At 47.8% G+C, this 136,371-nt stretch overlaps 10 protein-coding genes, 2 long non-coding RNA genes and 1 pseudogene across 23 annotated transcripts in view; 8 read left to right on the top strand and 5 right to left on the bottom strand.

Moving 5' to 3' along the window:
- The window catches only part of Ssu72 (SSU72 homolog, RNA polymerase II CTD phosphatase), a 33,434-nt gene extending 7,787 nt beyond the window's left edge, over positions 1-25,647 (top strand). Inside the window, exons 2-5 of the mRNA XM_021655753.2 lie at positions 7,001-7,144; positions 23,284-23,423; positions 23,943-24,061; positions 25,349-25,647. Of these exons, the coding sequence (XP_021511428.1) occupies positions 7,001-7,144; positions 23,284-23,423; positions 23,943-24,061; positions 25,349-25,450 (505 nt within the window). The 3' untranslated portion in view covers positions 25,451-25,647. The remainder of the gene's footprint in view (positions 1-7,000; positions 7,145-23,283; positions 23,424-23,942; positions 24,062-25,348) is intronic.
- Positions 25,648-26,540: 893 nt separating this feature from the next.
- Positions 26,541-32,217, top strand: Tmem240 (transmembrane protein 240). The gene is made up of 4 exons (XM_021656386.2): positions 26,541-26,938; positions 27,219-27,325; positions 31,232-31,440; positions 31,514-32,217. The coding sequence occupies exons 1-4, from the start codon at positions 26,882-26,884 to the stop codon at positions 31,660-31,662; spliced, it is 522 nt and encodes a 173-aa protein (XP_021512061.1). The 5' UTR covers positions 26,541-26,881; the 3' UTR covers positions 31,663-32,217.
- Positions 32,218-32,305: 88 nt separating this feature from the next.
- Positions 32,306-48,777, bottom strand: LOC110560050 (ATPase family AAA domain containing 3A). 3 transcript variants are annotated; one of them, XM_021655765.2, is made up of 16 exons: positions 48,476-48,777; positions 45,136-45,212; positions 44,063-44,164; positions 43,455-43,514; positions 42,584-42,653; positions 41,598-41,763; positions 41,256-41,325; positions 39,831-39,986; positions 39,268-39,324; positions 38,890-39,015; positions 38,662-38,786; positions 37,984-38,035; positions 37,518-37,588; positions 36,360-36,527; positions 35,169-35,277; positions 32,306-32,960 (listed from the first exon to the last, which is right to left on the bottom strand). In XM_021655765.2, exons 1-16 carry the CDS (start codon positions 48,675-48,677, stop codon positions 32,808-32,810), a joined length of 1,764 nt encoding a protein of 587 aa, XP_021511440.1. In that variant the 5' UTR covers positions 48,678-48,777; the 3' UTR covers positions 32,306-32,807. The 3 variants fall into 3 exon arrangements, 2 of the variants coding, with proteins under 2 accessions (XP_021511440.1, XP_060234886.1); XM_060378903.1 differs by lacking the exon at positions 48,476-48,777 and adding an exon at positions 47,508-47,526; XR_009590400.1 differs by having other exon boundaries at positions 32,824-32,960; positions 36,413-36,527.
- Positions 48,778-48,848: 71 nt separating this feature from the next.
- On the top strand, positions 48,849-50,438 carry LOC132652922 (uncharacterized). Its single transcript, XR_009590399.1, has 2 exons — positions 48,849-49,468; positions 49,932-50,438. It is a non-coding gene; the product is annotated as an uncharacterized LOC132652922 (long non-coding RNA).
- Positions 50,439-54,989: 4,551 nt separating this feature from the next.
- Vwa1 (von Willebrand factor A domain containing 1) lies at positions 54,990-70,170 on the bottom strand. Of its 2 annotated transcripts, none has more exons than XM_060378900.1 (4): positions 70,041-70,170; positions 58,304-58,861; positions 56,456-56,734; positions 54,990-56,367 (listed from the first exon to the last, which is right to left on the bottom strand). In XM_060378900.1, exons 2-4 carry the CDS (start codon positions 58,743-58,745, stop codon positions 56,057-56,059), a joined length of 1,032 nt encoding a protein of 343 aa, XP_060234883.1. In that variant the 5' UTR covers positions 58,746-58,861; positions 70,041-70,170; the 3' UTR covers positions 54,990-56,056. The 2 variants fall into 2 exon arrangements, with proteins under 2 accessions (XP_060234883.1, XP_021512109.1); XM_021656434.2 differs by lacking the exon at positions 70,041-70,170 and adding an exon at positions 59,869-60,826.
- On the bottom strand, positions 66,614-70,630 carry Tmem88b (transmembrane protein 88B). Of its 2 annotated transcripts, XM_060378901.1 has the most exons (3): positions 70,530-70,621; positions 70,058-70,368; positions 66,614-69,209 (listed from the first exon to the last, which is right to left on the bottom strand). In XM_060378901.1, the coding sequence occupies exons 2-3, from the start codon at positions 70,334-70,336 to the stop codon at positions 68,868-68,870; spliced, it is 621 nt and encodes a 206-aa protein (XP_060234884.1). In that variant the 5' UTR covers positions 70,337-70,368; positions 70,530-70,621; the 3' UTR covers positions 66,614-68,867. The 2 variants fall into 2 exon arrangements, with proteins under 2 accessions (XP_060234884.1, XP_060234885.1); XM_060378902.1 differs by having other exon boundaries at positions 66,614-69,119; positions 70,058-70,630.
- A 4,136-nt stretch (positions 70,631-74,766) lies between these two features.
- Ankrd65 (ankyrin repeat domain 65) lies at positions 74,767-82,558 on the top strand. The gene is made up of 3 exons (XM_021656422.2): positions 74,767-75,309; positions 75,394-75,928; positions 76,627-82,558. Exons 1-3 carry the CDS (start codon positions 75,125-75,127, stop codon positions 77,050-77,052), a joined length of 1,146 nt encoding a protein of 381 aa, XP_021512097.1. The 5' UTR covers positions 74,767-75,124; the 3' UTR covers positions 77,053-82,558.
- LOC132653238 (peptidyl-prolyl cis-trans isomerase A-like) lies at positions 80,585-81,073 on the bottom strand (annotated as a pseudogene).
- A 1,459-nt stretch (positions 82,559-84,017) lies between the features above and the next one.
- Positions 84,018-89,473, top strand: Mrpl20 (mitochondrial ribosomal protein L20). The gene is made up of 4 exons (XM_021656414.2): positions 84,018-84,263; positions 84,351-84,461; positions 87,474-87,551; positions 89,121-89,473. The coding sequence occupies exons 1-4, from the start codon at positions 84,177-84,179 to the stop codon at positions 89,292-89,294; spliced, it is 450 nt and encodes a 149-aa protein (XP_021512089.1). The 5' UTR covers positions 84,018-84,176; the 3' UTR covers positions 89,295-89,473.
- Positions 85,243-93,635, bottom strand: LOC132652921 (uncharacterized). 3 transcript variants are annotated; one of them, XR_009590396.1, is made up of 5 exons: positions 93,498-93,635; positions 93,151-93,221; positions 90,280-90,514; positions 87,708-87,784; positions 85,243-87,420 (listed from the first exon to the last, which is right to left on the bottom strand). It is a non-coding gene; the product is annotated as an uncharacterized LOC132652921 (long non-coding RNA). The 3 variants fall into 3 exon arrangements; XR_009590397.1 differs by having other exon boundaries at positions 93,183-93,221; XR_009590398.1 differs by lacking the exons at positions 85,243-87,420; positions 87,708-87,784 and having other exon boundaries at positions 89,880-90,514.
- Positions 93,636-93,792: 157 nt separating this feature from the next.
- Positions 93,793-105,950, top strand: Ccnl2 (cyclin L2). 4 transcript variants are annotated; one of them, XM_021655788.2, is made up of 11 exons: positions 93,793-94,212; positions 94,618-94,692; positions 94,899-95,008; positions 97,376-97,496; positions 99,971-100,035; positions 102,317-102,416; positions 102,924-103,028; positions 103,114-103,255; positions 103,761-103,869; positions 103,955-104,047; positions 104,948-105,950. In XM_021655788.2, exons 1-11 carry the CDS (start codon positions 93,931-93,933, stop codon positions 105,300-105,302), a joined length of 1,557 nt encoding a protein of 518 aa, XP_021511463.1. In that variant the 5' UTR covers positions 93,793-93,930; the 3' UTR covers positions 105,303-105,950. The 4 variants fall into 4 exon arrangements, 3 of the variants coding, with proteins under 3 accessions (XP_021511463.1, XP_021511455.1, XP_021511470.1); XM_021655780.2 differs by having other exon boundaries at positions 103,758-103,869; XR_009590395.1 differs by lacking the exons at positions 102,924-103,028; positions 103,114-103,255; positions 103,761-103,869; positions 103,955-104,047; positions 104,948-105,950 and adding an exon at positions 100,603-100,724.
- A 5,710-nt stretch (positions 105,951-111,660) lies between these two features.
- On the top strand, positions 111,661-113,317 carry Aurkaip1 (aurora kinase A interacting protein 1). 2 transcript variants are annotated; one of them, XM_021656452.2, is made up of 4 exons: positions 111,661-111,899; positions 112,348-112,432; positions 112,593-113,041; positions 113,146-113,317. In XM_021656452.2, exons 2-4 carry the CDS (start codon positions 112,381-112,383, stop codon positions 113,245-113,247), a joined length of 603 nt encoding a protein of 200 aa, XP_021512127.2. In that variant the 5' UTR covers positions 111,661-111,899; positions 112,348-112,380; the 3' UTR covers positions 113,248-113,317. The 2 variants fall into 2 exon arrangements, with proteins under 2 accessions (XP_021512127.2, XP_021512119.2); XM_021656444.2 differs by lacking the exon at positions 111,661-111,899 and adding an exon at positions 111,921-112,083.
- A 15,806-nt stretch (positions 113,318-129,123) lies between these two features.
- On the top strand, positions 129,124-133,392 carry Mxra8 (matrix remodeling associated 8). Of its 2 annotated transcripts, none has more exons than XM_060378898.1 (10): positions 129,124-129,292; positions 130,200-130,220; positions 130,367-130,669; positions 130,886-130,987; positions 131,088-131,558; positions 131,869-132,027; positions 132,107-132,146; positions 132,218-132,294; positions 132,370-132,450; positions 132,637-133,392. In XM_060378898.1, exons 1-10 carry the CDS (start codon positions 129,238-129,240, stop codon positions 132,660-132,662), a joined length of 1,335 nt encoding a protein of 444 aa, XP_060234881.1. In that variant the 5' UTR covers positions 129,124-129,237; the 3' UTR covers positions 132,663-133,392. The 2 variants fall into 2 exon arrangements, with proteins under 2 accessions (XP_060234881.1, XP_021511483.1); XM_021655808.2 differs by having other exon boundaries at positions 129,127-129,286.
- The last annotated feature ends 2,979 nt before the right edge of the window (positions 133,393-136,371 follow it).

Here is a 136,371-nt window from a genome sequence, read left to right as displayed (position 1 = left end):
AAATGGAGAGTATTCCCTGTGAAAAACCCTGCATCAGCCTTACAACCCTCTGTGGAGTTGTGGCCATGTCTATCATGCCTTCTAAAATGCCCTTGGGAACTTGGTTGGTCCATAAATGAGTGTGTTGTGTGTATTTCAAGTGCCTCTGTCTCCTGCCCCACCTTGTTTTGTTGGGTTTCCTAGGCTGGTTTCAAAATCCTTAGCTCAAGTCTCTCAGCCTTCTGAGTAGCTGAGACTTGTGCCAGAGAGCCTAGCTCTGTACCGCACTTAAGGTACTTCAAGGGAGTGGCCAAAAAAGAAATTAGATCTCTGTACTCGGCTTTTTGTTTTTCCCATTGCTAAAATGATTTTTTCTATCAGTTAGAGTGGGTCTTAGGCAACAGGGACCTTTTGGAAAAAGTGCTTCAGCCCTTTTTTACTATGACTCAATTAATACAACGTTAGCTGTGTGTGGTGACGCACGCCTATAGTCTGAGCGCACTTGGGAGGCAGAGGCAGACCATTCTCTGAGTTCAAGGCCAGCCTGGTCTACAAAATGAGTCCCGGGCAGCCGAGGCTACACATACAGGCTCTGTCTTGGGGAAGAAAAAAAAAAAAAAAAAAAGACTTATAGAATACTCCATTAGTTCGTACTTGGTCACAAGTGGCTGTGGTTGTGAGACTTGGTATCTTTTACCTCATTCATGCATGAGGCAAATGTGCCAGGATTTGGAGCAGAACAGTCCCTGTTCATATTAAGAGCTGTATTCAGCTAATGACATAATAATTTCTGGTCACATTAGACACAGGACTCATTGTAGATATTATTTTCAAGTCTGTAATTCTCAGTTCCTGCCACAGTGCTTGCGCTCACCCTTTCCAGAGGTGATCTTCCCTTCTGTTGGGCATTGTCACCAGTCATTTTTGTAGTGTGATCTTCCTTTTACAAGTTTGTATATTTTGTATATATGCATTTTGTTTGTGTGTTTGTTTCTGTTTTTGAGACTGGGTTTCTCTATGTAGTCCTGGCTGTCCTGGAATTTGCTATGTAGTTCAGGCTGACTTCAAACTCACAGATCTGCCTGCCTCTGCCTCTGCCTCTGCTTCTGCCTTGCTAGAATCAGAGATATATACCACCATGCCTGTTTGAGTTTGTGTTGTTTGGTTTTTTTGTGGTGTAGATCTTATTTGTCATTCATTACATGTTCTAGTTTAAAATTTTTAGATTTATCAAGCACAGTGGCGCACGCCTTTAATTCCTTTAAGCCCAAGCAGAAGCAGGAGAATTTTTGTGAGTTCAAGGCCAGCCTGGTCTACAAAGTGAGTCCAGGACAGCCACGGCTACACAGAGAAACCCTGTCTCAAAACAACAAAACAAACAATTTAGATTTGTATTTGTGTGTGTGTTTTGTTTTCCTTTGATGTATATATGTGTACCACATGTGTACTTGGTGTTCATGGAGGTCACGAGGGCACAGTGGTGCTGGAGGGATGGCTCAGTTCCTGAGGGCACTTACTGCAGAAGACTAGGGTTCCATTCCCAGTGTCTCCATGGTTCTTCACAGCTGTTCATAATTCCAGTGCTAGAATGCATATGATACATACATACATGGAGACATATATATCTGTACACATACATAGGAACATAAGCAAAACTCATGTACATAGAATAAATCTACAGTTTTTTGTTTTTAAAGCAGAGGAGAAGGCAGGCATCAGATTGCCTGAAACTGGACTCATCAGTGGTTTTGAACCATCGTATTGTCACTAGGAATTTTACCTGAGTCCTCTGCAAGAACAAATGTTCTAACTGCCAAGCCATCTCTTCAGTCCCTATTCTTGCTCTGTATTCAAAACTCTTATTGGCTGCTGGGCACGGTGGTGCATGCTTGTAACCCTCGCACTTGGAGAGGCAGGCAGATCTCTGTGAGTTTGAGGCCAGCCTGGTCATAAAGCAAGTTCAGGACAGCCAAAGGCTACAGAGAAACCCTGTCTCAAAATCAAGAAGCATAAACAACCAAATCCCACCTGTCATTGAAAAGGCAAGTCTTTGTCTTGTGGGCCTTAATCCCAACACCCATGGAGGGCATGCCCATAGCAAGAACCATATGTAAAGCAGAGGGTACAACATCAAAGGATCTGAGAGGAAAAGACTCTAACTCCATGGTGCTTCTTGGCCCTGGGCACCTTTAAGGTGAGTGCCACCACACCTCATTCTTGCTTATGTTCTTCTAAAAATATTTCTCTTATTGCACACTGTCCAAGTGGTGAGGAAATTGTTTCATATTTATTAAGGGAACCCTCTTCTTTGACCCCATCAGGAAGGCATTGTGTCTAGGCCCTTTCCTGCCCCATGTCTGCCTGGGTAGCCTTCCTAGTTCTAAAAGCACTGGGCTCTGTTGCATTCTTCCTCACTTTTGGTTAGAACATTATAAATTTTGTTTCGCATTTATTTTAGTAGCTCAAGTATATGTGAACCTCCAGTTTAATAATGATTCTATGTTTTAGGTTGTGCTTCTTATGTGTACTATTCTGGGGACCTGGTTGTATAGCTTGGATATTCAGAAAGCACAGGAATTGACTCAGCTTTTTAGCAACCTCATTGACCTTAGCTGAGGTGTCTCAACTTAAATGTGAACTACTTTTTTCGGGATTAAAAAAAAATAATAATAATTAATTAATTTAGTTAGTTAGTTGGGTGTTTTTTTTGTTTGTTTGTTTTTTGGGTTTTTTTGTTGTTGTTGTTGTTGTTTTTGTTTTTTTGAGACAAGGTTTCTCTGTATAGCGAGGGATGTCATGGAACTAATTCTGTTGACCAGGCTGGTTTCAAACTCGGGGATCCATCTGCCTGTCTCTCATCTGCCTGTCTGCCTTCCGAGGGCTGGGATTAAAGGTGTACACCGCAATGCCCAGCTAGAATTACTTTTTATAGCTCTGCTTTTGTAACCTCTTTGTAAGTGACACGTGTAGTGATATAAGACTATGTTGCCTGGCAACAGCTTTTCACACAGTTCTTGGAGATGATGACAGACCTTCAAAGGACTCTGTGTAGATTTACAACCAAGTGATTTGTTTGCTCTTGTGGTCATAGGCAACACTATGAATGTGTTTTGTTTTGTTTTTTACTAATTTTTTTAAAAAGATTTATTTATCATTTATAGTGTTCTGCCTGCATGTGTTCCTGCAGGCCAGAAGAGGGCACCAGATCTCGTTATAGATGGTTATGAGCCGCCATGTGGTTGCTGGGAATTGAACTCGGGACCTTTGGAAGAACAAACAGCAGTGCTCTTAACTGCTGAGCCATCTCTCCAGCACTCTGAATGTCTTTTCTGTGGCTGTGTGTGTGTGTGTGTGTGTGTGTGTGAGTTTCTGGAAGTGACGTTCTGGGTTGCTGTATGGGTATGGGCTCATTACCCACTGCAGGTGTTGGCTCGGCAGCCTTGTGTCTAGCTGCGGTGAGAAACCTGTCTTTCCTAATTCATGTCACGGTGTTGCTGTTTGTGTACAGTCCACCAGTTATTTATATTTGTTTACTTTATACCTGCAGGCTGCTACCACATGATAGTCTCAGAAGAGAGCAGTGAATATAGCCCTTCCCTTTCTGTTCCCTACTCTCTGAAAACAGACCTGAGCTCTCCGTGTTCTTCCTTTTCACCCCTCCACCCATATATCATCATCATTATCATCATCGCTACTTTTTAGGGTCTCCATGTATACTCCAGTCTAGTACATCCTCAAATTTGTGATCCCCTGCCTTAATGTGTAACAGGTTTTCATCGCTACTTTTTTCACCTTGAGTTCTCGTAAGTGGAATAGTTGAAAAGTTGTAGTACTTTTTTATAAATTCTCCTTTACTTGGGGTGTTTAGGCCTCTACCTCCCTTCTGCCAACCCCCCAACCTTAAGTAGGAGAGAGAAAAGGTTAGTGGGGAGAGGGGCCCCAGACCCCTTTAATTCTAGCTATTTAGGGTCACGGTGTTCTTTTAGGGCTCTATTCCAATTTCTGTCAATAGCAGACACAGCTAGCAGGCTCCTCCACAACGCTGCGCCCTGAAGCATTTCTCTCCATCTGTCTGCTCCAAACCACCACACCATCTCTGGTCTCTTCAAACTGCTTCCTGCCACACGCCAACAACCAAGCGCCACACCTTCTCTTTCTTGCCTCTCAAATTTATATTCTCCTAGTCCTGGACCATGCCCTTCTCCATGCATGTGGAAGGCCTTTACCAGCTGGCAAAGATCATACCCCACACATGACAATTAATAGGTGTGACAAACTATAGCCCAACTAAAATCCCACACTTGAGATTAAAACAAAAGCATATTTACATAGCACACAAAGAAACCAAAACTTCCATTTCAAAAAGTAGTACCTGCACATTTTGTGTTTCTCTTACACAATGAAATAGAATATTGTTTTATGCAACAGTGACTTATTTTCTTGATGTCCTGTTTGTGTTACTGTCCCTTCTGTGGGTCAGTTGTTCAGTAGTCTCATTACTTTTGTGGTAGCTTTTTTAGCAAGTGGGGCTGGGTGGCTCTGTGGTAGGCAGTTGTTCTGTGCATATCATGATGCTGAGCAGCATTCTTAGCCAGTTGTGATAGTCAAAGATGTTGTAGGTAATTCCGAATGAACAGTTAAACAGATGAACGACAGTGAAAACAGAATTGTGTGTGGTAGCATGACTTCAAGGCTAGCCAGATGTACTTAGTGAATTCCAACTCAGCTTGGGCTGTATAAGGAAACCTGTCTCAAAACAACAGCGAAAATACAGAAAAGTTTGACCACAATTAGGCTTTTTAAAAATTTTAATTGTTGAGCTAACAAATGGTGATACAAGCCTTTAAACTCAACACTGAGGAATCAGAGGTATTTGGATTTCTGTGAGTTCAAGGCCAGCCTGGTCTACATAATGACTTTGAAGGCTTATAGAGTGAGATCTTGTCTTGGGCAGGGGGAGGGAAGGACTAGGAGTTGCATTTTTCAAGCTGTAGAGATGCCTGGTGGTTAGGAACATTTGTTGATTTTGCAGAGGACCTGGGTTTAGTTTCCAGCATGCCCATGGAGTTGTACTGCAGCAGCTCCAGTTCCGGGGGACCCAGTGCTCTCTTCTGAGCTCTGACATCACCTGGCACATGGGTGGTACATAGACAGGTGATATACCCATACACAGAAACAAAATACACTTTTGTTAAGTTTAAAAAGAACCCAAGGCTTTGTAGCGCATGCCTTTAATCCCAATACTTGGGAGGCAGAGGTAGGTGAATCTCTTGGAGTTAGAGGCTAACCTGGTCTACATAATGTGTTCCAGTACAGCCAGAGCTACACGGTGAGACACTGTCTCAAAAAAAACAGAAAAGGGCTGGAGAGATGGCTCAGAGGTTAAGAGCACTGGCTGTTCTTCCAAAAGTCCCGAGTTCAATTCCCAGCAACCACATGATAGCTCATAGCCATCTATGATGAGATCTGGTGCCCTCTTCTGGTGTGTAGGCGCACACACACAGACAGAATACTGTATAAGTAATAAACAAATCTTTAAAACAACAACAAACCAACTAAGTTTTATTCCAAATTAACTTCTTGTGCATGGACCTGTTGTGACAGACTTAAAGTTGTGCTTGTCAGTGATGACGGCAAGTCCTCTGGTTACACACAAGTGTCTGTATTCTGTGGTGCTTTTTTCCTCTTGGTACAGATGCAGCGTGAGAGCCTGCTCAGGTCACATGGGTCTGGTTGGTTGGCCTGTAGCTCTTTTGCATTTCCTCTGATTTATCAAAATCTGCAACCTGCTGGGGTTCGTGAAAGTCATTACAGCTATTGTGGCTGTTCACCCTGGCAGGACTCCTGTCTACCTGAGTCTGGATTGCTACGAAGTTGGTCGGTGACTGCAGGGTTCTAGACTTCACTCAGTCAGCATTTTGAGTTTTAGAGTAACAGCTGTAATTTTCCACATTTAGCTCTGTAATACTAATTCTCTTCTGATTGAATTAATGTAACTTGTTATAGAATTTTTTAAAAAATGGTTTTAGCACTTGGATAAAAATTTTAAATGTAGGTTAGGTGTAGTGGCATAGGACTAATCTCACCACTCTGGAGGCAGAAGCAGGCAGATCTCTTGAGTTCAAGGGCAGCCTGATTTTGTGGAAAGACCAAGTCTCAAAAATAATGGTAAATAAGTAAAAGCAGCTGGGGAGATGTATCATTTTTTAAGTGCCTACTCTGCAAACATGAGGACCTGAGTTCAGATTTCCAGCATCCACATAAAAATCGTGTGTGTGTGTGTGTGTGTGTGTGTGTGTGTGTGTGTGTGTGTAAAACCCTAGCACTAGGGCAGGAGTGTTAGTTAAGAGGACACGTGGATCCCTAAAGTTCTCTGGCCAGCCAGTCCAGAGAAATCGAACTTGAGATTCAGTGAGAGCCCCTCTTCCCCTCTGAGAAAAGGGGGAGAGGACCTGAGGAGGAGGAGGCTTTCATGTGCATAAGCACGCGCATGCTGTGGAAGCCTCCGTACCCGCGCACTAGAGAGCAGAGACCTGAGGGCGTGTTCTTAGAAACTCTGCATTCTCTTCCTGCTCTCTTTAAATCTTATTTTGTGTGTATGCTGTCTATGGGAGCACGAAAAGTGAGCTGATGGGGACGGGCACAGTGTACATGTTGAGGCCATAGAACAACTGACAAGAGCCGATTCTCTGCTTTCATCATTCCAGGGATTGGATTTCAGCCATTGCCTTACACAGCACATGAATTTACCCACTGAGTCATCTTGCCCACCTAAAATGGGGTTGTTGAGATGGTTCTGCAAGTAAAGGCACTTGCTGCCAAGTCTGATCACCTGAGACCACATGATTGAAGCAGAGACATACAGGAAAGAAAGAAAGAGAGAGAGAGAGAGAGAGAGAGAGAGAGAGAAAGAAAGAAAGAAAAAATTTTAAAAGAAAAATAGGCTATTCATTTCTGTTTGTATAAAAACTTTGTTTTAATCTTTGATTTTTGTTTTGTTTTGTTTTTTTGTGTCTTTCAGCAAACGGGGTTTCAGTGTCCGCTCCTTTGGAACAGGAACTCATGTGAAGCTCCCAGGACCAGCACCTGACAAGCCCAATGTTTACGACTTCAAAACCACATATGACCAGATGTACAATGATCTCCTCAGGAAAGACAAAGAACTGTATCCCATGGCTGACCCTTAAAGAGCCAGGGTGGTCATTTGGTGGGTGTGATTTGTGACTGGTGGTCACTCTGATCCCCCACCTTGTAGGGTGTGTTTTAGGTGAAACAGGGCCAGCACATGTGTTCCGGCATACACACCTGTGGTGCCTACATCAGTCCTTTCTTCTTTATAAGAAGTCAGTTTACTTTTTTTCTTTTTCCTTTTTTTTTTTTTGTTTTGTTTTGTTTTGTTTTGTTAAATTTGAGACCGGGTTTCACTATATAGCCCTGGCTAGCCTGGAATTCACTAAGTAGATAAGGCTAACCTTGAACTCACAGAGATGTGCCTTCCTCTGTCTCCTGAGTGCTGGGATTAAAGACATGGGACATCAGCTCAGTGGAGACCTCAGTTCCATTTCTTCTTCCCACTTGAGAGTCTAGAGCAGTGGTTCTCAACCTATAGTTTGTGACCCCTTTGGGGGGGTCAACCAGTCCTTTCACAGGGTTGCCTAAGACCATTGGAAAACATAGATGTTTACATTATAATTCATAACAAAATGAGTTATGAAGTAGCAAGGAGATAATTCTTGGTTGGAAGTCCACATCTTGAAGCACATCGTGAGGAGCTGTATTAAAGGGTGGCAGTGTTAGGAAGACGGAGAACCACTGGTCTAGAGACAGACACAAACTTAAAACCTAACTTGATGTGATTAAGCAGAAGGCCCTGATTGTTATTAAACAGTGGAGCGTAGAGACGACATGGAAATTAGAGGGTGCTGATGCTCGACTGTAGGCTGCCCAGCCACTTCCTCACAGCGCTGTGTGCACACTGACACATTGAGGCTCTTTGATGTTTCTGTGGCTCTTAGAGATATATTACCTGGCTTAGTGGCTCATGCCTGTAATCTTAGCCTTTGGGTCCTGAGGCAGGGAGATTGCTGCAAGTTTGAGAACAGCGTGGGCTACGTAGTTTGAGGCTAGGTTGGGCTATAGAACAAGATCCTATCTCAGAATAAAAAGTTGCTGTTTTTACCAAACAAAGCATGAAAAAATATAATATTCTGAGAGAACTTTACTTCAGAAAGAGGCAAAACAGTCTGAATCTTGTACTGTAGACTTTGTGGGAAAAGAAAAGGGCATGTTAAAATTAAAATACGCTTCCCATATGACGTATAATGGTTAACTTAATCAAGGTTCCAGGTTTTTGAGCAAGACGTTTTCTGATATTCCCCTGTACTAACTTGAGATTTCTCATGTTCATATGCTGAGCATGTGCATGAGGCATGAGCATAACGCTGAGCACCTGGAAAAGTAATTCTGGATATTCTTTAGTTACAGTAGTGCTTGGGCCCAAATGTGTGCATGAAACAACTTCTTTTTTTCCCTTTGTGGTTTTGTACATACTAGCCTAGCCTTCCACTGAGTTATCCCTAGGTCCAAAACTTGTTTTAAGGACATGTTCCCAGTATGTATCCCTGTCTGGCTTGTAACAGTCTGTATGGTCCAGGCTGGCCTTGAACCTAGAGATCTGCCTGTCTCTGCCTCCATCTCCTGGGTGGTGCTGGGGTTAAAGGTGTGGGCCACCACATCCTGGCTTTTTTTTTTTCTCTCTCTCATCTATCTTTTCACTTTTTAAAATTTCAGGCAGGGGTTCACTAAGTTGACAAGCTGTCCTTGAACAAACTCTAGCCCAGGTAGGCAAGAAATATGTTGATCTTCCTGCTACAACTTTTCAAGAATCTAAATTATAGACTTCTGTCTCCATATTGGCATTTTGTCTCCATATTGGCACTCTTGCAATTTTTTTTCTTAAATAAATATATATATTTATATGTTCTTGCAACTTCTTATGTAAACTAAGCTTTAAGCTACTGTGGAGTCCTAGCTTCTCTAGAAGCTGAAGCAAAAGGATCACTTGATCCCAGAGTTCATGGCCAACCTAGGTAACTGGGAGACTTAGCCTCAAATGAAAGAGAAACAGCTCTGGGTGTTATGATACAGGTCTCACTCAAAAAGCTGAGATGGGATGATCTTGAGACTTTTTCAAAAAGAAAGAAAAATATAATAAACTAAAAATATTTTTATAGGTTTAAAGATGAATTTATGTAGCTTTAAGGGTCCCAAATGCCTTCCAACGAAATAGATACTGTGGTCACAACATCTTTGCCACCCCAACCCTGTTTCAAAGTCCTCCGACAGCTGCAGGCTACAGTTGAAAGGTAGTCAATGGGGACATTGAGTCAGAAACAGGTATTTCCTGTTGGTTGCACACTTACTTTGTGGGTATAGATTGGGTGTGTTTGAGTCTGTGGCATGCTTAGGGCCTATGCCTCAGTGATCTTGGGAGCCCACCCTGGAATCTGAGCACTTCACCCTACTCAGAAGTCCAGGAACTAAATGTGGAGGTTCAGTGTTCTTCTGTGTTGGTTGTTATGCTCACGTCCTTGTCCAACGAACTCTTAAGTTGGGGGGAGGGTCTCTAAAACAGCTTCCTCCTGAAGCCCCTCTAGAGAGCATGGTGTGCTCCTTTCTCTTAGAGTCTCAGGGAAGTATTACCAGAAAATATCAGAGACTTTGATTTGGAGGCTTGGTGTTTTCCTTGGCCCTAGGAAAAAATTGATGTGTTCTTCTTTCTATCTTTCTTTTTTGTTTTTTTGGCTTGGGGTGGCGGGGGATTTTGAGACAGGGTTTCTCTATGAAGCATTGCTGTCCTAGAACACGCTCTGTAGACCTGACTGGCCTGGAACTCACAGAGATCTGCCAGCCTCTACCTTTGAGTGCTGGGATTAAAGGTTCGCACCACTACCACCTGGCTGAGGAGTTATTTCTAGCTGAAATTCCGGTGTAGCAGGAAGCCTACTCTAAAACCATGGCTGCTTTTGAACTCTTGTTTTGAAATAGGCTCTTTAGTGTAGCTCAGGTCTGCCTGTCCTGGAAACTGCTCTGCAGAATGGGCCGGCCACTGTTGAGGTTAAAGGCAGGCGCTACCGTGCCTGGCTCCTACCAGCTCTGCAGAATGGGCCGGCCACTGTTGAGGTTAAAGGCAGGCGCTACCGTGCCTGGCTCCTACCAGCTCTGCAGAATGGGCCGGCCACTGTTGAGGTTAAAGGCAGGCGCTACCGTGCCTGGCTCCTACCAGCTCTGCAGAATGGGCCGGCCACTGTTGAGGTTAAAGGCAGGCGCTACCGTGCCTGGCTCCTACCAGCTCTGCAGAATGGGCCGGCCACTGTTGAGGTTAAAGGCAGGCGCTGCCGTGCCTGGCTCCTACCAGCTTCTGAAATTTCTTCAGTTAGTACTATTCATTTTTTATATTCTTATATTTTTTGACAGAAAGAAACTCGCAGTAATACGCATGTTCATAGTCCCTTTAAATACATTGAATGTTAACATTGAAGCCAACTGACTTCCCTGTTTCCGGACGGGGTAGCTCTTAACATGTTTTGCAAAATTATATTTAGGCTTCAGCTAGTTAGGTAGCTCTAGAAGTGAGGGATCTTCTTTATAGGGTGGCTTCCTCCTAAGATGTAGAGATATACAGAAAGGGTCTGCTTGTGGGCTCTCAATGTGTTGGGGACAGAGCTGGCAGGTAGGGAGCTTGTGGCCACCTCAGTAGCTTGGTGATAAGTCGTCAGTATTTGCCTCTTGACTTACCTTTTTTTTTTTTTTTTAAGACTTATTTATTATGTATACACTGTTCTTCTACCTGCACTCCAGAAGAAAGCACCAGATATCATTATTGATGGTTGTGAGCCACCATATGGTTGCTGGGAATTGAACTCAGGACCTTAACCTTTGAGCCACTTCTTCAACCTTTGAGTTACCTCTTGGTCAGCCTCAGGAAGCTTATTATTTTCTTGGTATGGGCAGTGTGTTGGTCTAGGTGGGGCCAGAAGGAGGCATGACAATATAGCTAGTGCTTTGCTATGGTATTCTCAGTACTGTCCTTGGCCCAGAAAAATGTCTCTTCCAGGGAATTTACTGGACATTGGTACCAAGCCAGGTCAGATAAGGGCAGGTTGAGGTAGGTATGTGGAGAGGAGGACAGAATTAAGAAGGGTGGGGATACCCTTTTATTCCAGGGCAACCACTGCAAAAGGAAATTGCAAAAGGAGTAGTCTGTGCTTTGAAAAATAACTATGATAGCCTTCCTTAGTAGGAAGTGTCCCTGCATGATTTTGCATAAAAGCCATAATTTTATAGTAGATAGATGAGTATTTTAAGATGTAACCCAAAGACAAAACCACTCTGCTTATATTGTCAAGGGGGAAAGAATTTTGAGTTGGTAGGAAAAAGATACTTAATTAGAACTGGGGCCTAGTGGGCCTAGACCACCTCTGCCATATTCTACTGTCTGCAGCTAAGAGCCTCAGTTTACTCATATGTGCCACTTCATGGAACTCCATTAATTAAGTGAATTAAAGCACACACGCTAAGTTTAGTAGCAGCCACCTGAGATCCTAGCACTTGGATGTAGACATAGGAGTTGAGGTCATACTCAGCTGCACAGTGACTTCAAGATTGATGGGTTATATGAAACCTCTTATCAAAACAAATGAAACAGCATGCATAGCACAGGCCTTCTATTTTGTAAGTCTTTGACAGATTTTGGGCAGTATTCTTAGTATTAAAGTACTGTGTGTGTGTGTGTGTGTGTGTGTGTGTGTGTAAGGGGTTTGGCATGTATCCTTAGATAGATACCCTTTTTTGTTTTGTTTTCTGTTTTTCAAGACAAGGTTTGTCTGTGTAGCATTGGCTGTCCTCGAACTCACTCTGTAGGCCAAGCTGGCCTCCAACTCAAATACCCACCTGCCTCTGCTTCCCGAGTGCTGGGATTAAAGGCGTGTGCCACCACACTCAGCGTAGATGTACTTCTTGACTTTGGTTGGGTTTATAGCTGATGAGAGACCATTGAAGAATAAAATGTGTAAGTCAAAAGTGCCTAACTGCAACAGTGTCCAACAGTTATTCCCACTGTGACTCTGGAGCTGACCAGAGTGGAGTCCCAACTGACACTGCCCCTGGTGTCCAGTGTCATAGTCTCCCCAGCCTAGGAGTGGACCCAAACTCAAAGTACAGTTTTACTAAATATGTATCATTCTCATGCCATTGAAAACTCACTTATCAGCCAGGTATGGTGGTCCACATCTTTAATCCCAGCACTTTGAAGGCAGAAACAGGCAGATTGCTGAGTTCAAGGCCAGCCTGGTTTACAGAATGAGTGAGTTCCTGGATAACCAGGGCCATAGAGTGAAACCCTGCCTTGAAAAACTAAAAAAAGAAGAAAAAGAAAACAAAACTGACTTGTCCTAAGTCAGGGATTATTTTGGTTTTTCTATTTTAGTTTTTCAAGACAGCGTTTCTCTGTGTAGCCATGGCTGTCCTGGAACTCACTCTGTAGACCAGGCTGGCCTTGAACTCACAGGGATCGGTTTGCCTCTGGAATGCTGTTATTAAAGGCATGTGCCATCACCGCCTGGCCTAAATCGGGGATTGTGTATTTAGTTTCTTGGCTATAAATAGTTGGATTTTGTTTTCCACAAGCAGAAGACAGCCTGAATGATTGAAATTTGCTTTGTACTTCCCATAAGAAGCCCACCTATGGGGAATTGTTGAGGCTGTGGGCTGAATGGAGACTAAACCATTGCCCCTCACATCCCGATAAACTGGTAGAGGTTGCCTCTTGATTTCACCATTTCCCTTTTTTTGGGAATTACCTATACTTAAGAAACACACATGTGCTGGGCGGTGGTGGCACAGGCCTTTAATCCCAGCACTCATGAAGCAGGCAAATCTCTGGGTTCAGAGGCCAGCCTGGTCTACAGAGTTAGTTCCAGGACAGCCAGGACTACACAGAGAACCTTTTGTCAAAGATAAAGGGGGGGGGCATATACACACCTAGATCAGTGACAGGAATTCTAGGTTCACCTGATCTCTAGAGACAAAGAGAAAAACAAAGTCTGAAGCCAGATATAATGTGGCTGTTATGTACTCTTACCTAAGTCTGTGCGCTGAGGCAGGAGGGTCACCAGGGTAAACCTGCCAGCGCAGGGCCTCGCTTGGGTAATGGACTATTCCCGATCTCAAAATGAAAAAAAATGTTAGATGTAGTATCACAGGCCTGTTTTCCCAGTACTTGGGAGGTTGCAGTGTAAGGTCACCCTATATTAAACAAGCAAGACCCTGTCTTAAATCTTTATTTAGTATTATTTTTAAATTTAATGAAGAGGAGCACATTAGTTCTGTTCATTAGTGTCAGGCATACCTGGAACAACTTCGGTGATGTGAGTTGATTTTACTTTTGAGGGATGGTCAGTCTTATTAATGAACTACCAGTAGATTGAGGGAGCGGGTCAGAGCAAAAGATCAGCAGGGAACTCCCTGCCCCTGTCACCCAGCTCTAGTGCTGAGGCCATGAACTGTGTTGAGACATTGTAGAAGGGTAGATTTTAACTTTTCCTGAATCTTGCATATATATGTTGGTGTAGAGTGGCTGTCTTCAGCATGTTTCTTGGGTTTATATTTGGGGTCTTATAATCAGTTTTTGAGTTTAGATCATATTTTAACTATCCACTTATTTAGTGTTCATCCTTGGTCTTTTATTACTGTACATTTTTCTTTTCTTGAAAAATGGTTTCTGAAATAGAAGATTACTCGACCTGGCCTGACGGTTAATCTTGTCAGACTGGTTGGATGAGACACTTCTAGGAGATTAGTATTCAGCTCTGGGTATGTCCGTGAGAGTCTCTTTTCTCATTTAAAAGTTTGCTGTGTTTGGTGTGTAAACAAGGGTGCGGGTGTGTTACGGCATGCAGAGGGAGGAGGGCAACTCGGTGGGAACAGCGCTTTCTGTGTGGGCTCCAGGGCTCAGGTTATTAATGTATAGCAGGTGTGTTACCCATGGCGACCGCCACGGGCCTTAAAACAGATGTTGAGGGCCATGATGTAATCAATGAATTGCTTCTTTGATGGATTTATAACATGCTGGCAAAATTGGGAGGTGGTTGGGCCATCAGAGGCAGTAGGTCATGGGTAGCATATCCTGGGTTTACACCTTTTTTTATTCCTATGAAGTTAATACTTTTTATAGTATGTGTATGAATGTTGTGCTGGAATGTATGTCTGCACCACATGTGTACCTGGTGCCTGAGGAGGTTAGGAGAGAGCATCAAGTCCTGGAACTGGAGTTAGTGGAGTACTGCAAGCCACCATGTGGGTGCTGATAGTCAAGTCCAGATCCTGTACAAGCACAAGTTCTCTTAACTGCTGAGCCCTCTCTTCAGCTTGTGGCATTAGATTTTATGCTAATCGCTTCCTGTATTCCTTTCTCTCTGCCTCACAATGGAAACCACACTATTCTGTCACACCTTCCTCCCCGGAACTGAATGACATGTCAAACTGTGAGCCAAGTTGCTTTGCCAAATTGTTTTTTCAGGTACTTGATCATGACGCAAAAGTGACTCTTAATACAATCCCCATGCTGAAGACTATTGAGAAACACAGCAGCTGTGAGGCTCTCCTCCTGTCTATACGCTTGGTTTGCCAGCTTAAACCAGTGAGGGTTTTCCGGAGACTTGTTCCTTTTTTTTTTTTTTTTTTTTTTTTTCTTTTTTTAGATCTATTTATTATATATACAGTGTTCTGTCTGCATGTATACCTGCACATCAGAAGAGGGCATCAGATCTCATTATAGATGGTTGTGAGCCACCATGTGGTTGCTGGGAATTGAACTCAGGATCTTTGGAAGAGCCATCTCTCCAGTCCCGGAAACTTGTTTCTTGATTAGGTTGTACTAATCTGTAGTTTCAGGTGAAGCTTGTGTGTCTTTTGTTTTTCTTGAGTGTGGGATGGGAATCACACGCAGTCTCCGTATTTCTTTATCCTGGGAGTGCACCCTGCCAGGCAAACACAGTGGTTCTGGTTTCCCTTTAACCATGCTCTGTCATCACGTGGCATGACCATGTTCCTGTCTGTGGCCTGTGGTGCCAGCATAGCAGGCTAAGCCCAAAAATGATTTTTACTTGTTTCTCTTCGTTGTCATCTGGTTGGTAGCTCTGTGTGTGTGTGTGTTTTGGGGACAGGGTTTCTGTGTGTACCTTCAGATGTCCTGAAATTCATTTTGTGGACCAGACTTGGGGCTCGAGCTCATAGAGATCTGCCTGCTTCTGCCTCCCAGGTGCTAGGATTAAAGATGTGTGCCACCACCACCCTTCCCAAGATTTATTTATTTATATGAATGTTCTGTCTGCATGTATAGCTGAACAAATCAGATGGTTGCTGGAAATTGAACTCAGGGCCTATGGAAGAGCAGCCAGTGCTCTTAACTACTGAGTCATCTCTCCAGTTCCCGCTAACTACACTTTTTAAGGAGGTTTCAAAAATTGTGTGTGTTGTTTCAAATGTGTTCCTAAGCTAGGCACAAGTTTCCAAAGAAATAGCTCATCCAGTTTTGCTAAAATGTTAATTACATCTCATATCTAGATCTGACATGTAGCTGGCATGCCTGAGGGCTGTTTGCCTGCTTTTTACTAATGGGGTTTATTGAAGCTGGTTGGCCAAGGTAGTTGCTGTGACCATTTAAATGTCTGGATGTAAAAGTGCCTGGGTTTTCTTCTTTGGACACCCTCTTGCCTGTGCCAGCAGTGAGAAGCTCCTGCTAGCAAGTGAGCTCAACTACATGAGGTCATCCTTTGAAATAAGAACCTTCCCTGGGTTTCCTGGGCATATCCTGAGCCCAGAGAAGCCCTATCCTCAGCGCCTTCTTCAGGAAGGGCCCAATTGTGGACCGAGCAGCCAGTATCCTATCCTGGGAATGCATAGTCTCTCCTGGTGCAATACTGAGGAAAGGACAGGTAATGAGAATTGCAGAGACTCAGCATCTATGTGGTGGAGTAGGTACGTCGAGCCATACCCTGTCCTGACCTTTTCTTATACTCTAGGCTGATCATTACCCTAAAGAAATAAAAATGTTAAGTCATTGGCAAAACACCAAACACAACAACAACGAAAGCCAAGCTGGGCCTTGATTGGTTCTTGTATGGGCAAGTGTGAAAAGCAGGCTTGCTGGAGATTCAGCTGTCCCCACATTTTTTGTCCCTTGATGTACCTGAATTTAGCCTTGTCCACCGAGTAAACCTCAGTCTAACAAGGACCTTAGTGTCAGCTCTGCCAAGCATCTGACCATCTCAGGCCTGTAGTCTTGGTGCCCCCTTACCATTTGAGGGCCCAGTTGTGCATTGGAGACTTGGTAGTACACAGTCATCTGGCATTAGTTATCTTAGGGGTTCAATTCAGGAGGTATATTTTGGAAGAGTGAGTGTATGGCAAGGGTTTTGATGCAGAGTGTACAGAATGTGTTCAAGCAAATGTACTTTCCACTTCATCTAGTGGTTTTAACCTAATAGCAATTTTGCCATCACTTGAAATTTTGTGATAAGTTGTTAATAGCATCTCTGATTTGGCCTGTGTTCTGCCATCTTTGGTACTGTGGGACCTTCAACCCCCAGGCCATGTGACAGCTTCTAAGACTGAGGCCACATGCTTGGGATGAACATCCTTCCTAAAGGTTGTATTTATCTAAGTTTTTTGTTTTGTTTTTTCTTTTCCACCTAAGTAACCCTTTTGTCTGCACTGGCAATGTTCATATTTCCTGCAGCCTCCCTTCAGGTAGTAGTCACTGTGCCCAATATTCTCCAGGAGGCATTGTTTATGGGATGGTATGTGTAGGACACCAAACCTGCAGTAAGCACGTGTGAATCTGGGCTCTAGTGGATGCTTTAGACATTGTTGGGGATCTGGGCACTTAACTAGCCTGAAATTGCCAAAGTCCCCATTAAATGACCTGATCAATTCACCTTACGTCAGGGCAATAGTGAGCCCTGTCTTGTGGCAGCAAGTTCTTCCTGTTTTTACTGTTGTTTGTGGTTCAGGACATTTAGGTTCAATGAGGCCAAGTAAGTCTGATGCCATAGAACAGTGGTTCTCAACCTGTGGGTTGTGGCACCTTTAGGGGTCACATATCAGATATCCTGCATATCAGATATTTATAATTCATAACCGTAACAAAATCACAGTTATGAAGAAGCAGTGAAATAATTTTATGGTTGGGGTCACCACCATGAGGAACTGTATTAAAGGGTTGCAGCATTAGGATGGTTGGAAACCACTGCCTTAGAAGGTTTGTTAAAATGTAGTCACAGGCCAGGCAGTGATAGCACACAGCTTTAATCCTAGCCCTCAGTGGGAAAATGCTGGTGGATCTCGGTGAGTTTGAGGCCAGGCTGGTCTACAGAGCTAGTTTCAGGATAGCCAAGGCTACACAAAGAAACCCTGTCTTGAAAACAAAACAAAAAATGTAGTCACAGGGGCCAGCCAGATAGTTTAAGAGGAAAAGACAGCTGCCAAGCCTGTCAGCTATGTGCAATGCCCCTAATCTGTATCCCGGAGGAAAGAACTGACTCATACAAGATGTTCTCTAACTTCATATATACACCCATGGTGCATACACAAAAATGTTTTAGCGTGGTTGCTGTTTCTGAGTTAGGCCTTTGGGAATTTCTCCCAGTTGAGACTTGAGTTTGCTCATAAGAATTATGCATTAGCAGGGCAGCAGCCGTGGTGGTGATGGTGGTGGTGGCGGCTCACACCTTTAGTCCTAGCACTTGTTAGGCAGAGGCATGTGGATCTCTGAGTTTGAGGCCAGCCTGACAAGACATACAGAGCAAGTTCCAGGACAGCCAGGGCTACACAGAGAACCCTGTCTCCAGAAATATAAATCAAACAATCGATCGTTCTAAGAGATGGAAAGGTTCCCTGGCCCAGCCTGGGAAGGCAGGTACTTGCCACGGACTAGAAAGCTATGTTTGTAGCTGAGTATGATGGTGCACATGTGTAACTTAATTACTTGGGAAGCTGAGGCAAGAAGATGTGACATTGGAGGTCATTGTGGGCTACACAGCAAGATACTGTCTCAGGAGATGGTGAGCTAGGATGATGGCCATCAGTAAAATGTTTGAGGACCTGGGTTCAGTCCCTACGACCCATGTAGTAAAAGCTGAGCAGGATGTGCTTGCCATACCTGTGCTGGGGCCGGGTGTGGTGGTGCACACCTGTAACCTCAGCATTCAGGCAGAGGCAGGCGGATCTCTGAGTTCAAGTCCAACCTGGTCTACAAAGGGAGTCCAGGCCAGCCAAGGCTACACAAAACAAACAAACAAGCAAATAAATGAACCTCTGCTGGGGAGGAATTGACGGGTGAATCCTTTAGGCCTCTCTGGCCAGCTAGCCAACCCTACCGGTGAGTTTCTGGTCATTGATGAGGTCCTGTCAGAGCAGAACAGGTGACAGCATTGAGGCTGTGCTCTCCCTGCATGTGCATATACAGACACAAAGAATTTGTAAGCAAGCCAAAAAAACCCTTGAGCTTAAAGGATGGTGGCTGGTAAACAGTCCACTGGCCAACTAAAGTCATCGTTTCTTAATGGCGTTGCCACTCAACCTAAAGAATTTGTTAATGTTCAGTAAACACTCTTGAGATGAGGCTGGATCTGTTCAAGCTTGTATGGCTGTTAATCAAACCATGATTTCATTAGTTCATTTGAGATTTATTCAGTCTTTCTGTTTGTTTTTTCGAGACAGGGTTTCTTTGTGTAGGTCTGGCTGTCCTGGAACTCTCTGTAGACCAGGCTGACCTCTAACTCACAGAGATCTGCCTGCCTCTGCCTCCACCTCCCAAGTGCTAAGTTTATTTTATTTTTTGTTTATTTTATTTATTTTCTGAGACAGTTTCTCAGTGTAGCCCTGGCTGTTCTGGATTCGCTTTGTAGACCAGGTTGGCCCCAAACTCACGGAGATCCACCTGCCTCTGCCTCTCAAGTGCTGGGATTACAGGCATGTGCCACCATGCACAGCTAATAAGTTTATTATTCTTGATGGCAGCTGTTTTGTAGACCTGGCTAGCCTGGAATTCACTGAGCAAACTAAGCTGGCTTTGAACTCAGAGATCTGCCTGCCTCTGCCTTCTGAGTGCTGGGATTAAAGGAGTGTGCCACCATGCCAGATTTGTGGTGACTTGGAAAGGAACTTGGTGCCCCCTTCAAGCCTGCTTTCGGCCTCTCTGAGGGGCTGAGAGTCCTGCAGCCGTCCCTCTGCCCAGCAGCATTTTCCAACTGCATCTGACTGAGAGGAGGCTCTAACCTGGGAGTGTCAGGATAGTGTCAAAGACAAAGCTGAGAACCAGTCTGGATTCTGTTTCCACCCAGGTCCTATCTCAGAACATTTCCATGTGTTTTCTGTCAATCATGTCTTAAATGTGGTTGGTTGGGTTTCTGAGAAAATGAAAGCTAACTTGTGCTGGTCCCTTGGCTAGCTTCTGAACAGCAGGATGGGTGAAACCTGTGCTTGAAGGATCTATGTGACGATTTATCGATAGTAGGGGCCAGGGCCTAACTCAACCCAGGAAGTTCGGCCTGAAGTTAGCTTCATGAGAGGCAGTTGAGAGACCCTGTGGTTATGAGGTACTGCAGATCTGTGGACCCCTAACAACAGGTGCTGGTATTTTGTGATATTAGCCAAAAAGACTGTGAGCACTGGTGAGCCAAAAGATCAGTAGGTGCCTGGCTGTTAGCAGTTCCTGCCCTATGCAGTTTCCCTTTCTCCAGAGAGTGCTTACCTTGCCCTAGGTGGCCAACCTTTCTGGAACCATTTCTCCTGCTGAGGCTCCAGCTGGTGGCTGGGCACAGATAAGAACTGAAGCTTCATCTTCTGTCGACCTTGATGCTGAGAGCCTGTCTGTGGGTCTCACTAGTCTGGCCCTGCTTCATAGGGTGTTCTTTCTAAAGCCGTGTGCTCTAGAGAAGACAGACTTTTGTTGTTGTGGGTACCTGAGGATGCCTGGCTCTGTTCCCACCAGCTGCTACTGCTATATGAAGAGCCCATACTTGGTGTCCGTGAAGTCAGCTGTGGAAATAGCTTAACTAGGAAAAATGGGATCAGGACTACACCTGTCCCATCCTCTAAATTATTATTGGATGAATGGGTATCTACTCCCAAGAGTAGGTGCTGTATGATCCTAGACAGGCCAGTAAGGAACTAGGCCTCTTCAGTTTCATGGCCGTACATGTAGCCGAGGAGATGACAGTATGTCGACAAGTTCTGTGTGTGTGGAGACCAAAGAAAGTTGTGACTACCCCATTTCTCATTTTTGTTTTCTGAGGCTGGGTCTCTCTCTAAACTTAGACTGTGGGTAGCCCAGGCTGGCTTAGGACTATGCAGTCCTCAGCTTTGTAAGTCCTAGATTAACAAACATAATCTACCATGCCTAGCTTGTAGTTTTTATTTTTTATAAATATGGATGCCTGAAAAGAATGAAAAAAGGGCATGAGCCCCTGAAGCTGATGCTAAAGGCTTTCCACCGTCTGGGTGAGCGCTGGGAATGGAACTGGACTGGAATGGTAAGCACACAACTGCTAAGCCATCTCTACAGCCTCTTTCTCTACTCTGAAGCAGGGTCTCATGTAGCCCACGCTTCCCTCAGACTTGTGTAGCTGAAATTGACCTCCCCCCTTTACCTCTGACTGCTAGGATTACAGGAGTCCACCAGGAACCCCAGATCCAGAGTTCCCTGTTCCTCTCTATCCATCCTATCCTATCACTTCGTATTAAGAAATTGTGTGTTCCACAAGGAAAGCAACTTGAAGTGTTTGTGTGATGGTGAATCCAGACGTTTTAAAATGATCCTGAAATGTGCTTTTGTTGTGAGACGACATTTCAAGTGTTTTGGGGCCCTCGGTGTGAACCCTGTATGAACCTTGTTTCCCACCCTCACTCAGTCTCCAGGGGAGGCTCCTCAGAAGGCCAACAGGGTCAAGTATGGGGTTCCAGGGTCTGGTGGGAGTGGCTCTTTATTCAGGAGAAAGCAGCCATTAGTTCATTGCATATAGGTGTCTGTCCAGCCTTGGTCATAGCCCACCCCACAGCTTTTAGGAATCTCACTCCAGGGACTGGCTAATTAGACCCCGAAGGCATTACCAACTCGACACCAACTTCCATGGCTCCTAGAAAGCTTTGCTGCAAATCCCAGGGCTTGGCCAAGTGAGCATCAGCCCAAGCCCTGCTTAAGTCAGATCTCATGAAGTTGTCCAGGTAACTGGCTGCGCAACAAGGCTGTCAAAAAGCAACAAGGACAGGGAATCTTGGGAAAACGGTTGTCTACTGTGTCTACCACATACATCCTAGCCTAGCCTCCAACCTAGATTTTGGCTGGTAATTGGAGTTTTTCAGAAGTCGGAAGTTCAGCAGGTCATGGTGCCATGTGCTTTTAATCTCACCACTTGGGAGGCAGATGCAGGTGGATTTCTTGAGTTTGAGGCCAGCCTGATCTACAGAGCTAGTTCCAGGACAGCCAGAGCTAAGCACCAAGAAACTCTGTCTCTAACCACACCACCACAACCACCAAAACAAACAAACAAAAAAAAGGTTCAGGTTAGGTGCTGGCAGGATTCTCAGCCTTCAAAAAGCAGCTGGTTCTTCATTGAGTGTAGTTCCTTAAAAGCAGTCTGTTCAGGCAGTATATGTCTGTGTGGTGGAGACAGTGACAGGGCCTTCCCAGGCAGGGCCCTCCTATGTGGACCTGACTCTGGGGAGTGGTGAATGCAAAGTGGTTTTCCCTACTACCCCAGATCTAGCCGTGTGACTTTCTCACTCTCTCCAGCTTTTCCTTGGGGTCAGCCTGGACCTGAGTGCCTGGATCTTGATTGGATCCCCGCCCCCCAAGAATGTCCACCACTCCTTTCCTCTTTCCCAGAAGTTGTGCCCGTCACAGGGTTTGGTCTGACACTTACCCTCTCCTCCAGTACCTTTGAAGGACTCCATAAGCCTGGATGCAGCTTTTTTGGTAGGCAGCAGAAGACAGGAACGTTTCCATGCTCCAGGGTCTGTCCCCAGGAGCAGCCGATGATGCAGGAAATGGAACTGCCCAGTAGCTCTTGTTCAGGTTATCTTCAAGTTAAACTGTTTAGACCAACCACCTAAGGGTGTACTAAAAGCTATGTAGGAGCAATTTTTAAAGCGCTGTGGACTTGAATAAGGTGGCATGCTGATGAGATGCTCAGTGGGAAAGGGCACCGTGTGCTGAAGATTGTTAGCCCGAGCTTGGTCCTTGACCACATACGACAGGACAGACTGAATAGCCTTTCTGTTGCTCTAAAACAGATGCTTGTTTCTAAGTGTCCAGAGAAGCACAGTGGAGACTTTACACTATGGTGCTCCAGGGACTATCTAAGGATAGGCACCCAGTGGGGATAGTGTGGCCCAAACTTGAAGACCCCAGAGATAGTGCCTCTCCTGGCTTTTGCCAGGGCTGATGGGCCAGAGCCTGGAAGTACCATCTGGGATATTCCCTTGGGCTTAGCAAGCAGGTGCTGCTTTCAGCTGAACCCAGAACTTGGCCATTTTGGACCATCCTTTAGGATTCTCCAAACTTTTTTGTTGCTGAAGTTTAAGAAATTTAGTGGAAGCCTAATGGCCCACACCTTTAATCCCAGCATTCAGAGGCAGAGGCAGGCAGATCTCTTGAGATTGATACCAGCCTGGTCTACAAAGGGAGTCCAGGAGAGCCAGGACTACACAGAGAAACCCTGTCTTGAAAAAAGAAAAATACCAATGGATTTTTCCAGATTTTCTTCCTGCTAAAGCTTAGCTGGCTTTATTTTTGCAGTAGGGCTCCAGTTTGAGAGGAAACAAATGCTTTGCCCTGTAATTGGATGAGAGAATAAAACAAAAAAGGCACAGGTGAGAGATACTTAATTAGAGCTAAGAGCTGGTGATTAGAGCTGTGGTTAATACGATAGAGGTAAAGGCCTCTGTCCTGAGAGGAGGCGGACATCGCCATGCCTCTGTCTGTTTATTCAGGATGGCCAAGGCTGTCTGGAGCCGCTCTGTGGGTTTGAGAACCCCAGTACTCATGCTATCTTCCAAGCAGTCAGGACCTTTCCTGTGCTTCCTGTTGTCTGGCAGTGCTCACCCCGCCTGTACTAAGGCCTAGAGCTGTGATGCTTCTGTTGACAAGGGCCAGCTTGGAGCCCTGAGAGGCAGGAGATGATTTACAGACAGGTCTAGGTGAGTGACCTATCATGCCCAAAGCTCCTTGACTGTGGTGTGCAGCTATACACAAAATGGAATTTTACATATGTTGGACAGAAATAAAAGGATCAAACCCCGGCCAGAAAGGTTCCAGAACTGCAAGGACCTGTTTGACCTGATCCTCACTTGTGAAGAGAGAGTCTATGACCAAGTTGTAGAAGGTGAGTGCACAGAGCCTCATTTGCCATTCGGACTGGGCCATCAACGCTAGGCTGGAAGATGGATGGCCTCCTGTGTGTAAGGGAAAACAGGCTTACACCTCAGGCCCTGGGCAACAGTTGGTAGAGACAGAGGGCTCCCCTCTCATCCTCTGACCTGCATGGACCTCTGCAGGGAAGCCTGTGAGGAGTAAGCAGGAGGACCTGTGAAACTTTCTGTCTCTCAGCCTCAGTGGCCTCGGTGTTTGCTTTTCATATTTGTTAGGCCTGGCATTTTAGAATGTGATGTTGATGCCAGTACTGGCTGCCATAGTACGGCCTGAGTTGAGGGCACTGTTTACCTAGGTTTCTTCACTTTGCCTATGTTGTGTGGCTGTTCCTCATGTTAATTCCCTGTGGGTGTGGGTGTTCAAGCCTCAACTTATACTCTCCAGAGATCAGGGGCAGGTATGGTGGGAACTGGGCTTGGAAACATCTGCCACCTGGTATCTGGTAATATCCATATCTCTTGTTTCCAATCAGATCTGAACTCCAGAGAACAGGAGACCTGCCAGCCAGTGCATGTGGTCAATGTGGACATCCAGGACAACCACGAAGAGGCCACCCTGGGGGCCTTCCTCATCTGCGAGCTCTGCCAGTGTGTGAGTCTAGCACCTGGGTCTGGGCTGTCCCTGCCCTTGTTGCTGCAGCCACTCCTGGTGCAGCTCTCTCATCACCAGCAACTTATTTCCACAACCTGGTCAAATACTGAATTTCAAATAAAGACCAAGAGATGCACTCTCTAGGAAGTTGACCAAATGCCTTTGGCTTGAGAACCTACCCCAGTGTTTCTGTTAATGGTGGAAGGGATGAATGACATCTCCTAGGTCACACGCCCCTCTCCTAGAAGAATGGGCAGTGTCAAAGCTGGGCCTGGGGACTCCCAGAGTAGTACCCACAGGGTAGGGGTCTGTGTCCATTCTCCCGGTATTTACCCTCTGTTTTTACCTTTTGTTTTGTTTTGTTTTGTTTTGTTTTTCCAGACAGGGCTTCTCCATGTTACCTTGGCAGTCCAGGCTGGCCCCAAACTCACACAGAGATCCACCCGCCTCTCCCTCTGCACATGCGGGGATCACAGGCGTGTGCCCCCGCACGTGCCCGCGTATTCGCCCATCTTTGAAGGCAGTCTTGCAGCCCCTTCCTAAAGGCTTGTGTGCTGCTGTGTGGGGGTGCCACACTGTTCAGATGCTATGGGGGACTCTGTGGGAACAGCCATGTGCCTCGTCCTGCCTTTTGCCCTTGAGAAGTGTGCTTAGGTTAGCTGACTGGGACAGAATTGATGTCCTCTTGGCTCACCAAGGGAAGGCCAGTGCCTTGGTGTGGAGGAGCCACACTCCTGAACTCGCACAGCTTCCACTTGCACTGTCACTGCTGGAGTTCCCGCAGTTGAACTTGTGGTTTGGCTGATGATGTGGGGAAAGGGCTGAGACAGAGGAGACTGTAGCCAGGGCAGTGTGGTCAGCAGCCAGCATGCTCCACCGGAAGTGTTCAGGGAACTGCTGGAGAAGCCATTGGGTCCGGGGGTGGAGGCCAGGTGTGCTGTTAACACGCTGCAGCATGCGGACTGCCCCACCACAAAGCGGTCCCCTCTGCACTGGACAGTTGTAGGAAAACGCCCATAGCTCTGTGCACCTCGCTGCGTTCAGCACAAGGCTGGGACAGCACTGGCTGGTGAGACTTCCCTGGACCTGTGGTACCTGAACGCAGAGTATGGGTTCCAGCCCTGGGGTCCTCCCTTTGAACCTAGCTCCACCACTTCCCAATATGGGGTGCTGCTGTGGTCATTGTGTTGGCCTGGTCCCCTGCAGGCGAGCAGATGCGGTGTGGGGCAGGGCTGGGGAAGGCATGTCCCAGTGCCTGGGCATCACTCAAAGGTTTGCTTTTCCCAGATCCAGCACACTGAGGACATGGAGAATGAGATCGACGAGCTGCTGCAGGAGTTCGAGGAGAAGAGCGGCCGGGCCTTCCTGCACACTGTCTGCTTCTACTGAGCCCCGAGGGGCGGGGCCTGCCCTGCACTGCCACCCTTGGAGCCATTTCCAGTGTGTTTTCCCTTCTGAAGTTTGCCTGTGCTGCGGGGTGGGCATAGTCAATGTACTGTGCATACAGAAGGAAAGTGCTCAGGCCCGCCAGAGCCAGGCCCGTTGTTTTTAACCACAGGAATAAAAGATGGCCTACTGCACAGCTACAGCAGGTGTCTGTTGTTGGCCCGCCTGTCTTTCCGCTGCTGGATGGTACAGGAACCCAAATAAAGCGACAGGCTGGCTTACTGGAGGGAAAAACTTGGAATCGCCACAAAATAGGTGCTGCTGGAAGTCTCTGATTTGTCCTGAATTCCTGGCCCGACTCCCTGCAGAGGAAAAGGCTGATGAGGGCCCTTGAGTCCAGCCCTGTGACACCTTCCTGAGAGCTACAGCTGACTCTCCAGTCGGAACCTCTTCAAGCAGTGGTCTCTGCTTGGGGCTGGGGGGCAGCTGTCCCAATACTGTCTTGGTCACACAAGGCAGGGTTGGTTCTTAGGTTGTCAGCTCTGTGGATGGGACAAGGGCTTGGGTCTCAGTTTGGTTCCCAGTATCACAGGCAGCCACAGCAGGACCACAGACACTGAGCTACCCGCTTCAGGCTACTTTCCCAGCACCCCTTTCTTCCCAGAAGCCTGTTAGTCTTCCCCACTATTGCCACAATCTTTACGGCATCCTTGGTTGGCCCATTCTTGCCCTCCTACCTCTGCTCATGTAGTCAGAGCCCCTGGCTCCTCTGACTTTGCCGGCCCCTCCTGAGGGCATTTTCTTGCTGTAAACTGGGTGCTGACCTTCCTGTCCCTATTTGGAAACAGGACCCATAAGGGGGGAGGGGAGGCTTTCTTGGAGAAGTGGGGCAGAAAAGACCACCCTGTCCAGGTCAAGGCCGAGACCAGAGCGGCACAGGGCAAGGCGACCCAGAGCCAAGACTGACGAGCTAGGACCCAATGTGGAGCTGAGGCGGGAGGGGAGGGGTCTCGTCCTGCGTCACTGGGATAGGAGTGGAGAACCTAGACCCTGGATGCCGGCGCGGGGCAGCGAAGTCCCTCCCCGGAGGCGGAGGCAGAAGGAGGAGGGAGGAGATAGAGGGGAAGACAAGGAGGGAGGGAGAAGCCCGGAGGAGGGTAGAGGGAGGGGGCCGCCGCGCCGACCGCAGGGAGCCGGGCGCAGGGAGCACCGGAGGGCGGAGCGGAGTGCGGCCGGCAACGGGCAGCGGGCGAGCGACCCCACAGCGGCCCCCACGTCTCTGCTGCCTGCGCCCGCGCTTGCCCCCGGGGCCCGCGGCGGCCTGTCGCGCGAGCGCTGACCTCTGCGGAGGCGGCGCGGGCTCAGCATCGGGCCGGGGCCGGGAGGGGCACCGGGGCCGGGGGGCGGCGCTCCGGCCCGGCCCGGCCCCGCCCGATGTCCATGAGTGCGAACACCATGATCTTCATGATTCTGGGGGCGTCGATCGTGATGGTGAGCGGAGGGGCTTCCCGCGCGCGCCCCCTGCTTCTGCCGCCCGCGCGCGCGCCTACCCCACCTCGCTTCCTTGTTTACCGGCCCGCGCGGCCTGCGCCGCCCTCCGCGGCTTGCCCTGCGCTACCCTCGCTGCTGCCTCTCGCGGCCCTCGCCCCGGCCGCCCTGCGTTTCCCCACCCATCCACCCCACCACCCACCCCAGGAGCCCAACGCTCCCCCTCGGCACCCCCTTCCGTCCGGCCCACTCCTTTGCCCTGACTGGTCATGGGCTCTTCCAGGCCATCGCGTGCTTGATGGACATGAACGCGCTGCTGGACCGATTCCATAACTACATCCTCCCGCACCTGCGGGGCGAGGACCGCGTCTGCCACTGCAACTGTGGCCGGTGAGTGCGCCCCAGCTCTAGGCACGACACGCGTGATCACACTTGTGCAGCGGGCCCCACTTGGCCGGCGAGCCCGGAGCAGGCTGGGCCGCAGAGCCTGGCTGAGTGGTGGGGGCCCGCTTCTGCACGCCAGGTGCTGGGGGAGGGGTGCCAACGGGAACCCCAGGTCAGCCGGCTGTCTCCCTGGGAAAGGTAGCATGACTGAGTCTGTTAGGTCCTCTAGAGAAAGGGCTGCCTGGCAGTGGCTTTGTGGGCCAGGGAGCCTCCTGGTCCCAGGGCCGGGAGGCCTAAGAGCAGCGTTCCCGAGTAGTTCCCACAGTAGAAGCCAGGAAGCTGGTTAAGCCTGGGACAGTAGTCTTGCCTATGAGCCAGGTCTTCCTCCCGGGCCTACTGTGTCCATGGCAGACGGGTGCAGGAGGTCACGATAGAAAGGGCCCACCTTGAGGGACACCTGCCACAGATGATCACTGTGCAGAGGAGGAGCTGAAGTAGGCTGAGGTTTGCTCAAGGTCACAGTGAGACCCACCACACCCTCCAGGGACCTCCCTACTGTGCATGTGTAGTGACGAAGTCTTCTGGCCTTGCATGTTTGTATGTCCATGTATGAAATAAACATCTTCTCATGAGCCGCGCATGTGTGTACCGTCTGTGCATATACATGTGCGTACACAGCGCACTCGAACATCGCATGCGCTCATTTCAGAGATGCCCTCATGCGATGACCGTCGTCCCTACTGGGCAGGTTAGGAGGACGTGGATGGAGGCTTAGACGGGAGACTTGCCCAGGGTTACACACTAGGAAGGAACGGGGCTGGAGTCCCAGAACCTCGGGTCCCACCCCACCCTATGGTCCTGCTCCAGAGGTCTTCCCACACAACGGGGTGTGGGCACGTCAGGACAGTTGCGTGCCTCCTAAGGGCATATATATGGCTGAGGGTGCAGGCAGGCGTGTTGCACATCACAGGCATCACAGCAGGTGGGAGGGGATGTACATGACCCTCCTATGCACCGGCATGGTAGGGAACGTTGCCATGTGGTCACTCTTCCCCGGGAGCCCTGTGCTCCAGCTTGGTGCATATCACCTGCCTCTGTACATCAGAGGGCTCAGAAGAGACATGAGGTTAGCTCTGCTGTTCCCGGGCCATGTCTGTAGGTGAGTTCCACACACTGGGCCCAGCACTGGGCCATGCACACTGGGAATGGACACTACATACAGGGGCTTTTATGACGTGGTTGGTGTCGCACTCTCCACGACAGCACACTGAATATTCACCTGAGCACAGTGTGTGTTCTTAGAGTATGTTTACACAGTTTACATGTGTGCATCTCATGTAGCATCCAGAGTACTTGTGGACCATGTAAACAGACACCTGTGGAGTGGAACCTGGAGCAAGGCCTGTGTGTGCAGAAATGTGGAGAACCACATCCTGCTGTGGACAGTGTTTCTGCGTGTGTCTCTCTACATGTATGTGCTTTGTACGCAACTCTACATACAGGATATGTAATTCGTTGTACAAAGCACTTTTGTATATTGATTACATATATGTGTATGCAAAGTACATGTATATAAAACAATATACAGTTCAGTGTGCTCAGGAAAAGTGTCAGCACATCTCAGTGTGGGTGCAGTGACTGCAGGGTAGTTCGCAAATGGGGTATCTGTGCACATACCATGTACACATGTGGTGTCCACAGTTTCCCTGCGTGTCCACACTTTGTAGAAGAGCTGTACACATGTGTCTGCCTCGTACATGGATTTACAGACTTTTACACAGAAGACATGTATGTAAACTACTGTTCTGAACAAAGTACGGCAGCAGGCAGCACGTGTGTGCACACAGATCCGTGCACATGCCGGCATCCCACGGGAAGGGCAGCTGGTGCAAAGCTGAGTGAATGTGCATCTATGTGTGGCGCACCGTGCTCGTACCCAAAGTGTGCACACTGCATGGGTGTGGGGCTTGTGGGACCCATGTCCACAGTATACATGCTGTGTCCTGTGCATGCGGACAGCGTGTATACGCGACACACACTGGACCTCACGTGGACACATGGCAGCATGTGTCATGAAGACAGGACACATCAAAGACATTCGTTTTGTACACAGTACATCCTGCTTTCATTCAGACCTGAGGCCCTCCCATCAGGAGCGTGGTATGGAGTTAGGAGGAGCCAGGCCAGGGGAGGAAGAATTGTAGGTACCCAGGTTAACCATAAGGGCACAGGTCATAACCTGTCACTCCTGGTTCCTGAGGCCCCAGGGTGGCTGGGGATCACAGTGCCCTACTTGTAGGCTACCTAGGATCCTTCTGGCTTCCTTGGTAGCTTCTTTATGTTTCCTTTCCTGGAGCAGCTATATGTTGGGGACAGTCCAGAGGAAGGAGCTGGGCCCAGGGTGACCCAGTCCCACCAGAGCCTGCAGCAATCCCTGCTAGCTCCTCCAGGGCCTGACCAGCAATGCTTTCTACCAGGATCAGTAGCATCCATCCCTCATGACAGTGGCTGCTCATGAGCAGAAGAGTGGTGGCTGCTGGGTGTCAGTCATGGAAGCTCCAGCCGACTGAAGGCTGGCAGCCTAAGCTTCACCCACTGGGGCTGGCTAAACTATAGACCAGAGTCAGACCCCAAGTGGTCCCAAGATCAGAAGCGCTTTGCCCCTCCCTCTCCGTGCTTACCTGGCTCCAGGTTTAAGAATACCAACCCTGCTGTGAGGAAGCATCCATGTGCCCTTTATTGGGCGCAGGGACATCAGCAAATGGGCACAAGGGAGGACATTTTTAACTGGGGACTAGCTGAGGGTCTGTAGACAGGCACAGGGCCCAGCCTCTCACTGAGAGGAGGAAGAGGTGTGGGTTTAGGAAGCAAGAAGCTATTTTCAGCTTGCATTTGGGGTGTCTGTGGATCCCACGTCCTCACAGGCAGCTGGGGCTCCTAGCAGACACGGTGGGCAGTGGAAAGAAGGCCCTCCCACAAGTGGCTCTGGAAGTGGGTGGGCCAGGAAAGGCAGTCTCAGCAGAAGCCGTCAGGTGGCCCTCGGCCCCCTTGGTACCCAAACCAGTGGATTCAGACCTCCAGTCTGCCGGCTCTGTGGAGCTGGACCACCAGCTAGCCTACCCCACCTGAACAACAGGATAGGACTGCCTGGAAGTGGAACTCACAGGGCTCTGAAAGGGGGATGAGCAGCCAGCAGGAACCTTGGGAGATGATCTAGGGTATGAGGGCAGCGGACAGTTCCCCAAAGCCTAGCTAGAACAGGGGCAAAGAGGCACAGTGTGGCTGAGGCACAAATAGACCAGGGCCCTAAGACCTGTCCTGCTTGAATACCTGCAGACATACAGCGTTGACGACAGAGTATGACCTGTGGTGGGCATGAATGAGGGGGAAAGACAAAGCCTCCAGCAGGAGGGGCAGGAGGTAGCTACTGAAAGCCAGGGGCCCAAGGCAGGGACTGTGAGGGTCAACAAGAACCAGTGCTGCTCTTGTTGGCGGCTTCCTGAGAGCAGTATGTGGAGGCCAAGGAGCACTTGTGGTGGGCTTTGGTCATTTGGCTGTGCGAGGACCTCGGGAGCCCCTCAGGACCAGTGGGTAAACGTGAACCCTGCTACAGGGACCTTTGGAAGGGTTGGGTAGACATTTCATCCCAACCATTCCTACCCTCCTCGAACCTGATCTCCAGGGCTACTGTCTCCACCTGTCCCAGCAGTTCTGCCATGTGACCTGATCTGGGCCTGGGGGCGCTGTTTCCCCTCCCAACCCAGCACAAAGGGATCGCTCCAGAGACCTTCCTAGGGTGGCCCGTAGGACTCAAGCCATCCACTTTGGGTCCCCTAGCCAGCCCAGCACGGACCTGGGGAAGGCTGGGCCAGGGTTGGCAGGAGATGTGCCAGCCCACCCTGCCGCCCCCAGGCACCACATCCACTACGTGATCCCGTACGACGGGGACCAGTCGGTGGTGGACGCCTCTGAGAACTACTTTGTGACAGACAATGTGACCAAGCAGGAGATCGACCTTATGCTGGGCCTGCTGCTGGGTTTCTGCATCAGCTGGTTCCTGGTGTGGATGGACGGTGTCCTGCACTGCGCTGTGCGCACCTGGAGGGCTGGTCGGCGCTATGGTGAGTGCCTCGCGCTGCCGCGGGCACCACTTCTGGCTCAGCCTGGCCACCTGACTGCCCTGTCCCCCTGCAGATGGCTCGTGGACCTGGCTGCCCAAGCTGTGCAGCCTACGGGAGCTGGGCCGGCGGCCGCACAGGCCCTTCGAGGAGCCCACGGGGAACATGGTGCACGTGAAACAGAAGCTCTACCACAACGGCCACCCCAGCCCGCGGCACCTGTGAGTGCGCCTCAGGGCTGCCGTGTGCACGCCAGGACCTCGTGGACGCTGGCAAGCGGGACTGCGGCCTCAGGCCCAGGGTATGCTGGGCTGTGGCCAGCTGGGCTGTGGCCAGCAGGCAAATCCAGTGGAAGGTGCTGTCTCTTCTTTTTATAAAGGGGTCGGGTGGGGGCTGGGGTGGGGATGGCCACTGGGCTTCAGGGACAGCAGCCTGGTCTCCGCAGTGAGCAGGACACAGAGGCAGGCGCTCAGAGGTGTCAGGGCCAGGGGTGGTGGGTCCAGTGGGGAGAGGCCTGGCTTTTGCTAGCCTAAAGCCACATCTCACTGAAAGCCACTGTTTCTTGAGCACCTGTTATCCATCCGTCCGTCCGGAGGGGAGGGATGTGTCAGGGCCTGCGCCCATCTGCACACGGGAGCATGTGCATGGGGCGTGTGCGACTGGAGGGTGGGACTGGAGGGGCGGGGCCCCAGCAGCAATAAGGATGTGGTGGCCCCAGGTGGCCCAGCCCTCACTGTGAAGCCCCCCCTGCCTGGCCAGTAAATTCTCCAGAAAGCTCCAGCCTCTGCTTCTTCCATCATCTCTGATCCCAGGGGCTGCTAAGGCCCCTCCATCCAGACCCCACCACAGCCAAAGACACAACCAGCAAGTCAGTCACAGTTTTATTAAGATTCTGGATGCAAAAGGCCCAGATCCAGCCAGGGGCAAGGTGGCAGCTCTGCATCCTGGATGTCACTGGCCAGGGGCCGTCTAGCACCAGATCCACCCTACCAAGTAAGGGCTGGGCCAATTCTTGGCACAGATGTCTACACGGCAGAAGCAATGTCCAGGAAGCAGAGGGCCCTCCCTGCCTTCAGTCTGGTCCCGGCAGGCCCCAGTGCTGTCGGCATAGCCACTAGCTTGCGGTGCGGCACTCTGCTTCCTCTCTCCTTTGACCCAGCCCTGCAGACAGGCCTCACCAGTGCACTGTGGGGCAGGAAGGCACTCTGCCTTCTGCTGCCAGCACTCACGGAGAGACACAGGCGAGGTGTGGGAGGCATAGACGCTGACAGCACCAGCACCCTACAGCTGGGCAGAGGCAGCCAGGGCACTGCTGACCTCTTGCAGAGTCGGTGTACAAGGTGGCCAGTTCTGGCTCAGCAGCTGAGGCATCAAGGACTCGCTGGCTTGCTGGCTTGTTCAGCATCCGGCCTCTCTGCTTTAAGCCACTGCATCTTCTGCTGGTGCTGCTGAACAGCATCCTGCACTCGGGCATCTATCATGGCCTCCGTGAGGACCCCATCTTCAGAGGCATATGCCATGGCCTGGTAGGAAAGAGGGCACAGAAGGAGAGATTGGCTGCTTGCACAGGGAGGCCCAAGGCCCTCAATCTGGAACCAGAGGCCTCCTTAGGCACTAGCACGGTGGGCATACCAGAGCTTATTAGTGGGCCCACAGCCCCCGCACTACTTCTGTTGAAAATTTCTCAAGGACTTTCTAAAATATAAAACCTAAACAGAGCCGTTCCCCCTCCATACACAGACAGGTAACTCCCTCTGAGCCGGACACAAACGCAGACCCTTATAAGCCTGTAAGTGACTCTGGATCCACCCACCAGCTCAGGGGTATAGGTCACACGGTGCTGCTCAGACCTGGTTATTCAGCTGTGTCATTTACAAGCTTCCAGAACAGTGTCTACTGTCGCCAGGGCCCACCTCAGGCCACATGACATTAGTGTGAGGCTTCTCTAACCAGAGCCAAGTGGTACTCTCTGGATACCTGTTCCTTTTCATGTCTATTCCCTCTGGATGACCATGGCCTCTCTCACCGCCTTATCCTTCCTGAGGACGGCACTTCAAGACCAGCCAGTAGGAGTCTGAACTGGTCAAGTTGTACCCTTTAGCACTATAGGTGGTTGAGACCACACTCCTGCCGGTTTTCTGCTTGAAGCAGACATCAGCACAGGGTATGAAGAATACCGAAGATGAGGCAAAGGGAGCCTCGCAGCCATTGCCCAGGAGGGAACTAGGAACCGAGATGCCTGAATGTAATGAAGAGAGATTTTCCACCCAGGGCACTAGGACACACACTAAGGAACAGTTCTGCCATGACACTTGTCACCTGTGAAGAGATGTCTGTAATGGTATTCTGTCTCTTCTAGAAGAAAGCACAACCAGGAACAAATGTACCTAGGGTCCACTGCTCTGTTAGGATTCACTGAGGAGGAAGATTTGACCCCAGGGCCAGACCACAAACTTTGAGGTGGTTGGAAGCTATGGACACTCTCCCGGCTTGAGTTCACCTAAGCCCAAAAGCAAGGTAGGGGGCTGCACAGGAGCCCTGGCTGGGTAGACAGGGTGACAGCTCGAAGTGGCTACACCTTGTCAAGGGCCCAGCACAGGAGAGCTCACCCACCAGCCAGCTGGGTAACAAGGATAGACTCATTCTGTGGGTATCTTGGGCTGGACTCTGGGCTACAACCAAGCCACGGTGAGGGTAAACAATGCTGTGAAACAGAACGACGTTCACAGCCTCCCAGAGACAACAGCATGGGTACCTCTGCTCCATCTTTTCTGCTGCAACTTTTCAAATATTTTTAAGTCTAATTAGGTGGAGTGCACCTATAGTCCCAGCTACTCATGAAGATGAGGCAGGATTGCTTGACTGTGAGGTTCAAGGCCAGGCTGAGCAACATAGTAAGACCCCAGTTCAAAAATGAGTAAATAGGGGCTCAGTAGTTCGCACTTACTGCTCTTGTAGAAGACCTAGGCTCAGTCCTTAGCACCAACACTGGGTGGATCACAACCACTTATAACCCCAGGGGAATCAATGTATTCTTTTTCATTTTATTTTTGAGACAGTGTTTGGTTACAAGGACATGATGACAAAAAGTTAACAAAGTTAACAAAAAGCTTTGAGGTGGCCATAGTAGCCTCCATTCCATCAATATGGCTTGTCTTGACAACTGAGGGGCTGACAGTCCTAAATTATCCTTGCCCTGCTGTGGGAGTTCCCTACGCAGGACCATGGAGCTGTTGCTGGGCAGCTTCGAGGTAAAAACACCATTTGGAAGAATGACAACAGGCCACTGTGGCCTATGGGCCTTTAGCCAACAACACCCTTATCTAGTCTCAGAAGGACCATTCCTGGCCCCTTGCTCAACTTTATCATGAACTTGTCCTAAAAAGTCAGATACCCAAGAGTACCCATGCATGAAGCACACATCTGTTGATCTGGACTTGTCTGCAATTGTCTAACAGATAACCCAAAGAAGTTGCCCTCTGGACTTGCCCAGACCCTTAAACCTCTGCCCTAGCACCCTGACATTCCCCCTAAGACTGACAGTGCTGCAGATCTGGGCCAGTGACACTGTCACCCCATCCTCCCATGAGTTGCTCATCAGCCCCTGAGGTGGTCTTAGTAGAATGAGGGCCACATGCCTGTCCGTGCTTAGAACACCATTCAACATAAAACTCCCTGTGGAGATTGGGACAAAGCTTCCAAGTAGGAGGAGCTCCAGGAACTTAACTCACCTGCCATGCTACAGCAAGCTGAGCAATCTCCCGGCCTGACATTCCTTCTGTCAGCTGGGCAACCTCTGAACATTTCTTTCCATAGTCAAACTGGGCCACCTTCAAGCGCCTGGAGGGAGAGTTCCCACGTGGGTCTGGGCTGTCATGGCTCTACACAAAGGGGACTGGGGAGATGGGGGAGCAAGGCTGCCCCACATCACACTGCATCCGATGCTTCCCCCTGAACTGGACATTGGTGCTTTTTTGTACAGCTGGATGAGGTGAACTCTGCCAGGTAACCTCAGCATTCCTCCTGACCTACAGAGAGGCGCAGGCTGGAGCCAGGCTTGTCAGATGGAGCTATAGCCCCACTCCTACTCACTAGCACAGCTTATAGCTACATATTCAGCAGGAGCAGGTAAATGCTCAGCCAGTGAGGAGAGCCTAACAGAGCAGGTAGATCTCCAGGTAAGGAAGAACCCTGCAACCCAAGTTCCCAGCAACAGCCTCTGACCAAAAGCCACAGATACATGAGACATGAATATAGGCTGCATGCCTGAGCTGAGGCTGGGGATATGCAGCTAGCAAGAGGCAGGAGACCTGGGCAGCCTGGGTAGTAATGGGCCCACAGGAAATGGCAGGGCCAAACCATGTTTTCTCCAGAACAGTGAGAGGCAACAGGCAGCAGGAGGGATTCAGGTCAGGACGCTGAGTCTGAATGCCATGGAGCTGTGGCCCCAGGAGACTGCTGAAAGCAGAGCAGCCTCTGCTATGGGAGGCATGGGAGCATATGAGACAGAGCAGTGAGAGCTGCACGGACCAAGGCCTCTTCAGCAGAGAAGCATCAGTGGCTTCTCCCTATCCCTGTCCACAACATGGCTGCAGGGCAGCTTCCAGGAGTAGACAGGACAAAGTCGTGTCACTCAGTCAACAGCTGAGGATGGTAACTGGCAACTTCCAAACCTGGTATAAGAGGCTCAGAGTAAATTTAAGAGGGGCCCATATTCTCTTGATACCCAGGCCTCAGTGACCCCAGCACTTGAGGATGGGCTGTTGGGACAGACTTGCAGCTGGGTTTGTATGACAGAACCACCACTGCCAGGACACATGTATACTGTATGACCCTATATAGATGGCCTAACCCCTAGGAAGATGAAGTGCCCAGACAGGCTCCAGATCAGTAAAGGGAACTGCATGGGGCTGGACACTTACTGCTTTCCTTCTGTGGCCGGCTTAAGGACATACTTGTCAAAATACATTCTCACCAGGCGCTCTCGCTCCTCCCGCTGTGGCAGGGCAAAGCAGACCATCTCGTCAATACGATCATTGATGGCCCAGTCAAACTGTTCAGGCTGGTTACTGGCCAGGACCAGCATGAACCTGCAGCCACAAAGAACATGCTGAGGATTTGTCCAATCACAGCTCACTCAGGCGCAGGCGCAGAAGGGTCTTTTAAGCCTCCTTGGATAAACATCCCCTTCCCTTCTGTGCTTTCTTTTTTCTTTTTTTTTTTTTTTTTGAGTGATGGGGTTTAAATCCAGAGATTCAAGAATGCTATGCAAATGTTAAATCACTGAGATATATCTCTACCCCTTGGCAGCTTTTAAACTCTGGATACTCCAGTGAGACCCAGGCCCACCACGCCCATTTGTACAACCATGATCAAGGTTGCCTAGTATCCTAAGGTTTTGTTGTTGCCCTTAAATCACCTTTTCCAATGGCCCTGGGCCAGGCCATGGCCACAGCATGGAAAGGGATATCTGTGATGGGTAAGATGGCCAGATACTTACTAGAGGGCTGGGTACCATCCTGGTAATGAGCAAACTTAAGAACAGGGTCAGGGGATTTGGAGGAGGGGAGCCTGTGTAACCTTAGGTACTGCCCCTGCCAGTGGCTTTTGGATGAAATCCTGGGAGATAGCTCAAATGGGGGTCTCTTTCAAGGCCTAGATGCTACCCCAGTCTGGTATCCCAGATAAAGATCAAGGTTCCACTCTTTCCACACACGGCACTTGGGATCTGCTCTCAGGAAGAGCAAACACATTCTGGCTCCTGCGCAGGCGCTATGACCTAAAAGCAGTCTTCAGGCATATTTAGGCAACAGGAGCCTTGGCTTAGCTGCACATGGATAACTTGATGTCAAAGGCTTAAGTTCAAACTGAGGTGGCTGTGCGGACAGGGACTGACCCAGCAGACCTTCTTGTGTTTCATACTGCCTTTCTGCAACAGGCCTTCAGGAGCCGTTCCCAGGTAGGAACATGAAGGCACCAGACATGCCTCTTAGCAGATGATAAGCTGATTATGCCCTGGCTCTTGTGAGGAGCGAGACTAATGCTGCCTGAAGTACTGCACGGGGCAGGACTGCACTTACTTACTACTGTGCTGTCCTGTTCTGTGGAGGAATGCGTTCAGGGTAGCCCTGAGGTCTTCACTTATCTTTTCCTACAGAAAGAAAGACCCAGTGTCAGTCTCCAGCCTGAGCAGCAGTTTTGTACATGGCCAAGGAAAAGTGTCCACAGGAGACACTGTTGGGAGAGAAAAGCAGGGGTTAGGAAAGCCAGAACTTGGATTCCTACTGATCTGGAATCATTATAGAGCGAGGGCAGTTGTGCTTAGTGAGGGCTGCATTTTTAGCATCTCCACAACTCTGGTTCAATCCCAAACTTTGCAAACTTAAGAGGGAAAAGGAACGGGGCAGCAGCCTCAGCTTGTTTCACATGAAGACCAAGCCCCTCTGTGCTCTAGGGCACAGCAACCTCCAGGTTGGTCCTCTGCTAGACTGGCTTAGAGCATCAAGCTCTGACCAACTCCCACAGATAGGGTTCCAGAACACTCACAGTCGCTCGCTTCCTGAGGAAGGCATCTGCTTCATCCACAAAGAGCAGGAGGCTGTCAATCAGAGGATAATCAGGTAAGGGGACTCTTGAATGGCACAAGGCAATATCTGGAAGCTCCCAGAAGCAACAGGAAGTATATCCCTGGGAGAAGCTGCTCCACAGAGCACAGGCCTTGCCCTTTCAGGAATTCTTAAAATGCTGACCCAGTAAAAACAGAGCTCACAGCTTCAAGAACTCCAATTCTGAGAGCCCAACTACAGCTCTAATGGCAAATGCTGGGCAGAATGTTCCTCCTACCCCTAGAACTCACTCAAGGCCTCCAGTCTAGGCCAGAGTAAGGGCTGCGATGAACACATTCAGCATCAGGAAGGAGTGGTAATCCAGGGTAAAATGACTGAACAAGGCATAGCAGCAGTGTCAGGGACAACTATAACTGACCATGTCATACCGCATGGGTTGCTGTGACATTCTCAGCCAACTTTCAGAGGGCCCAACGCAGTCAAGGAAGCCTAGGTCCACTGCCCTCGCAGTGTAAGCTAGCCATTTACTCCTGGCAGTACTTCTATCTGAGTGGCAGCACCCTTGCACTGGAAGCCTGTGTCCACCCCTCAGCCCTAGCTAGGCACCTGGTGGGCACATAGGAGTGGGAACCTGTATAGGTAGGGGTTGTATGCTCACCCTCGTCGGCTGGTGCTTGCCCAGTCAAAGACTTTGTGCATGGCAGTCACACCCTCTCGCCCCATGGGGGCCACGTCCCCGCCTGTCATGATGGCGTAGTCCATGCCTGAATGTAGTGCGAGTTTCTGGGCAGGGAAGGGTGGGGAAACAGAGCAGATGTTAAAAACGCTGCCCTCGGCTGGGGGCCCAGCAGAAGCCAGGCCTACCTTCACAGCCAGGTATCTTTACCTTGGCAAACAGTGTCTTGCCAGTCCCTGGTGGCCCGTACATCAGAACATTCCTATAGAGGCTTTTGTTCTTCTTGGTATTTCTTGTTGCGATGGCAATGTCTCGCACCCGTGCCTCCAGGCTAGGCTGCCAGGACAAGATGAGGTTTGAGGAACCTGGCCTCCCTACCTACAGACAGCTCTGGGGAGTGGGCGGACCACAGCTGTCCCAGTGCAGCCCTCTTTGTGGGTACCACTGGCCTATGTGGTACCTGAATATAGGTTTGGTTGATAGTAACATTTCGGGAACCCAAAGCCACAAGCACAGGGATCACATAAGCATAACAGGTCAGCACTGCTGTCCCTCCCCTGGGCCCACAGAGCTGCCACAGTGACTTACACTAAGGATGACGCCCTCCAATGCATCCTGAGGCCTGGTGACCAGCCGCCTGCTGACCTGTGGGGACACCATCACAGTTGGCAGGACACACAGGTACCGTAAAGCACTGGCCCACAGATCCAAGACTAGTACCCCAGTGTCTGCTGTGGGGCTGGGTGATTTATCAATACTTTACTATATTTTTATCTTCCCAGTCACTTGTACTGAGTGTCTGAAGAGACCCAGCTGTAGCCATTACAGAGAACAAGCCTGTCAGAGAGAGCAAAGAGCAGCTCAGCCTAAGAGAGATAGCTAAATGCAAAGCTACACTCATACCTTCTAGCTAGGACAGGCTCTTCATGAAGAGCTAAAGCATACCCAGGGGCAGTCATATAATTAGATAACACTGATTAACAGGTCCCATTGGTATAACACAGTCATGAGAAAACATCCATGCTAGCATGAAAGAGAAAGTAATCGTCTGCGTAAAAGGGAAAGGACAGAGAAAATGTACACCACTTGCTTGTGATATAGGAAGAAACCTGGCAAGGATGTGGACCCCTGAGCTCCTACTGTGGCCATACCTGGATGGGATGCCTCAACGCCTCCAGCACTGAGATGCGGGAGGTCTCCCTCACCAGGGATGGCTTTCCCAATCGGGCCTCGATATACCGACCAGCAACTGCGGTAGCGTTCTTGGCAGAATAGACTCCAACAGCCAATAGTGTCAATCCAGCCACCTAGGACAGAAAAAGAGCAGTCTCCACTGTCCCGCTGCCCCACCAACAGCCAAGGTCCCATGGTGGCCTGTACTGGGCCCTGGGTGGATCTCTGACCCCATACCAGCCAGTGCTCACTTGCATACTTCAGGTGACAGCAAAACCAGGTCACAGCACTTCTTATTGTGCCTTATAACATGAATCTGAAAAGCGTAGGCTGCAGGCCGGAATGTGGATGTACAGCGCTGGGTACTCACTAAGGGTCTTGCCTTCCACTGCTTTCTTACCACTGAAAACATTAAACTTTATTCTTAGAAAACAAGGCTGACCACAAACCATGAATCCCCTTTAAAAGTCAATGCGTTAGCACAGCAAGCAGCTCCACAAAGAGGGGCACCTTCCAGGCTAGCTTGTGGTTTACTGCTGAGCTCTTGCCTAGCATTCCTAAGACCTCAGGTTCCATCCGCAGTACTCCCCTTCCTCTGAACCTAGCAGGAAGTGCTCCACGACACTGAAGAAGCTGGAGATGTCAGAACCCACCTCCTACTTTGCACACCACCTCCTGCCTCACAGATTGTGGAGTTGGCTGGGCATACACTACCAAAAATGCCAGGTAGCCAGGCATGAAGGCAAACACTTTTAATCCCAGCACTAAGGAGGTAAAGGCAGGTAGATCTCTGTGAGTTTGAAGACAGCCTGGGCTACATAAATCAGAGTTACATGACAGTGAGCCGGTCTTGAAAACAAAAAGAAAAAAGCCAGATTAAAAAAAAGTTATCTCTACATTCTCCCAAGAACACTGGAAAGTGAGCTCTGGCCCCTTCCTACATGCGTGCCAGCATTAGAATCTTGAAGCCTCAAGGAAGGCTGCCTCTGCCATGACTAGATGTGATTTGTCACTCAGATGTTGAACACTTGATCTCATGCAATGCTGCAGAGTTTATGGGACCTAGAAGTCGTCAAGTGGCATGATTCAGGCTTTCCAACACCAGATAAACTTTCTTGGTTTGTAAGTTAGTCAGCTTTAGGTATTTGTTGGAACAACATAAAATGGATTAAGACAAGACTGAATTGTCTGAAATGACCTAAGCCCAAATATTCTACCATGTCTCACTGTGGTTCTTACAGACACTTGTTACAGCTCGTGTGCCTGGACTATGCTGGCACACCACTATTCAGTGTATCCTCACAGGCAGCAGATAACAGGGCTGACCCTGACAGGAAGGCCTGAAGACTAGGCCTCAGAGCTGCCCACTAGGCTAACTCCTAGGAACATAGGGTAGTACACACCGTGGCTGTCACTTTGTCCCAGTCTGTCACAAAGGCACGGAATCCTTCACCAAACAAGGTTCCAGCTGTCCTGCAAGGGGAAAAAGTCACATGACTTTCTAGATGAGATATGTGGCTGGAGAAAGGTCAAAGAAAGAAACTAAAGAAGCCCTTTAAGGCTCTGAGGTCAGTCTTAAAAGACAAGCCTGCCACAGCAGGGGTATTAACAAACTGATTCAGAACTACAGGATGAAGAAGACCTTCATCTGTAGGATGAAGAAAGCCTTCGTCAGTGACCAGGGACTCACACATGAGCTGGGAAACCCAAGACGGATGGACACTAGGCTTTGGCTGTGTCCTTACCTGATAGACTCTAAGACAGTCTGGCGGTGCTCAGCAGCCCTGAGGCGAATCTGCTCCCGGATGATGTCTGCATTCTCTCTGTCAGCCTTGGCCCGTGCTCGGGCTTCAGCTTCCACCCGCAACATCTCGTTCTTATGCCGCAGCTCCATCTCTCGCTCCACAGTTGCTGTTCCAGGAGAAGGCAAAGACAGTGGTATTCAGCTCTATTGTGCCTGCTTCTGCTCTGCCCACACTGCTGACATGCTCACACAGACCTACAGAGTGCATGGACCAGGGACAGCAGTGTCACAGTGAACAACCCATACTTCAGAGCAATCCCTGACATGGCCTGGGTCACCTCTAGGATGACATATTTTAGAAACAAACCAAAGTGTGGATAATTAAAACAGAAACCTACTTAAATTGTAAATACCAGAAATACAATAATGTGTGCCTATTTGTCAGCAATAAAAACTAAACATAGTGCTGGAGAGATGGCTTAGAAGTTAAGATCACTGTCTGTTCTTCCAAAGGTCCTGAGTTCAATTCCTAGCTCATGGTGGCTCACAACCATCTATAATGAGATACGGTGCCCTCTTCTGGTATATAGACACATATGCAGGCAGAATAGTGTATAAATAATAAATAATTAAAAAAAAAAAAAAGAACAACACAGTGAGCCACTGTCTGCACAATGACACCAGGTGCCTCAAACCCTTCCTGGCAGAGCCCTGGAGACAGGACATGTTCTTTGCACTGGGGCACGCATATGTTGACTGGCAGGCTGGCCCAAACACAGTGAAGCTCTGCCACAGGGGCTAAACACACACCGACTCGTCTCAGAGCTCTCCATTCAGGGGCCAAGCTGCATCTGAAACGCCTGCTGAGTTAGCTCTTTGAACCTGAGGCTGGTGTCAAAGCACACGCTGCAAATGCAGTCCTTAGCTGAGCTCTCAGTGAGCCTCTACGGATGCCCAACAAAGCCACCCACCATTGGTGACCCCTACCTCGCCGCATAGCCTCCTGCTTCTGCACAGACTCCTCTTGTTTGCGCAAATTCTCTTCATTCAGAAATTGCTGAGAAGACAAAGGAAAGGTAAAGAGCTTTTGAAAACCAGAAAGACCACCTAAAAAACAAGTTGCAGCTGCTGAGTCAGGAATGCTTCTGCCCACCTGAGGAATACCACCTTTCTTGGGGGTCTAGCTGGTACACTCCAATGCAGGCAGAGTTGGCGTAGACCCAGGATATTCTCCCAATAAGGAGCTGGCTTGAGAGCTGCCCCACCGGCTGGGGCAGAAGCAGCTGTATAGCAGCTTCACCAGGGTTCCCAGACCCTCAGGGCCTGCAGCTCTGCTCTGTGGTTCTTATAGAACTCTGATCTTTGCCTACTGAGATTAACAGCTATAATGTCCTAGAAAACAAAACTGGAACATAAGCCTGAGGCTGATGAGCTCCTATAGCACAGAGCCAGCCTGGATCAAAGGAGGCCTATCCAGGTTTTGGATTGCCCAGGGACAACTAAGGACTTAACTCAGGACTGCACTGTCCCCTGCCATTCACTGACTTTGCTAGTTAGACAGGTGCCCATCTAGCAAGAACCTTCAAGAGTAACTAAAAAAAATCAGCTCTGTTGTAGAAGCATCATAAGAGGTTATGTGCATAGGCTTATATATGTGCTTAGACATGTCTGTATACATGTTTACATGCCCAGCATGTCTCTGCATTTTTGGTATGTTCATACATCCAGTGTGTACTCAGGCCCATGAATATGAACATGCCAGGGCCTACCAGCAGCATTTGCATTCTTGCCCATGAAGTCAGCTGCACGTTTTCCTATGTTATTGCAAGGACAGTGTCTCAGAAGATGCCCTGCTTACCTGCTGCTTTAGCTGGTCCTCATAGCGTTGTCGAGCTAGCTTATCCTGGTACTGGGCCCTCTGGGGAAGAAGACAGAAATAAAGAGACACTTTGGCTGGAGAAGGCACTAGAAGGATAAGAGAACATGATCTGAGCTGGCCATGGTGGTGCAAGACTCCTTAAGTCTTGAATCCCAGCATTAGGGAGGCAGAGGCAGGTGGATCTCTGTGAGTTTGAGGCCAGCCTGGTCTACAAAGTGAGTCCAGGACAATCAGGGTTGTTACAGAGAAATCCTGTCTTGAAAAACCAAAAAGAGGGAAGGAGGGAGGGATGGAGAAAGAGAGAGAGAGAGAGAGAGAGAGAGAGAGAGAGAGAGAACATGATCTGGACCTGGACCTCCCCAGGAATGGCTGATGAGGTAAGTAAGCTACAGAGCAGCCACCTTCCACAAATATGCAGGTACAGAATGGCTCTGTGCCAATTTTTGCTTATTTTTACAACAGTGACCCTGGTCTCAGTACATTAACTGCCACCTGGTAAACCCTCAGCCAGTTAGTAACTAAAAGGTCCTGACGGCGTCTCCATGTCCCATCCCCACTCCTGTTACCCAAGACCCCCCAGCACTTACAGCCTGATGCTGCCGGGTCTCTTCACTCAGAGTTTTCCTTCTTTCTTCGGCTTGCACGCGGATCTGTTCGCTCTTCAGTTGTTCCACAGCAGCTTCATACTCCTGCAGAGCACAGGGCACCTGCCTAAGACTCCCAAACCTCCACAGCCTATTCCATGGTGCTGCAAAACGGCAGCATCAAAGGCCATGCCAACTGGCCATGTAACACACTTGGGCAAGGGTGAAGGTACTTTTTAAAAAACGATCTGGACAGGGACCCATAGACCCCTAAGAGGGCTCGCAGCTCTAGGTGGATGGACAAGACAGGTCCAGACAGACCAGGCTGTTATTCTCTCCCTTATCCTGAGCACATGCTACAGTTGTGTTGTACAATAGGCAAGGACCAAGGATGGAGTCTGCCTGAGGCTCACTGAAAACCCTGGCATCAAGGGTTCTTTTTGTTTTTTATTGTTTGTTTTTCAAGACAGGGTTTCTTCTGTGTAGCCTTGGCTGACCTGGAACTTCCTCTGTCCAACTATCCTGGAACTCAGAGATCCACCTGCTCCGGCCTCACAGGTGCTGGAATTAAAGTCGTGTATGACCACACCCAGCGTCAAGGGCTCTTCTGAGTGCAGAGAAATGAGGTAAAAATTAGTCAAGGGGGCGTATACCTGCAATCTTAGCACTTAAGAGGCTGAGACAGAGCCAGGTGGTAGTGGCACACACCTGTAATCCCAGTGATTTGGAGGCAGAGGCAAGAGGATCTCTATGAATTCAAGGCCAGCCTAGTCTACAGAGCGGAGTTCCAAGACAGCCAGGACTACACAGAGAAATCCTGTATTAAAAACAAACAAACAAACAAAAAACACCTGTCTCAAAACAACAAAAAGAAAACATAAAACAAGCAAATTTCAAGATCCCATCTTCAAGGCGTGCAGACATTCCTCACCTATGCCTTCCTTATCAAGTACCTCTACCACAGGATCAGAGACATGGGCTCAGCATCCTGTCCTCTCAGAATTAAGAGTACCTCCACAGATCTCGCTCTGTGTGCTGGCTCTCTCACACCATCATGGCAGCAGCACACAGCTCACCTTGAGCTTGGACTGTTGTTCCAGCTGCAGTGTCTGCTCCTGCATCTGTGCGAGACTCAGTGCTTCCTTGGCATGGCCTGGAGAACAGAGGGATGTAAGAGGGAGGGCATTAGTATGCTGCCAATGGACATGCCTATGTGGCTGAAAATGGAACTACTCACTCATGCCACAGTGCTCTCTGAGAAACCACAACAATCTTGAATCATGTGTATTGCCTTAGCCTACCTCACTTGCCTACCCCTTCCAGACTTGAACAATAACCACTCCTTTCATAGCTGCTACCCCCAACAGAGAGCCTGGTGAGTTTGGGTATGTAGCTTAGTTGTTACAGAGCTTGCCCAGCGCGCAAAAAGCCCCAGTTGGATCCCTAGCATTAAACATAATCAAGTGTACTGTGTATGCTCGTAATCCTCGTAGTCTAAAGGTGGAAGCCAGAGGATCAGGAAGTCATCCTCAGCTGCATACTGAGTTTGAGTCTAGCCTGGTATACATGAGACTTTGGCAGAGGCGAGGGATGGATTGTGTGACAGCTCAGTAAGAGTTCAAGGTTCACATTACCAAGAGTTCCACTCATCCAGGATGGGGTTGTGGGACATATTGTCAGGCATTTTCCAATTAGAAAAGCAGAGCTCTGGCTGGTATCCATTATCTGTAACCATTGATGACATAAAAACATGCAGGCAGAAAAGCTAGGAATCAGATGCCAGACAATGCACCTAGGTTATAAATACTATGTGTTTTGTGTCAGATGGCGCTGTTTGTCAATACTTAGATTGAGAAGGGAAAACTTTACTTCTAGTACACTCTAAGGAGTATCAGGTCTCCAAATTTTCCATGACAGTTTTCCATCACTGATACCTTATTGTAAAAATTTCTTACCACAGAAAAACGTGGGAATGAAGATCAGCAAGGAAAACACACTTAATATAACAATGTCCCTGGCTTGCTCTTTTAATCCCTACATCTAATTCCCATGACCTTTCCTTTATTTTTGAATTCTTCAAAATCAGCAGAAACTTTTTTTTTTTTTCAAGACAAGGTCGTTCCAAGCCAATCTCCTCCTAGACTCGCTGGTCTTCCATGACCAGGACCAGAGACAAAAGAACCCACCACACCTGAAGAGAGACAGCAGAGGAGAGACACCCTCTGACACTTTCTCTCTGACAGGAAAGGGCTGGGGAGAGCAACACTCCTTGGGGCCTCATCTCAGTGCAGTAGACAGGAATGGAAGTGTCACAGTCCAACAAAGCTGGGGGGGGCAAGTCCCAGCTCCTCTGCTTATTCTTCATGTGGCTTTGGTAAGCTTAGCCAAAAGAGAATGAACTTCTCTTGAGTCCATTTTCTTGTGAAATGAGACAGAAGAGATTTAGTGCCCATCTGAGACTACCTTACAAGAGAAGGACACTGAGTGGCCACGTAGAACTCAGAAGATGTTGCTGGCTCAGAAAAGAGAGCTCTGTTAAAGCAGAGTAGAGGCCAAGACACTGAACCCACGGTGGGACTGTTCCGGGCAAGAGCCCAAGTACTGCCAGTGCAGGAGAGCAATTTACATGCACAAGTAGTCAGGGTCTAGCAAAGGGCTGGAAGGGCTCCCCATCCTCTGTAACAGCCTGTAGTAGTGGGACTAATAGCCAAGATTCTACTCTGAAATTCTAGGTGTGGCTAGAGAGTGATCTCCCCAACCCAGGAGTTACCAAGAAGGATTCCTACACACCCTGAAACAGGACACTGGATCATCTTGTCAAGTCTTCTAACAATGGAAATGCCTTGAAAACCAGCCACGCTTTCTCATTTCAACCTAATCACTGAAATTATCTAGCAAAGATAACAGATTCTTTACCAAAAATTATTAGCTCTGCTTGGCCTCAAGAGACAGGTGATCTTTGTCCCAAATCTGAAGGCTCTGAATGTCTCTATGGGGATTTGAGTCTGCAGTACTCAGAGACCACTGCCCAAGACCTGATAGGGTCTCATTGTGCACCCTGGCTGGCCTGGTAGCCTGGTCACTATGTAGCCCAGTCCAGCTTCAAACTCAGATCCGTCTTCCCTGCCTTCCAAATGCTGTACTTAAAGTCATGAGCCACCACTCCCTACTCAAGACTCAAGGCATTTTTGTAGCCTCACAAAAGCAGAGAACTGACTCACCAAGTGCCAGACCCTCTCGCTGAGAGGCTCTGCATCTTATACCTGTTTAAATTAGGGCTTCCTTACAGGATCTTTTGAAAAACAGGACCATGCATTAACACAAAATTGAGAATAACAACATTCCTTCAATCAATATTTATTCAACACCTCCTACATTTCAGGCTTTAAAAATTTTTTAATGTATTTGAGTGTTTGCCTGCATGTATGTATGTGCACCACATACATACCTGGTACCCTCAGAAGCCAGAAAAGGTCCTTGGATCCCCTGGAACTGGAGCTACAGAAGGTTGTGAGCTGCTATATAGGTGCTCAGACTTGAACACAGGTCCACTGCAATAGCAACAAGTGCTCTTAGCCATTGAGCCATCTCTCCAGCTCCCTATTTCAGGCTTTTAAAGATTTCAACTAGTTGGGCATAGAGGCACATGCCTTCAATCCCAGCACTCAGGGGGCACTGACAGGTGGATCTCTGTGATTTGTCTGCTAGCCTGGTCTACATGAGTTCCAGCCAGGACTACAGTCTTGTAAAAAAAACAAACAAAACAAAACAAAAAAACCCCAACAAACTAGGGACTGAAGAGACAGCTCAGAGTTTAAGAGCACTGGCTGCTCTTCTGAAGGTCCTGAGTTCAATTCCCAGCAACCACATGGTAGCTCACAACCATCTATAATGAGATCTGGTGCCCTCTTCTGGCATGCAGGTGTACATGCAGACAGAACATTGTATATATTACAAAATCTATTTACTATCTTGCTAAAACCAAACACCTTTCAAAAACGCTCTCCTTATTAAGTAAGAGATTACTATTAACCACCACAACGTTGGATCACCTGACCTGGCCAAGGTTTTTGGCCTGCTCCACGTGGAGGGAGCAATAGGGCCAGCCCAGAAGTAACGAAGGACAGCATTGGCACAGGCAACCCGCGCCTCCAAAGACCTCTCTAAAACAGCCTCTCCTGCGCCCTGATAGCTGCCAGCACAAGAGGGTATCAGGACCTGGGTCTCCCAAACGCAGAACGTTTGGCTAAAAAAATCCCCGGCCATTCAGGTCACCTGAAAGGTAGGGCTGTAGACAGCCAGCTGAGCACCCCTAGCACACCACCAGAACCAAACTCGGAAGATCAGCTGGTGCCTCTGAAAGGAGCCTCCCATTCTCCTGGGCCTCGGCCCGCCAAGCCCAGCCCGCGCACTCACGGGAGTGCTCCAACTCGCGCGCCGCTTTGGCCGCACGCTCCAGGCCTGTCGGGTCGAAGTTGCTCCATTTGTCCTTGGGCGATTGCCGGTCGCCCGCACCACGGTCGCCGCCACCCTCCGCCCCGGGCTGCGCGGGCGGCAAGGGCAGCGGAGGGCCTGTGCCTTCGCCCTTAGGGCCCTTGATACCGAAGAGCCACGACATGGTGCACCAGCGCCGCGCGCGCTCAGGAGCCGGGGCTCAAGCGTGACTCGCGGAGCAACTAGCAGTCTCCACGCGCCGCGGGTGCGACTAACTGCGCAGGCGCGACACACACCGCTTCCTCCTAAAGGACGGAAACTCACGACGGCCAAACCGCTCTTAGGCATTGGATTGGCCGCGCAGCTGGTGCGGTTTGCCTAGCTGCCTAAGGAGGCGGAGCTGTACCAGGCTCCAGGACCCGGCACCTAGCCACAAAGTTTTCGGGGTGGGTGTGACTCCGTCCTAGAAAGCTATTAGCAATGATGCTGTTGTTGTGGGTCTGGGGGTCGTTCAGAAATGGGTGTCTGTTGCTGTAGGCATTTACGGCGACGCCCCATCGTGGCTGCGGAAGATCAGAGCGACACGGGACCCTCACCACGCAGGATCGGAGCCCTTCTGTGAGTCTCGACCCAGACTGCACAAGAGGAAGGGAACGCCTGAAGGAGGTGGCGGGGCCCCCGGAGCGGACCCCTTCCGGACTCGAGATGCCTCCGGTGAGGGCAAACAGTCGCGGGGTCACCGGCGTGAGACCGCAAACCCGAAGGTTGAGAGAAGAGGTGGCCCCGAGGCCCCGGCGCCCCCAGGCCGAGCGACGGCCTCTGCTGTGACCCCTTGCCCGAGTCATTCGGATTTGTGGCCGCTTTGAGTGTCTCTAAGCCGGTGGCGTGAATGAAGAGTAGGAGAGACAGGTCAGAGACCCACATGCCAGTTAACAAGCAGTCCCTCACCGCGCTTCTTCTGCGACTGTTGCTCAGGTGGTATCTTGCGCCCCTTCCTTTGTGAAACCTGCTGCGGCCGCTAGACATGCTGCTTTGCGGTGCCAGCCAGAAAGTCAGGCAGACCCCCAGAGCCCGCAGAGGCTGTGTGAGGAGCTCTGTAGAGCAGAGGGCTGGCATCCTAGGCTTTTTGGTCCTTAGCCAGTGAGCGCTCCTTGGGAACCGGCTGTGCCTGCCTGATCTGGACCAAGGGGCTGTCTGACCTAACCTTTGGGCAGGAGGAAGCTACTAGCACGGACAGACGTGGTTGTCACTAGGGAACCGGCTTTCTCCACAGTCAGCGTCTAAGTCCTAGGCTTTTTGATGAAACTGGTTGAGTTCAGAGAATTATATAGACTGATTTTTTCCGCTGGACAGAAGACAGTAACTGAAAACAGTAAAGAAGTTAATATTCTTTTTTAAATTGTTATTTATTTAATTTTGTTTTTTTTTTTGAGAAAAGGTTTCTCTGTGGAGCCCTGGCTGTCCTGAAACTCCAGCTGCAGACCAGACTGGCCTTGAACTCAGAAATCTGCCTATCTCCCAAGTGCTAGGATTAAATGTGTAGGCCACCAATACCTGTCTGAAGTTTAAAATTCTAAAACTCTTCTACCTGTGATTCCTGCTCCCTAACAAAACCAACTGAATTTCCCAGTAATCGCTGGATGTCACTCAATGGCCATAAAGGGTTTGTTTGTTTGTTTGCTTTTTTTTTCAATGAACAAGCCATACCTCTCTATCAGTCACCTTTGAGCTTGTATAGATAGGGAGATGGGCCAGACTTGAGAGGCTACGCATTGTTCAGTCTTTTGCTGCATTTAGTAAACTCATATCCTTTATCAAATTCTGAATCTTGACTTTTTTAATTTTTTAAAAACTATTTTTAATTTATTTTTATACAGTATTTTGTCTCCATGTGTGCCTGCAGGACAAGAGGGCACCAGATCTCATTATAGATGATTATGAGTCACTGTGGGGTTGCTGGGAATTGAACTCAGGACTTTTGGAAGAACAGCCAATGCTCTTAATCTCTGAGCCATCTCTCCAGACCTATTTTTTATTTTTTTAAAAAGTGTGGAGCTGGAGAATTTAAAAGTATGTACTGTTCTAGAGGACTCAAGTTTCATTTTCAGCACCTCCCAGCTACCTGTAACTCCAGCTCCAGAGAATCTGAAACCTCTCAGCTCACAGGTACATGTACCACACAGGATACAGAAACACACACATTACAATTAAATATATTTTGAAGTATAAATATAATAAAAATGTAAATATATAAATATGTATATAAATAAATATCCCAGGAGTTAAGTCAGCCCGGCAATATTGCAAGACTTTGTATTGGAAAAAAAAGAAAAAAAAAAAAAAGAAGAAAGAAAGGAGGAGGGAGGGGAGAGAAGGAAGGAAAAAAAAAGAGTCAATTATTGTCTTAAGATTTTGGCAGTTGCTTCAGAGAAATTGAGCAAGGGTGGTGGCGTGTCTGCAATCTCCACACTCAGGAGACTAAAGCAGAGATCTAGAGTATGTGACAAGTGTGAGCTGCATAGCAAGAGCCTGTGCCAGACAGCAGGGAGATTGGTTGGTTAACATTAAGAGAGCAGCTGACTCTATACTTACAGTCTGATATAGAATGTAGAATGTCCCACCCACTTGTGTTTAATAAACTCTTAACAACAGGTATACTCTAAGGGCACTAAGTAAATGAAGGAGAATAGAATCATGACAGTGTTTTCTATCTATCACTATCATTTTCGCCGACAAACGTGATGTGATGTCCCCTGTTGCTGATCCTCTATTATGTGCCAATCCATCCTTTCTTCTTACCAGTTTCCAAAAGGGTCCCCTAGTCCCCATCATGGTCAGTCACCACAGCTCGTTTGCAGGCCTATGTCTACTCCCACCAGCATTTGTGTCCTGTTCCTGGCACCCCAGAGCAGACAGCAGACGGCAGATAAAAATCCTGCCCAGACTGGCCTTCCAGAATGGGCCCAGCCTGCTGGTTCCACCACAATGGTGCTCCCGGCTCTCATAAATGCAGTGGTTCAGAGATACAATAGACTTGTGATGGGGGCTCAGGACAGTCATGGCTTAGTACTGAACCTAAACTTTCTAATAGCTGAAGTAGTTCATACTTCTACTTGAGAGTTGTATTTATATAAACAGTTACCTTCTTATAGTGACCCCCAAATCAGCCCCTCTGGTCAGGTGTGTAGGATAAGAGGTCAAAGAAAACCCACCAATCCCTGAGCTTCAAAATCAGGTCACATCACCCTTCCAATGCAAGGCTACTCTGAAAAGCCCCCGACCTGGAGGAATCTTACATAAACCCTGCCTTCTGCTCAGTGCCCTGCTGCTTCTCACTCAGCAGAGGCAGCTGCCCTCCTGTTCAGTGTGACCTTGTGGTATTCCTTGGCTCCTGATTGTCAGGACACCTCTTGGAGCAGAGCTGTTGATGCTTACTGCAGACATTTGCTCGGCATAGCGCGCACGACAGCCCAGACTCAAGCAGTCCTCCTGTCCCAGCCTCCTTAGTATCTGGGCCTGCAGGCCTGCAGCACCACACCTGGCCTTTTGGATTGATAATCTAAGGGTTATTGAGGGCAAACTTGATTGCAAAGGCTAACAAGTTTGGGACCCATCAGGTCTGGTGCCAGGTGTAGAGGCGGGAGGTTTTCTCAGAAGCATCCCAAAGGGAAATAAGAGGGGATGGAAGACACCACTCATATGGATAAGAAAAGGGAAGGAAAAATACCACTGCACCCTGTACGTGTCATCCCCAGGACTCAGGGAAGACCAACTGAGGATGGCAAGTGGTGGGGGTTTTCGCTTGTTTGTTTGTTTGTTATTGTGTGTTTTGCTTTGTTGTTTGGTTTTTAGAGACAGGGTTTCTCTGTGTAGCTTTGGCTGTCCTGGACTCACTTTGTAGACGAGGCTGGATTCAAACTCACAAACTCTGCTGGGATTAAAAGCATACACCGTTAAACACCTAGCCAAAACTTTTTTTTCCCCCAGTGAAAGAACAGTTCATTAGGAGTGGGGGGTGGGAGCAGGAAAGACGCAGCTATTGCATCTGAACTTCGGGTTTCCTATCTTGTCCTATCTTCTCTGGCAAGAGGCTACAGTTCTGGGATTATTACAAGAGCATTTGTTACTGTTACTATAGAATCTACCTAGCCCTGAGGTGGTGGTTGCCATCTGAGCAGTCCTTGACTGCAGAGCCACTCTCCAACATCCCGCTTCTGGGACAGTCCCACCATGTGGTCTTCTCACAGCTTCATCCCAAGCACTTCAAAAGCTAGAGAGCAGAGACCTTCATGAAGAAGAGGGTGCTGGGCTGGAGAGATGGCTTAGAGGTTAAGAGCACTGGCTGCCCTTCCAAAGGTCCTGAGTTCAATTCTAGCAACCACATGGTGGCTCACAGCCATCTATATTGAGATCTGGTGCCCTCTTCTGGTGGGCAGGTGTACATGCAGGCAGAATACTGTATACATGATAAATCTTTAAAAAAGAAGGTGCCAGTCTCAGCACTACCACCCTCTGCAGTGTGAAATGGCCACAAGCACATGGTGTTAGCACTCGCAGCAGCCTCCCCTCGGGGTCCCCTCGTACTAGCCAGGATTGGATACTCAGTCCCACAAGCTTCCTAGATGCTTCAGTTTGATTGGCTCTCAACCAGAAACAACCCAGAAGAGCCCTTTCTGGTGTTCTGGTACATATCAAGAGGCAGAGTATCCATTCCTGGCATCTGCTCATCAACCCAGACACTGCAGAGTTGGGACCAGAGGAACACGGGGAGGAGATATTGTGTGTGGCAAACAGCTCATAGGAAAATCCCACCCCACTAATATTTTTCCCAAAGCTGGCAGGCTGCCTTGGCAGATAAAGGCTTGTCATACAAGCCTGGCAAGTGGAGTTTAAACCCTGGAATACATGTAAAAGTGGAATGAGAGGACCAATTGCATAAAGTTGTCTCTGACTTCCATATGTGGACCATGGTGTGTGTATACCTCCCACATTCACATACATCACACACACACACACACACACACACACACACCATACTAAATGAAAAGCTTAAAAACCCGTTTCCTGTAGACTTTCTCAGGGCCTGCACCAATCTGAAATGTGCACTAAATCCAGAGGTTTAAGACATGCCTAGGACATGGAAGGGCAGCCCAGGACTGCTCAGGACTGCAGCAGTCTATGTTACCTGGGAGGGAGGCTGGGCTTTCACCTCCACCACATGTTGGGGACTGGTCTGGTGATGTTTTTCTTAATCCTAAGCACTGGCCCCAAGACCTGGTTACACCCAGACAGGCACATTCCCAGGTGCAGCATGTGATGCTGAATATCTGCTCACTGAGAGCCTCATGAGTCTCAGCCATTAGCAGTCACTGTCATCAACACTAGTAAATGACCCTCTGGTACTCTTCTGTCACCTGTAAGTCAGGCCTGGGGACACAGTGTGGCTCTCTCCAGCAACCAATAGACTTGGACCCACAGTCATCTGAGAGAACAGAATGGAAAACACAAATTGCTTGGAGGAACTTCTGTATTCTAGGGAGATGTGGAGCCCACATGACAGACCAGAGTCTTTATCCTGGATACAGATAGCCTCAGACTCTGGATTGGTAACTGAGGTCAGAGGAAATCCGGCTCCATAGCCAACTACTGATGAATAGGTAAGGGTGTGGACAGGAAGCCTGCAGGTGCACACATAGGCTTCCTGGGCCTGACAAGGAGGCATGGAGAGGGAATTCATCCCTCCACAGCAGGCCAGGGCCCTGTATCTTAAGCTGTTAACACAAAAGTAGCTGCCTCCCACAAATGCACAACACATTCAGTGCATGGGCAGTGCCCCTTTGGGTGGCTAGGGTGAGGCCTACAGTGCCCACTCAGGCTTTTTTTTAATGGTTTATTATTATTTTTTATTTTATGTACATTGGTGTTCTGCTTGTATGTGTGTATGAGAGAGAGGGTGTCAGCTCTCCTGAAACTAGAGTTCCAGACAGTTGTGAGCTGCCATGTGGGTACTGGGAATTGAACCTAGGACCTTTGGATGAGCACTGAGCCATCTCTCCAGCCCCCCAACCCCTTAGGCTCTTGGGAAACGGTGACAGGCAAGTTCTCAGGAAAGGCCCCTCTGCTCAGCTCATGCACAGCCCAAGGCCCACCCACCTCTCTCAGTACTTAGTTCCTGAGCCTCATTAGAGTAGCCACAGTAGTGTGAAGAGAAAATGTAAGCAGAGGCCGAGCAGTGGGCAGTGGACCACAGGCAGCAATGAGGACAGCTCTGTAAAGCCAGCCCAGGCCTCTGAGTTATAACAGCAGCAACCTGAGCTACTCCACTGGATCCTGGGCTACAGAAGTGAGGCCCTGGCACACAGATGGCAAGGACACGGCGGGAAAGAAGTCCAGATGATCAGTGCCCAGACGCTGCAGACTTGCCTCGACCCCAGACACAACAGACCTGTACACCCAACCTTTCATGCTGCCCACTCATGTACACAGTTGGGCAGAGTTCTGATGAAAAATAAAGCATTTTAATGAGACTGCAGGCACAGTTTATATCTGAATTATTGTGTTGTTAGATTCTGGGTCATTAGTGGGGAAGACAGATGAAGTGAGCTTGGTTAGGGCAAGTGATTCTGGGAGGAGAGGGTCTTCCCTAAGACTTGAGAGGAAGCCTGTTCCTGACTACCCTCAGCTCTCTGTGGGAAGCCCAGGGTGATGACTGAAGATAAGCCCACCACCGGCGTGACACCTTGGGGTTAGAGGACTTGGAGTGTGCCGATCCCGGAGAATATCGTTTGTTCCTCTATGCAGCTCCCCACACTAAAACAGGAGGTTCCCTTAGAGCCTGTCATGGCAGGGCTCTCCTATCCCCAATGTCTCTCCCCATTCCGGTGAAAAGACTGCATCCCAGGCACTGATAGCAGGGCCTAGGGCAGGTCCTGGCCAGGCAGGAAGGGCCAGTGTTCCTGACAGATACTGGTCTTCAGGCTGGCAGAAAATCTTGATGAAAATACTTGGCAACATCATCAGACTCCCAGTATCCCTTCCTATCTGTATCTTTCCTTTCCCTCAGGAAGTCTTTGGGAATCCTGCCTACACCAGCCTCTCCTTCCTCTCTCCCACCCATTTTCTACGAACAGGCAGGACATCCAAGCCACGTGGAGTCCTTGTCACCAGCGGGCGCAACCTTTGGCACAGATAGGCAACCCTGTGGCCTCCTCTCTTGAACGCTGGTCCCGGGTCTTAAGTCTTCAACCTAACCTCAGACACTGTCCATCTCCCCCAAATTTTGTCCAAACACCACTGTGTGTTCAACTCCACTGGCAACCTGAGAGGATCGCCATTGCGCGTTCAACTACCAGGGTTGCCACAGGTTTCCAGGGAGTCAGGAGAGGATGCTGTCCGGGATGACCAGGAGAGAAACGACCGGAGGAATTACGCGGGTCAAAGGCAGGAGCGGCACCCTATCTCCCCATCCCACCCCATCCACGAGAAAAACCTCGGTTTCAGCGGCGGTGGCGCCTCTCTCACCGGGCTAGGGAAGAGGGACCCTCGGGCAGGCGGGCAGGCAGTTCATGGCTCCTGCGGGACACGGGTCCGCTGGCCAGCGGCCGTGCAGGCCTTGGCCGACAGTGCCCTCTCGCGGCCCGAGCGGAAGGCGGCAGTCACAGTCACCAGGTAAGCGGTGCCAGGCGCCAGGCCCTGGATGGTAGTGCTGTTGTGGCCAGCCGGCACCTCCACGCGCTGCACAGAGCCGCCCCGCAGAGGCCCGAGCTGTACGTGGTAGCCGAGGGCGGAGTCCGGGCCAAGCGCGGGGGCCCAGCTTACGCGGAGGCTACGCTGACGAGCATGCGAGATGATGATCCGCTCTGGCCCAGCCTCCTCTGCGGAGGAAGGGAGTGGTTGAGTGGAGGGGTGCCCGTCGCATGCCACCCTCCACCGCCCCCACACACACGAGGTGCCCTGCCTTACCTCGCAGCGTGCGTACTCGCACGTGCTGGGGCCTCAGGAGGCGCACGTTGGACTCGGGCAGCAGCGATACTTCATAATCTGTGTCCGGGTTGAGGTCGGTCCAGGTCCAGCTCGTGGCATTCCCGGGCAGCTGCTGGCGTCTTGTGGTTACCAGTTTGCCGCTGGGCACCAGCTCCAGCACGTAGTAACCAGAGTCTGCTGTCAGCAGGGGTGGCCAGGACACGGAGAAGCCACTGGACAGAATCTCCTTGGCGTGAAGTTCCTGAGGCTGCATCGCATCTAAGGATGGTGTAGTTCTGGGGTCAGGGAACAGAAGCGGCCTTCTCCGTATCACCGAGGGGGCTCTCACTGATCTGGAGAGGACCCGAAGATTGGGGCCCCGGTAAAACAGGAGAGGCAGGAGCCAGGAAGGTATTTGCTCCCAGCAAACGCTAACAACTACAAAGCCGGTGGAAGGACAGAAGAGTACAGTCCCCATCATAAACTTCCCTGCCACTTCACTCCCAAACCCAGATCTGTCAGATAGAGTGGCTACTCCTTATCCAGACAAACAACCTGGATGAAGGTCCCTCAGTTGCAACGGCCACAGTGTTATCTAAGAACAGAGAACCGGTCCCCCAAGACTGGGTGGCCAGCTCAAAATCTACTGTGAGCCATACTCTGAACAGTTGTGGGGGAAGGGAGCAGACCAGAAGCTGCAGCCCGGAGATGGGAGACTCCGTGTTAGTGGACCCTGGATCAGTGGAAATGTGACAAGCCCAGGACTTAACATTGAGGAGAGAGGGACCTTCCTACACAAGGGGGGGGGCAGACCACAAAGGGCTCCTGGGCTATGATGACAAACACAGCCAGCCACCAGATCAATATGCAGGTAAGGCGGGGAGGTCGCCCAGGTCTTGACTTTCTTGCTGCTGCTAAGTGCTAAGTTTAGTCAGCTGGACACTCACTTTCCTGTCCAGCCTCCCACTCGGATTCTGACCTTAGAGACAAATGTTTATAATTAGTGACAGCCTTTTCTCCTTCTGCGCCTCCAGGTTCACCTGGGCCTATTGGCCTAAGAGCTACCAGGGCATTTCCGCAGGAGACCCTTTTCAGCAGACCTTTCACTTTTCTCCAATCCACAGACCAACCCCTTCCTCTTTAGTGTAGGCAGTGTTGGTAAGAATGGTACCCTGGAGAGAGAGCATTTTTCTGTGCCTACAATTGGCTAAGCCGACCAAAAGGCCCTTAGTCTGTGGCCTCTTCTCCCTAGGAAACTATTGTAGGAGGTCCAGAAGAAAGCTGGTGCTTAGGCCCTACAGTGGGTCTTCCTTGCTCTGGCTTCCCCAGCAGTCCCCACAATGAAGAGGAGTAAAAACCAGCTCAAACTCCTCCTTGACTGTGGCTCCCTACCATGGAATAGGTAGGGCCTGAGCTCTGTAGGAGACAGTCCCTACCTAGTTGACTCTCCTTTCTCCAGGAATGGTGGGCCTGGCAAGCTGTTTGGTCCTGGATACAAAAGTATATGATGCCACAGACAGAGAGCCCTGAGGGGGCCTTGGTCCTCCTTTATCCTCTGTACTTAGCCCTTCCACACACACCTCGCCCTAATCAGCCCTCAGTTCGTTGTCCTATACATGCCTGGGGTCTTAAATTGGTCACTCAGACTTGGGTGTGTCTATAGCCCAGGTGTCAGGGTACATGAAGGCATCCAGAAGGAGTTTGTCCTGCACAGTATGCAGAGGACATGTGAGTCGTTTCCCACTGTTGCATCCTTGGGGAATCAGGCTCATGAGTTGCTCCTGGTCTCAACCCAGGTGCTCCCCGCTGTCAGCTAGGGATTCACAGGCCCTGCCTCTTCCCACCTACCAGCTATGGAGCTCCGAAGCTCTGTGGCGATGATATGAAGGTCATCCACATCCACAAAGTGTAGGTGCTTCTCAGCCGGAGCTGAGGCAGCTGCCAACAGCTCTAATAGGTTGCCTCGGCCAGTGCTGACAATGAAGACGGTGACACCCAGGTCCTTGAGCTCCTGCATAGGGGGGCCCACGGGGTCACTGGAGCCCCCATCTGTCACCCACACCAGTACCTTAGGAACCCCTAGCCGGGCACCTGCTACCTCATCAAACAATTGTTCTTTGGCATAGGCCAGTGCCAGGCCCGTGTTGGTGTCACCCATACGTTGGGACGCAGCACGTATGGCATCCTGTATAGCCTGGCCTGAACTGTACTGATCAAAAGTAAACTCTGCGTACGGCCGACTGCCCACATGCACCAGGCTAGCACGCAGAGCCCCGGGTCCAAAAGGCATTCCAGCCACCAGCTGCCCCACAAATTCTCGAACTCTTGAAAACTCATAGTGTGACACACTGGCTGAGCTGTCCAGCAGGAACAGTAGGTCCCCCTGTGGGGCTGATGGTGTGGTACCTAGAGGAAAAGACAAGGGGTTCAGTCCAGGTAGCTCCCCCGAAAGCCCAATGCCCAGAGCTGAACTACCCCCAAGGTTACAAGCCAACAAAAGTCCCATCCTTTCCAATGGTTCCAACTGTACAATGGCCATATACCAAGAGCTTCCTGGGCTGCCCTCATGTTCTTTATACAGACACTGCGTGCAGGTGGAGTCAAGAGTTCAGGCCTAGGTCTCCAGGAGGGGCCCGACCCACATGCATTGCTCCCCTTAGGCTTGACTTTCAGAGGGGTCACCTCCAGGATAGTTAAGGGGGGTGGCTCAGCGTCCAGGTGAAGGGATAGGCTGAACATGACCAGCAATGGGGACAACGGAGAGGAAGGGAGAGCAAAACACCGAACAGTCCTTCGTGCCCATCAGATGGCCAGGCTGGAGTACTGACCCCAGTCACAGATAACATCACCCCTCCCTGCCTCTGTGTCATCTGTACCAAGAAAGGACAGACCCACCCGCAACAGCCTGAGGACCCAATCAATGTCTAGTGAACCTCCCTTTTATCCCTTTCTCTCCAGCCTAGAGGGCGGAGGTACTGAAGAGACTCTGTCACCAAGTCTCAAGTAGGCAGGGGCTTTCAAGTGCCTGGATCTAGTCCTGGCTTTGGGGCTTCTCCCTCATGGTGGGGCCATTCCAATCTTCTACCTCCTTTCTACTGAGGGACTTTTCAGAGGTAAGGAAACTGAGTCAGGGAGGCCTCTCAAAAATCTTTCTCCACTACCCAGGCCTGAGGGGCGGGGCGGGACGGGGCGGGGCAGACCAGGCCTCCGCGCTCCTTGTCCAGCGGCTGGCTCAGTTGAGTTACCAAGAATGCCCAGGAGCGCCCACTGCAGGTGGCTGAGGTGCTGGCGTGTGCCCCTCCCGCGGCCTTCCCGCCCACTCGTCCCGCTGCTGCACCTGGACAGTTCCTGACCCGGGTGGGCAGCAGCCTGTGGGCTGTCAGGAATCGCGATCCGGGTTCCACCACACTTACTGCGCTCTACGCCGCTCTGCGCCAGTGCCAGCCGCAGACTCAAAGCCAAGCTGAGCGCAGTCCAGAACAGCATCGCGCCTGGAGTGGCGGGCTCCTGACCACAGCTGGCCGCTAACTTGCTCTCCTACCGCGAGGCAGGCCCACCCACCTCTGGGAAGCCACACCTACTCTAGCGGCCACGCCCTTGCTCGGGAGGCGCGTGCACTCAGACGGGCGCGCAAAGGCCAATCTGCACAGACTGCACAGTGGTACGTGCCACAGCCGTCCCGGACTTGTGGTGACACGCAGCAACCACAAAGGCACATAGGTGTGGGCATGCGCTAACAAACATTCCCATCTCCCTTTCGCAGGCTGTGGCAATGTGTGGTCCATATTCTCTCCCTCTCCTCTCCCTTACCCCTGGGAGCTCCCCACAGTTCCTAATCTGCAAAGCTCCTGAAGACAGAACTAAGAGCGTCTTAGAAGCTGGGGCTATACAAAGAAGTAACCCCCTCTCAACAACTCAGAGGAGCAACCGGTTTTCTCTAAAGACTGATTTTCTTTTTCTTTTTTCTTTTTTGCTTTTTGAGACAGGGTTTCTTTGTGTAGTCTTGGCTGTCCTGGACTCACTTTGTAGACCAGGCTGACCTTTAACTTGCAGAGATCCACCTGCCTCTGTCTCCCTCAGTGCTGGGATCACAGGCATGCGCCACCATGTCCAGCCAAGGACACTCACTGTTTTAGGAGATAGGGACATATGAAAAGCTTTTTAAAGAATGTAAAGCCCCCAACATTGCCAGAACGCTCAACCGAATTCTTAAAGGAAAAGACATAAGGATAAGGGGAAGTCAGACAGTCAGAACCTATCCTTTGTGGCCACGATGGCCTGTTGCTGCCCTATACCTTACCCAAATGGGGCCAAGGGCTATTCCTAGATCAGACCCCAGCAGGACCAGAGACTGATGATCCAGAGCTGGGTCCTTCATCAGTGCCAAGCCCAAACCAAAGGAGATTGGCTACAAGTGTTATCCAGAAAACCCTGAATCCCTCAGGAGGGCTGCACAGACTGCAGACTCCTAAGATGCTTCTGTAGGGTAATTATAGTGTTTGGGGTGGAGGCACGCATTGGGGAGGGGGGTGTTGTCTGGCAGGATGTCCCCTCCCTTCCCACCCTTGGCAAGAGGATGCTCAGCAGGGAGGACGGATGGGACTCAATGGTTTTCCTTCCTCCATTTCTGGCAGGTGAGAGACTGCGGGGCCTTGAGGACTGTGCCTGAGCTTGGCTTTGCCTAAAAAAGGAAGCAATACAGCTTCTGAGTCTGAGAAGCTTGCTGCAGGAACAAGTAAGAGCTATGTCCTGCTGCCGTCCCCCACCCCCTTGCTGGGAATCTTGGCACTGGGTGTTGGCTTCACTCCACAGACCTCAGGCCTCTGAATGGACCAGAAAGTGCTTGATGCTTCTGCCTGAGTCTTGAGGATGGAAACAGTGTGTGAGTCCCTCAAAGAGTGTGGCACCCAGGGGCAGCTAACCTTCAGCTCCCAATACACAGGGTTGCTGAGGAGACAGTATTGTGAACAAGTAGGGAATATGGGGATCCAACAGAACCATTTTACCTCAAGCTTGCTCGGCCTGGGAGCTGGGTCTTAGAGGGAGCAGAGGCTCATAGCCCTCACACTTCAGCCTGCCCTGTTTCCATCCCTTCTGGAAAAAATGAGCAGGTCTTCTTGGCTGTGACTCAGGCCCTTTAAGAAAGCTACCCTCCTTCTTCTGGCCTCTTCATCAGATGGAGAGGGCACAGGAGGCCCAGTCTCCACCCAGCTGTCTCCTAGCTGGGCTACCAGCCTGACTTGAGCTCAGGCTGTGTTGCTGCCACAGCCAAATTCCTTGGGAGAGCCTTCCCATCATCCTTACCCCCCTGCTAAGCCACCAGAAAAATCTTGTCCTTTTGTTTTGCAGTACACTCCACCTCCGGAAGACACACAGACACTCTAAAGGATATGGAGCCAGACAGAAGTACAATGGTCAAGGTCAGGCCTAGGCTTGAGGCAGACACCAAAGGAAGCACAAAGAGAACATGCCAGAAACTTTTTCTCTAGAGGGAGACAGGCTCATGAGAGGGGAAGGGGCAGAAATGTAGGCACAGGCAAAGATGGGCCGTGCCAGGGTGACGTTGACCCCTTAGTCCTCAGCCTCCAAGGACTGGCCCTGACTGTTCATGTCAATCTAGGAACCCAAGAGGAAGGACAGCCCTCGATGCTAAGTCTATCCTGCCCTCATAGCGTTAATTCAGGACAGGGAGTCCCTGTGCCTCACTTCCTGGAGGGACTGGCCTGCCCTGTCTGTCTGCAGGCAGGTGGAGAGCTTTTCCCGAAAGTCAGAGACCCTGCTCTTAGCACAGTGCCCTGCCTCCAACCAAGGACCAAAGGGAATGTTCCTTTCCTCCCACAGTGAGGCAGAGAAGAAGGGCCTTTTGTCTAAGGATGGCTGTGGTCATACTCAACCCCAGGGAAAAGGGCAGCTCCTGGGGCCTCTGACCTGACCCTTGACCCCAGGCGAGGACAGAGCTGCCTGCCCCACCCTTGCCCCCCTCCACCCTAACTATGAGCTGCTGTTTATCATGGGTTTTTTTGTTTTGTTTTGTTTTCATGGAGGAACACTGCTGGCTTGCTCACTGCCTCATGCTGGCTTTCTCACACAGCTGGGGACCACTTGCTGAAGTAATGCTATAGTCCATAGTGAGCCGGGTCCTTTTGCATGAGTTAATACACAAAACAATCTCGCACAGACATGCCCACAGACTGGCCTGATCTGGGGATCCCTCCCCTGAGGCTTGTTTTTCAGATGAGTCTGCGCTGAATCAGGTTAAAGCTAACCAGGATGGGCGCTGGGGGAAACTTCTCCCATGTCCACCAGGCTGAGATGTTCCGAAGTGTCACTTTTTTTGAGACAGAGTTTCTCTGTGTAGCCCTGGCTGCCCTGAAACTCTCTCTGTAGACTAAGCCTCAGACTCACGGGGATCTGCTCCGGTGAGCTGGGATTAAAGGCCTGCACCACCACTACCTAGCCTGTTATGTTGTTTATATCTCACATGAAAACCTGAGCACATATCAGAACACGAAAACAGAAAATGTTGGGCGCAACTTTTGGAGGCCTGGGGCAGAGGAATGGGGTGAGCCTGGACCCTATGACGCTACCTCACAGCAGTCAAGGGGCAGCCAAGAGCAGCAGGTCCCTCAGCTCCTGTTATACTTTCTTGCACACCAGGTTTGGAAAGGTAGGTGCCAGAGCCTGGGGAACCAACCTGAATCCACTTTCCTTGCAGCTGAAGTGGCAGGGAAGACGGACAAGGCTTGCTGAACAGCCAGAGCACGGTATGGACACAACCTCTCCTTTATTTACCCAGCACATCACCTCAGTTTCTGCAGAGGACACAAGGCACTGGGCCAAGCCTGTCCTCTCAGTACTGCCAGATAAGGACTGAGCAAGAAAGCTCCATGCTCACAAAGATGCAGGGTGTCATGATTTGAATCTGAAATGATCCCCCAGATACATGCTTCCAGCCCTCATTCTCCAGCTAGTGGTATTTTGGGAGAGTTCATGAAACATTAGGAGTTTGTGAACCTTTAGGAGGGTATGCCTAGCTGGTAGCAATAGCATGGGGGGAAGGAAGGCCTTTGAGGGTTAGAGCCCAGCCACCGACTTGTGATGCTGTTTCCTGTTTCCTGGTCTGCTGTACTATGAAGAACGTTCCATTGCCATGATCTGAACCATGCCTACCCCTCCACAATATACAGAAACTCTTTGAGACCTTGGGATAAAGCAAATCTTTTTTTTTTTTTTGGGGGGGGCGTGTTTTGAGACAGGGTTTCTCTGTGTAGCCCCAGCTGTCCTGGAATTTACTCTATGACCAGGCTGTTCTCGAACTCAGAAATTTGCCTGCATCTCTAGTGCAGTACATTGTTTGTGTCAGTTGTCTATTGTGGTCATAGCTATACAAAAGTAACTAATACACAGGACTACTAATTTCCCTGAAAAGACTTGGTTGTGTGAGATCATGGAATCAGTGGGGACACTGTGGTAGGAGCTAGAGGAAGAGAAAGTTTCACAAGCAGAGGCAACGGCAAGTGCCAAGACCTGGAGGGCTGTGAGTGGGAGAGCATGCACATGGCAGATTGCTTGGCCTGGGACAGAGGAAGCAAGCCAGGCTATGTAACTTTGAGACCACAGGGAGGATGATGGACATCTGAGTACTAGGAGGGCCTTGAAAGGGTTGGGGCAGGGTAAGGATGGCCATAGCGGGAGTTTTGAAATTTTGCTGTTTTTTGTTTGTTTTTGCTTTTGAGACAGGGTTCCTCTCTGTAACATTGGTTGTTCTAGACTCGCTTTGTAGGTCAGGAAGCTGGCTACAGACGACTGACTCCATGCTTCTAAGGAAACAGCCATCAGAGATAGACTGCAACCTCCAAATGTGCCACTGGCTGAACAGCTGCGTCCTGACACGGGACCCCTAGCTTTGGGTCTTGGCTGAAATGCTTCTGTAAGGGGTGATCCAAGCTTCCTGCCCCATCCCCAAGGAGGGACCAAGTAGTCTTGAGGGGGACCTGATAGAAGCAGGAGTGGCCTCTGCACTCCAGCCCAGCAGCCATTCTGTCTGTTCCTACTCAGCTTCCTCAACCCCACCCCTGGCTTAGTTCCTGCCTCTACCAGAGCCCCAATGCCTGGGAGAGGAGCAAGGCTAGAGCTTAAGCCTAAACCTGAAATTGGATGGACAAAGCTGGCTAAACCCAGGGCCCCTCCTGGCAGGCTCTGTTTGAGGGTGTGCCTGCAAATACTTTGTAAATGAACACATGGTTTAAGTGAGATAGGAATCTCACAGAGCCCAGTCTCTTTACCTGTGGTGATGCCCCACCCAAAGCAAGAGAGGAGGACAGACAGGACACAGCCACACATGTCTGCATGTACACCAGCCAGGCTCCCTTTTATAGGGCAGGTCCTCAGTTACTGGGAAGGGAGCCTGCATCCCTGAAGTGGAGGTCTTGGCTGCCCAACCTTAAAGCTTAAATCTGTAGCCTTGGTGAGCTGTAGGGTAGGTGGGAGACCAAGGCCCTTAGAAGAACTGGCCTACTCTGGGCTTTCCGGCTAGAGTCTAGATATGAGGATCCTAGATTCCAAAGCACAGGGTTTCTGTCATGAGCTCGTGCTAGGCAAGAGTTAGAAGACAGGGACTTGCAGTATCCAGACAGTGTGCTGCCAAGGCAGAAGGCCAGTGACTACCTCAGGCTAGGCAAAGGCCAATCTACCTCAGACACTGTGACTGAAATATTGGACTGACTCTTCCCTTCCATCCAAAACCTCCTTTTCTGGACCTGTCAAGATGGTGGTAGAAATGGAAGGCCTCCTTTGGACCTCTGAAGAGGGCCCAAAAGGGACAGTGACCTCAGACCCATGTCTGGTTGTATAGTGAGCTAGCTTGCCTCCTCAACACCTACACTCTGCTCTACCAGCTGGCACAGCTCTGTTCTTCACCAAATACAGACCCTAACCCTCTGCAGCCCTCCTCCAGCCTCCACAGCATTCCTTTATGTGTGTGCTGCTGTGGGTGGAGCCACGGCTTCCTCAGCCTCACATAAACACCAGGATATACCCAGCTCCCTAACAGCACAGTGGTGTTTTGTTTTGTGATAGACTCTTATTTTACAGAACAGACTGGCCTCAAAATCACAGTAATTCTCCTGCCTCAGCCTGCTGAATGCTGAGATTACAGGTACTATGCACCATGCTCTGCACAGTGTTCCTTTGAAAGCATGCCCAGAATGCCAGGTTCCAGCACTCAAGAGGCAGAGGCAGGTGGATCTCTGTGAGTTCGGGGCCAGCCTGGTCTAGAAAGCAAGTCTAGGACAGCCAAGGCTACAGAGAGAAACCCTGTGTTAGGAAAAAAAAAAAAAAGAAAGAAAGAAAGAAAGACAGAAAAAGAAGGAAGGAAAAAAGAAAGAAAGAAAACATGTCTAGAAAGAAAGAGAGGGAGAGGGGGAGAGAGAGAGAATCGGGAAGATTGGGCTAAAGTAAGTCATCCTGCTACCCGTGGACATTCCCGGGGCCACCTGGAGGACACCCAAGGCTCCGGGATGAGCTGGGGAAGCTGGGAAACACCTTTCGGAAAAGGAATGTCTGAGGCAGCTGCTACAGCAGTTTCTCACTCAGCCTACAGCCACCTCCCCACCCCCACCAAGCCCAGCTGTTGTTTTGATGACTGTGGGGCCAGGCAGATCCAGTCCTCAGCCAAGGGCTTCCCAGGGGAGTCTTCCCCTTCAACCTCTGGGGGTGGCCACACCAGCTCCTGGCAGGAGGAGAAGGAAGGCGGCCCCATTCCGGAGGAAGCACTCCTGGACAGTTTGGTGACCAGCTGGCTCTGTCACTCTGTATGATCAAGAAAGGAATCAAAGCTGGACACAGATGAAGGTTGAAAAGCCTCAAGACACACAAGACAACCAATAGACCTGACCCAGTTACACATTGGGCTTTGCTGAGGCCACAAAATGAACTCAGTCCTGGTCATGGGCCAAACTCTGGCCATAACTGAGCACACCGGCAAAACAGTGTGCTGGAGTCTTTAAAAACTATTTAGGTCTGGGCATGGTGACATATGCCTGTAATTCCAGTACATGGGAGGCTGAGGCAGGAGGATTATGAATTCTAGACCAGCCTGGATTATATAAATTCACAAAAGTTAAAAAATGTAAAAATCTGTTACCAATACATTCCAGGTAAATTATAATGCACATATTTTTAATATATTGCTGGGCTTACAAGAACATATATGTCTCAAAGCTCCCACCCCCCAACAATTAAACATTACAAAAGCCCAAACCAAGGACCAGAGAGATAGCTTAGGGTGGTAAGGCTTTGCTACCAATCTTGACAACCTGAGTTCCATCCCTGGGACCCACATCTCCTAAAAGTTTTCCTCTGACTTACACCACACACATTGTGACATACGGGCACCCACACATGTATACACACACAAAAATGTAATAAGCTGGAAGGTTGTGGCACTCCCTTTTAATTCCAGCACTCAGGCGGCAGGCAGATCTCTGAATTCAGGTCAGCCTGATCTACATGTAAAATTCAAAAATAATGAATTTTAATATAATTTAAAGTTAAAAACAAATCCATGGCTAAGGATATAGCTCAATGTTAGAGTGCTTGCCTAACATGTATAAGGCTTGGTGTTCTGTTCCAGGAATACTTAAAAAAAAAAAAAAGATTCTAGTTCTAATATGTTTGAAGCCCTGGAAGGCGGAAAAAGAGGAGGAGAAGGAAGGAGAGCAGGAGGAGGAAGAGGTGGAGGTAAGATGCAGGGAGGAGGATGATAATTTATCCATCCATAGGAACATGTTAGTAAAACTTTGGCATGCCAAACACAAAGATAAATCTTACCCACATTGTAAACTGAGCTCTTACTCTGCTGCCTGTCTCAAAAGAAAGAACCCAGGTTAGAGGATGATCTGCAGTTCTGGGTCCACATTGAACCTGACCCCGATTGCAAGCTGGAGAGATAGCTTTGGGTCCTCTGGAAGACTGCTGGCTGCTTTTCCAGAGGTACCAGGTTCAATTCCCAGCACGCACATTGCAGCTCACATCTGTCTGTAATTCCAGTTCCAGGGCTTGTGATATGCCTACACAGCCATACATGCAGAAAACTTAAATAAAAATAGGTTATATGTTGGAGGTTGGTCTGATGTGGGGCCCTTAAGAACTGGTTACACCTATCTCTGTTTTTAACAGCCTATACCTGGGCAGGGCAGAATGGGGTAGGCGTGGCTAAGGTTCTCGTGCTTTGGAGGACAGAGAGAGCCACAAGAAGATAGAAGAAAGAGGATACCAGGATGGGTTAGTGTGGAGTAAAAACCACGTGGCCTAGGAGAAAGGACTCCAATAATGGTGTGGAAAGGCCCAGATGAAGAATACAAGGAAGCCCACATGGCACGCTGGGGTTGGCTACCCAGAGGCTATTTAAGCTGTGGGCTGGCTTTCCCCAGGGTCCGATGATTGTTCAAGGTTCCTGAATAAACTGCATTGAAAAAAATAATAATAAAAATAAAAATTAAAAAAAAAAAAAAGAATACAAGGAAGTACTGTGGGATTAGGGATGGAAGGTAGACCAGATGACGAGGATTAAGGTAGACAGCATTGGATGGGGGGAGGGGTGAGAGATGGATGGTGAAGTTATTGAGACAGTGTAAGTGAAATATCTGCCTGGTCCAAGGTAAATAAGGTAATTATAAATCTAACAGGTGTCTGTGTCTTAGTATTTGTGATAGCAGTTAGATAATATTGCCGTGATAATCTTAGGCCTAATAATTAACTATATATATGTTGTAGTAAATATATTATATTAAGGGGGATGGAGAGACTGCTCAGCAGTTAAGAACACTGGCTGCTCTTCCAGAGGTCCTGAGTGCAATTCCCAGTGACCACGTGGTGGCTCACAACCATCTATGAGACCTGGTGCCCTCTTCTGGTGTGCAGGCGTACGAGCAGTAGGGAACACTGTATACGTAATAAGTAAATAAATAAATCTTAAAAACAAAACAAAAAACCCAATTATATATTAAAAACAACAAGCTGACCCTGGACTTACACTGAGTCACTGATCCTAGATCCTTTCTCAAAGCGGATCTGGTAATAGTTTGACTACGGACCCAACTGATCTCTGTCCTTTTCAGGGTCACAGGCTGACTTTGGAGGACTCAAGATGAGCCATGAAATCTGGTTGCTACTGGCTACACTGGAGCTTCTAGAGCTATGCGTGGCTTTGGGGGGGACATAGCTATCCGCCAAACTGGGCGCTGAGCACAGGTGGGAGCCGAGGGACACCTCTTCTTCCTCCGAGGGTCTAAGGGACCCGGTCGCCATCTCCTGGCCGCTTGGAGCACTGCGCTCAGAGCCTGGAGGCTGCCGCGCGGCTCTGGGAAGGGGTCCGCGGGGATGTTCTGGGCGCAGAGAGACTTCGCCGGCGTCAGACCCGAGCGCAGAACTGCTTCTCCTCGTCCTCCGGCACACGGTCTTCGCGGCTCCTCGGCGGCCGGTGCGGCTCAGGGGACCTCGCGGGACCAGGCAGAACAGGGCGCAGTTGCCGGATCAGGAGCGAGCGCGCGGCCGCGGCCAGCACCAGAAGCGGAGGCAGCGAGAGGAATCCGAGCACGATGAGCGCCGCCGAGCCGCGGTCGGAGAGCAGCGCTCGGCACCGCGGCCCTGGGGCTGGATGCACCTGTAGGCAGCGGAGTTGTGCGGTCGGGCGGGGAGCACCAGCGTGGGGCAGTCGTGAGGGAGCATCTGGGCTTGAAGAACCCAGCGCGTCCTAAGGTTAGGGCAAGGTCCAGAGGAAAGCCTTGAGGTGGGGCAAATTGCGAGGGAGGTGTTTTTTGTTGTTGTTTTGTTTTGTTTTGGTGTGTGTGTGTGTGTGTGTGTGTGTGTGTGTTAGTGTTAGTGTTAGGTGGTTCAGCAGCCGGAGTGGTGGCGCAGGTCTGTAATCTCAGCACTTTGGGAGGTAGAGGCAGGCAGATATTTCATGAGTTTGAGGCCAGCCTGTTCTACAAAGGGAGTCCAGGACAGTCAAGGCTACATAGTGAAACCCTGTCTTGAGCCCCCATCCTCCCAAGAAAAGGAAAGGTTCAAAGAACTTCCCTGGCTCTCCCAACTCTGTTTTTCTGTCTCTATAGGGGCTTTCTTCCACAGCCCTTACCTGTGTTGATGGCTGATATTGAGCTAGCATCATTTCTCTCCCACACCATAAGCCACAGAAAGGGATACAAGGACCACCTATGTATAGATCAAGCCACTGAGGGGGAAGCCCAGCCCAGGTAAAGAGGGTTCATGGAAGGGCTGAATCCACCCCACAGAAGGGTATATCTGTGGATATAAGGGACCCTGAGGACAGGTGAAATTTGACAGTTTATTTTCCTGACCCCCCTGCAACCTCACTGACCAGGCCCTGGTGCCTCCTGGTACAAAGCTGGGAGGCAAGACAGCTGTTCCCTGAGTAACAAACAAAAGCCTTTCTTCAGCTGCAGCTGGTAGGGGTCCTGGCAGAAGAGGCCTCTAGTTACAAAAGGGCAGGGCTAGAGAGCAGAATCACCTTCAACCCCAGGGACTTGGACCTCCGAAGGACTCCCGCTCCCCAGGGACTAACCATTGGCTGCTGCTCACCCTTGAGTGGCACAGGAATCCCAGGTAGACAACGGCAGCTGCTGGCAGCAACACCAGCAGGAAGACTGTCCCAGGGAGCAGCAGATGAACCAGGAACCCAACTAGGGCCTGGCCAGACAGCAGCAGGGTCCTGAGGCCTTGGGTGGCCAGGATGGGCCAGCTCCAACATGCCACGACTGAACTATGGTAATCAGCAGACCTTCTTCGGGGTAGCATGGGCGCCGTGTCTGAGGCACCGCCTTCATCCTCTTCTGTCTCCCTTTCCTGCTGCACACTCATGTCTCAGCGGTGGGTCTTGAAGGATGTTTTTCCTAAGATCACAGTAGTAGGCAGCAGAGCTAGCCCCACCACCACCCCATTACCCTCCCAGATTCAGTTCACATCTAGATTCTAGCCACTAGAGAGTGGACTCTTGTCCAGTTTAGTCTAGACTGAATATCAGTCTACACCCCTGCCACAGTTTCCCCTCTACCTTGCTGGGCCTCCGTGCCAGACAAATGCAGGCAGCTCCTATGTGCTCTGCTCAGGTCTTACACAGCTGTCCCCATCTGAGCACTGAGGCCCTCCTTCCTCCTAGCCCGCCCTTTACCCAGCTTGCAGCTCTCCTAAACAATGGCTTCATTTCACAGATCTTGGCTATGACAGATGCCCTAGCAATAGCTGCCATTTAGGGGCAAACTATAAACTTATTTCCCAGCCCTAGCCCCTGAATTTCCCCTTATCTAAGAGCTAGCCCCCTCCTTGGTCAGTGTTACATGAAGATGCCAGGTGACTTCATGCTGTGTGGTGATTCATAGGATGGCACAGGGTTGTTCAGGTAGTGCTTACAGTAGTACCTGACAGATAGTACATAAGTAATGAACAGTGGCTGCAATTACTCTGTACTAAATCCAGTCCATCATGGACATGTACAGCAGGATTTTCAGATGATGGGAGCAGAGAGTCCACTGAAAATTGCGTCCTTCCTCTGGTCTCCTCTGGTCTCTGGTCTGGCATGCATACAGTACACATACAAACATTTGGGCAGAATGTTCATACCCATAAAGTAAAATAAATACATCAAAAAAATTAAGTGTTGTAAATCATCTCCCTGCTGAGCTCACACTCTTGTAATCTTTTAAATATTTATTTATTTATTTATTTTTGTTGGTTCATTTTACTCTTGGCCTTACTGTATTGCTCTTGTTTGCCAACCTTAGAACTCAATATGTGGACCAGGATGACCTTGAACTTACAGAGATCCAACTACCTCTGCCTCTTGAGTGATGATACTAAAAGTGTACATCATAAATTAGCCTACACCTTTGATTCCAGCACTTGGGAGAGAGAAGCAGGTGAATTTCTGAGTATGGGACCAGCCTGGTCTACAAAGCAAGTTACAGGACAGTGAGGGCTACAAAGAGAAGCCCTGTCTTAAAAACAACAAAAGTGTGCATCACCATGCCTGGCTAATATTTTAAAGGCTTATTTGTTTTATATGTGAGAGTATTTTGGCTCCATGTATATATATATGTGCCATGTGCGTGCCTGGTGTTCAAAAGAAAAAGGTGTCAGATTGCCTGGAACTGGAGGCACAGATGGTTGTGAGCCACCATGTAGGTGCTGGGAATCTAGCTCCGGTTCTCTGTGAGAACAACATGTGTTCTTAACTGCTGAGCCATCTCTCTGACCCCTGACATTCTACTTTTGGTTTTGTGTATGTGTCTGTATGTGCACAGGTGTCTTCAGAGGCCATGAGAGTCAGAGCTGGTCGTGATGGTGCACTTGGGAGGCAGAGGCAGGCAGATCATTATGAATTCCATGTCAGTTTGGTTTACATAGTGTTCTAGACTGGCTAAGGTTATATAGTGAGATTCATGCTGGAAAAAAAAGGAAAAAAAGAAAAAATGGAAGTGGTCGTAGGAGTGGGAGTCAGATCCCTTGGTGCTGGAGTTACAAGGGGTTCTGAGATGCCCAATGTGGGTGCTGGAAATTGAACTCAGGTCCTCTGTAACAGCAGCATATGATTGGTTAGATTCCTAGTACTCGTGGTAGATGGCTCCAGCTCCAGGGAAGCTGGTGCACTTTTGGATTCTTAAGGTACTCACTCTTAGCGCACGCTCGCGCGCGCGCGCGCGCGCGCACACACACACACACACACACACACACACAGTTTACTTATTTGTATCTGTGAATGTGTAGGTCAGAAATGCTAGGGCCCCACTTCTATGACCTTGGTTAACTTCAATTCCCAAAGGCCCCACCTGCCAATGTCATTAACAAATACTTTTACAAGTTCTTAGGGTTTTTTGTTTGTTTGTTTGTTTTGCTTTGTTTTATTTGAGACAGGGTTTTTCTGTTTTAGCTTTGGCTGTCCTGGAACTCACTCTGTAGACTAGGCTGGCCTCGAACTCACAGAGATCTGCCTGCCTCTGTCTCCTGAGTGGACATGCCCAATGGTAAAGGCATGTACCACTACCAACCAACTAGAAAATAAGCTTTTAATGTGAACTTTGGGGAGATACATTCAAACTACAGAATTATTTTAGGCCTTTGGCTGTGCCTACAGGTGGACTGCACTGCTGCCCTGAGAGCTCCCATGGCTCCGCCATGGAGGCTGCAGCCAGCAGAGAAGGCCCCGAAGATCTAGGGAGATCTCTTGAAGAGACAATGGAAGCTGGCATAAACAGAATTACAGTCTCCCTGGATCTGATGTCTGCCCTCCTATCTCCCCACTCCCATGAAGCTGCTTCACAAAAGCGGCTTTTCACAACAGGGTGCTTGACTCATCTCTGTATCATCATGGAGCAAGGGTGCTGAAGCTCAGGTCATCCCACCACGAATGCTAAAGTCAGAAGATCTCCGCTTCTTGTTAACTAGCCTCTTCTAGAGCATCTACCTTAGAAGAGAGAGGCACATTTACAATGAACAGACCCTGACCATTGCGATGGTTCGACAGGTCCAGGTGTTTGCAGGCTTTAATCTGAGTTCAATCTCGGGACCCACCTGGGAGGAGAAAACTGACTTCTGCAAGCTGTTCTCAGACCTCCACTGTGAACACAACTCCCAACTATACAAAAATAAATAAAATAAATAATATTTGTTTTTGTCTTGGAACTTGCCCTATAGACCAGGCTGGCCTCAAACTCAGAGATCAGCCTGCCTCTGCCTCCCGAGTGCTGGGATTAAAGGTGTGTGTAGCTGTACTTTCTATCTACTTTATTGGGGTTTATACTTCTACCTCCCTTCCAACTTCCCAACACTAGGTAGGTGAGAAAAAAGGTTAGTGAGGAGAAGGAGCATAGGCCTCTTTACTATTTCCAGCTTGTTAAGGTTCTTGGGTTCTTTGGGGCAACATATCTCAGTTTCTCAGCATATCTAGCAGTCCTGTAAACAGCAAATGAAGCAGCAGGACAAACAAGCAGCCTTCTTCCTCCAACTGTCTCTTCAAAGCCTCCACGAAGCATTCCCTTCCTCTACCAGTCCTCTGAATTAAACTGTCTGCAACTGGCAAAGACCACAACCCTCATGAGACAATCAGCAGCAGCTCCACATCTCACACTAAGGATTAAAACAAAAACCTGTCAACATAACTGAGCTTTTAAAGAAACCAAAACTTCCATTATGAGTGTGTAATAATAAAACCTGGCTAACAAAAATTTAATGAGGGCTGGAGAGATGGCTCAGAGCACTGTCTACTCTTCCAGAGGACCAGAGTTCAATTCCCAGCAACCACATGGTAGCACATAACCGTCTATAATGAGATCTGGTGCCCTCTTCTGGAATGCAAGTGTACATGCAGACAGAACATTATATACATAGCAAATAAATCTTTTCAAAAAATTAATGAACAGAGTTTTGTTGAGGGCTAAAAAGAAAACAGCAGGTCAGAGGCAAAGGCTGCTTCAAATTGGCTCTTAAGCTCTCATCCCTTGGGAAGCAGCATCTAAATGGACTGGTGAGATCGCCTGAGCAGGGCTCAAAGATAGGAGGCACTTGGAAGGGCTGCTGTTCCCAGGATGAGAGAGTGCAAGTATGTCTCTTCATCTGTTGGGTGTCTGGAGCTAAAACAGACAGCTCCAATCTGTGCTACGCATTGCTGGACACTCTTTTGCAGAGAACTACAGTAGCTAGCCATAGAGATCAGCTGGCAAGGCTCTGCTGCCCACATTTAAAATCTGGTCAGGCGGGCAACCCTGCCCTTTCTGTCTCAGGCCCAGAGTGAACTGTTCACATGAATGACTTGTTCCTTCAGGGCCCCCTTCCTACCTACGGACATAGTACTTAGTGGCTCCTGTTCCAGAAACAGCCTTGCTTGCTTCCACCCCTTCCCACCCAGACATCTCTTTCCTCTCCTGGCCTGCACTAGCCTGTCTTAACCTGTTCTCCGGGAGTTTCCAACCCCACATGTCAGATGTCTATGGTGAACCTTTTTCTCTTTCAAAGTATCTTATTAGCAAGAAGGATAGAACCTTTCTGTGTCCCCTTCCCAACCCTGTCTGAAACCAGGAAGAGATGTAGTTCCAGCCTCTGGTTGGGGTGGGGGCAGGTAGGTTTTAGGGTGCCTGGAGGCACTTCGGAACATATCAAAGTTTGTGTTACTTGGAGAAAGGTAGGAAGGAGGTACTGCAAAGCAGGGCATGTTTCTGCTTGTCCTTCCCAGCCCGTCCTGGCTTTTCTTCCTGGTAGTGTGGCCAAGAGCTTTTGTCGTTCTGGCTGGGGCTGGCAGCAGAGACTTCTCTCAAAGTGCTAGACAAGCAGTGTCGGATGGCCTCAGCACAGCCCAAAAGAAAGCGGCAGCCCTTTGCCCACCTTCTCCTAGTCTAGCTTCCCAGGAGCAGCACCCGCTCTCAGCCTGCAAGAAAAAATTCTGAGAAGCATCACCAGAAAGAGGTTAGGCTAGAAGTAGGATAGAGAACCCTCGTCTGGAAGACAGAACTCCTGTGCCAGCTCCCTCTGGAGGTAATCGGGAGTCAGATCCTTCAGAAGGCTCACTGGCATCTGCCTCCCGGTGTGGTGGCGACCTGGGACAGGTGAGGTGAACCAGCCAGAGGCCCCAGGGTGGCTACAGGTCCCTGGTCTCCCAGGATGGATTCCAGCAGGCTGGAGCAGGAACTACAGTGGATGAAGTTGGTCTGGGAGGAGGCCTCGGCAGACAAGACCGAGGGACCTCTTTCCCCCCAGGACTGGAGCGCCCTGTTTCAAGCAGTGTGGCGGGGTGCTCCTAGCCTGGTGATGCAGCTGCTGAGGCAAGGCTCCAGCGTGGCGGAGAGGTGAGCCTCACGATTAACAACTAGCTGCAGACTCTCTCTGGCTGCACGTATGGGCAGCGCTCTGACTTCTTTCGCACCCTACAGGGATCACATGGGCCGGACTCCACTCCATCTGGCTGTGATGCGAGGCCACGCGCCGCTGGTTCGCCTACTGCTGCAGCGTGGGGCCCTGGCAGGCGCAGTTGACCACACAGGGCGCACACCGTTGCATGAGGCTGCTTGGCACGGGCACTCGAACGTGGCAGAACTATTGCTGCGGCGTGGGGCCTCAGCAGCAGCATGTTCTCAAATAGGCCTCACCCCCCTGCACGGGGCAGCTGCTCTGGGCCGCACACTGCTGGTTACATGCCTTAGGTCAGCTTCAGGTGCCGGCCCTGATGTCAAAGATGTGAGAGGTTGGACTGCCACACACTGGGCAGCGGCTTGCGGGCAACTGCCGGCGCTGGAGCTTCTGACTGCTGGAGGCCGCGGAGACCTGAACGGCGCCCTGCTGGTGTCCGCAGTGGCTGGAAGTGCATCTGCGTTGCAGCTTCTCCTGGCACTGGGGGCAAAGGTGGACGCCCTGGACAGCACGGGAGCCACTGCACTTGGCCTGGCAGCTGGCTTCGGCCATTACCAAGTAGGTCCAGCCTTCATCTGCAATGATCATGATAGAAGCCCAAGGGCCTTAATTCTTACACTTCCATAAGCTCTGGGCAAGGAGTTGAAGAAAACGGAAAGATGCCGAAGCACAGGGGGAGGGTGCAGGGTTTGGGAGCTGAGCATGTTGGCAGCTGGGCCCTTCTTATATAACCGCCTGCAGAATGGTAGCTGGGGAGGTATCCAACACCTGGCACTCTCACTTTTTTCTTGTAAATGGTAACAATGAACGGGTAGGTAGGTAGGTAGATAGATAGATGATAGATTTTCTGAGCCAGCATCTTATTATGTAGTGTTGGCTGGCCTGCAGCTTTCTATTTAGACTAAGCTGGTCCTGAACTCACATGAGCCCTCCAGCTTCTGATTCCTGATTAATGGGATTAAAGGTGTGGGCTACCATGCCAGGCAACAAGTATTTATGTTAAATATTTGGCTGGAGCTTGAGATCAGCGGGGCCCAGAGGGCACCAGAGGACACCAGAGGACAGCAGAGGACAGCAGCCTTTGCACAGTGTTGAGTTTGATCCAAGAATCTGGGGCTGCCTTAGATTCCATCCTATTCATTCCTAAAAGAAAAAGAGGTTGCAGGCGGTCGGGTCAGGTGGACGCCAGGCCTGGCTCCTCACGCCCCTGCACCAAGGTAGTTGGTTCTTCCTCTCTTCTTCCTTTCTTATTCCAGGACGTTGAGATGCTGCTGGGCCACGGGGCAGACCCAAGTAGCAGGGACAGGAACAACCGCTCTGCGCTCCACAGGGCTGCAGCTGGCGGCCACCTACCTGTCCTCCAGCTGCTGCTAGCCAGGGCTGCTGGCGTGGACGCTCGAGACTCACTGGGCCTCACGCCCCTGCACTATGCTGCTCAGGGAGGCCACGTAGACGTTGTCAGCCATCTCCTGGACAGGGCTGCACACATCAATGCCACTGGCTGGCTCCACAAGACCCCGCTGCACCTTGCCGTGGAGCGAGGCCACGGTCCCACTGTGGAGCTTCTGCTGAGCCGAGGAGCCAACCCTGCCTTGAGGACACAGTGGGGTGAATCGGCCCAGATCAGGCACTGCCTCATTTCCTCTACTCACCAAACTTCTCAGAAGATACAGAAAGATTAAAAAGTAGAGCTGAGCTTCTAAGGAAATTAAGAGTTCAGGGCTGCAGAGGATATCTATCTATCTATCTATCTATCTATCTATCTATCTATCTCCTATTGTATATACAATGTTTTGTCTGCATGTACACCTGCAGGCCAGAAGAGGGCACCAGATTTCATTATAGATGGTTATGAGCCACTATGTGGTTGCTGGGAATTGAACTCAGGACCTCTGGGAGAGCAAGCAGTGCTCTTAACCTTAGCCATCTCTCTAGCCTGGGAGGATATCTTTTTTTTTTTGGGGGGGGGAGGATATCTTTTTGTTAAGATTTGCTCACCAAGAATATAACCTAGTGGTTATATTCTCATCTCAAATGGATTATAATTCTGCCAGGCAGGTAAGATAACCCTGGTTAACAACTACAAAAACAAAACAAAACAAAGTGGTTTATTTAGAAATAACTGTGACAATGACAATATTTTTGTTATGTAAATCTCCCATTAGTTCAAAATGGCCACAGTTGCAGTTTCCAGCTCTTTACAACATGTTTAAATGCTTAAAATGTAAGTTGGTTCTAGGACCTAAACAAGACTTACAATTGACAGTGTGCATGAAATGTTATAGCTCAAAATCTACATAAGTTGCAGAAGGTGGGGCCTCTTTGGGTGTTAGTCAGAGCCCAGCATTAAGGATTTTCCACTTACTGGTTCCTGGATGCCTGGAGTAAATTCATGTCTGCTGGCGGTACCCTGCTGCTTCCCTGGGAGCCACAGCCCCGTCTTCCTGAGCTGCCTTCTGTGAGGCTAAGCTTTAGTGGCTGTAATGGGACAAGAAGACTCCTGACTCCTTCCAGGGAGAGACCATCTGTCTGGTCAGAGAGAAATCAACTGAGAATTTTTGGAAAGAGAAGGTGTTGATGGCTTGATTTCTGTACTCAGGAGCATAACTTCCCAAATCCAGCCTCCTCCACATGCTGGTTAGGTTGAGTATTGGCAACAGATTTGACTAAAACCTCGTGGTTTCTCCTTTGTCTGCTCACCATGGGGCTCCCCTTTACCTTGACTCTTGACTGTGGAGATGTTCTGTTTATATTTGTCTTTCATATTAGTTTCTTTTCTCATCCCTGTGACATGATACATGAAAAAAGTGACTTGTGGCTCATAGTTTCGGAACATACAGTTCAGTCTGTGGATGTGGCTCTGGTGGAAGATGCCTGGCATGCACATGCCACTGACAGCTCCTGGGAAGAAGCTGTGTGCATCTGCAAAGACTGACTAGAGCTGCAGGGATGTGGAGAGGTTGGAATGCTGCAGCTCCAGAGCACTTTTTCTCAAGCTAGCTTTAGCTCCTGGATAGCCATTCCTTGCTCACCTCTGTGTTAGAACTAACAACCCGTGACTAACAGAAATATTTTGGAATCTATTAACTTAGTATAACACTAGCTTCCACCAATCCAAAAGCTAAAAATGTCATCTGAGAGCCAGGCGTGGTGGCACACACGTTTGATGCCAGAACTCTGTGAGGCAAGCCTGGTCTACATAGTGAGCCCAGGACAGCCAGGGCTACACAGAGAAACCCCATTTTGAAAAAAAAATTCATCCGAGGCCTATAGGAGAGCTTCCCCATGTTGCTGTAAACACCTCTCTGATATTTCCAGCCATGTATTAAAAAAGTGTCTTGATTTATGGCTTTCTTTGATCTGTTATGAGAAAAACTTTAGGAAGCTGCGCATGGTGATACATGCTTTTATTTTTACTTATTTTTTTGTTGTTGTTTTGTTTCATTTTTTAAGACAGGGCTTCTCTGTGTAGCCATGGTTATCCTGAAACTTGTTCTGTAGGCCAATCTGGCCTCAAATTCACAAAAATCAGCCTGCCTCTGCCCTCCCCGACAAGTGCTGGAATGAAAAGCATTTGCTACAACACCTGGCAAAGTTTTTGCTTTTTTTTTTTTTCCAGACAGTGTTTTATTTTACAGCCGAGGCTAGCAGACCACCTATCTTGGGTTCCAGAGCACTAGAGTTATAAGTCACTATGCTCAAGCTCAGAAAGCCCTTCTTCTTGCTTGTTTTGAGGCAGTTTCCCCATGCAATAGTTTTCCATGTCCTCCATCTCTAGAGATCCTCCTGCCTCTGTCTCTTGAGTGTTGGGATTAAAGGTGTGTGACACCACCTTTAATGCAATCACATCTGTCCCAGCCCCAAAAGCTCTCTCTCCCTGCCTTTCTCTCTCTCTCTCCCTATCTCTCTCTCTCTCTGTGTCTGCCTCTGTCTCTGTCTCTCTTTTCTGAGACAGGGTTTCTCTGTGTAGCCTTGGCTATCCTGGAACTCACTCTGTAGAGCAGGCTGGCCTTGAACTCACAGAGATCCACCTGCCTCTGCCTCCCCTGTGTTGGAATTAAAGGCGTGCAGCACCACCTCAGAAAACTCTTCTTTCTTTAGGTAGAATACCAAGTAAATGTGGAAGGGATGGGAAATTTAGAAAATCACCAATGGATATTCAAATTAGCATGAATTAAATGAAGGATAGAACATTTACATCATCTCAAAATGCTAAGTCCATGGATGAGTGTTGCTTGAATATCTTGTTCAAAAAGGTAACATCTGTCACCAGTTCCCCAGAGAGCTAGTGAAGTCATGAACACTGGTCACCTTCACCCAATACAACACTTTGCTCTTCCACCATCTTGGCTTCAGAACTCTTGGATTTGTGATGGTATAACAGATCCCACCTCTTTCTTTCCTCTTCTGAGTGTGTTATACACTGTATCTTAATCAGGAGGTCAGGACTAACATGACCAATGCTGGTACAACTGACTTAATTCACAACTTCCTACCACCAGATCCCGAGGACACAATATAATTTTTGCACTGGTTACCAAAAATGTATAATGCTGTCTCAAAAAACCTTGATTCTAAGCATGAGGGAAGAGATAAATTCAGATTGAAGAAGCCTACAAATATTGGACTCTCCTCTTCTGTAATCTCATGATCATTCAAGACATCAAGACAAAAAAATCAAGGCTGGGAGCTCCAGTTCAGTAACAGAGCAGGTCTCCAGGATGCAAAAGCTACTGTGTTCAATCTTCAATTTTTAACAACATACAGAGAGAGTGAGAGGGAGAAGGGGAGACACACACACACACACACACACACACACAGAAAGAGAGAGAGAGAGAGAGAGAGAGAGAGAGAAAGTGCTAACACAAGTATCAAATGCAGTGAGTGAATCAGTGGAACTGAATCCTGAACAGAAAGAAAAGCTATAAAGAACACCTAGAAAAAGTTGTATATGGACTATAGGTTAGGTCAAGGCTACTTAACCACTCATGACCCATTTTCTTTCTTTTTTTTTTTTTAATTTACTTTTTATCCATAATCATAAACTTAAGTCTGCAATCCAGCTAGTCTTGTAGGGGAGTGAGGAAACTGTGGAACCCAAAGAATTTCAGTGAGAGCAGAGATTACAGGCCACTGTGAGCAGGTGGGGCGGGGCGCTCTCCTGAGCTATAGAAGGAATGGTCTGGTAGGTAAGAAGCCCACAAGTCAGAAGAGTTAGAGCTGTCCACAGTCGGCAATGGTGATCTTGCCAGTCTTGACATCCCCGGACCCAAAACGCTCCATGGCTTCCACAATGCTCACGTCGTCTTTCACCTTCCCAAAGACCACATGCTTGCCATCCAGCCACTAGTCTTGGAGGTACAGATAAACTGGCAGCCGTTTGTGTTTGGTCCAGCATTTGCCGTGGACAAGATGCCAGGACCCATATGCTTCAGGATGAAGTTCTCATCCTCAGACTTCTCCCTGTAGACGGACCTGCTGCCAGTGTCGTTATGGCGTGTAAGTCACCACCCTGGCACATGAATCCTGGGATAATGCTGTGAACGCAGGAACCCTTCTATCCTTTCTCTCCAGTGCTCAGATCACGAAAGTTTCTGTCTTTGGAACTTTGTCTGCAAACAGCTCAAAGGAGACGCAGCCCAAGGGCTCACCATCCGCAGCAATGTCGAAGAGCACAGTGGGGTTGGCTATGGCTGCAGCAAAAGATGACAAGGGACAGCAGCGTCAGCATCAGCATCGGCCCATTTTCACTAAAGATGATTTTTATATGACTCTGGGTATTTTAGAATTAGTGTGCTTTCCCAGTGAAAAACCACTCTAGTACTTAGAGATATTAAGAAAAAAACTTTTTAACAATAGTGTATGACTTGTTCTAGGTAACAGTTTCATGGCCCCAAGTTATACTTTGAGCAATTAAACATGTTTCACAGAGACAGAAGTTCCAAGGTTTGGTTGTTTGGATAACAACCAAATGGGGATATTTACAATGTAAAACTACTGTCATAGTTATGTCTGGAGAGACCAGGGCTTCTTTTCCCAGACAGTTATTAACTTGGTCATCCTCTCTACCTGGCAGAATTATGTTCTTTTGGATAAGAGAACCAGTTCTGCCCCTTTGACTTCTCCTACAAAGGCATGTCCTTTGATATGAAAATGGGCCTAATGGACAGCTGTGAGCCAGGACTGTGTGTTTTTGTTATGTGAATAGCACCCAATTGGTGTCAATCTTAGTGAACAAATCTTTTGTTTTTAACTAAATTATTTTTATTTTATCATTTTATGTGTATGGGTATTTTGCCTGCATTTATGTATGTCTATCTGTGTACTTAGTGCTTTTAGGGCCCACTGAGGTCAGAAGAGGGTAATGGGTCCCTTGGAACTGGAGTTAAAGACAGTTGTGAGCAGTCATATGGGTGCTGGGAATTGAACCTGGGTCCTCTGGAAGAGCAGAAAGTGCTTTTAACTACTGATTCATCTTTCCAAACGCCCTAACAAACAAATATTAACAGAAACATATTGCAGTAAAGCTATTTTTTTTTTCAGTTTGGTTTTTTTGAGACAGCCTTGGCTGGAACTCACTCTGTAGACTAGACTGGCTTGGAACTGCCTCTGCCTCCTGAATGTGAGACTAAAGGTGTGCACCACTGCCCAGCTCATAAAGCTAATTTTTTTTCCAAAAAAAATTATCTTGCATGTGGGTGTATGGCCATGTATCATTTGCATACAGTGCCCTGGAGGCCAGAAGAGGGCGTTAGATCCCTGGAATTGTAGTTAAGGATGATTGTGAGTCAGCTTATGGGTGCTGGGAATTGAACCTGAGTCCTCTGAAAAAAATAAGTGATCTTAACCACTGGGCCATCTTCTCCCCAACCCAAGTAAACCTAAATCTTAATTATGTTAGAAGTACAGAAAAACAGGGTTTCTCTGTGTAGCCTGGCTGGCCTTGAACTCACAGTGATCCGCCTGCCTCTGCCTCCCTGAGTGCTGGGATCACAGGCATGCACCACTGCAACCGGTTATTATTTTTTCTTTCTACAGTTTCTAATGTCTGGTTAGTATGATACTCATCCTTGAGTGAATTCTACTTTGTGTAGCTTTATATTTTCTAAGCAAGCTTAGTAGATCCTTTATAACATCGAGTTATTTCTAGTTTCACTTATATCATAGGCATAAAAGCACATGAAAAAGGTCAACAAATCAAACTTATTAATAATAAATCATACACATTTGTCTTTATTGTTTATTTATTTATTTCAGGCAGGCCCTCATTGTGTCTCCCTAGATGGCCAAGAACTAACTCTGTAGACCAGGCTGGCCTCGAACTCATGGATTTACCAGCCTCCACCTTCTGAGTACTGCTCTTAAAGACCTCTGCCATCAGACCTGGCTGTTGGGACCAATTAATGAATGATGAGGTGCACAGCCGATCTTATATGAAAGAGGTTTATTAGCTGGAGATGAAGAGAGAGAGAGAGGAGAGAGGGAGACACGATAAGGGAAGAGGGCGCCCCAACAGAGAAAGAGGAGACGGCAAGAGGGCCAAGAGGGCAAGAGGCAAGAGAGAGCAAGAGAGAGACAAAGTGGGCAGGTTGATCCTTTTAAGGAGCAAAGTAACCACGCCTGCCAGGTGTGGTCACCTGGCCAGGGAAACATGATGACATCATAGGTTGCTAGGCAACCCAGAAGCAGGTGCCTAAATACTAACACTGGTTACTTAATTTTTTTAATTATTTATTTTTTGTGTATGTGTGTGCACCTAGATGTATAGGCACCACTAGTGGAGGGTGCTTTGTAGGTCAGAAGAGAGCATCTGATCCCTTGGAACTGGAGTTACAGGTGCATGTGAGCTAACGTGGATGCTGGGAGATGAAGCCATATCCTCTGCAAGAGTGGTAAGTACTCTTAACCACCGAGCCTCCTCTCCAACCCCAGACATTTATTATTTATTGAAAACAAGGTTACTTTATACAACATATTTTCTTTCTTCTTCATCTTTTCCCAGTTTCTTTCTACCTTTCTGCTCTTAGCACTCCACACCTTTCTTCTCTTTCTTAAACAGGAGCCTGGCATGACGGCCCACTCCTGTAATCCCAGCACTCAGGGAGGCAGAGGCAGGCAGATCTCTGTGAATTCGAGTATAACCTGGTCAACAAAAAGTGAGTCCACGACAGCCACGGCTACACAGAGAAACCATGTCTCGAAAAATCAAAAAAGGGACTGGAGAGATGGCTCAGTGGTTAAGAGCACTGTTTGCCCTTCCTAAGGACCCAATTCCCAGTACCCACACGGCAGCTCCCAATTGTAACTCCAGGCCTGACAGCCTCACACCAATGTACATAAAATAAAGAAAATTAAACAAATTAAAAAAAGAAAACCCCAAACAAACAAACAAGCAAAAAAACAGGCGCCAGGTGGTGGTACACGCCTTTAAGTTAAGGCATATCTCTGGTGAGTTTGACAAGCAGAGCTGTTGCACAGAGAAACCTTGCGTCAAAAAACAAACAGGTAAATAAAGAAAAACAGCTTGGCGGTGGTCGCGACACCTTTAATTTCTCAGATGTCCTCTTTATACACTTCATCACCAGCCCCGCCTCCTTAGTCCCTCCGTCCATGACATCAACTATATCCATCTGGTCTGTTTCGTTCGCTTCACCCGAGTGCGGACCGTCATGTACAACGGAACTCAGCGAGGGAGCCCAGAGGCCTCCCGGAAGACCGTACGCGCGTACACACGCCGCAAGGCCGGCCTTTCTGACCATTGACCCGGAAGTGGTTATGGCAGTGTCTCGGAATTCAGGAGCACACGATGGTCTTCCTTACCACGCGGCTCTGCCTGCGGAACCGCCTGACGGACCGCTATTGGCGGGTTCAGGAGGTGCTCAAACATGCTCGGGTGAGTGCGTGTGCCGGGATCCCAGGTTGGCACCGGCGAGGTGGCGCGCTGCCATCCAGACACCCTTCTTCCGTTTTCTTTTTCTAGCATTTTAGGGGAAGGAAGAATCGCTGCTACCGGCTGGCAGTCAGGGCGGTGACCAGAGCCTTCGTTAAGTGTACGCAGGCTCGCAAACTGAAGAAACGGAACCTGAGGACTGTAAGCGCAGCTCCTGGGAGCCCCACTCCGACCCTACCTTGTCCTCATCTCCTTAGAGCTCTGCTCTCTTTTACGTCAGGGTTCGAGCTCAGCCCTCCGTCCCCCGGCCTTCTTTACCCACCTGAAGTTGGCGTTCATCCCCTGGAAGTCCCCTTCACCTCCTTGGACTGACCCTATGTGCAGTGTTTGTCGATTGAAAGCTGTACTTGGGGCCAAAGTAGTTGTTCTTATAAGTACCTATGAGCAAAGTCAACAGGGCCATATGAAGGGTCATTTCTGACCTTGAGAGTCAAAATGTTCCCTTAAGCCTGGAGAGATAGCTCAGCGGTTAAGAAGAGTTGTTGGTCTGCTATATCAACCAAATTCTGTTCTCACAGCTGACAACTCACAACTACCGGTACTTCTAGCTCCAGGAGATCTGATTCCTTTTGGTCTAAACATGTACCCACCCACATACCCATATATATATAATTATATATATATGTACCCGTATATATACAAATAAAAACAGTTACAGAACTCCCCAACCAGAATGTGGGTATAGCAAGATGGCTGTGCTCACAGCCTAGACAGTGTTGGTTTGGGTTCCTGTCTGTTCTCATCGGTACAGGCCTTTGGGGTAGGGTGGTGCTGCCTGCCGCCCCAAGACCTGGTAATTTGTTCAGGCTCAAAGTGTGCTGTAGCGTTGTGAACACATGGGAATGTCCAGTTAATATGAGAAGTTAGCATTTGCTCACTTAGACCCTCACAGTGGAGGGTCTAAGGGCCTTGGACAGTCCTGGTCTCCCTGCGACTTGTTAGAAATGCACACTTTAAAGGCCCTACTCTAAACCTGCTGAATCAGGCTCTCAAAGGAGGGCCCAGTAATTTGTGTTAACAAACTTCCAGGGATTCTGTTGCAGGTTCAAACTTGAGACCTTTAGGATCTACTCTACTTTTGTAAAGAATGGCTTAAAGGAGCCCTCCCATCCCCAACAGCACAAAACAAAAACCCACTGATACCTGATGTCTAAGAACAGGCACACACCAGTTATACTGAAGAAATCCACACTTGTTCATCTTCTGGCCAGAGTCACTTTGATTCACAATTCTAGATTCTTCTGAATCTTTCCAGTCTTTTCAGATCGATGTTAAGGTGTTTGCCAGTGCCTGGCACAGACTCTAATCCAATCAGCTAGATCTTCCTTGGTGCATACAAATAGTTGGCAGTGGCTTGCTTACTTGATTCTCTTTTTTTTTTTTTGAGGGAGAGGAAAGCAGTACTGAGGATTGAATGAACCCAGGGCCTTGGACATGCCAGGCCTGGATTCTCTGTGTGCTTGCACTCCTGCATGTATATGAGTGTGGAGATTAGAGCCATTCTCTTGAGTCAGCTCTTCTACCTTGTTGAGGCAGAATCTGCCTTGCTGTTCTTGATATATGTTGTACTCTAAGCTAGCTGGCCATGAAGTTCTGGCTCAACCTTTAGGAGTGCTAGGATGGGCTTATGCTATTGTGTCCAGACTTTTCAGTTGAGTTCTAGGGATTGATGGCAAATCATCAGGATTACACAGTAATATGAGCCATCTCTGTGACATAATTTTTTTTTTTTTTTTTGAGACAGGGTTTCTCTGTGTAGCCTTGGCTGTCCTGGACTCACTTTGTAGACCAGGCTGGCCTTGAATTCACTCTGCCTTCCTGAGTGCCGAGATTATAGGCATGGGTCACTATGCCCAGCTTGGCTTCTGAATTTCTGAGCTATATCCCTAGCCATTTTTATATGCATGGTGGTGTGCAAAGGTCAACCTCAATTGTCATTCCTTCCTGTTTTTTTTTTAAATTAATTTATTTATTATGTATACAATATCTGCATGTATGCCTGCATACCAGAAGAAGGCACCATTATAGATGGCTGTGAGCCACCATGTGGTTGCTGGGAATTGAACTCAGGACCTCTGGGAGAACAGCCAGTGCTCTTAACCTCTGAGCCATCTCTCCAGCCCCCCTTCCTGTTTTTTTGACATGAGGTCTCTAATTGGGACGTGAACATATGAGGGTGCCTGGCCTCCAAGCTCTAGGGAACTCATGTGTCACAGAACACTAAGTTTCCAGGCTCAACCTGAACTCATTCTACAGCCCAGGCTTACAATCATGCCAAACCTGTACTTGGAGCTGGTGTTATAGGCCTACACTGCCAGGCCTATCCTTGCCTGCCTGCCTTTTTTAAAATAGTTTTTTTGAGGTTGATGTTTGCTATGTAGCCCTACCTGCCCTGAAACTCACTGTGTAGACAGACCATCCTGGCCTCAGACTTGAGATGCTCCTCCTGCCTCCTAAGTGCTGGAATTTCAGGTGCGCAGCATCACCGTAGCTTGCTTGTCATTTAGAAAGGAAAGTTTTACTTTACTTTTTGTTTTGTTTTTGTTTTTGTTGTTGAGACAGCATCTCATGTGTAGCCTTGGCTGTCCTGGAACTTGCTAAATAGACCAGGATGGCCTCTAATGCAAAGATATCTGCCTGGCTCTGCCTCTGGAGTGCTGGGATTAAAGGCTTATACCACCAAGACTGGCTATGTACTTGGCTTTTTTGAGATAGTGTTTTAATATGTAACCTTGGCTGGGTGTAACTCTTGATCCTCCTGCTTCTTCTGGAAGTGCTGCCTGCTTGTGATTCAGAGTGGAGCTTGTCTGTATGAAATACATCAACCTTTACTATTGTTTTTCTCAAAAACCTGTTTGCCTGAGAAGAAAACATCTTTTCTACTTACTTTTATGAGCACTTTCAAATTCAGTTAGAACCTTTGCTAGAAACAGGATATGGATACAACATTCAGAAATCAAACCTTTCTGGAGTCAGGTGTAGTGATATAGACCTTTAATCTCTGCACTAGGGAGGTGGAGGCACGAAGATTTCTGTGAGTTCAAGGCCAGCTTGGTCTATATAGTAATTTCCAGGATAGCCAGAGCTACATAGTGAGGCCCTGTTTCAAAGAAAAGAAAGTCAATATCAAACATCTTAATGTTTTAATTCTAGCTCTGGATTAATCGAATTACAGCTGCCTCCCAGGAACATGGCTTACAGTACCCAGCATTCATTGGCAACTTAATTAAGGTAAGTTGAGAGTCTTATCAAGGGATTGAGCATATAAAGGAATTATGCCATCAGATGTAAGCCAGCCTGGCTTTAGTCCATGGGGTAGACATGAGTATTGCTAGGGCTGCACTGTAAACTAGTTCTTTTTGTCTGGATGGAGTTCTGGCAACCTACCTGCTTTTCATTTGCCCTACTGATAGTTTAGCACACATAAGTAGTTGCATGTTATACAGTTGCCAACTTGGATGTTTCTGTATGAAAGAAAAAAGGTAGAAATATGATGTTAACTTTAGAGTTTGAGATTTAAGTTTTATGTACAGAAGTTATTTTGCCTGCATCTTTGTCTGTGTAGTGCATCTGTGCCTGGTATCCTTGGATGCCAGAATAAGTTACAGATGATTGCAAACTGCCGTGTAGGTACTGGGACTTAAACCTAGGTCCTCTGGTAGAGGAGTTAAGTACTCTTAACTGCTGAGCAATCTCTCCAGCCATCCACATTTTTCTCTTTCAAAATGAGATGGAAGTGGTAGGCATTCCATTTCCACCTTATCACAGACGTTGTCCTAGTGCTGTATAGTTCTCCAGTGAGCTGGGGAAGTATATTCCTCATTTTACTGATGTGGGCCTGATGCTCAGAAAGCAGATTTACAGTTACAGGTATTTGGGGTATGATGGCATACACCCTTAGTCCAAACACTTGGGAGGCAGAGGCAGGCAGATATCTGAGTTTGAGGCCAGCATGGTTTATGCAGTAAGTTTCAGGACGGCCAGAGCTACATGATAGACTTTGGGAAGGGGAGTGAGGAGGGAAGAAAGTCACAAATCACACAGTAGGGTCCACTCATTGCTTGATAGCAGTATTGAATATGTGCAGCCAATCCCTCATTTTTCTTTTCTTGGCTGCACGAGTGGGAGTTACCAGCTTTTTGAAATCACCTGTCACTTTTATAGTCATTGCTAGGGATAAAACCCAGGGCCTTGTACATAAGCACTGTACCACTCAGTTATACTCCCAACTCTATAGCCTCTCTCTCTCTCTGAGCCAGTCTTCATTTGAAATCACCTGCTCTGCCATCCCTGCAGTCTTATTTGATAGGAATCACAGTGTAATGAGCTTACACACCTCTAAATTACAGTAAAGGTTAGCCCTGGCCAGAAGTCTCAGTGCTAATCATTGACCTAACCATGGGACCTGGGCCTCAGCTGGCTCTTCCATGTTTCAGCCTCTATAGGTACCCTTCCTTGTCCCCCACCCACATTTCCCTACAATGTCCAGCTGTGCCCGTTCCACAGTTCCCAAGTATCCCACTCCAGTAGAGTGCTGTTGCTTACTCTAGACCTACTAAGTCTAGAGTTGTCTTGTGGCAACATCCTCCTGTCTGTTCCAACATGGGATGTCCTCTATTTTACTAAGTAGTTTCTTTTTGCTGGTTTTTATTGGTTGAGATAGTCTCATTATGTATTCTGTAGCTGGCTTAGAACTGCCCGCCTCTGTCTCCAAGGTGTTAGAACTGAGGCATGTGCCACTCTACCTAGCTTTCTCAAGTGGTCTCTGATGCTGACTATAGGCTGCGGTTGTCTTTCCAGTGCCAGGTGGAGCTCAACAGGAAAGTACTTGTGGACCTGGCCGTCTATGAACCAAAGACTTTTAAATCTTTGGCTGCTTTGGCTAAGAGGAGGCAGCAGGAAGGATTTGCTGCAGCTTTGGGGGATGGAAAGGAGCCTGAAGGCATCTTTTCCAGAGTGGTGCAGTACCACTGAAGGATACATTACAATGGAAATTGTTATAAACAAGATAGGAGCAAATGGATTGTGATCAGAAAGTCTGATTTGTATTTATTTACATTGTAGTAACAGGTTTGAGAGAACATGTTTTTATTCAATGACACAGATCCAAAATTGTCCTGTAAAGATTGTACAAATAAAGCCTTTGCAGTGTTCGAGCTGAGTTATTTTCTGGCATAGGCAACTTACCTTTAGATGTCTAAGCCTCTGTAGTGCCCATACGCCTTTCATTGGCTCTCTGTTTTATGAGAGGCTATTAAGGGTAGTAGAGGATTCAGGTTTGCATGCTGTTTTCCCCTATAAAGTTGGAGTTCTATACCAGGTTTCTGAACTGACACTCCAGTTTTCTAGTCTGCCTTAAGTACCCCCAAACTGTAGGCTTACTGTAAGCAACATTGATATTAACCTCTTTTGGTCTTTTCCTTGTGTATTGCATGGGCCCAGTGGCTCAACTCCTGAGCCCCTAGCTTGTTTCCCTGCTCTCTTTTCATGCTCCCAGTTGGGTAAAGATCAGAGGAATATGTACAAAGCGGCCAGGGGTTTCAAGCTGTATCATCTAGCTTTTTTTTTTTTTTTTTTTCCTTTTTAAACTTTATTTCTGCAAAGCCAATCAAGAAGTGTTGGAAGGAAAAAGTGTAAGTTAAGTTATCCTTGCATATTTGGGAACTTCAGCAAGCACTTACAGTTTGAGAAAATGAGGGCTTAAAACAGTTGAATCAAAGGCAATACCCAGCAATGTGTATCTTAAAACAATAACGATGCTTTCTTAAGCAACATTCCTTTTTCTCCCCGAATAACTACAATATGTTACGGTATGCAACAGCTCACTTGAAAGTGCTAGAATCAGGGTAAAGAATGCCATAAGCCTTCCCACTTAACATTTCCTACTATACAATGCCTTTTTGGCGCTTGATAAATCAAGCATTCACATAGCAATACATTCAATAGAAACACCTCATACTTGGAGTTTAAGATCCTTGTCCCTCCAGTTCGATATTGTGACATCTGACCCTTCATCATTGTAAATATTTTCAGTCATCTGCCATATCTGCATGATGTTATCTTCAGACACTGTAGCTTGGTCTTTTAACAAGATTGCTTTAAGGTTCAGGAGTATATTCTAGACAATCTCATTAGCAATGGTACCTCAGCAGCTGTATCACTGCTGTATGATGTAGACGCTTTCATTCTTCTTCCTGCAGTGGATAATGTATTCGGGTTAGACCCATCCCTGTCCTGTTGGGGTCCCAGCTCAAAGACTGCCTCTCTTAAACACCCTATTTCCATGGTTTGACCATGTTATTTAGTTTGTACTTCCTCACCTTCATTCCAGTATCTACTGCTTGCCTCCTATTATTGGGCCTACATTTGATCTCACTTTAAGAACTCTCACTAAAGCCATTTCCTGGAAACAAAGCCTAGCAGACCCTGACAGTAACCCCTTTCCTTGATTTACTCCATTTGTTCTTTGAGCAAAATTTATCAGGCCATTTTTCTACTATGCTTTGGGGTGACAGTATTGTAAGACACTATTCCTGAGATATGGACAAAAGGGTATTCATCCCAGATAGGGAACCATTGACTGACCAAAGTAAAGAGACTACTAAAGTCCAATTGGCGAACAATAGTTTATTGGGGTTATTTATGGGAGCAGAAATAACTCAAAAGCACACTCAAGTGGAGTACACTGCAGAGCCTGTACAGGCAGCTCAGTGGGTTGGAGAATATCTTGTCTAGGCTCCTAGGCTTGTCTGAGAGTCTCTCAGTAGTCGTTACAGCTGATGACATGATGTGTTTGGGGAGGGGACCTAATGAATTTGGTCAGTTTCAGGGACATCCTGAAGGTATTTTATTACTTTTTTTTTTTTTTTTAAGATAGTGCCTCTCTCAATAGCTTTAGTTGCCCTGGAACTTACTTTGTAGACCAGGCTGCCCTTGAACTCAGAGATCCACCTGCCTTTGCCTCCTGAGTGCTAGGATTATAGGCATGTGCTATCATGCCCAACTACTTGTATCTTAAAAGAGTTTCCCTGCAGGATGGCATGTTTTACTTTAAGTACATCATCTGTGTGTGTGTGTGTGTGTTTGGGGGAGCAGTGCTGGAGAGATGGCTCACCCGTTAAGAGCACAGGTTGCTCTTCCAGAGGTCCTGAGTTCAATTCTCAGCAACCACATGGTGGCTCATAACCATCAATAATGTGATCTGTCCCTTCTTTTGGTATGCAGGTGTACATGCAGATAGAGGACTCATAATAAAATAAATAATAAATCGTAAAGATTTTTTTCTTAAACAAACAAACAAACAAACATCCTCTGGAACCAGGTAGTGCATGTCTGTGATCCCAGTACTCTGGGAGGCAGAGGCAGGTACATCTCTGTGAGTTCAAGGCTAGCCTGTTCTACAAAGTGAGTCCAGGATAGCCAAGGCTATACACGGAATCCCTGTCTCGAAAAACCAAAAGGGAGAAGAAAAACATCTGGCTTGGCACATGTAGGCCTTTAATCCCAGCACTCAGGACAAGGCAGACAGATCTCTGAGTTCAAGGCCAGCCTGGTCTACAGAGTGAGTTCTAACATATCCAGGGCTGTTACAAAGAAACCCCATCTTGGAATAAAACAAACAAAATCCTTTGTTTTTATTAGCTTCTTCCTCATGATAAAATGTTTTATCTTGGGGGAATTTTTTTTATAATAGCCAGCCACATTTGAAAGGTTCAGATCCACTTTTATTTGTTGAGCCCCTGCTACAGGAAAAGCCATAGTGCCTGTCTTTACCTCCAGTTTGAACCATTCTGTACCATGGTGACACCCATCCCTCATCTTCTGCCACTAGTTGCTTGGAGTTATTCCGATCTGTTCCCTTGGACTCAATGCCCACTTCTGGCACCACACATAACTGAGTCCTAATTTGCCTCCTAAAATTTTGTTTTGTTCTGTTTTTCAAGACAGGGTTTCTCTGTAACAGTCCTGGCTGTCCTGGAAATCACTCTATAGATCAGGCTGGTCTTGAACTCACAGAGATCCTCCTGCCAAGTGCTGGGATTAAAGGTGTCTGCTACCACGCCTGGCCTGCCTTGCACAAGTTTTTATTCTTGTTGACAATTTCATGTTGGGCAGGCTAGCCTTGAACTCACTAAGTGGGAAGGGTGACTGAATTCCTGATCTCCTGCCCCTACCTCCAAAGTGCTGGTATGATAGGCATGTACTACTACCATGTTAGTTTCTGGGATACAGTGTATTGAGCTCAGGGCTTCATGCACGCTACTGGAGCACTCTTAGCAGCTCCTTTATATTCCCAGTCCCTAAAGATCACTTGGATCTGTCCTCTGTTATCACTTTGGCCACCTTAATTTTGGCTTCCTTTACTGAACATTCCTAACAAGGCCTTTTTGATTTTCATCAACCCAACAGTCAATGCACTAAGTATTTCCATCTTGTTTACAATACTGTCACCACTTTGTCCGGTGTTACGAACTGATTAGCCAATAATTATTGAACAGATAGGATAGAAGATACAGACCCTTATGGCAACAGAATCAAATCAACTTACTGCTGGAATGCTGACTATTGGACAGCCTGTCCGAAGCTCAAAGTATCTGAATAGAACCTATCCAGAAACCTTCTTACCCTCCAGTGTTCTCCCAATTTTCCCTCCCACCAAATCTGGCTGCAGTCCTGGTGAAAGCTTGAGCTAACTGAGCACTGGCAGGTAACAACCACATCTGTATAGTAGCAGCACCGTTTTGGAAGAAAGTAGGCAGGTCAGGAATGGAGTCAGGGATATTCATAAATACTGTCTGTGGGGTCAATTCCCAAGTCTTTTCCTACCAACCTTCAAGGTTCCCAGCCATTCTTGGTCAGTACCTGCTCAAATCTGTGACCTTTCCTGGTCTCTCTTTTAATCTGCATTAAAAAAAAAAAAAAAAGCAAAAAATAAAACACCAGGGTTACATATGAGTGCTCTATTTGCATGTGTGCCTACATGACAGAAGAGGACATTAGATTCCATTATAGATGGTTGTGAGCCACCATGTGGCTGCTAAGGACCTTAAGAGCAGCAGTGCTCTTAACTACTGAGCCATCTTTCTAGACCCATCTGCACTTCTGTTCCCTTTGAGGCAGGGTTTCTCTATGGAAGTCACTCTGTAGACCAGGGTCACTTGGAACTCAGATACCCACCTGCCTCTGCCTTCTCAGTGCTGGGATCAAAGGCATGCGCCACCACCGCCTGGCTCCTCCAATCTGCACTTTTAATTGCTGGCAGAGTTCAGAATTTAAAAGACCCAGTTCTAATGTGGGACTGTGGGAAAGGAGTCGTCCTGTCCCAATCCCCATGAAGACTGCCTTCTAGAGCCCCAGGTTCCCAGGCAGGGGCACTACAACCTCCGGATTCCGACGGGGCCAGGCAGCGAAGCCGAGTGGGTAACGAGCAGCCCCACCCGAGTCCACTTCCGGCGTCGGCGCCTGACGTGATACTAAGGGACAGGTCGTACGGCCAACGGCGTCGAGGCGTCGGTGACGTGCAGCCAATCGAAGGGGGCAGGGCGGGGCGGCTGTGAGCGTCGGAGGAGCCGCCCTGCCGGGAAGGCCCGAAAAGAATCGGGGACACAAAATGGCGGCGTCGGCGGCCGGGGCTGCTGGTTCGGTGCCTCCTGCGCTGGCGGCCTGCTCTTCCGGCTCGGGGGGAGCAGCCCCAGGGTCTCAGGGGGTGCTGATCGGCGACAGGCTGTATTCGGGCGTGCTCATCACCTTGGAGAACTGCTTGCTGCCCGACGACAAGCTCCGCTTCACGCCATCCATGTCGAGCGGTCTGGACATCGACACCGAGACTGGCCTCCGCGTGGTGGGCTGCGAGCTCATCCAGGCAGCCGGCATCCTGCTCCGCCTGCCGCAGGTAAGGACGCGGCCGCGAGCTTTGCAGACAACCGTTCACCGGCCGGCCGAGAGTGCCGGACCTTTGTTGTCGCCTTGACCCACGTCCGGAATCAAGCGGACCTGGGCCCCGGCTGAGGTCGGAGCCTGGAGCACCCCGTAGTTTCACACAACCCTCCTGAGCCCGTGCCTCAAACGAGACCGCTCACCGCCTTGGAGTGGGGCCCGCGCTTGGCCTTCCCCTCCCCCACCGTACTCGGGCGAAAGGCCCTTTTACCCCCCAGGAAAGCCTCGCGAGACAGAAATCCTTTGGGAAATTGAAACTGTTGTGGGTGTTTGTCGGGGGGAACCATACAAGACAAGACATGCCAGCCGGGACAGGCTTGAGTCCTGGTTTCAAAAGTGATGGAACCTTCTCCATCCTTAGGTGGCCATGGCGACAGGGCAGGTGTTGTTCCAGCGGTTCTTTTACACTAAGTCTTTCGTGAAACATTCCATGGAGGTAGGCTTCTTTCTGTTTTATCAGAGAAATGAATTGGGAGGAAACCTGGTTTGTTCTGTCCGCTAGTCAGCTGACCTCAAAAGTCAATACATAGCTCTTTTCCTGGAGGCCTGTCTCTGTACCTTCTGGTTGCTCCTCATAGTTTTAACGCCTTGGAAGTTTCTCAGGTTGGGGGGGGAAACACTTGTGTCCCATGTACATTTCAGCATGTGTCCATGGCTTGTGTTCACCTGGCTTCCAAAATAGAAGAGGCTCCAAGACGAATCAGGGATGTCATCAATGTATTCCATCGCCTTCGGCATCTGAGAGAAAAAAAGTGAGTCCTTTCCAGAGCTGTTGTAAATGTCTGTCATTGTTATACCAACCTTAAGATTTATAGTAGTTTGTTCCTAAGTGCCCCAGGTGCTGTCTTGGGGCAGTGGTAGGGTAGCACAATTAGCAGGAAAGCTGGCTGTTGTAGCCCTGCTGGAACAATTCCTGTGTGACCACATCAGCTGATCACCTTATTGTTCTGTTTGTTCCATGGTTCTACTCAGAACCTCCAAGCCCCAGACCCCTGGCTCTCACCCTCAGCACTGTCAGTGTCTGAACTGGTGATTCTTTGTAAAGGGAATTGTCTTAGCATTGTAATATATTGACAATATTCCTGGCCTTTCCTTGCAGAAACTGTTTGTAACAGAAATATCCATAGACAACTATCTCTTCTGATATCTAGCCTTTCTGTGTAGCAGTAACTGGCCTGGAATGTAGTGAGGCTGGTCTCAGCATCTTAGCAGTCCCATCTGAATTTTCCTTGTATTCAGATTATATGTGTGAGCCACCGCGCTTGTCTCCAAACACTGCCTTTTAAAACACCCACGGAGAGCTGGTGTGGAGGCACAATTTTTTAATCTCAGCACTCAGGAGGCAGAGGCAGGAGGATCTCATGCCTTGTCTACAGAGTTGGAAGATATCCTGGTATACACAGAGAAACCCTGTCCAGCAAAAACAACAAAATAAATAACAACAACCCACCCTTGGAGCAAGCCAGAAGTGGAGAAGGGTTTGTAATCCTGTGAGTGAGAGGTGGGGACAGGAGGAGGGTCAGGTGCATTCAGGGTCATCCATCAAAGCTATGTAAGCCAGCCTGGAATACAGAAGTCTCTCTCAGAAGTCTCTCTCTCTCTCTCTCTCTCTCTCTCTCTCTCTCTCACACACACACACACACATCATGAAAACCAAAACAAAAAACCACAAACCAGGAAGATCCTATCTCAAAAGTAAATAAAATACAAAAGCAGTAAGGAAGTAGCTCAGTAGGTAAAGGTACTTGTCACCAAGCCTGACAACCTGAATTCAGTTCTGGGATAAATGTGGTAGGAGGGAGAATTGACTTCCACAGGTTGTCTTCTGACCTCCACAGGGACAACCCACATACCAAACAAATACACAGATTTTCAAGAACATACATGCAGGGTTGATACCCAGGTCTGACATCGTAGAAGGAGGAAATTGAGTACACAGTCCCTGTACAAGATTTAAAAGGAAAGCATCCACACAAGAACCCATTGGTCCTGGGTTTGGACTAATGCTCTAGACCTTATCCTAGACTTTTTTTTTTTTTTTTTTTTTTTTTTTTTTCACAGACATCCTTTGGTTTTTGTTTTGTTCTGAAACAGAGTCTTAATATGTAGCCTTTGCTGGCCTGGAGCTTTATATAGACCAGGCTGCTCTTGTTCATATAGATGGTCTGTCTCTACCCCCAGAGTGCTGGTACTAAGGAATGTACCAGCATGCCCAGCTTAACAGAAGCCCTTTAAAACATGACCTGGGCTCTCTCTTTCAGAAGTCTGTCAGACAAATCTGCAGCTTTCTCATTCAGTTCAACTAGTTCTTGGAAATATTTGGACTTGGGTGGAGGCTGTGGAGTAGAGGGTGGAATCAGTGTCTATACTGAACATGTGTAGACTTTGTTACTTTTCCTTAAACAATAGTAGCATGTTTATGTGTGTATAGCATTTGTATTGTACTGGGCATTATAAAGTACCTAAACATGATTTGAAGTTTGCAGAGGCTGTATATAAGTGCTATGGGGATATTACACCATTTTGTATAAGGAACTTGAGAACATTCGTAGGTTTTTGTTTTGTTGTTTTGGTTTTTGGAGACAGGGTTTTTCTGTGTAGCTTTGGCTGTCCTGGAATCACTTTGTAGACCAGGCTGGCCTCGAACTCACAGAGCTCTACCTTCCTCTGCCTCCCAGAGTGCAGAGATCACAGAGGTGTGCCACTACACCCAGCTCATTAATAGGTAATAGTATTAGGAGAAAGTTGTCAAGTGACCAGCCCCAGTGTATACTGAGGGGTGACTTTATTGTGCTTTATTGATGCTGTAGTTTCCCAGAAAACTTGATCTTTTTGTCTTCAGTTTGACATGTTTTTTTATGTAGCACTTGTGCAGAGTTCCTGAGACCCTCCACCATGTTCAAGAGATGTGTTGATACACTAGAATACTGTTTATGTATAGAGACCATGGCCAGGTTAGTAGTAAGTATATGTAGGTTAGAATTAAGGTTCTGCAGTTTTGGTAAAGGAAGTGAAATTCGTAGCTTTTTGGTACTGTGGTATTTATCACTTGTAAATAGTTGTACAGTCTGATTTTGTTTAATTGGTCCTGATACAGAACGTGCACTTTGTCTTTCCAGGAAACCTGTGCCTCTAGTGCTGGATCAAGAGTATGTTAATTTAAAGAACCAGATTATAAAGGCAGAGAGGCGGGTTCTTAAGGAACTGGGCTTCTGTGTCCATGTGAAGCACCCTCACAAGGTGGGTTCAGTTTGGCACCTGCTGTACCCAGGCCATGCTTCAGCTGACTTGCCCTGTGTGCTAGAGGGAAGGCCTTGAAGATACTGAATATTCCCCTCATTTGGTTTTCTTGTTCATGCCTAGAACTTGATTTAAGTCCTTTATCAACCTTTTATAATTTAATGTAAGAGTTTTTGAAATGGTGACTTTTAGATCTGGGTTTTTATATCTTAAAGTGGTAAAATTAGAAGTTAAATTCATTAACATAAATTTTTCTTTCCTGTCTTGGAGGCAAGAAGGTGATTTCAAAGACATGTTCAGCTACATTTCAAGTAGGAGGCCAGCCTGGTGTGATGGCACACACCTTCAATCTTAGCATTCTGGAGGCAGAGGCAGGCAGATCTCTTGAGTTCAAGGTCAATCTGGTCTACATAGTGAGTTCCAGGTATTTGTGTATTTTATGGATATGAGTGCTCTTGTTTTCATGCACACCAGAAGTACGAATCAGACCCATTACAAATGGTTGTGAGCCCTCATGTGGTTGCTGGGAATTTAACTCAGGACCTCTGGAAGAGCTGTCAAGTGCTTTTCACTGAGCCATCCCTAGCTCTGCCTAACAGTAATTTTTTTTTTTTTTTTTTTTTTTTTTTTTTGCTTTTTTCAAGACAGGATTTCTCTGTGTTGCCATGGCTGTCCTGGACTCTGTGTAGACCAGTCTGGCCTCAAACTCAACAAACTCTCTTTGCCTCTGCAAGTGAAGGAATTACAAATGTGTGCCATCACTCCCAGCTAGCAGTAATTTTTTTGGTAAAGGTTTATTATTTATTTTTTATTTATACGGTATTCTTCCTGCCTGTGTGCCTGCAGGCCAGAAGAGGGCATCAGATCTCATTATAGATGGTTATGAGCCACCATGTGGTTGCTGGGACTTGAACTCAGGACCTCTGGAAGAAGAGGCAGTTGAGCCATCTCTCTAGTTCCCCTCCCCCTTTTCAGTGCTTGTGTGTGCAAGTACGTTTTGGAGCAGAAAGGAAAATTGCCAAGTGTATCCTGAGACAGGCGCACTTGTTGGCCTGGACCCCTCCAGTTAGGTTAGACTGGCTGTCCAGTTAGCCCCGGGATCCTCTGTCTCTAGCGCTCTACTTTCCAAGTCGTGGTATTAAAAATGTGAGCCGCCCCTGGGTGTTGTAGCACACAACTTTAATCCCAGTGTTCGGGAGGCAGAGATAGGTGGATCTCTGAGTTTGAGGCCAGCCTCAGAGAAACTCTGTCTTAAAAAACAAAACCAAGGGCTGGAGAGATGGCTCAGAGATTAAGAGCACTGGCTGCTTGTCCAGAAGTCCTCAGTTCAATTCCAGCAACCACATGGTGGCTCAGAACCATCTATAATGAGATCTGGTGCCCTCTGGGGTGCAGGCACACATGCAGAAAGAACATTTTATACATAAGCAATTAAAAAAAACAAAAACAAAAAAGCATGAGCTATCACACCCAGCATTTTTATGTTTCCAAGGGATTGTGAAGCAAGCACTTTACTGAGCTATCTGTAGCCCTTAAGAACTAACCTTTAAAAGTTACTTTAGTAATAACTTTAATATGTTTTGTGGAAGAACAGGAAGAATTCTGAATTCTTTTATTTCAAAATGAACCAAAAAAGTCTCTAGCACATGCTAAGTAGAAGTGAGTTTATTGTACTCTTTCATGACTGTCTTATCTAGTTTAGCTAAACTAAAAACGTTAGTGCTGCACACCTTCAATCCTAGCACTTTAGAGGCAAAAGCCTGGCAGATCTGAGTTTGAGGCCAGATTGTTCTCCATTTTGAGCTCTAGTCCAGCCAGAGCCACATAATGAGACCCTGCCTCAACAAACCAAACCAAGCCAGTGTTGACTTCTGCGACCTTGCCATCTTCTCTTGCTTATTTGAGGTATTAAATTCTTGGTAAATTGAGCCAGATGCAGTGGTACATTCCTATAATCCCACCACTTTGGAAGGCAGAGGCAGGTGGATCTCTGTGAGTTTGGGCCAGCTTGGTCTACAGAGTGAGTCCAGGACAGCCAAGGCTACACAGAGACATCCTGTCTCGAAAAACAAACACAAATTCTTGGTAACTTGTCCACTAACTATTTTAAGTGCTCTTCTTAATGTGTTTAATGTTATTTTCCTATTTTGTGCAAGTTGGCTGCTGGGATAGAAGGCTGTGTAGGGCAGGCTAATCTCATTGGTATAAAAGTGGTGTCAACGAGAATGAAAATGAGCCACATGGGAAACAAGGCTTTCAGTGCTATGGGGTGCACCTTGGTTTTCACATATGTACTCTGCCCAAGTATAAAAGCAGGTAGCAAGCACATCACAAAAGCTGAGCTGTCTGCTGGACGTCACCAGGAGCAAGCACCCTGGGGTTTAGCTTGAGGTTCTTTTGCTGCATGGACACCAAGATCTGAGTTCCTTGATCTCGTAGTTTTTGGTAATAACTGCCTGACCCATATCTTCCAGATAATCGTTATGTACCTTCAGGTGTTAGAGTGTGAGCGTAATCAACACCTGGTCCAGACTGCATGGTGAGTTGATCTTCCTTGTTTCATGAGAGCAGCAAGGGCAGTTCAGGAATGCATTACTTGAAGCACTTGGGCAGTGGGTTATCATCCCATGACTTGCTTATGGGGTGGAATTGTCCCAGTGCCTAGTGATCTGCCCTCTAAACACCTAGCAGCTTCCCCCAAAATGACAGGGACAGGCTTAACGGTAGGTGCCCCATCCACTCCTGCCTGTGTGTTTCCACTGCTCCCACTCTGGGAGAGCAGTCAGTAGGCGTCCCTCTGGGGTTTGTCAGCAGGGCATAGGAACGTTATAAGGTGATAGTACAAACCACAGAATTCAGTGCTATTGTTTCCAGAGAATTGTATCCCTTGAGGGAAGGGAAGATGGGGTTTGCTGCAGTCCTGGGTTGGTTTTAGCAGGCATATGGCTAGAATGAAGCCTGAAGTGACAATTTTGTATTGGGATACATTTTTCCCCACAGAATTAAGTCTGTAGGGGTCATATTGCTGACTGAATTGTCTGGTGCTATGACATGCTTTATAGAGAACCTATTTTGACTTTTCTTTTCTGTACTCTTTCAATCAAAGGGTAGCCTCTGAGGGTAAGTGACTAAGACTTCTCCTCTGCTGTCCAAGCGCTTTGGTGCAGGGCCAGCGGCCGTCTTCAGCCAACCCAGTGCAGGCTCTCCACCGAAGGCTCTAGACTGGTGGTATGCGCACCCAATAGTATAGTCATGGCCCACTGCTGCTTGTGGTTCTCTGACGATCGTGCTTCTTGTTAATCCTGTCGTACTTGGTAATTGTATCAATTAGAATGGATAACTGTCTTGAATTTTGTTCTTTTAAAACTGCTGTACCTGTGCAATAAAGATGCAATACCTTTAAAAAAAAAAGTTTAGAAAGCTGTAAGAACTGAAGTGACAAAATTGGCATGGTAGAAATTCAGACTGTTACTGGATCCTGTCATTATTTCTCCCAAGCCCTAAAGTTGCTCTTTTCAGCAGCTTAATTGGGACTCATTCCAGGAAAGGTGTGCATCTTTAAATTAAACTATTGTAATTTATTTTAAATGTAGCATTAAGTTTAATACACCTTTAAAGGATTTCACTTGTTTTTAGAATTTAAAGTTAATGAATTAATATATTTCAATACTAAGACTTTCTTATTAGTGATAAAGTTATTGTTGGATATATTTATGAATGTTTAAATGTTTAGCAACACTTTGGCTCCTGGGAGATGGATAGTTTTGGTACCATTCTGACTCTCCTTCTGATGTGTAGAGCTTTGCTTCCTGGGCTAATTTTATAGCAAAATTACTGGGTGGAGGCAGTTAAATTTCTCATACAGGTTACAGCCTGACATTAGGGTATGCTGTATCATTGCATATGTTGGGCAGTGTATATATAACCTATTGACATGTTTTCTCATGAATGCTTTTTGCAGTGTTGATAAAGACAGTGTACTCTTTGGTTGTAGTCTATAAATTTTAAAGAAATATATAAAGAAAATGTTAAAGATGAAACTAATTTTAAAAGACCTTTAACTTTTCTAAAATGTGAAGTTTTGTACTTACATATTTTCTGAAATATAGCATTTTTAAGTGTACTTAGTGTGATGCCACTTTTAGAGTTTTGTTGCTTTTGTCTGATTTTTATGAATGTTCATTTTAAGACTCCTTGTTGAAATGGGACAGTTTGGATTTGGAAACGTTCTTTGATAAGCCCGAGAAGAGGATTCCCTTGGGTGTTGGCCTCCTCTGCATGATGTGCCCATGCATCCGAACTGCACCCAAGGGCCTTTCTCTTTCCCAAGTGGACTCCCTCACTGGAGCTGCAGCTCACTCATCTGGAGAAGGACAAGGCCACAAATGCTGCCTGAAGAAAAGGAACACAGGAGGACAGCTTTTCTTACAGTTGCGAGGCTTCCTGCTCAGCCTTCTCATTTGAGTTTGCATGTTTCTCTGCACTATGGATTTTGAACATTTAGATTTCTTAAATCAACTACATCTTAACTACTACGTAGCATTTTCTTTCTAAGCATTGTGCTTTGCATGATAGGTCAAACATAGAAGGAAAAGTAAAGTTAAAGTTGGTTCTCGTTCATAGCAACACTTATTGTCTGACATTCAGCCAGCTTTTACCCCCCAGTGATTTCTTCATGTATTCAGTGTCCCTTGTTATCTCTGGAGATTTCCAGAGTACCTAGCACGTCCTAGTGTAGAACCCTTAGGAATAACAACCTTTGATAACAGGTGGTAGCATAGTTGCCCACAGCATTATAATCTTCTTGGTCTTGGTTTCAGGAACTACATGAATGACAGCCTTCGCACAGATGTTTTTGTTCGGTTCCAGCCCGAGAGCATTGCTTGTGCCTGTATCTACCTCGCTGCACGCACACTGGAGGTAAGTATGTGGCTGCCTGGGTGTTAGTATGTATTCTAGACATTTCTCCAGTCTCTGGTAAATGTTAAGTATATTTGTCAAACTAGGTTCATGTGCAACAGAATTTCTTGGTAACTGGCAGGCCATTTTCAGGTATTGCCCTAAGAATTTTATTGGCCTTGAAGTGTTTTGTTATTGTTGGTGGTTTTTTGGGCTTCCTGGGTGTTGGGATTAAAGGTGTGCACTACCACACCCAGCTTTAGAGTTTTTTTGTTTTTTTTTGTTTGTTTGTTTTTTACTATTTATTTATTTATTTATTATGTGCGAAATCTGCCTGCATGTACAGGTGCACTGCAGCAGTAGGCACCGGATCTCATTATAGATGATTGTGAGCCACCAGGTGGTTGCGGGAACGGAACTCCGGACCTCTGGAAGAACAGCCAGTTCTCTTAACCTCTGAGCCATCTCTCCAGACCTCTAGCTTTAGAGTTTTTAAGAAAAGTAACATGATAACATTTGTGTTCACAGATTCCTTTACCCAATCGTCCACATTGGTTTCTTTTGTTTGGAGCAACTGAAGAAGAAATTCAAGAAATTTGCTTTAAAATCCTGCAGCTTTACACACGGAAAAAGGTTCCTTTATGTATTTTTGTGTGGATTATGTACTTGTGTTTGGCCAGAAGCATCTGGTTCTGAAAGGGTAATTTTGGCTGTTCAGGTTGATTTGACACACCTAGAAAGTGAAGTGGAAAAGAGAAAACATGCCATTGAAGAGGCAAAAGCACGAGCGAGGGGCCTGCTCCCAGGGAGTGTTCCAGTTCTGGATAGTGCTGCAGGGTTCTCACCTGCTCCCAAGCTGGGTGAGTGTCCAGGGTTTATTCCTCATGAGGGATAGCAGTCTGTGGCCTTCTGACTTTGAATGTTGGTGTATGTACTTCAACTGTCTTGGAGTTGAGCCTGCAGCTTATCTCAACAGTACAGTAGTACTAGAATCCTTAGCAGTCTGTTGGTAATCCTTAAAATAAGGCAGGGAGGCCAGGCCCTAAAGAATTTGTTTTTATATTAAATATGCACAGCCTTTCTGAAATGCTGTTTTTGTTGTTTTTTACCATTTCTACCAAGTTGGCTTGTCATCTGACTAAAATTTTAAAGTTAGAGTCTATGATTATATTGTTAGAACATAGAGTTCTGGGCCCTGAGGAAAATTAGTCTGATCAAAAGAATTTCTGTGTTTTGTGTATGTTTTCATTCTGGGTCCCAGGTTAGTTAGCAAATGGTCTTGTCTTGCATTGCTAGTATATTTCGGTGTATTTCTTATTGAAGAAATTCTGGTTATGGTTTTTAATTTCTTGTTTGATTCAGTAGAATCCCCCAAAGAAGGTAAAGGAAACAAGTCTTCCCCAGTCTCTGTGAAGAATGCCAAACGGAAAGTGGAGGGCCCAAAGAAAGCCAAGGCTGACAGTCCTGTAAATGGGTAAGACACTTCATTTCTGTCTAGGTAGACACTGAAAGCTGAAGACACCCCAGGTCTGTAACTACTGTGCTCCTCCTGTTTGCAGCTTGCTGAAAGGACAGGAGAGTCGAAGCCAAAGCAGGAGTCGTGAGCAGAGCTGCTCAAGGTCCCCGTCACGGTCTACCTCTCCAAAAAGAAGGTCTGTGTCTGAGGCTCACCCATAAGGCTCTAACCTGGTGCTTCCTCAGGTTATTAGGGGTGGCAGAAGTCTCTTGGGATAGGGGAGACACTGGCTTCTTATTTATTTATATATATATTTATTTTAGTTTGTTCTAAGATACAAGGTTTCTCTGTAGTCCTGGCTGTCAAACTAGAACTCTGTAGATCAACCTGGCCTTGAATCCTTTTTCTTTTTTATTTGTTTTAATAATTTATTTTTATTTTATGAGCATTGGTGTTTTGCCTGCATATATGTCTGTGGGTTATGGACAGTTGTGAGCTGCCAGATGAGTGCTGGAATTGAGCCCTCTGGAGGAGCAGCCAGTGCTCTAAACTATTGAGGCATCTCTGCAGCCCTGCTTTATGGTTTTTCTTGTTATTGTTGAGACGGTTTCTTTTTTGTGGAGTCCTGGCTGTTCCTGGAACTCAGACTGGCCTCAAACTTAAGAGATCCTCCTGCCTCTTACCTCTCAAGTGCTTGGATTAAAGGCAGGCACCCAGAGGGACAGTGGCTCTTAACCTGTTGTTTTTTTTGTTTTTTGTTTTCATTTTCTGAACTTAAAAGAGTTCCTTTGCAGCCAGGAAGGGGGTAGTGGCACCACCTTTAGTTTCAGCTTTAGGAAGCAGAGGCAGGCAGATCTCTTGAGTTTGAGGCCAACCTGTTTTACAGAGTGAATTCTAGTATAACTAACTAGGACAGCTGGGCTTGGTGGTGCATGCCTGTAATCCCAGCACAAAGTGAGTACAGGAAAAAAAAATCAGGACAAAACAGAGAAGCCCTTTCTTAAAATTAACATAAAAAAAGAGGCCCTTTGCCAGTTCCTCTGCTTTGTTAAGTTTGGCTAGGACTGTGGTCACAAGTATGTTTTCCTCTCCACAGGAAAAGTGATAGTGGCTCTACCTCAGGTGGGTCCAAGTCACAGAGTCGTTCTCGGAGCCGCAGTGACTCTCCTCCCAGGCAGGTACACCGTGGTGCTCCCTACAAAGGCCCAGAAGTGAGGGGCACCCGGAAATCCAAAGACTGCAAGTACCTCACCCAGAAACCACACAAGTCTAGTAGCCGGAGCTCTTCTCGTTCTCGAAGCCGGTCACGAGAACGGACAGACAATTCTGGAAAATACAAGAAGAAAAGTCATTACTATAGAGACCAAAGACAGGAGCGCTCCAGGTCATATGAGCGCACAGGCCATCGCTATGAGAGAGACCACCCTGGACACAGCAGGCATCGGAGGTGAGATGGAGTCCCTGGTGCCTACCCTTGGTCCCTCCCTGTTGGGCACACCTTGGCTTCAGTGGCCTTGTAGCATGATGTTTTTGAAAGTGTTTTTGATTGGACCTTGATGTGAATTTAACTGACCGGACAGTGAGCAAGGTAGCCTTCAGGCTGGCCTGGGGCGCGCTGCACATCTGTCCACCTCAACTGTGGACCTTCAGGTAGCTGGATGGAACAGCAAAGGCATACGTCCCCATTGGCGTGGCTTGGTGCTATTGACAAGCTGTCTCTTCACTTTTAAACTGATACTCAATTACGTTAAGCCAAGAAAGATGATTTTTTTTAAATCTTTGCCTATATTAGGTTGTACTTGTGTACATATTTTGCAGTGTTTCACAATAAGAAAATGGCCTTAATAGCCCCTTGTACTCTATTCACGTTGTAAATAAACATGTGTTTAATACAAGTGAAAGCTATATATGAGAACTCAGAATTTGAATTCTGTTAGCCTAACACTTGTATAGAGAATTCTCATTTTTAAAATGTGAAGGTATTTAGGTCTGTGTTGAAAGTCATATATTTTTATCTGTGCAAGCTGAGTGCAGGCCACCAGCTCTAGAGAAATTTTACGTGGTTGAATAAACAAGATTCTCAGGACACTTGTTATCAAGACTTTGTGGGCTGTCATTCTGTTAAGTTTTCAAGTGCATTTGTGGGACTTGGCTATGGGACTGAGGCCTAGTGGACATATTTGTGTGCAACTGTGTACTGCCAGCTTAGCTATCCTAAGGGAAGTAGGAGCTATATATTCCCTGGTCCTTGCTCTCCCTGTTCTCATTAAAATGTTAGATATTGTATTGAGCTCTGTGCCTTCCTGAAACAATCTGCCCTTTAGAGTTGAAAGGCTGTTTTCTGGAGGGCAACAGGAAAGAAGATATGACATCAAGGTACAGCTGCAGGGCTCCAGTCTAAGGGTTATGGGTTTATTAAAACCTACAGGTTTGTGTTTAGGCAGAGGGGTGGCACAAGCCTTTAATCCCACAGGAGACAAAGGAAGGTGAATCTCTGAGTTCGAGACCAACCTGGTCTCTATAGTGTGTTCCAGGCGAGTACATAGTGAGACCCTGTCTCAAATAAATAAAAAGTGAGGTTGAGGAATATAGTAAGAAATTTTGTTTTGCTCTGTTTTGTTTTTCGAAACAAGATTCCTTTATGCAGCTCTGGCTGTCCTGGTACTCATTTTGTCGACTAGGCTGGAATCAACCTGCCTCTGCCTCCTGAGTGCTGGGATTATAGGTGTGTAGTGGGAAATTTGCTAAAGCCATTGTACCTGGCATAAACTCCAAGTGATAGTGCACCTAGGCTTTGAAGTAATCTTTGTAAAACATCGGGTATAGATTTTTATCATTAAGATATATTTCTATGAGCTACTAATGCCTCAGCAGCCACATTATTTAATAAGCTAATGCCTCCTCTCTCTCAGGTGTTACCCTTTTATAGAATTTAGCCAAGAGTTTTTAGAAAGCAACTTGAAGAGCAGAGCCAAATTCTCAATAGTGATAAACAGATAAGAGCATGTTGTTTAAAAGGACAATCCCAACCATTCTGTTTTACCAATGAAGACTCAGGAGCCAGATGCTGGGATGAAAACCTGCTGCTCAGAGGCAGAGAAAGTACCCAGCTGACCGACCTTCTCAGCTCAGGTGTGGATGGAAGAAACCCAAAAGGCTCACTAGCTCAACTGATAGCCCAGGAGGAAAAGGCCAGAAAAACCCAAGGCCAAAGGCTTGTTAGCTCAAAGCCCAAGAAGCCAGGGAGCTGAAGCCTAAGCTTAGCCAGAGCTTGAGCCAAAAGCCCTTTCTTATAAATCCCTTGAAGTCCCTCCTACTCTTTAATCCCTGTCAGTTACTTTCTCTGCCTCTTGACCTAGGGTACAGAAAGCTCTTGGATTAAAGTGTGATAGGACTGGCTGAACCACACCGTAATTATCAGTTTACAATAAACAGAAAGTTCTTGGATTAAAGGTGTGTGACAGGGCTCAATCACACCAAAGAAATAGGGTTTTACATTCACAATTTTGGGGTTCACAATGGGATCAATATCCTGCAACAGAGCATACCCTATTATATAGTTCAAAATTATGAAGTTTGTTCTTTCAGTTTATTTACTATTAAGCATTAATTAGATGATCAAGATTCCATGTAATGAATGACTTAATACCTCTGGAAATTTAATGGTGTTGGTTGGGTTAGAACTTTAGGACTTGGTTTGATTGTTTCTATAGTAGAAACAATCTAAACAATTAGAAGCTTGTTTTAATTTTTTTTTCCCCATGAAGGGATCATTGTGAAAGTTCTGGGCCAGCTGTGCTGGTTGTGCTGCAGCACTGGAGCCCCTCTTGGCATTCTTTGGAACTCAGGTGTTGCCGCTTGTGCTGGTGGGTCCTGGACAGAACGGGCCGACAGGCAGCTTATCTCCAGAGAGCATTGAGTTCCAGCTGCTATTAATTCCTTCCTATCTTTCTGAATAATTCTGAGTAGCCAAGTTTTATTTAAAATTTCTTCCATAGGGTAAATGCCTTCCCTCTACCACCACTGCTTCCTTAGTCACCTCAGATCTGTCATTTCTGTGTTTCCAACTAATCAGAACATAACCTTGAAGATACTGGTTATTTGCAGGCATTTGCTACATAGTAACTGGAAACACCTGAGGCCTGTCTTTATGACTGTAGGAAGCCATTCCTCAGTATATTCATAAAGAGGTTCTGTAGGTCCTTGATTAAACACTTCCCTTTTTTCTACTGGGAAGATCATTTTCCTTCTTTTATTCTTTGTCTCTGGAGCTTTTCTACCTGCATCTGTAATTTTTGCAATTGTGCAGTTAATGCTTCAGCTTTTCACTTTTCTACATCTGATTCATCTATAGTGTCTCAACCCTCCTTGCATCTTCCTCTGAAGCAACATTTTCATCTTCCTACAAGACAATATTCTTTTCTGCACACTGACAATTCTTGGCCAGAATGCCCTCCTTCCTATTTCTTTGTCCCACATCTAATAGATGTAGTATGATTTATTTTGTGTGCCTGGCCCTTTAAAGGATGCCCAGTTGCAAGTCAACTGGCCTTTGGGAATTCTTAGCCCTTAGAACTGCTTGATTGCCTCTTGAATTTCTGGGAACAGGAGAGGATATAAAACGCCAGCAAGTACGGAGAAGAAAGATTGAGTAAAGTGAGAAAAAAGGCAGTTGATAGAGAATTGGGCTAGTAAAGTTAGAGAAGACAGTTGGGGCAGAAGATATTTTTAGGAGAGCCCGCAGGGCTTGACTCTTCACAGCAGCTCCAAAGCATTGGAAATTAATACATATAAAGACCAATCTTTAATGGTATAGCTTCTTCCGTGTGAGCTTACCTCAAAGCTTTCATACTTCAATTTTAATTGAACATGAAGAGTTGCCTTAAACCAATAGTAATGCTGTTTAATTAGTACTAAAAGCTAGATACATTTTTTTCTGTATTTAACTTTACTCCATTTCCTTTTAACAAACATTTTTCTTTTTTTCTGAGACAGGGTTTTTCTGCATAGCCTTGGCTGTCCTGGATTGGCTTTGAAGACCAGGCTGGCCTCTAACTCACAGCATTCCTTCTGCCTCTGCTTACCAGGCACTGGGATTAAAGGTGTGTGCCACTACACCTGGCTTAGCAAGCATTTTAGCAACTGCACATGTTGCCAATCCCTGAGATGAGAAATTCCCCATATTCCCCATATTTCTACCAAGTCCTGCAAACTCACTTAACCTGTGAGTATGCTCCTCAGTCCTGGAGCATCCAGACCCCATTGGGTGCCAAATGCTGGTAAAAGGGGGATGTAGTGAATGGTCAGTCTCGCAGCGTCGCAGAGGTGTTTTTATTGATTGCTACACAAAAGGTGTCTTTAACAAGTCGCTCTCTGCATACAGGAACTTTAATTACCTAAGAATTCCTCAGCCATTACGAGACTTCCTGGTTTGCCTAAAGCTCCTATAGGGAAACCAATTCCATAAATCTCAAGATAACAATCACTGATTAGTTACAAAAGATTACTTCAAAGCCTAGGTAGGCAATCACTTGGAGTTTTCGCCAGGAACATAACATGGTCCTATACATGTTCAGCTGCAGTTGAATGCTTGCTTAGCATGCACAAAGCCAGGTTTAATCCCTGCCTAAGCCAGGTCTAGTGGGACATGTTTACCATTCTAGTACTCCAGAAGCAGGAAGAGCAAAAGTTTAAGGTCATCCTGAGCTACACAGTTTCAGGTAGACTGGGCTCCTTAAAAATCTTGTAAAGCAAAATAATAAAGGCTAGAGAGATGGCTTGGTGTCTCTCTTCCCCAGAGGACCCAAGTTTAGTTTGCAACACCCACAATGGGAGGCTCACAACCACCTGTAACTCTCATTTCAGGGGATCCAATGCCCTTTCTAGGCCTTCATTGACACCAAGTATGAACTTGGTGGTGTATGTACATACATGCAGGCAAAACATACAATGCATACATTTTGTAAATTAAAAATAATTTAAAAATAGAACAATCTTCACAATTAATTGTTTTTTTAGGATAAGACATGTGCTGTTGCCAGCACTCTGCCATTAGGCTTAAGACAGGTACCCTGCCTGGTATAAACCAGTCAGTATTTGGCTTCTGTGACCCAGTACTAGAGCTCTTCAACATATGCTGCAGTACAGACAGGCTCCAGTGTGGGCCTTCCTTTGGCCACTCTTACATGTTCCTTTATCCTTTCCCCCAAATCTACCCAGGATTTTGCTATGTAGACCATGCTAGTCTTAAACTTGGAGATCACCTTCCTCTGCTCCCTGGGGAAGCACACCATGATCTATGGGTATTGAAAACAAACTAAAATCCTGTGGAAGAGTGGGAAGTACTCTATTATTTTATTTTAGACTTACTCTGTGCAGCCCTGGCTATGCTGGAACTCACTCTGTAGACCAGGCTGGCCCTGAACTCAGAGCTCTGCCTGACCCTACTTCCCAAGTGCTGGTAAGAGTTGGAAGTGCTCTTAACTGCTGAACTATCTCTTCAGCCCCACCAGTGCTTTTTCTTCAGGTTTTATGAAGGATTGACTTTTGTAGTTCCAGTTCTGCCTTGGCAAGGTTAGCTCATACTAGCAGTGCAAATGTCAGTGTCACAGCTATGTGCCCATGTTTCATTACTACCATGGCTAAGCAGCTGCCCTGCCGTAGTTGGGCGCTTCTCTGATTTGGCCTGGGGCCTGTTGAGATACAGGTTTGTTTGTTTTGAGACAGTTTCTCTGTAGACCAGGCTGGCCTCAAACTCATATCTACCTGCCTCTGCCTCCCAAGTGCTGGGATTAAAGGCGCTTGCCATGGCCCAGCAAGGTATAGGGATCTTAACAAGGATGGCTTTTCTCACGTTCCTGAAGACCAGAAACTGGAAATAACAGCTGACCATGTTAAGGACCGGGAGCACCAAGGTGAAGGCTGGAGAGGGAACCTTTTCGCCTTTTGTGGCTAAACCCAGTGGGAGAGCTGTGTAAACTTAAGATACTCTAATGTGCATCAATCTTCCTGTTGGGGATAGTGCGACTGGAGATGGCTCACCTCACCACATAAGCCTGACAACATGCATCAGAACCCTGAAGGTGGAAGAGAACTGACTCCCCAGAGTTGTTCTCTGACCTCTACTGTGTGCACACGGTGCCTCTCACACACCACCATTAGGAAAGACATAAAGCCCTTCCTGTTTGGAAATCCCAGGCGTCCCCTCTGGAAGGTAGGGTCCGCACAGCATCACCTGGAGACCTCAGTTCCAGAGCTGGGACAAGAGAGCCTGCGTATTCTGAATATTTGTTTATGCTCCTACCACCAACTTTTAGCTAGGTGCGTGCCTTGTTAAGAGTCCCCAGAAATTCATCACGCACGGCATAAGCAGTTCCTCAACGAAGGAGAGCCCTGCGTAGCCTTCCACGGAGCTTTCCTAATGCAGGCGCCCCTGTCCATCTGAGCCAACAGACTTCTGGGAGAGGTACAGCACGTTGACTACGTTCTTGTCGTGCGAAAGCTGCTTTAGGCTTTCGGGTAAAAACTAACGTGTGAGAACCTTTTATTTTTTCCCCCAAGGCATGATCTTGTTTGCTTTAGGAAAGGTCCGTATAGAATTTAGGTCCTCTTTCACTTGAGACCAGGGAGAAGAAGTGAGGTAGAAGGATAGGGCCGCGGTAGTATTACGTACGGAACAGCACGGGGTTCCTGAGGCCTCAGGAGGCTATGCGAGACCAATTCGGCCGCCAGCATCGCCAAAGGACTATTTCTAAACCATTTCCTGCCCTAACAGGAGGGCTCCAACGTCACTTCCGCAGTCTTACCGTCTGTGGAGGTACCCGGAGGCTAACTGGCCTGGAAAGGACGAAACAACGGGAACAACAACAACAAAGCAACATACTGTTAAAGGCTACGTTTGCGCAAAGAGCTCTATCCGGGATTGAGGGCAGATGTAGCAGTTTGGTTGCTTTTCATCCGGAACTGACGTGCTGCTGAAGAACTGGGGCTGAGGGAGCGTTCCCTCTAACCGGAAGCGATTGCTTGCAGGTGCCCAAGGAACGTGTGACGTAAGAATCGGGCGCCAGAGGGCGCTGGGCTGGGGAGGAACCTTCTCCCTTACTGACAGGAAGTCCCTAAGAGCAGGCGCGAAATGGTCAGTCCTAACTTCCGGAGTGGAGTCAACCGGTCGGAAGCTGTAGGGGAGCTTGAAAGATGAGACACTTGGGGACTCTGTTGGTCTGCGTCTGTTTGGTGCGTTTGAGCGTCAATACTGGCCCGCGTTGTGGGTTCGGGTGTCTGAGCACCCGTGGGTGGATGGCTTGCAGGGATCGCGCTGGTGGTGAGAAGTAGAGACGGGATTTAAGCCAAGAGCGACATTTGAAGATGTATCCTCATTGCTGGTCAGGGGCTTCCAGGGTGGTGGGATGTGAGCGTTGGGCCTGGCGAGTCAGTCAGCGCTGGCTGAGAGCGCTGCCAACCGCCGCTGTGTGACCTCAACCGGCACCTGTATTCCAGCTTTGAGCACTGTGTCCTGGCCGTCAACTCACCATGTTCCTCGCTCGCCTGACTTCACAGCTTCTCAGGGCTGTGCCCCGGACAGGTAAGAGAGGCCCGTGCACACGGAATCTGCGCCTAGGTTGGAGATGAAAATCAGCGTCCCGGTTCGCCTTCAGGAGGGTGTACATGTTGTCCAAGCCTGGGTAGTAATAGTGTTCTGACTTGGTGTGATCTCATAAGTAGCGACTTTGTTGTTTCCCCAGGTTTGAGTCGTTCCTGGCCTGGATCAGGGGTGATTGGCAGCCATGCTTTTCGACCCCTTTACAGTTCGCAGCCTGCAAGCCCAAGTCGGGCTGCCTCCCTCCCTGGTAAGGGGTCCCAGTTAGATCTTGAGGAGTTTCTGGTCCCTAGGAAGATGGCCATCAGTCCGCTGGAGAGCTGGCTGACTGCTCAGTACCTACTGCCCAGACTGCATGCTGAGGGCCCAGTGACTCTGGCTCCCTCCCAATTCTACAAGTGTCCACCTACCCATGGGGGGGAGGGAGCTGAGCAGGAGGGAGTCAGGGATGCCTGGGATGCCACTCCGCTGCAGTGCAAAAATGTGCTGAAGATCCGAAGGCGGAAGATGAACCACCACAAGTACCGTAAACTGGTCAAGAGGACGCGGTTTCAACGGCGTAAAGTCCGGGAAGGACGGCTGAGAAAGAAGCAGGTGAATATTGGCTCTCCTTTGGACCTAGATTGGCAGTAGTTGAGAGTGTTTGGCTTTGCTTTGCTTTGCTATGAATGAATTGGCTACCCCTTCTGCACTTGCAGATCAAGTTTGAGAAAGACTTGAAGCGCATCTGGATGAAGGCAGGCCTAAAGGAAGCCCCTGGGAACTGGCAAACCCCAAAGATCTACATGAAGAACAAATAAGCCTGGAACCCTATTCCTCTGGCCGTCGTGCTGCTGCTGACCCATTATAATAAATGTTGGAAGGACTCAATTTTAGGCTGGCCTAGAGCTTTTTTTGGCCTGGTGTGAGCTCTCTTCAAGTAGAAAGAGACTTCCATCTTAGGAACCCAGGGCCCCGGGATGCCTAATGGGTGCCCATGTTCCGGCTGGTCCTTGACCTCCAGCCTGACTAATCTGCCTTCTGAAAATACAGCATTGTTTAGAGATGTGTGCTGTGGAGTCACTGTGAGTGCCTCCAGGACGGTGGGCTTCAGTGATGGTAGAATAAACAGTGAGGGCATAGGAACTGAGGGGTACCTGGGTTAATTGGAGTGGTGATTAGGTTATGAGGTAAGAGATGGTCTGGGAGGACTCAGTAGGGAAGCAGAAAAGGAAAGGCTGGGTTGGTTGCCCAAGAGAAGGCACATGGTTTCCTATTGGTAATGAGCCCTTTAAGTTGCCCTGTTGCCTGGGATGTTCTCATCTGACCACAGGGACAGGGTATTGGCATGGGTCCAGCGTTCCCAGATGCTCCAGCTCCTCTTGGCTTCTCAGCCTCTGCTGTGTTCTGTAGTCCTCACTGGGTTGGGAGCACTAGTCAGGAAGGTGCCCCGACAGTGTGTTTTGGTAAAGTTCAGTGTTAAGGACTTACTGAGGAAGAGTCTTAGCTTGAGGTAGAGACCCTCATGATTCCAGTATCCCTGTATCAAGAGGAATGTATGCTCTGAATCATTGAGGGCCTGGAGGGACTCTGTCCTTGTGCTCCAAGGTGTGAGGAGCTAGGTATAAGGGCACCTGAGCATGCCTCTGTTATCACATATGGGTCCTCATGTGTCCTGCTCTCTGGTGGAAACTAGGTGATGTTGATAACCAGATGTTGAAATGAAGTTTTGGGTTCTTTGTCAACTCAGGTATGTTCTAGAAATACGTTTGTTTGATATATTTATTTTTTAATTTTTTTCTCCCATTTTTATTATTAATTTTTATTTTTTTTTTATATTAATCACAGGTTATTTGCTTTATCCCAGCTGTAGCCCCCTCCCTTAATCTTTCCCAATCGCACCCTCCCTCATCTCCTCCCTGCCCCTTTCCAAGTCCACTGCTAGGGGAGGTCCCCCTCCCCTTCCATCTGACCCTAGCTTATCAGGTATCTTCAGGACTAGCTGCCATGTCCTCCTCTGTGGCCTACCAAGACTGTTCCTCTCTGGGGTTGGGGGAGGTAAAGGAGCCAGTCATTGAGTTCATGTCAGAAATAGTTCCTGTTCCCCATACTAGGAAGATATGTTTGTTTTAATCCCAGGTGTGGGACTTTAGTTTTTCCACAGCTGATAATTGTCTCGTGTTGTTTTTGTGAGCTGGTAAGGGCCTGCCACATGCAGCATGAAGAGAGGCGTGGTGTAGGGCTCTGAGGATATACATATCAGAGCCCAGAAAGAGGAAGTGTTGCATGTGATGGTGGCCTGCGTCATGTAGCAGTATGGAGAGACCAGAAACAGATAGTGTGGTGGTTTGGAGCAGGCAGACGGAGAGAAACACAGGCACAGCGGCTTGGAGGAGTCTGCTAGCCGTGTTTGCTGTTGATAGAGATTGATATTGCCCTAAAAGAAGCCCTTGATGCTAAACAGCCCAGAGAAGTAAAGGGATCTGTGCCCTTCCTCCCCACTCAACATCACCTACCTAGGGTTGGTGGAGGCATAACTACCCACAAATAAAGCAGAATTTTAAAAACAAACACTACAAGATGTCCCTTGAGGTCCAGGTGGTCCCCTGCCAATAAATGTGAACCAGTAAACAGGTTTCCAAAGACCTGGTCTGAAAAGGGCCTTGTGCTCTCTGCTGAGAGATTGAAGCTGTTTGGATGAAGGGCTAAAAACCTCTACTGTCATTGTGCTTTTTCTAGTGACCACAAGGGGGCAGCAGCCGGGCTCTTGGCATCCCATGGATCCTGGCTGAGGACCAGAGCAGCTCCTGAAAGCTCTTTTCAGGGTTCCCTAGCTGTGGTACTTTTCCTGAGTCTGGGTCCTAACGCTAATCCTGTGGTGAGTGGAACAGGGGTCCTCTGGCCAGGGCCTTAAAGATCGAGGCTTGGTCACGTGGAACCTGCCCTCTGGGCGAGTTGTGACCAAGCCTAACCCTGCAGCCCCTGCCTTGTGCTGGCGCTTCTGGCTGTCCACAGCTGCTCCTGGTATTTCCTTTCAGCCTTGCCCAGAAGCTGCCCCGTGGCTCACCCCACACTTCCTTTTAGAAGAAAAAAACGAGGTTTTGATTATCCTGTCTGAAGCTAAGCTTCCAGAACTTGGGGGACTATATGGCAGAAGATTCAGGTGGTTCAGCAATCATGCTGGTTTCTACCAGTGTGTCAGGGGGAAAGAAGAGGCCCTGGGCTACTTCACCTAATGGTTCCTACCGAATAATCAGGGGGTTTCTTTGCTAGATTTTTTTTTTGTGGGTTTTTGGTTGGTTTTTTTTTTTTTTTTTTTGTTTTGTTTTGTTTTGTTTGTTTTTTTTATGTGTGTGTGGGGGTTGTTTTTGTCTGTATATGTTTGTTTGTTTTTTGAAATGGTCTTTGTGTAGTTTTGGCTGACCTGAAACTATGTAGATCAGGCTTGTAAATGTGCGGGATGTTTTTCTTTTAAATCATCTATTTTTATTTTATGTGCATTAGTTTGCCTGTATGTATGTGTGTGAGGGTGTCAGATATTGAAGTTACAGACCGTTGTGAGCTGCCATGTGAGTGCTGGGGATTGAACCCTGGTCCTCTAGAAGAGTAGCCAGTGCTTTAACCACTGAGCCACCTCTTCAGCTCTCTTTCGTTTTTTTAAAGATTTATTTATTTAGTTTACATATCTCTGTGTACACCTGCACACCAGAAAAGGGCATCAGATCTAGTACAGATAGTTGTGAGCCACCGTGGGGTACTCAGAATTGAGCTCAGGAAGGACAGTGCTTTAAACCACTGAGGCATCTTCGCACCAATGTTTTCTTTTCCTACAAAGTAACCAGTTCTCTTAACTCCAGGTCAGCCTTCTTCCTCAGTTTCCAGCCCAGCCCCTTCAGAGGCTTCTCCGAACTGTGCCTTCCTCAGTTCCCACAACTGTGAGCCTAAACAGTCCCTTTTTTCAGTTTTCCCAATCCTACCAGCTCCAAACTACAACAGCTGTTCTAGTCTATCTGCTTAGCTTCCTCTGGCTCAACCACCTCCTAACAATATCTGTTCCACCAACTGCCTTCTCTTCTGCTAGCCCAATTCACTTTTTTTTTTCTGTTTGTTTGTTGTTGTTGTTGTTGTTTGAGACCTTGTTTCTCTGTGTACCCTTGGCTGTCCTGGAACTAGCTCTGTAGACCAGGCTGGCCTTGAACTGCCTCTGCCTCCTGATTGCTGGGATTACAGACATGTACCACCTCCACCCAGCCCCTAGTTCACTTTTAACTGTTTCCTGTTTTCACTCTGCTCAATCTCTTCTTCCCTAGCCCTACTCAATCTTCCTGTGCCAACTGCCTTCTCTAACCGTATTCTGCCAGCTGGACCCTACTCTCTCAGCCTCTGCTGGTTTATTATATCCTCTCCTGTTCCTAGAAGTCCTAGAGACAATCAACAATGAAGATCATGGAGTCAACTGGGGATCCTTTAAAGGGCCAGGAACACAAAATAAAACACACTACAGAGGCCGGCCTCAAACTCCCAGAGATCCTCATGCACTTTAATCCCAAGTGCTGGGATTAAAGCTGTGCACAATTGTGCCTGCCCACGGGCTGTAGTTCCTAATGTGGCCTGAATTATATTTAGAGACATTTTTGGTTGTTAGAATGGGGGTTAGTGCAACAGGTACTCTGAATTCCTACAAGATAAGAACACACCACTAGCACACAGTCAGTGCTGAGGATGAGATTCTTGTTCTCCATGTCACCTCTCCTGATGTGCATCAATGTGTGAGCCAGCCTTGTCCAATCTCCACTATTCCTATGGCTTGGAAGACTACCCAGCCAGTATCACAGCAGACAATTTGACAATTAGATTTTTTGTAGCTCCTCACGGGTCACAAGTAGCTGTCCTTTCCTCTACAACCTCCACCCCGCCTTCTACCTTGTGGGATACATAACCACTTGTTGTTTCCTCCCTATTCTGGGAAGGTGCTATGAGCGGAGATCTGTAATTTGGTTCTCCAAATTGTTCAATGTGATCCCTCCTAGAATAGTCAGAGTTTAGATTTCAGCCAGGCCAGGGTTGGGAAGAGTAGTCTTCAAGCCATGTTGGGTATCCCATCTCTTGTGCTAAGACTAAAAGCTAATAGCCACCTCAGTGTGGCCTTTTGTGAGCTTATCCCCACCACATGCCTACACAGCCAGCACATTTGATTACCTAGTGTATCTCTTAACCAGTAAGAAGCAGGGTCTTCACATACATGAACTCTAAGTTCTGCTGAAGAATTTCAGCCAGGTCACTGCCAGCTCAGAAGCTCCTGCGTGATGCAGCACAGCTGTCAGAAGAAAGCTGAACCCCCAATGGCTCTTCCTAATGTCAGGGGTATTTGTGGGGCGCAAGAACAATATGTCCAATATAGAGCAGAGCCTAGGAGAAGGAGGATGGTCCCATTGAGTTAGTCCATGGCTTGGGTTGTCCTGGCAAGGATATGGATTAGAGGTCAGACTGGGAGTTCAGAAAATATTCCTGTGTCTAGGATTGAGGTTACCTAGGTGTTCTTTCTCCAACCTACTTTTAGTAGGAAAACTGAACAGTCCAAAGTGTAGGGCTACAGAATCCCAGATCAAGATTAATTTGCCATGCAAAGAATTTCAAGTTTTGGCTAGTAGGAGGTCTTTTCTGGTCAAATCTAATCTTTAAAAGTTTTGTTGGTAGCTATATTTTTTTCATTCCCTGTAGATACTTAAGCATAACCATGTCCCTATCTCAAAACTATTGGAGGCTTCCGCTCTGCAACACGTCCTTATAGTAAATGTGTTAATTCTGCAGTTTTTTCTATGATCCAGTGTCTCTCAGCTGCTGTTCCTTTTTCACCAATGTTAAGGAAATTTAGAATTAACAAAGCATTAGTTAGCCTGTCCCTGGGGGTCTTTACTTTCTCTTTTTGTTTAATAAGCATCTCTTTTAAAGTACGATTAGTTCCTTCTACTATAACTTGTCCTGTAGGATTATATGATATACCAGTAATGTGTTTTATATAATAGACAAAGAATTGCTTCATCTTACTGGGCACATGTGGAGTCATTATTAGTCTTAATTTGTGCATGTATCCCCATAATTGCCATTATTTCCAACAAATGTGTAAATACACAATCGGCCTTTTCAGAACAAAAAGCCCATGGGAACCCTGAGTATGTGTCAGTAGTGTGGTGTACATGCCTTTGTTTTCCAGATTCTGCAAAATGAAACACTTCTATCTGCCATATTTTATTTCTTTTGGTACCCCTAGGGTTACTACCAGCAGGTAATGGAGTTTGGTTATACTGAGAACATGTAGGATATTTTTTAAAATTGTTTCTCTGGCTTGTTGCCAAGTGATAGAAATCTTTTTCTTTAAACCTTTACTGTTAACATAGTGTTTTTCATGAAAAATTGAGGCTTCTAACACATTTTCTATTAGTAATTGGTCAATTTCCTCATTTCCTTATGGCAATGGACCTGGCAAACTTGTATGAAACCGAATATTAGAAATATATAATGGACAGTTCCGATGGCCTGTTGCAATTACATAAATAACAAAGTTAATTTTGAGCTGTCAGAAATAAATTCAGCAGTTTCTATTTGAAAAAGAACTCATAATATAAAAATTGCATGCAATTTTTGAACTGAATATGGGCTTTTGATCACCTTGCTTGTTTGGTCTGATTTATAACCTGCCATTCCCACCTTGTTTGCAGCAGTATAGAATGTGATGCCTCCGGAATTGGTGTTCCCTTTACAATATGTGGAAGAATCCAATTAGTTCTTTTTATAAACTGTATATGTTTGCTTTTAGAACATTTATTATTAATTTCTTCCAGGTATAGTTACTACAAGCTCTTTGCCAATCTTCATTGATTACCCAGAGTGACATAATCTCAGCATTAGTAAGAGGCACTGCAATTTCAGCCTGTTCCTGACAATTGATGTCTTACTCTACCTTTTATAATTCAGCAATCTTTTCTATGTACATCTTTAATTTTTTACTTTGTTTATGTGCTAAGAAAATGCATTCCATAATACTATCTCCCCTTTGCATAATGAACCCAGTAGGAGAATGAGTTGAAGGCAAAATAACCAAAATACAGTCAAGTTTAGGATCAATTCAATCCACACATGCATCTTGCAGTCTGTGTTCTACCAGAATTAACTCTTTTTCTGCTTCAGCTGTTAGACCTCTTCGCCTGTTTAAATCTAAGTCTCCTTGTAATGTTTGAAACAAATTACTCAGCTCATAAGTACTTAATTCAGTTGTAGGCTTCAGCCAGTTAATATCTCCCATTCATTTTTGAAAGTCGTTAAGATTTTGCAATTGATCCCTGTGGACCTGTACCTTTTGTGGTTGAGTTTTTTGTTGACTTATTTTATAACCCAGATAGCCAATAGAATCTCCTCTCTGTATTTTTTTCTGGAGCACTCTGTAATCCCCAGTATGGCAGAATTCTTTGTGTTTCTTTAAATATTTTCTCTAAAGTATCTTCATCAGAATCAGCCATGTAATAATATGTAAAAGTATTATCCATGTAATAATAATATTACAGTCTAGAACTCGCTGAAGAAAACACCCCAGGCTCAAATAGTATGCAAACAGCAGAGAGTGTTTTATTCTGCAGAAGTCCAGTCCACTGGTGTCCTCACTTATGCAAAGCAAAATGTCAAAAAACCCCAAATTGAGCTTTCATGCTTCTTCTACAGGTGCTCAGGGATTTCAGGGTGGGTTAGGTAATCTTTATTATGATTGGAGCATTTAAACTTAAAAGCTGCGGTGGGGGTACATGGACAACTTTTGGGCTTGTCAGCATTAAGACAGGCTATTTCTTTTTTCTTTTTTTTTTTTTTAAAGATTTATTTATTTATTACTTATGCAATGTGTGTTAGCATGTACACCTGCACGCCAGAAGAGGGAACCAGATTTCATGTTTAGATGGTTGTGAGCCACCATGTGGTTGCTGGGAATTGAACTCAGGACCTTTGGGAAGAGCAATCAGTGCTCTTATCCTCTGAACCATTTCTCCAGCACCCAAGACAGGCTGTTTCTAACCCGACAGTTAAGCAACCTTATTTTTCCTGCCAGATGGTTCAGCAGAGGGTCCAGCAGATGATTAGGAGGTCTCTGATTGGCTGCCTATTTCCTGTGTTTTTTTTTTTCTAGTAAATGCTGATCTATTCTGGGAAATGGGAACTTAGACCTGCTCCTTTGACAGAGAACTGAGGTCTGTCATGGAGTAAATCCAGACTCCATCAGGCTCCAGCGGGGGCTCAAATGAACCATCAACTTCTTTTGGGGCCCCACAATAAATAATAGATTGAGGAAATTGCCTATGAATTACTTCTAGCTGTTGTCACACAAAATATTGACATAACGTTGGACTACTTAACACTCCCAGGGGAAGTACTTCCCAGTGGTATCTCTCTACTGGACCATTATTGTTCAGAGTGGGTACTGAGAAAGCAAACCTTTCCCTGTCCTGCTCATGCAAGGGAGTGTGAAAAAAACAATCTTTTATATCAGTTACTATTACAGGCCATGACCTGCAAAACAAAGAAGGTAAAGGAATTCCAGGCTGTAAAGGACCCGTTGGTTGAATTATTCTATTCACTGCTCTTAAATCCATTATCATCCTCCATTTTCCCCAATTTCTTTTTTACAACAAGCACAGGGTAATTCCATGGGCTGGTAGACTCCTCTATATGTGGAGCCTCCAGCTGCTCTTGTGCCAATTGTTCAAGTGCCTACAATTTTTCTTTTGTTACGGGCCACTGCTCTTGCCACACAGGTCTGCTTGTTAACCACTTAGGGGCAAGGCTGTTGGTATTTCAGCAGTGGCCCCTGTTATAAATTTGGAAACTGTCTTTGTGTTGTCCAGAGCTTGGACAGTGGCACAGCTTGCGATTGTTCTTGATTATACATATCAATACCTTCCTCAGGATTATCTATCACTTCATTCCTAGTTATATTATTGGCTGTCTCTGGGATTGCAGACATATTAATTTGAGTACCCCATTGTTATAAAAGATCTCTTCCCCATAAATTTATGGGTATGTGAGCGATAAGAGGTCTCAACTTCCCTGTCTGCCCTTCTGGTCCCACACATTTAATTCACCATACACTTTGTTTTACTTGAGATAATTTACCAATTCCTATAAACTGTATAAACTTTCTGAAGTAGCCATTCTGGTTTCCAAGACTTTTGGAAGAGAATACTGATGTCAGCTCTTGTATCTTCCAAACCTTGTATTTCAACACCATTCATTTTCATTTGTACCATTAGCTTTGGTATTTGTTCATAAACTGTTTGCCAGAACATTTTCCAGTACTCCCAAATGCACCTGTTCTTTCTACTGGAGCAGCTTTGCCCTTGATGTAAGGAAATAGTAACAGCTGAACAATTCTAGTCCTGCATTAATTTGGGCAATAAATCCTTGAAAATATACTTCTCAAGATCATCCCTATTCTCTGTGAAGGCAAAGGACCATAAACACCTGTGGTTATTTTGTAACATCCAACTCTTGGGAACAGTGTAAGGAACATACCTGTGGCCAGATCCAAAGCCTGCAGTGGCATGGATGAGACCAGCAAGTTTCAGTTTTGAATTTCCTCTCTGCTTGTCACCTCCTAGCTGACCAAAAGCTGGCTTTTTTGTTGTTGTTTTGTTTTTGCTGCAAGGCCTTGAGCTGACAGGTTTCGGTGGCAAGAGGTTAACTTTTAAATCCCATGTAGATATACACTCATTACTCTAATGCTTTTCCTTCTTACAATGCCTACAAATTCCAGGGAATCTGGGCATTTGAACATTGAGGACAGAAGACACTTGTTCTTAACTACAAGTGAAATTACCATATTTCTCTAAGTTAACGCATCTCCCATTTTGAGCTTTGAAGCCTCTAGCCTTACAATTTCTTAGGAAATGGTCAATTTCACCATAGTTAAAGGGCCGGACATTTTTATTTCTGACACTACAAGCTATGCCCTGTCCTATGACATTGGCATGGTGCTCCCGAGAGCCAGTATCAGTAGTCTCTCCTATTCATTTGTCTTTTGGGGCTCCTTGCTTTTAATAGTCTAAGTACTCTCTTACATTCAGTATTTACATTCTCATAAGCAATGATCTCTGTCAACGCCTGTTTGGTCAGCATAATGCCCTTCACAGTTGATCTTTAACATTATCCCCTTTGTTATATTTTGCTGTTCTAGTTTCATGGCTTCATTACCCTGCCACGATAACCATTGTAACTGCTGAACATTTGGCACCAGTCCTTTCCAGTCTTGAGGAATAAGTTTATTTTGCATAGCCCAGTTAATATTTAACGAAATTTGAATGCATTCCATACCTTATGATAGTCTCTTTAAAATGCTTTAGATCTGGCATTTCTACTGGACCCCACATCATCTCATTGTCAGCCTCAGCCTGCTCATTAGCGTATGTTGCACAAAGACTGGGTAAGTTGATGCTGCCTGTGTAGTCTAAGGCAATTCTTTTAGCGGAGCACTTGGCTCCAGAGCTCTTTTGGCCTGCTCTGCCTCCCATACTTCTCTGCTGTACCTGAAGTGTTTCTCTTCCTCTGTCTGCTCCAAAATGCTACACACCAACACCGAATGCCACACCTTCTCTTTCTCTCCTTCTCGGCTCTCATTTTTATACTTTCAGAGTCCTAGACTACGCCCCATGCTTCATATGGAAGGCCATTACCAGCTTGCAAGAGCCAGGCTCTTCATAAGACAATTAACAGGTGTGGACAAACTATAGCCCAACTAAAATCCCATGCTTGGGATTAAAACAAAAACATATTTACATAAATACAAAAAACCAAAACTTCCATTACACTTTACTTTCTCTGTCTTCTGAAAGGGTTATAGAATTGGCAGAGCAACTAGAAAAGTTTCATGTGGAAGTGGAAGCACTCAGGAAATGAGGATCGCTGGAAAAGAAAGAAGAAAAAGGCTCAGTCACCAGGACTGAGCAAGAGAGAGGTAGTTTCTCACAAAAGGAAAGAGGGAAGAAAGTGGATGGGGGTTAGGTTAGAAAAAAGCTGAAAAGGCAGGAGGATAGTCTGTTGAAACAGCCTGTTTCGAGAGAAAGAGTTACTCTTGAGGCAGCTGTAGTGCCAGAAAGGATGAACAGCCTGGGTTAAGAAACCACCATCAGCTTTCTCAGTCGTCATACAGCACATGGTGGGGAAGGAGGTCATGACCAGACAGGTTTCTACAGAAACGAGAGATCTGAGAGATCTAAGGCTTTTTAAGTAGGCCATGCTTTCATATGGGATGTACTCAACTTATGCGAAACAGATTCTAACTAACTGGGCTACTCAAAACAGAATGATTCCCAAAGACTGGAAAGGGTTGGTGACAGCTGTACCAGAGGCCTGTATGCAACTGCAGTGATTAACATGGTGGAGGGAAGAAGCTGTGATTATTGAACAGCGAAGTAGAGTGAGGGAAATGGCTATAAAGATCAGTTGCTTGGTAAAGGGCAGTACTCTGATATCCAAGAGTAGATTCAATTTCATGACACTTCTATAGAACAATGTCACTTACTGGCTTTAAGTACTTGGGACAAAGTTGAGAAGCCCAGGAAAAGGTCCGCCTTGTTTAAAAAGATTACACAAGTGTCTGGAGAACTTTTCATGTTTTTGTTGTTGTTTTGTTTTGTATTAACAATGATTAGTCTCAGCTATGAACAAAGCTGTATCAGACTCTGATGCAAGACAGGTGTTGATAGAGACCTTGGCTTATGAAAATACAAATACCAAATGTAAAAAAGTCATTAGACCATTACAGGCAAAGGCAGTGCCTATAGACCAGTGGATAAGGAATACAACTGATATTGGTTATGACCGTATACCATGCTAATATCATCATAGGTCAAGCTATAGCTAGAGGTCTCCAATATCAAAATGTCCAGTGCTTCAATTGCAGGAACTATGGTCATTTGCAAAGAGACTGTGACCAAGCCCCTAAAGGTCTCAGATCTCAAGATGCTTGGTGTTTTAACTGTGGGAAAATCTGTCATTTGCAACAATATTGTGAACAAGGCATATCTAAGGGCAATGGTTTTTCTAAATATAAACAAGAAAGAAAGCCTAGGCTTCTATAGGTGTGCAGATGATATGGCAAGGGCTGCCCTTGGACCAATGAGTGCAACTCCAAGAGAGATATTCAAGGTAATTTCTTATGATTGAGTAATGGCCTTGGGAGTCTGGCTAAAGGCCCCTCAGCAAAAATTATGAGCCATTTCAGACTAGGGCAGCCAAGAGTTACCAGGTTATAGAAAAAACAAAACAAAACAAAACAAAACACACCTGTGGAATTAAATCAACCTATATACCATAAGAATGTGTTAACATCCGAATGGAAACCTGCAAAAATTTTGTGTTAAGAATGCAGATTTGGGGGCTGGAGAGATGGCTTAGAGGTTAAGAGCACTGGCTGCTCTTCCACAGAGGTCCTGAGTTCAATTCCCAGCAACTACATGGTGGCTTATAACCATCTATAATGAGATCTGGTGCCCTCTTCGGTACATGCACACAGAACATTGTATACATAATAAATAAATAAATCTTTAAAAAAATGCAGATTTGTTTATATTTTCACAGGAAATGAAAAGCTGTAGAGACCATCAAAACTAATGAAGATTAGAACTAAGCAAGAGAGGTTTCCTGAAAACCTTGGCCAAGAAAGTGCTTAATGCATTGATAATGCCTCAGTTTATAATTTCCTTCTAAACACAGCATAATTAGTGGCTTAAAACAGAAAGAAGGAAATATAGTGAGAACTTTGTAATTTTGGTTTCTTTAAAAAACACAGAAATAAGATGGGCGTGGTGGCTCAAGCCTGTAATCCGAGCACTCCAGGAGGCAAAGGCAGGCAGATCTCTGTAAGTTTGTTAGCCAGCCTGGTCTATAAAGTGAATCCAGGACAGCCAAGGCTACACAGAGAAACTCTGTCTCATAAAAAAACAAAACAACAACAAAGAAAAACATAAAAACCAAAACAAACAAAAACCCACAGAAATATTACAAGGTTTGTTTTTGTTTTAACCCCAGGTGTGGGGATATGGGGCTGCCTCACAGCAGCTGGCTATAATTTGTGTCATGCTCTAGCAGGGGCGTGATTTTGCCAGCTGCAGACAGTTTCTGTAATTGTGTGATGTTTGGAATTCTGGGGGCTTTTTAGAGAGCATATAAATGCTAGGGTCCCGAGAGGTGGGGCGGATTGTTGGTTGGTTGTGGTTTGTTAAGTGGTTGTGTGCAAAGAAGAAACAAAAAGAAAGATATCCTGGCAACAAAGATCAAGCTTGCCCCAAGGAGCTTCCCCCAATCACCAGGATGTAGTCTAACAATAATGTCATGCTGTTTGCAATCCCCAACTTTATTCAGGGATCTTTTTCTCTTTTTCTCTATTCCCCCACACCCCTTATCTAGTGCTACAGGGTTAAAAGGGTGGAAAAAAGGGGGTGAAGAAGGGTGGAGAAGGAAGGACCCACAAAGTAGCAAACACCAATTACACACCTCTGTCATTTAGAAATGATCATAAGGGGTTAGAGAGATGGTCTAGTGGTAAGACCATTTGTTGCTCTTCCAGAGGACCCAGGTTTGATTTCCAGCACCTAAAGGTGGCTAGCAATTACCTGCAACTCCAGTTACAGGGGATCTGACTTCCTCTTCTGACCTCTGAGTGCACTGCATGTAGTACACAGACATGCATGTAGATGAGACACACACACACACACAATATGTATGTAAATATTTTAAATGATCATAAGCCAGGTGTAGTGGTGCACATTTTTTTTGTTTTGTTTTTGTTTTTGTGGGGGTTTTTTTTGTGTAGCACTAGCTGTCCTAGACTCACTTTGTAGGCCAGGCTGGCCTTGAACTCTCAGAGATCTGCCAGCCTCTGCCTCCTGTGTGCAGGGGTTCCACAGTGCTGACTGGAAAGGACCTGGAGTAGCTCAGGCCTTTGACTATGGAAGGGGCACCTGGTGTGGTGCCCATCTTTAACCTTAGCACTTGGTAGGCAGAGTTGAAGTCCTGTTCTCACATAGTGAGTTCCACAACAGCCAGGGCTGTGTAGAGAGACCCTATCCCCAAATAGATAGATAGATAGATAGATAGATAGATAGATAGATAGACAGATAGATAGATAGACAGATAGATAGACAGACAGACAGATAGATAGACAGATCACAAACGGTAAGATGTCAGTCTATCAATAGGACAGGGACTGGGTGCATCCATCTAGTTTAGCATTGAATCTTGAGTGCTTGGTGTACAGTGGGTGCTCTGTAAGTGTTGAATGAAAACAGAGACCAGTGTAGGTCTTTATGGCAGAATAACAGTGGATACATAAGCAACTTTAAGTTTGTGCCTGCGTCTGGTCTGATGATATTTCTTGGGACCATAAGAAGCCTGTGGTGGGGGAGTTGGGCCTGAATGAATCTCTGGTCCTGTGGTTTTTTTACCCAATGAGCCAGGCTGCCTGGAATGTCCGAGTCACCAGGAAGAGGAGCCAACATCAGATTCTTAGTCTTTGTGCCTAGTGGGCTGGCTGATACCCCTTGTCTGGCCACACCCCTAGGAGGGGGAAGAAGGTCTAGGGCTCTGGGTTTGCTGAGGGCAACCATGAGGTCAGTGGTTTTGCTTTGTCCTGGTTTGTTCTCTTCCTAGAGGGACAAAGATTCTAGGTGGGGCTGGGAAGCAAGGGGTAAGCGGCAGGGAGCCAGAGGGTTCACGGTACAGACTGGAAAGGAGCCTGAGTAGCTCAGGCCTTTGAGTGTGGGAGGGGCAGGTGGCTTGGTTCACAGCCCAGGCTGCCTGCCTGGCTCCAGTTTTCATTTCTGGCTATTTCCTGCTTAAGGATGTGGTGGGGTGAAGGGAGGGCTGGGAGGAGGGCAACAGACCTCTGCTGTTCATAATGACTCCTCTTGCTTCAAGCAGAGGATGAGGGGAGAAGGTGCTGGCCAAAGCTCCCCTTGTGTGTCTCTGAGGAGTCTTGCATAGGTATCAGCATCTGGCTTGTGACCTGAAAGTGGGCTATTGGGATTTGCAGTTTAAGAGTTCCTCAGACCTCAAGTGGAGCTCTGAGGTCAGGGAGTTTGCAAAGGGAAGTCCTTAAGCAGAGGTATGGAGTAGGTATCTCAGACTCCTAGTATCCTCCTCCTCAGTCCTCTACCTAGAACCATGACCCCTCTCATATTTAGGATCAGGCATGAGCCACCTCTGTATCCTTCCATCACTTCCGAACGCTTTCCCTCCATGGGAAGAAGCAGAGTAAAGGACAGACTAGGACAACTATGGGAGAGGGCAGAGGAGAGGCAGAAATAGCAGAGGTCAAGCCCCCACAGAGTGTGGGATAGAGACAGACACTGTAACAAGTAAGGCATCAACACCATTTAGAAAAACAGAAGGAAGGCCAGAAAGGGAGGGCTGGGGGGATGGCCTGCTGGGTGGAACTTGTTTTTTCAGAATGAAAGGCCCAGGGAGGATCTGGGGGCCAAATTTATGCTCGGCCTGGCCCAGATACTGGAGCGGAGATGGCTCCTGTAGGTCCTGAGGAGTTTTCTATAGCCTCACAGCTGGCCCTCCCTGTTGTCCCCTCCCTCTAAGAGCCAGCAAGGCTGAGGTTCTGGCTTGTCTGAGGACTTGGAGACTCCACCCCAAACCCAAGGATAAGGCCTGTACCTATTAGTATCCAAAGAGGTGGCCTAGGCTGGTTAAGAGATTCTGTGGTTTTGTTTTGTTTTTTTGATTCTTTTCCTTTTTGTTCTGAGGTTTGCTTAACTAGCTGGTACACAGCGCTGCTCTGTTATTTCCCATTTGTTTATATGACTTTCTTTTCCCAGGGCTTCAAATTTGTGCTTTCTGCTGAGAGAGTTTCACTCCCCTTTCCTCCAAGTGGAGGTTTCCCAGATCACAGTAATCCAGTCCTAGTTTCAGGACTCTAGGGTTTGCCGTATGAAGTTGGACAGCCCAGTGGTCAGGCCATGAGGAAAGTGACCACATTCCCACTCTGTCCTCAGTGCCCAGAGTTCCTATCACCCACCTCCCTGGTTGGCTGTTCTTTGTTTTGTTTGAGACAGGATCTCACTATATGTAGCTGTGGCTGGTCTGGAACTCACTATGAAGACCAGGTTTGACTCAAACTCAGAGATTCACCGGCCTCTCCCTCCAAGTGCTAGAATTAATGGGCCAACATGCCTGCCTGGATGATTGGCTGGCTATTCTTGATCCTAAAGATAACTGGTCCACAATGCCATCATGTTGTTCTCAAGAAGCCCACTATGGTCCTTGAGAAGGGCACAGTAAAGACACCGTCAGCTAAAGTAAAAGAGCCACCGGATCTAGCAGGGAGAGTACAAGAATGGAGAAAGCAGCCCAGGCCCTCTGGCCTGGCTAAACACATGGGAGAATGTCAAAGCAGGGGATGCTGAGCCTTGACCCTCCAATACCAGTGCTGCTGAAGCTCAGAAAGTTTACCATCCACATGGCCTCAGGAATCCTCACATCCACGCCTCTTCATCTGCCCAAGGACTGAACTGCGGCCCCTCCCCAGGACTGACCAGTAACTGGCAGAGCCCCTCCCCCCAGCTGGGCCTGGACAGGGCGGCTGCAGCCTTACCGACCAGCCAGGGATGGGGGAAGTCAAGCCGTGGAGCAGCTCAGTGGGCGGGGCAAGACTCGGCCCCGGGCTCCGTGATGTCAGCGGGCGCTGGCAGGGAGAGGGGGTCGGCTGTTTTTCTGGAGAGTTAGAGCTGAGTAAGACAAAGCACAGCGTTCTCCCTGCAGGCGCCATGGAACTGCTGTCCTGTGTCTTGCTGTGGAAACTGGTGCTTCTTCAGAGTGAGTGTGAGAGAGTGGGACTGGGTGTGGGACAGTGAGTGGGTGAACTCTCCCTGTTAATGCTGGGAGGGGTGGAGAGCCCTCATCCAAGAAAAGGACTGGGCTGGGTGCCTCAAAAGAGCAGTTTACCAAAACCTTCAGATACTCTAAAAAAAGTGGCCAAAACCTTCAGATACTCTGAAAGAAATCCCAGATAGCCTCAATGGGGAGGATGCAGCCAGGGTGCCTCCTGTACCCACACTTTGTGTGGCTCCAGGGCCAGCTGCTCAGGGTAGTCCTTCCAGATGTATGGAGGAGAGGCCGTGGGTTGACAACTAAGGGGCTAATAGAGTCTGTTCCAAGCCCTTCTTCAGGGTCCCAGGCTTGTTGGCTCTGGCCTACTGACCAGATAGATTTTGCTTAGAATTCTGGGCCCTGAGCGACTTCTCCACAGAAGTATCTTGGACCAATGGTGGGAGATCAGGACTCACTCCCCATGCTGTGTTGGGACTGTGGGCCTCTGCTCTTGGGGAGGGCCAGCAGGGGTCAACACTGTACCCAGCGTGGAGGTAAAACTGGGCTGTAGATGTCTGAAAGTTCCCAAAGGCTCGGCACAGATATACACCTCGCTTCTGGTTGCCTCAGTGTCACGATAGCGCAGCTTGGGTGGGCTTGTTGCTATGATACAGCAATGGCTGCTTCAGGTTCACACTTCAGAACAAGCCAAGGGTCACATCCCTTCCTGTTGCTCACCAGAGCTGTCTCCGTAGCCAGGAAGGTGACACTGAGGGTCAGCGCTGCCTGCTACAGCTTCCCTACCAGAACCTGTTAAGTGGGCATCGTGGCAGCAAACTGCCATGACGACAAGAGGCCGGTGGGTCCTAGGGTGCAAAGATGAGAAATGCCTGCAGCTTTATCCCTCCTCTCTTTCCAGGCCCTGCAGTCCTGTCCTCAGGTTAGTATCCTCTACCCAACTGTGAGCCAGGCCCCTTCAGGGTCTGCTCCTCTCCTAATCTATCCTTGCCTGCATCTTGACTTGTGCTACTGACTCTCCTAATCTATCCTTGCCTGCATCTTGACTTCTGCCTTGACTCCGACAAGGGCCCTTAGGGACTGCCGCCGCCAGCAGCGCTGTGGTGTCCGAGTCAGTGGTGAGTTGGGCAGCCGGAACCCAGGCGGTACTGCGCTGCCAGAGTCCGCGCATGGTGTGGACCCAAGATCGGCTGCATGACCGCCAGCGCGTGGTCCACTGGGACTTCAGCGGTAGCCCTGGCAGCCAAGGGCGCCGACTTGTGGATATGTACTCAGCGGGTGAACAGCGCGTGTACGAGCCGCGGGATCACGGCCGTCTCCTGCTGTCGCCTTCTGCCTTCCACGACGGCAACTTCTCTCTGCTCATCGGCGGTACGCCATGGAATGGTGGTGGGGCTGAAACTCTGGCAGAAGTCGAAACCTTGGCGGGGGTGCGGGGAGGGGTAAAAACGTAGCTTTGATGGACAACTTCAGCCTTTGCAAGGGTGGAGCCTAGGGGGCGGGGCCATGGAGGGGCGGAACCATTTTAGGGGACTGGCCACTGAGGAGGATGTGCCCCACGCTCTGAGGCTATCTTCTGTGAAGCAGCTGTGGAGGAGGGCGACGAAGGGGTGTACACCTGTAACCTGCACCACCACTACTGCCACCTCTACGAGAGCGTGGCCGTGCGCCTCGAGGTCACCAACGATCGTGAGTGCGCCCCTTACCTATCTCTATTCTCCTACCCCTCCTGCCCATCTTCTCCTCTCTCACCGCAGCGATCTGACTACCTCTCTCAATGCATCCGCAGCCCTGGTAACTCGCGCGTACTGGGACGGTGAGAAGGAAGTGCTGGTGGTGGCCCGCGGCGCACCGGCACTGATGACCTGCGTGAACCGTGGGCACTTGTGGACTGACCGCCACCTAGAGGAAGCGCAGCAGGTGGTCCATTGGGACCGACAGCTACCTGGGGTGCCACACGACCGTGCTGACCGCCTGCTTGACCTGTATGCATCTGGAGAGCGTCGTGCCTACGGGCCACCCTTCCTGCGTGACCGCGTGGCCGTGAACGCCGATGCTTTTGCACGCGGCGACTTCTCCCTACGCATAGACGCGTTGGAGCCGGCTGATGAGGGCATATACTCCTGCCACCTGCACCACCACTACTGCGGCCTGCACGAGCGCCGAGTGTTCCACCTGCAGGTCACCGAGCCTGCCTTCGAGGCGCCATCTCGGGCCTCTCCCAGCAATGGGTCTGGCCACAATAGTGCTCCTAGGCCAGGTGTGTGTGTGCACGCGCGCAGCCTGCAGGCTCCGAGAAGGGGCCCTGATGTGATCTAGAGCGCTAAAGATATTGTGGAGGATTTCTTTCTTTCTTTCCTTCTTTCTTTCCTTTTTCTCCTTCCCTTTCTTCTTTTTCTTCTTCGTCTTCATTTTTTGCTTTTGTTTTTCGAGACGGGTTTCTTTTTGTAGCCTTGGCTATCCTGGAAGTGTCTGTAGCTCAGGCTGGCCTCTGCCTTCTGAGCAATGAGATTAAAGGCCTGTGCACTGCCGCCAGGCTTGGGTTTCTGATGCCTGCTGCTTGTCTGTAGATCCCACGATAGCCCGAGGCCACAGCATCATCAACGTCATTGTCCCAGAGGACCGTTCACATTTTTTCCAGCAACTAGGCTATGTGTTGGCCACGCTGCTGCTTTTCATCTTGCTGCTCATCACCGTAGTCCTGGCTACACGCCATCATCGCCATGGAGGTGAGTCTGGACCCGTGGGATAGAGGGGCTCAGATTAACGGAGGACAGTGAGGCCGACCCAATAACTCTCTCTTCACAGGATGTGAGACCTCAAACAAAAAGTCTGGGAAATCAAAGGGGTGAGTTTACCCTCCCAGCTCTCCTCCCAGACCTGCCCTGCCCAGCCCCCTAAACTGCCATCTCCCTTTAGGAAAGATGTGAACATGGTGGAGTTTGCTGTGGCCACAAGGGACCAGGCTCCTGATAGGACTGAGGACATCCCACTAGGTAGGAATGGGGGCCACAGGGATCCAGGGGAAGTGCATTTTTTGGGGGTGGCACTTATTCTTTTCTCTCAACCAGATTATAAAAACAACATCCTGAAGGAGAGGGCTGAGCTGGCCCACAGTCCCCTGCCTGCCAAGAATGTGGATCTGGATAAAGGTGAGTACTGACCCCAACATCCTCTGCCATCCCATATGAGACTCAACCTGTTCCCAGGACCCTATGGAGAGGAGACCCCTGCCATCTTTTCTGAGAAGGCCTTGGGAAGTTATGCCAAATGTCTTCGCTGACTTTCCCACTGGTCTATGGGACAGAACAGACACTAGCCATTTTCTCGGCTTCCAGAGTTCAGAAAGGAGTATTGCAAATAAATGGACCCTGAGCTTCTGGCTGGGCCAGTAGCTCTGTATCAAAGGACATCTCCCTGACCCTTCTGCGGTATTCCCTGCTTCTCAGCGGCTGGTCCGGCTTTCCTAGAAACTTGGTAGAGCAGCTGCCTGCGCTTTGCTCTTCCAAGCATCATCATCCTCATCTTGGTGAGCAACTGTGGGTTCCACAGGGACTCTGGTGTAGTGTGATTGGCTGTACCCCCAGCTTGGACACAACAAAGATACCTTGTTAATGTCCACCAAATGCAAAGTCCTTCATAGCTTCTTCCTGCTCTGGTCAGAAAGACATGTGAGGGTCCCTGTCACAACTCCTAGCCACTAATTCAACACATTAGCCATTATGGTGGGGGTCTTCCTGGACCACATGATGCCTATGCCTTGCTCAGAGCCCTGCTGTCATATGTGCTAACTTTGGGCCCTCCTTGCTATTTTGGGCCACTTGGGGCTGGCCCATGGCCCTTTCTCTGCTTCTGATTTCTTTCTGAAGAATGCATCCCAAGAGTTTCACCAGCAGTTACTGAGTACCATGTGACTCTTGGCCTTGACACCCCTTCCTAGGCTGGAGTCTGGGATTGGGGTCCCGTTTGTCCTCTGTTTTGGCTGAGGAGGATGAAGAGGGTTCTGAGAGGCCTGTGCAGCCACATCAAACAGCTATTGTTTGCTCCCTCTGGGGAAGTTTTCATGAAATAATAAAAGATACATCTGACTTTCAGCCTTGGCCCTGCTGCTCCCCTTCTGTTCAGGGAAGACATGTCTGGATCTTGGGACCCCTAGAGGATCTTCTAACCTTCATTTGAGTTCAACTCTCCTTTCCTACTCCTTTGAGAGGAAGGTCTATGTCTAGGTCCTTCTAGGATCAGATGTGTTTTTGACACAGGAGCCCATTTTCCATGATGAAGGGCTCTCAGTTCATTTTCTGACTCTGTGTGTGTGTGTGTGTGTATAGGAAGTAGGGGAAATACAGTGACGGGGGATGTAGGCCATAGAAGGAAATGGTGTTAGCTCAGTTCTTTGAGAAGCAGAGACCAAGATGGAATAAAAGGAAGAAGCAAAGATGGGCAGGTAGGTTCCCCCAAGGATACAGGTCTAAGGAGATTTGGGCAGAAAGAGCCCCAAGAGGCAGGACCAGGTATTGGTTTTCATGTACTGGTCCCTTAGGACTAGTCAAAACTGGACACTGGCTGTGTGATCTCAGCAGACTCAGAGGTCAAAAGGCAGCTAAGAGAGGCCACAGACCTCTTTCCTCACTTTTTAAGAAATTTAAAAATCTGGGGCTGGAGAGATGGCTCAGCAGTTAAAAGCACTGGCTGTTCTAACAGAGGACCTGGGTTCAATTCCCAGCACCCACATTGCAGCTCACAACTATCTGCAACTCCAGTCCCAGAGTTAACACCTAGGACCCTCATACAGACATACATGTAGGCAAACACCTATGCACATAAAATAAAAAGTAAATAAATTATATAAAAAAGCCTTTGAAAAGTGAAAATTTTATTGTTTTATGTGTATGTCCCACATGTGCACAGTGCCTATAGAGGCCAGATGAGGGTGATGAATTCCCTAGGACTGGAGTTACAGATGGTTGGGAGCAGTCATGTGGGCGCTGGGAGCTGAGCCTGGATCCTCTAGAAGAGCAGCCAGTGCTCTCAACCACTGAGTCCTCTGTCTAGTTCTCCACACACATCTTTACCTACTTATTAACTTATTTATATGTGTGTGCTTTTCTGGATATGCATATGACAACATGTATGGAGGTTAGTTCAAGACCAGCCTGGTCTACAAAGAGAGTTCCAGGACAGCCAAGAGAAACCCTGTCTTGAGAAACAACAACAGGAAATCTTTCAGGAGCTGCTTTTCTTCTTAAACCATATGGGCAGCAAACATCTTTACTGAACAACCCCCCCCCCCATTTTGTTTTTAGAGACAGAATTTTCTGTGTAGCCTTGGCTGTTCTGGACTTGCTTTTAGACCAGGCTGGCCTCGAACTCACAGTGATCCCCGTGCCTCTGCTTCCCTGAGTGCTGGGTTCAAAGGTATGCACCACCACACCTGACTTGACCCATTTTTTCAAAGGAGTATTTCTGTTTTGAAACAAGGTCTCATTATGTACACTATATAGCCACAGCTGGCCTTGAACTCATAAAGATCCACTTGCCTCTGTTTCCCTAGTACTGGAATTGAATTAAGGCATGTGTCATCACATCCTGCTTTGTTAATATTTTCATTTACATTGTATGAATGTTTGTAGATATATGAATGTGGAGGTCAGAGGATAACTTGCAATAATCCATTCTTGGGGTCTAGAGAGATGGTTCAGTGGTTAAGAGCACTATCTGCTCTTCCAAAGGACCCATGTTCAATCCCACATGGCTGCTCACAACTGTCTATAACTCCAGTTCCACAGATTCTGACACCTTCACACCAATGTGTAGAGAATAAAATTAAATAAATTATTTAAAAAAAAAAGACTCTGTTCTCTCCTTCCTCAGGTGGCCTTCAGCCTGCACTATTTGGGTCCTGGGGTTCAAACTCAAGTCAGCAGACATGGCAGCAGGTGCCTTCAATAGTGGAGTCATCTCACTGGTTCTGTTTCTTCACTCTGATGCTCTCCAAGAATAGTGAGGAAAAGAAAGGATGGCAGTTCCAAGGACAGTGACCTGTTGAGGTGTGCCTTGAGGACGTACCTCTCAAACTAGTGGCCTCTGGCCCCATCAGAGTTCACAGTGGTACTGGACAAGGTCACTGTTGGAAAGGCACAGGCTCTGGCATCACAACCACCTCTTCCACAGTGGTCCAACCCACCCTCATTAGCATCAGTACCATGACTCCTATCAGGCCTCTGGCTTCTAGTTCCTCCTATGATTTGGGCTTCAGGTGGAAATGAAGGTCAGCTGGGCTGTGGGGACCGTTTCACCTGAATGCTTCTGACCAATGAACCAGCTTGTGTTTGATCTGAGGGGCACTCAGAAAAGGTACTGTCTTTGTTCTCCCTTGAGCAGACCCTCTGAGGCCATCTTGCCTGTCTTCTTTGGGTTACTGCTGTAGAGACTCAAGGAAGTAGGACAACTGCTGGCAAAGGGAGCACGGGTTCCCAGGACAGCAGGTCACTGTTGGGAGTAGGGGGAGAACTGCTTAGGCTGACTTCGGCAGCCTTCAGGATGCATTCAATGCCTTCTGTCTAACTTCTGGGTCCTCCAGGCAGTTGTGGGGTCTTTCCTTGTTCTGGCCTAGTGTCTGGGAATGGTTCAAGGTCACAATAGGCTTCCCTTTTCCCATCACTGGCCAGTATCCTATGCCTTTCTCCATTCTTACTGGTCAGGTAAGGACTCCCTCTAATGACCTTAGGTCATCCTGGAGTGAGAGGTGTCCTGGGAGGTCTTCCTTGGTCTGGAGAGGACACCTGGTTGATTTGATCTACAAAGTCCAGTGCAAAAATCCCTTTGGCTTCAGTTGCAGCCTGGGCCTCGCCCAGACATCTGTGGGTATACCTGTGTCACCACTTGAATTCACTCGAGTTTCTGAGCTCAGGATCAGCGTGGGACTCAGTGAAGCTCTCGCTGTCTTGGGCTAGACTTAGGTATCTTCAAATTCTTTTAGGCGCCAGAGTGGCCAGTGACTCCGGATTCTGGGAGATTTAGGAGGCTCTGGGATTGGGGAGGAGAACCACGAACGCGGCCTAGCCGGATGACGC

The sequence above is a fragment of the Meriones unguiculatus genome, chromosome 3, assembly GCF_030254825.1.
Source record: "Meriones unguiculatus strain TT.TT164.6M chromosome 3, Bangor_MerUng_6.1, whole genome shotgun sequence".
NCBI lineage: Eukaryota > Metazoa > Chordata > Mammalia > Rodentia > Muridae > Meriones > Meriones unguiculatus.
The sequence above is the reverse complement of the archived record's forward strand: the minus strand, read 5'-3'. Positions and strand labels throughout refer to the sequence as shown.

Bases quoted from the DNA above. Each gene is read 5' to 3' on its own strand.
- Tmem240 (XM_021656386.2), top strand. From the start codon at position 26,882: ATGTCCATGAGTGCGAACACCATGATCTTCATGATTCTGGGGGCGTCG. The intron at 26,939-27,218 runs GTGAGCGGAGGG...GGGCTCTTCCAG, and splicing joins TGGGGGCGTCGATCGTGATG to GCCATCGCGTGCTTGATGGA. The intron at 27,326-31,231 runs GTGAGTGCGCCC...TGCCGCCCCCAG, and splicing joins TGCCACTGCAACTGTGGCCG to GCACCACATCCACTACGTGA.
- LOC110560050 (XM_021655765.2), bottom strand. From the start codon at position 48,677: ATGTCGTGGCTCTTCGGTATCAAGGGCCCTAAGGGCGAAGGCACAGGC. The intron at 38,787-38,889 runs GTAAAGATACCT...TTCCCTGCCCAG, and splicing joins GCAAGACACTGTTTGCCAAG to AAACTCGCACTACATTCAGG. The intron at 37,589-37,983 runs GTGAGTGTTCTG...TTCTTTCTGTAG, and splicing joins TCCTCAGGAAGCGAGCGACT to GAAAAGATAAGTGAAGACCT.
- Vwa1 (XM_021656434.2), bottom strand. From the start codon at position 59,941: ATGCTGTTCTGGACTGCGCTCAGCTTGGCTTTGAGTCTGCGGCTGGCA. The intron at 58,862-59,868 runs GTAAGTGTGGTG...CTTTTCCTCTAG, and splicing joins GCAGAGCGGCGTAGAGCGCA to GTACCACACCATCAGCCCCA. The intron at 56,735-58,303 runs GTAGGTGGGAAG...CACCATCCTTAG, and splicing joins GCTTCGGAGCTCCATAGCTG to ATGCGATGCAGCCTCAGGAA.
- Tmem88b (XM_060378901.1), bottom strand. From the start codon at position 70,336: ATGAGTGTGCAGCAGGAAAGGGAGACAGAAGAGGATGAAGGCGGTGCC. The intron at 69,210-70,057 runs GTGAGCAGCAGC...CCCTAACCTTAG, and splicing joins GATTCCTGTGCCACTCAAGG to GACGCGCTGGGTTCTTCAAG.
- Ankrd65 (XM_021656422.2), top strand. From the start codon at position 75,125: ATGGATTCCAGCAGGCTGGAGCAGGAACTACAGTGGATGAAGTTGGTC. The intron at 75,310-75,393 runs GTGAGCCTCACG...CGCACCCTACAG, and splicing joins GGCTCCAGCGTGGCGGAGAG to GGATCACATGGGCCGGACTC. The intron at 75,929-76,626 runs GTAGGTCCAGCC...TTCTTATTCCAG, and splicing joins CTGGCTTCGGCCATTACCAA to GACGTTGAGATGCTGCTGGG.
- Mrpl20 (XM_021656414.2), top strand. From the start codon at position 84,177: ATGGTCTTCCTTACCACGCGGCTCTGCCTGCGGAACCGCCTGACGGAC. The intron at 84,264-84,350 runs GTGAGTGCGTGT...TTCTTTTTCTAG, and splicing joins AGGTGCTCAAACATGCTCGG to CATTTTAGGGGAAGGAAGAA. The intron at 84,462-87,473 runs GTAAGCGCAGCT...TTTTAATTCTAG, and splicing joins AGAAACGGAACCTGAGGACT to CTCTGGATTAATCGAATTAC.
- Ccnl2 (XM_021655780.2), top strand. From the start codon at position 93,931: ATGGCGGCGTCGGCGGCCGGGGCTGCTGGTTCGGTGCCTCCTGCGCTG. The intron at 100,036-102,316 runs GTGAGTTGATCT...TCTTGGTTTCAG, and splicing joins CACCTGGTCCAGACTGCATG to GAACTACATGAATGACAGCC. The intron at 103,256-103,757 runs GTGAGTGTCCAG...TGTTTGATTCAG, and splicing joins CTCACCTGCTCCCAAGCTGG to TAGAATCCCCCAAAGAAGGT.
- Aurkaip1 (XM_021656452.2), top strand. From the start codon at position 112,381: ATGTTCCTCGCTCGCCTGACTTCACAGCTTCTCAGGGCTGTGCCCCGG. The intron at 112,433-112,592 runs GTAAGAGAGGCC...TTGTTTCCCCAG, and splicing joins CAGGGCTGTGCCCCGGACAG to GTTTGAGTCGTTCCTGGCCT. The intron at 113,042-113,145 runs GTGAATATTGGC...CTGCACTTGCAG, and splicing joins GACGGCTGAGAAAGAAGCAG to ATCAAGTTTGAGAAAGACTT.
- Mxra8 (XM_060378898.1), top strand. From the start codon at position 129,238: ATGGAACTGCTGTCCTGTGTCTTGCTGTGGAAACTGGTGCTTCTTCAG. The intron at 129,293-130,199 runs GTGAGAGAGTGG...CTCTCTTTCCAG, and splicing joins GGTGCTTCTTCAGAGTGAGT to GCCCTGCAGTCCTGTCCTCA. The intron at 132,295-132,369 runs GTAGGAATGGGG...TCTCTCAACCAG, and splicing joins GACTGAGGACATCCCACTAG to ATTATAAAAACAACATCCTG.